General features: G+C 43.7%; 1 protein-coding gene and 1 long non-coding RNA gene across 2 annotated transcripts; both read left to right on the top strand.

Moving 5' to 3' along the window:
- Nucleotides 1–65,471: 65,471 nt before the first annotated feature.
- Nucleotides 65,472–109,821, top strand: LOC115099307. Its single transcript, XR_003858739.1, has 3 exons — nt 65,472–65,622; nt 87,021–87,119; nt 109,741–109,821. It is a non-coding gene; the product is annotated as an uncharacterized LOC115099307 (long non-coding RNA).
- Nucleotides 109,822–133,585: 23,764 nt separating this feature from the next.
- LOC115099306 (potassium voltage-gated channel subfamily D member 2-like) lies at nt 133,586–137,759 on the top strand. Its single transcript, XM_029616874.1, has 2 exons — nt 133,586–133,893; nt 134,839–137,759. The coding sequence occupies exons 1-2, from the start codon at nt 133,670–133,672 to the stop codon at nt 135,014–135,016; spliced, it is 402 nt and encodes a 133-aa protein (XP_029472734.1). The 5' UTR covers nt 133,586–133,669; the 3' UTR covers nt 135,017–137,759.
- The last annotated feature ends 6,420 nt before the right edge of the window (nt 137,760–144,179 follow it).

Below are 144,179 nucleotides of genomic sequence, written 5' to 3'. Positions count from 1 at the left end.
TAAAAGTCGGGTGCGTACCAAAATCGTGAGATGGGCACACATGTAGTACATGTAGCTGGCCACATGCGTGTGCATGTCCCCGATGTGCAAATATCTCGCATTGGAGAAAAAAGGGACAGAATGTGGGCATGGTGGGTGTTCTGGGATGTGGGGCCAAGAGATATGCACGCAAGTACCTATGTGCCTGGGCACACACCCAAGTATATTTGTGCGTAGTTATTTCTGCTATGGAGGAGGTGTAAGGCTCAATAAAAAAATTTCCAGGCATTAATGAAGTGTTTGAGGGGTCTGCGATAAAACTGGGGGGAGTGCCGGCTAAAGAACCAGGGGGTTTGGAGGACCTAGCTATAGACTGGGCAAACTGGTGGACGAACTGGTGAAAGTGGGCATGGCGTGAATGTGCAAAGCCTACATTCTGTGGCTGTGCGCGCACACTTGTAAAATTAGGAGCAAACATACACGTACCAGGGCTATTTAATAATATGCATGTATGTGCATGCTGGATATAAAATTGCCACGTATCTGGCCGCATACCCATTTACACATGTATATGTGCACCCGCATGTCCGTTTGAAAGCTACTGTCCCAAAACTGGGTTTTACATATGTAAATGCACTTTACACTTGTAAATGGGCTTTTGAAAATTGCTATGATAGTATATTACATTTACATGATTAACTCCTTTGAAAATTACCTTCTATCAAATGAATTTTCAAAGGAGTAATGCATGTAAATGTAACATACTATCTAAGCAATTTTCAAAAGCTATTTACCCGGGTTAGCTGCACCTAATGTGGGTAAAACCTACTGACAATTCAATGGCATATATTCTAGCAATTTTCAAAAGCCCACTTACACAGGTAATGGGCAAAACCCAGTTTTAATTGTATAAATGCTTTTGAAAATTAGGCCTAAAGTGTTGTAAACATGATGGTCTTATCTGAGCAATATAAATTTTATATTTTTTTCTGTTTATTTTCATTTAAACAGAAAATGATGCTGTATTTTAGCTGAGATTATTTTAGATGCATTTGAGCAAGCAAAGTTGCTATCCTATAACACATGTTCTCTGTAGACAGCAGGACAAATCAGCCACACAAGTAAGATGACACAATCCGACAGCGCTGGCATGGACATGCCCTCTCAGAGCTCAGAAAGAAAAAGTCTTTCTAAGCATATGCAGGAATTCCCATGCACTAGCCCTACACATGAGTCTCTACATTCTCTTGAGGAGGGTGGGACTGGGTGGCTGTCTTGTCCTGCTGTCTGTGGAGAACACCTGTTACGGCTAAAGGTTTGCCTTCTTCACGGTCAAGCAGGATGAATTACATCCACACAAGTGGGACTCCCAAGCTGAGGGTTACATGAAAAATATTTGGTTTTCTTGCAAGTGAATCCTCTAGGCTGAAGTCCTCCTTAGGAGTCCAATGGCACGCAGTAAATTCTGGGGCTCTAGCTACCTTCACCTTCCACACCATTCATTAGCCCCACTCTCCAGGAGTCCCTGCAGGGGATAAGAATATTCTCCTAGACCCTGGGCATTAATCTTGCACAGACTTTATGGTAAATAATAATAATCATGCTGAACTCTGATGATAAGATGCCAACATAACTTTTCTGATCAGTGATTTTAAAGTTGAATATAGTTCTCTTTAGAAGTCCAATTTTCATGCAGTCCATAACAGAAACATTGCTGAAGGTAAATCTGTGACTTTGCTTTTACTCAAAGTACATTTCCAGCCAGATTCCCTTCTAGCTTAGGGCAGTTTTGAAACTTCCTCTTTGGGTTGGCTACTCTAGTGGAGTGATCAATCAAATTTAATTCCTCATTTACAATTCCTCTGATCAGATGTCTGATGCTTCTCTGGATTCTCTCTCAGACCTTGTACCTGTAGAGTACTCATCCAGTCCTTCTTCTGAATATCTAGTCAATATCTGCAGTGAATCTACCCCAGTGAGGTGCCACTCTTCTCCTTTACTCCTTAAGTCTTCTCTTTCTCAGGACTACTGGTTGTGTGTCCTATTGTCCTCCCAAAACCCTGGATGGGTGCACTGACTCTCTCAGATGGAGAGCTCAAAAAAAAAAATGAAAGAAGGAAGGGTGGATAAAACTTCTTCAAAATAAATTTAGACAAAGAAAATAATTTTCCATAACAAAAAGGAAAAAGAACCCTTTCCCTACCCATTCTGAATGCAGACCTTTAGACAAAAGGTCTAAGAGTTCTTCTTTCCTAAAATTAAAGAACAACAGAAAAGAAACAGGAACTAAAACAAAAGCACTCCTGCTTCTTCAAAAGCAAAACTAAAAATACAAATCTAAAAATGATGTGTCTGATTTTTATAGAACCAGGATATTACCAATATAGCAATCCACACAGGGGAGCTGAAAAACAAAGGATATTCCTGACATCTATCTACACTGATGGTATATTTTTCTTAATAAAGACCAAGTAGGGCTCTACACAAGGAATATGCAACCTAAAGAGGAAAGTGAGAAGTTGAAACTTAATGAAAGGCAGTGACTGTTTTTGTTCCAGACAATAATATTTGAGAAAGGTGTGAACAGATGGCAAGGTAGCTACTATATAGATGTTTCCGATAGAAACTGAGTGGAGAAGAGCTACTGAAGATGCTGTTGTTTGAATTTGATAAACTTTAACATTATTGGAAGGTTCATACCTGTATCCTTATAACAGAAGTTAATGCAGTCAGATAGCCGAGATGAAAGTATTTGTTTTCCAACTGGGTAGCCTTATCTGTTTGGATTATGAGAGATGAATAATTGAGAATACTTCCTGTTAGACTTTGTCCTTTCTAAGTAAAAAAAATGCTAGTTCTCTTACAGTCTAAGGCAGGGCATCCCAAAGCTGTCCTGAGGGCCCCACAGCCAGTCGGGGAGATAAAGTTGCATATACTGAGTCTCCATGATATGTCAGTTTATCTCATACATATTCATTGTGAATTTCTTGAAAACCCTACTGGCTGTGGGGTGCCCAGGACAGGTTTGGGAAGCCTTGGTCTAAAGCTGTGGAATGCTTGCTCTGCCTTGCTGGAATGAGGTCTGGGGAAGAAGGATGGATTATAGATTGATTCAAATGGAATTGAGAAAATACATTTGGAAGAAACTTTGGGTGAGACCTGAGAACTACTCTGTTTTTAAATATTTAAATATTCTGGGGTTCACTTACTCAACAAGTCAAAGTAACTGCTATGAGAAAAAAAGACTTTCTAAGTAAAAAATTTAATATGAATATATGCAATAAATACAAAAGGAGGATTCATCAATCTTCACACAACTAGGTTTAGGTCCCATTGAGTTGGAAGATCTTTTAAAGGAGGATGTAGATGGGAGAGTCCTGTAATAAACCTCACTACCTGTTACGGTTCTGGCTGCGACCGCCGCAACCAGACCCTTACCGCCGACTTCCTCGACCTGCTCCCGCTTCTGGTGGCCTAGTTCGCGGCCTGTTTGGTGGCGTCCCCGCGGGGGCTGCGCCACCGGGAAGCCTCCCATGGACGCCCTGCTCCTAGGCGCGCACGCGCACCACTTGGGCGCTTTTCTAGGCCGTTTCCTGCCAGTGGTGACTCCGCCCAATTCCTGACGTCAGACGCTGCGGCCTTGATAAGCCGGCCGCGGACACTCAGTCTTTGCCTTGCAACGGGCTTACCTACCTGATCCCTGTTGCTTCGTGCCGCGGAGTGAGCTGCCTTGGAACTCGCTCCGTTCCTGCTTGTCTGCTACAGTTCCTGGTTCCTGCTTGCCTGCTACAGTACCTGCTTGGTTCCTGCTTGCCTGCCACAGTTCCTGTCTAGTTCCAGTACCTGAGTCTTGCTACAGTTCCTGTCTGGTTCCAGTACCCGAGTCTTGTTACAGTTCCTGTCTACTGTTCTAGTCTGGTTCCAGTACCCGAGTCCTGCTACAGTTCCTGTCTACTGTTCTAGTCTGGTTCCAGTACCCGAGTCCTGCTACAGTTCCTGTCTACTGTTCCAGTCTGGTTCCAGTTCCCAGTCCTGCTCATCAGCCTGCCTACTTCAGTCTCAAGATCATCAACCCGCCTAAGTCCCAGCGGCCGGGCCCCTTCGGGCTCCTCCCGGGGTGAAGCCTCCCCTAAGTCCCAGCGGCTGGGCTCCTCCGGGCTCCTCCCGGGGGAGTACCAGCTTCCAGGGTGAAGACCACCTCTACATCCAGCTGAACATCTGCCTCCCAGTCTGTGGTATACTAGAGACTTTTAAATACCTTTCCCAGTCTCCTGCAGGTCGGCCCAAGGGTCCACTAAACTGAGACTCCATAACACTACCTATTGGAAGGTGGGACATCAGAAGATCTTCAGAAGGTTGGTGATACACTGCGAAAACACTTAGATGAACTCTGATGGAGTTAGATTTAAATTCTGACTTGGAAAGATACTGAAACAATGTAGAGTTTTCATACTGAAAGAGATTTTGGTCTTGACATTTACACCAAATACATAATTTTTTCCATTTGAAATTGTAGGAATGTCTATTTGATGATGCAGTCTTCCTTGCTGCTAGTAATATTTATTTATTTAAGAATTCTTAGATTCCACAACAATCCAACAATATTATTCAGGATGAATTACAATAAATACATTCATAATTAAAACAAGCATTACATAAAATATGAAATTAATATAATAAAATTGAAAACTGAATACATAAAATCTCAATTACATGCCTCACTAAAATATAAAATCTTTAATATGAATAGGACATGACCTGTATGAGTTTATGTTCAATATCCATTCTATCAGCGCTAAAGAGTGAAGGTTAGGGTAAAATAGAGTCCTGTCGTATTGAGTTAGGAGATAAGAAAATATTTTAGGTGAATTGGCTGAGGTATTGTAAATCTTCTAAATTGATTGTTGAATCGATTTGACTTAAGGACTTTCTCTATGATATGAACTAGACTGTAGCTGTTGCTGTTGTGGTTGAGTACTCTGAAACCGGTCTTTGGTATGGCTAAGAGATTCAAAGGACAACTTTAATAAGACCTGTGCATGCGCCCACATATGCGTGTATATAGCTGCGCACAGATCTACCCCAGTATTTTATAACCCATGTGTATCATACACGCATGGGTTATAAAATACACATAAATCTACCCTGCAAAATTCACGGCACATATAAAAGAGATGTATGAATAGTTAGCTGGATAAGTACTGACTTCTCAGGCTAAGTGGCAATTTTGCTGCTATTTAGCTGGATTATCTGGCTAAGTAAAATAGCCAGATAAATCTAAGACTTATCCAGTTATTTTACTTAGATGGATAAGAAGTACTTAAGACTTATCCAGCTAAGTAGCAGCTAAGTGGGCCTGAACTGCTATATATGTGTATTTTTACTTTCAGTTTTAAAAATATACAAATGGAGATTTTACATGCATATTTTAAATAGTAGTTCTGCCCCGTAAGTTGCTTTTTATGTGTGTTTAAGTTCATAAATTTTGTAACATGTGCTCATGAAGAAAATTGGCATTTTTACCAATTAGTCCACCAGTTTGCCCAGTCCATGGTCAGGTCATCGAGACTCTCCTGATTCTTCTGCCTGAACTCCCAGACCCCTCATCCACTCAGTACTACATAATAAAGATATTTAATATTATTTACATCAGATAATGAGTAGATGTAAATATATGTGAGCCAGCTACCATATCTATATGTGTAGGTCTCTAATAAAATTGAAACTTACATGAGTAACTGTGGCCCAGCCCCAGAATGCCCCTAGATCGCCTCTTTGTTACACATGCATATTTTTGCATGAACCCTATTTATGCATGTTTAGTAGAGCTTTATAAAATAGCAAATATGCGGTACATGCTATTTATTTATTTAATTTATTTATTTAAATTCTTTTAATTTACACATGTATATGCTAATATTTCCATGTGCAGCCTTTTCAAGGATAATAGAACTGTTTTACATATGGATGAGGTTGGTATCTTCTTTGAGAGACTGTGTCTAGTAGCCGAGGTTAGTGTTTGCAGTGTCTTACGCTGCTCCTTGATGATATTGACTTTTCTTTTACTTTATCTCCGAATAGATTGTCCCCTGTATAATAAGCCTCAGCTAATTTGGCATGAATGTCCTCCTTTAGGCACAAGGCATTAAGCCAAGCCAATCTTCTGGCAGCTATAGCAACAGCTGAGGTCCTAGACAAAGGGTCAACGTTGTCATAATCTCAATTTTTGGAGCAGATTCCTGGGGAGGCAGTGGCATATCTGTTACATATTTCCTTATAATATGCTACATTTTCTGCACAAAGGCATGGCAATTCTTATCTGGTGGAAAGCTAATGATGAGGTGTCAGACTATGGCACTAATACCGACAGTGAATCCCTCTCGCATTTTTTTGACACCAATGTGCTTGATGTATTGAGTAGCCTGAAGTTGGTGGCACCAATGTCTTCAGTGCCATAGAGGTCTTAGAAGATAGCGTGGATTTTTGTGTCTTCTCAAACTGCGTCAATATTTTTTATGGTGATTTATGATGTTGAGAATTATGAGCTGAAGGAGACCTTTGTTTGCCTTGATGGGAGTGGGAGGAAGAGGAGCCTCTACTCCAACACTTGGGTGACTCTGAGTTCCTATTCTTTTGAGGTTCTGGTCTACTTGGAAGTCTTCTTTTCCCTCAGGGGAAGATACCTCATAAAGGGGTAGATTTTAAAAGACCTACATGTGCCGGGCCTATTTTCAAACCCCTGCATGTAAGTCCAGGGGTTGCTTAACAGGGCAGTCCAGGAGCAGGGAGGTCCGGGGCGGGACTAGAGGCGCCCGGCACAGCGGCCATTTGCTGCTGTGCTGGGGGATCGCATGCTGGCAGGGTGCTGGCGCACGCAACCTGCGCCTGCTTGAAACCGGCGCAGCAGGTAAGATAAGGATTTGGGGGGGGGTTAGGAGAGGGCTAGGGTTGGGAAGGTTAGGGGAAGGGGTAGGAAGGTTAGAGTAGGGAAGTTCCCTCTCAGGCCGCTCCTAAATTGGAGTGGACTGGGGGGGAACTGCGGAAGGCTGCGGGCATAGGTGTGTGCAGGTTGCACAAATGTGCACTCCCTTGTGAGTGCCAACCCCTGATTTTATAACATGCACACACATGTTATAAAATCACGTGTCCATGTGTGCGCGCCGGGTAGCACGCGCACGCAAACTTTTAAAATCTACCCTAAAAAGTTTAAATTGATGATATCAAAGAAGACATCTTTCCTTGGGCCTCACGGTGTCGTCTGAGGCCCTTAAGCATCACACACAGATCTTGGGGTGGTCCACGATATCTATCTTGTGGCTACATTTAATACAGCTTGAATGTTTTTTTGCCTGACTTAACTGACCCTATCTATTCCCTTTTTTCTTTTTTTTTTGAGGAGACCAAAAACAAAAAAGCAAAAGAAACAGAAAAAGTGACTGGAAGATAATAAACAATAAATGATGAAACGGTAAAGAAAGAGCATGGAACATCCTTCCATGTCGGTGAACCTTTTCCTTGAAGAGAACTCAGTAGAACTAGGGGTCACAAAATGAAACTCCAGGGAGGACGACTCAGAACCAATGTCAGTGAATATTTCTTCATGGAGAGGGTGGTGGGATACCTGGAATGCCCTTCTGGAGGAGGTGGTAAAGACAGAAATGGTGAAAGATTTCAAAGGGGCATGGGATAAACACTGTGGATCCCTAAAGGCTAAAGGATGGGAATGAAAAAAAGTGCATGGGGGTAACTTGCTGGTGTGGCAGTTACTACCCTTAACAAATAAGCCACAACTTCATCATTGCTCTCTGCTTCAACGGCAGGGAGAAAGGACGAAAAGGGAATTAAATATAGACAGCAAATAACTAGGACATTGAATTTTGCGGTCTGGGAAAAATAAACATAGGGGTAACTTGCTGATGCGGCTGTTACTTCCCTTAACTAATAAGCCTGAAACTCCTGATGCAACTCCAACATTTCTTTCAACTCCAGCATTACTCTCTGCTTCTATGGTAGAAGGTAACAGGGAATTGGTCTCTAACAGCAAACAACAAGGGCCCTGACTTTGATGGCCTGGGAAACTGATAAGAACGGGGGACTTGTATGGGTCAACAGAAACTACCATAAACTTGCTGGGCAGACTGGATGGACCATTGGGCCTTTTCTGCCGTCATTTCTATGAGACTTATGGGCAGGGCTGGTGCACAGGAATTCCTGTGCATGCTCAGAAAATATTTTCTTTCTAAGCTCTGAGAGAATATGTCCATTCTGGTGCTTTTGGATGATGTCTCCCTACTTGTTAGGGTGACATCAGTTAGTGTAGCTGGGTTCAAAAAAGGTTTGGATAAGTTCTTGGAGAAGAAGTCCATTAACGGCTATTAATCAAGTTTACTTAGGGAATAGCCACTGCTATTAATTGCATCAGTAGCATGGGATCTTCTTGGTGTTTGGGTACTTGCCAGGTTCTTGTGGCCTGGTTTGGGCCTCTGTCGGAAACAGGATGCTGGGCTTGATGGACCCTTGGTCTGACCCAGCATGGCAAGTTCTTATGTTGTGTGGCTGCATTTCATCTTGCCTATCCATGGAGAAAAATATTATTAGAACTGAAATGTTTTCATGTGCTCCGCAGCATATGTATATGGAGAAAAGCCACTGCCCTGTCCTTGCAGATAAATGTATGAATAAAGGGGAAGAGAGAGCATTCAGATGTACCATGTATACTAGGTCTCTTTAATAGCCTTAAAATGTGAAACTAATAAAAATAAAGTTTGAATTTAACTTTACAAACCCAATTTCAAGGGGAATTTCAATTGAGGTGCCCTGCTCCAGAAGGGGCATGCAATCTAAGTGGGTACCTGATGTAACGGAGGGTAAAGTGACTTGCTCAATGTTACAAGCAGCATCAGGGGGAGAAACAAGATTTAAACCTTTGCTCCCGGGCTCTTTTCTCACTGCCCTAACCATTAGGCCACTGCTCCATTCACAGTAACTAAGGATGAGCAACACTGAACTGATTTTTATAGTTATCTAATCAAAGTCCTTTCACAGAGTTTAACAATTTTACCATGACAAATCCAGAATTTTCCCCAAAACATGACTTCCCATAATTTCAGTCCTATGTTTTATACATAAACAAAAAAGGTAAAATACACCAAACGTTGGTGACCTTGCAAAGCAATAATTTCTTCTTTAGTTACCTGCCTGCAAGGTGTCAAATAGAAGCATTATTTGCAATGAAAGTTTCACTCTTCATTGCCTCAGCTACAACTTAGATTGTAAGATCTCTAGGGACAAGGAAATCCCTACCACTACCTGAATGTAATCTGCTTTGAAGTGGGTGACCAATCATAAAAAGCAAAATATAAATTAAAAAAATAGATATCACTGAAAAATGGGATAATCCATAATATATCAGGCTTGGTAGTGTGTCCGTCAGTGCTCACGCATGTTCCCCAGCCCGCCGATAGATGGCGCAGGTGGATCCCTGGCCGCCTTGGAGGCTCAAACAAGCCATACAGAAGCCATATCACAACACCAGCTACAAGAGGTACTCCTGGGGGAATTCAGCGCTACTGCCGAATGCAAAATTTCCACAGAATTCCTCCTTCCCGCAGATTTCCTCCTGCACCTCGCCGATTTCCTCCCTCGCCGGAAGACGATTCAAAACCGGAAGGACAGTGGCCATCGCAGGACAGGCAGAAAATAGCAGAGGAGACCCCGGCATGCCGCGAACGGAGAGCATCCCGCGGCACACGCTCTGTTCGCGGCGAAGATGAAAGCCTGGTGTGCCGTTTCTGGCGAAAAGGGAAGGCCCCCATGTGCCGCGATCGGCGCACCCAGGCCTTCATCTTTGCCGCAAACGGAGCGTGTGCCACGGGACATGCTCTGTTCGTGGCATGCCGGGGTCTCCACTGCTGTTTTCTGCTCAAGGTGAAAATGGAAGGCCCCCGTGTGCCACAAACGGCGCAGGTCCTGCGGCATGCCGGTGAGACTGAATGTTTGTCGGGGAGGGGAGGGTGAGCGAGAGCAGGAGGGTGTGAAAGAGAGCATGGGGGGGGATGCCGGTGAGAGAGAATTTGTGTGTGAGGGGGGTGGGTGACAGTGAGAGAGAGCATGGGCGGTAAGAGAGGGTGGGTAGAGGGATGCTTGAGTGTGGGTTTCAGAGAGAGGGAGCCTGTATGAGGGGAGGGGGATGCTGCTGAGAGAGAATGTGTGAGGGGGGGGAGTGCGAGAGACAGCTTGGTAAATAAACTTTGCCAGCCCTGGCTTTAGCAAATGTGCCTCCACGTCCCTTGCTCTGGGTGAAAATAATTTCGTTTTTGCTTTTCAGCTAACGCTGAACAGGTACAGTTGCTAGTTTAGTATAAAGGGCATAATCTTCCCATGTACTTTGCAATCATAATTCCACCTGCACAAAAAAGCGAGTGCAAGCGATACTGCATGCTTTGTACCCATGGCAATTTTCAAGGTGACAGTAAGCACGTACTTTCACTTTGAAAACTGGTACAAAGTCTGCGGGCAAAAGTACCGGCGTGGAGTTTGTCCCCAGACAGTTTGTAAATTAAGGGTAGATTTTAAAACGTGCGCAGGTGAGTCTATGTGCCCTTGCTACCCGGCGCGCGCACATGGACGCACCAGTTTTATAACATGCATGCACCGGCGCACGCATGTTATAAAATACGTGGGCCGTACGCACATATGCGACGGATTTTATAATTGCGCACATATGTATGGGCGGCACGCACAAGGAGAGGTAAACATATGCAAATTCACGCAGCGACTAGATCGGGCTCCCCCAGTTCCCTCCCATTCCCCTCCAATTTAGGAGCGGAATGGGAGGGAGCTTTCCTACCCCACCCTATCCTCCCTTCTCCTTCCCCTCTCCTCCCTACCCTCTAAATCCCTATTTTTTTTTTTTGTTTACCTGTTTTCCGTTGAATTACTTCAGGGCCCGACCTGAAGTTACTTGCGCATGCTGGCAGCCTGCCGGCGCGTGATCCCCCAGCACGGCGGCAAATGGCTGCTGTACCGGTGGCCTCCCGCCCTGCCCCACCTCCGGGACCAATCCCCCCCTCGCCCCCAGGAACGCCCCTTGATAGAGGCCTGGCTCTTGTGCGCATAACAGGGGTTATGCGCACGGACGGGCCTCTTCCAAAATGCGCACGCATAACCTCCGTCTTTTATTCACGAGGGGGTCTAAAAAGTAGGCCATAAATGTTCAACCGCTGGCAAATTTGTTCATTTAACTTCTACAGAATCTAGTATGCTTTATGGGTAACTTCTCTGTAGAATATAGTGCAAAATTTTAGGGTTTTTCTCTACACAGAGACAATCCAGTCTGGTTTTGTGCTCTGGATAACTGTGTACATTAGCACCACTAGCATTTATAGTATGTTTTAAATGTATAAATAGCTTTCCAAAACTATTATTTTCCTGTGATTTAGTCATAGGCTCATTATGTTCTAGCAAACCCATTATTTTGCAAAAAGAACTACTCTTCTAAGGAAGGGATTCTGATGAATAAGATCAGGAAGCTTTCATTGTTTACCATGCAGAGATGCAGAAACTCATGTTGAATATAAAATTTTGGTTTCTAGCACTGATCTACAGTAACTAAGGCTGCTGAGAACAAAGCTCAGAAAAACAGGCAAGGTAGTTAATATTTGTTGCATTGAGGGAAGAACGTCTCCAGACAGACAATTTTATCACAATCAGAGCTGACAGCAGAGAGCAGGTTCCAATCCCGTGCATTCTCTCTAAAGAAACAAGGTGAGAACAGGAGACAGTACTTATTAATGATATCAAGATAGCTATAAAAAATCACTGTAAACTACTTTGGGAAACTTCTAGGCTCTGGCCTTCATCCACAGTTCCCAAACAAGCATCATAGACTGCTCCAGACAGAACGGAGTAATAGCCTAGTTTTTCTAGGGTCAGAATGCAAGCCTGCGGAAAGGGGGGCAAGATGGCTGACGCATAAGCCCACGCAACTCCTCAGCTCCACGAAAAATTGGCCTGAGCTTTCCTCAGATTTCTAATTTCCTGGAAATTAACCTCAAATAAATAATGCCTCATACTAAAAGAAAAGCTCGGGTCCGTGAAACATTTACCTCAATGCCGATTTTACAAGCAAGGCCAACGCTGATCGAGGAAGCTTTGGCGAGACCCGCTGTTCTGAGACCGGAGGGAGGGGCCGCTGGCAGAATCGACGAGAGGCAGACGCCAAGTGCCCTGGCCGAGGAGACATCCCTCAGCCCCGGAGCGCCTAGAACTCCAAGCCCGCCGTCTGGACCTTCAATGTCACCGGAGGATTTTCGGGAAAGACCAGCTGTCCCAGTTACCCCACTGACCATGGCCGCCCAGAGAATTAACAGCAGTATGCTGGGTGATTCGGAGAGCCCAACACAGGGCTCCATGGGACGAACAGCTGAGGAACAGAGGAGGCTGCAACCAGATGTGGCAAAGAGAGAACCCCTGGAGGTAGGAGTTACAGTTTTGGATACCAGTGAGATTTGTTTGACAACTGTACCAGAGAAAATAACGTTGCAAGAGATTTGGAAGTTGCTGTTAAATATAGATAAGTCTATTAACTCTCTAACGGTGCTATTAAAGGTAAACATCAATAAAACTCAAATCCTGGAGAATAAAATAACAACAGTGGAAATTTCTATGAAAGAGTTTGAGAGGAAATGGTGGTAGTAAAAGAAGTTCAGGCTAAGTTAATTAAATCTGAGTCCATATCTACAAATAAAATGGAAATATTGGAAAATGCGATGTGGAGACCAAACTTAAGATTTTTGAACTTTCCTAAATCACGACTGTTGCCACCTAAAGAATTGTTCAAAAGCTATCTGATAAATGTTCTGAAATTTCCAGAATCTGCTATTCCAGCAATATCTAAGATTTATTACTTACCATCTGCAAGAGATTTCAAGGAAAAAGGGGCACAAGGAAATGAAGAAGATCAATCTTTACCCCTAAATTTATCAGAGATTCTGGAAAAGTCGTTGGAGATGTCAATTGAGTCAAGGGCAACTCTTCTCGTAACTTTCACTTTTATATCAGAAAGAGACTCTGTGCTAAGTTTACTTCAGAAATCTATCTCAGCAATTCTATGGTCAGGTAGTGAAGGTCTTTCCTGACATAGGGCCTTATTTTCCAAGGCTAGCTCAGGCTTGCGCTAACAGCGCAAGCCTGAGCTACCTAAATCGGGGCGGAGTCAGCCCCGGAAGAAGAGGAGTTGGGGCATCACCGGGGCCAACTCCACGAAGTCGCCACAGATGGTGAAAAGGTAAGGGCCTTTTCGCGTCCTACTTCGCGCCCAATAACTACACCTTCTATGGTGGCGCTATTGGGTGCGAAACCGGCAGCGCAGAACCGCCCCCCGCTTCGACCTCCCGCCCCCCATTAGCGCAATTTTCTAAAGTATCACAGGCCTGCGATACTTTAGAAAAGGAGGCCCATAGTAAACTCAACCCAGGAGAGAAGAAAAAAGTTCTTGAGTATGAGAAGTGAGGTGGTAACAAGGGATGCAAAATTCAATCTGCGTTACCCCTGTAAATGTATTGTTGTTTATCAGAATTCTAAATATATTTTTGTGGAGCCAACTTATCTCCGAGAGTATCTAAATTCACACTCCTAATTGTGCCCCAGGGGGGATAGGCTAATTTAGAAATAACAGCGGGATTATGCATATTCTTAAGTATTTTCCTTAAATCTGCCTCGTTAAAATGTTGCCCCCTTTCACCCATCTTATGATATTCAGAGATGTATTTTTCTTTTCAAGTGAACAAGATATGTTGTTATTTAGTTTTAGTTTGTTATGATCTCAGAGAAATATTTTCTTTCTTGTGAACAAGATATAATGCTATTAGTCAGTATTTGACTTTGTTTTCTCTGTATTTTTCTGAACATTGTTTACGATGTTAATAATTATTGAAAATTCAATAAAAAAAATTAAAAAAAAAAAAAAAAGAATGCAAGCCTGCATGCTAAGTACTATGATAAAGGAGTCAAAACAAAATAAAATCGAGCAGAGCTAATGATATAACAATTTGTGTGCACGTTCATATCTGAAATCAACAGCACTATTTTTTTTTTTGAGGACCCAGCAGTTTCTTCATGCTCCCTTGGATTTCCAGCATAATTGAAGCCAGGGTTGGGATCGGGTACCATGAACCTTCATTCACAACTACCCAGAGATGTTTTTGCTCTGGTTTTTATCTTCTGCCAAGTCACTACAGTGAGTCCTCAGCCAGGGCCATGCACTAGATTAAGGGTGGCCAGTTTCGGTCCAAGAGCCACAAATAAGCCAGATTTTCAGGATATCCACAATGAATATGCAAGAGAGATTTTCATGCACTGCCTCCGCTATATGCAACTCTATCTTATGCATATCTGTTGCGGATAGCCTGAAAATCTGGCCTGTTTTTGGCTCTCGAGGACCAGAGTTCACTACCCCGCACTAGAGCTCCTTCATAAATCCAGCAATCATGGGCCTTAAATCCTAGGCGCTAGATGTTGCGCAATAACTAGGTCTTTGCCCTCCCCTACCCACACGCACACTCACACTCGCCCAGAGCAATTAACCGCACTTTAGTAATTTCCTTTTTTTTGCTATAGTAGGTGTTCTGAGGTACTATTCGATTTGAATTGATGTCGCTATAAATGCATTCTTGCCTAACTGATGGGCCGATACAGTAAAGTCTGTACCACTCTGCACCACTCGCCGGTGCGTGCGATTCAGTATTTAAATTAGGTCCGGCGGTAGATCCGGGTAAAAGGAGGCGCTAGGGACACTAGCGCATCCCTAGCGCCTCCTTTTTGACAGGAGCGGCGGCTGTCAGCGGGTTTGACAGCCGATGCTCAATTTTGCCGGCATCGGTTCTCGAGCCCGCTGACAGCCACGGGCTCGGAAACCGGACGCCGGCAAAATTGAGCGTACGGTTTTCGGCCCGACAGCCGCAGGCCGAATTCAAATTTTTTTATTTTATTTTTTTTCCTTTTTTTTAATCTTCGGGACCTCCGACTTAATATCGCTATGATATTAAGTCGGAGGGTGCACAGAAAAGCAGTTTTTACTGCTTTTCTGTGCACTTTCCCAGTGCCGGAAGAAATTAGCGCCGACCTTTGGGTCGGCGCTAATTTCTGAAAGTAAAATGTGCGGCTTGGCTGCACATTTTACTTTCTGTATCCCGCGCGCATACCTAATAGGGCCATCAACATGCATTTGCATGTTGAAGGCGCTATTAGGTGCCGCGGGTTAGACGCGTATTTTCCTCCCCTTACTGAATAAGGGGTAAGGGAAAACGCGCGTCCAATAGCAGGCTAACAGTGCGCTCCGACGGAGCACACTGTACTGTATCGGCCTGTATGATAGAAGCTTGTTTTTCTCAGCTGGGGTCTTTCTAAAATCTTTTTTAAACAGTGTGGTGGTAAAAGATCTTTTTCTTTGAAAAGAATCGCTGCTTTTATAGATTGTTTTACATGGGGACCTAGGATAGAACTAAATATATTATTAAAGCTAATATTTAAAAAATGTAAAAAATGTATCTGGATAACTTTAACCCTGCTCTTGGTCACGTTCAGAATTAGCTGAATAACTTATTCGGCTAACTATGCATATGTTATCCGAATAAGTTATTTGGCTGCACAAACTCCATCCTGGAACACCTCCTATGTATCCAGATACATTTTATTCAGTTAATGGCTTAGCCAAATGGCCAAGATATTCAAAACTTGGGGTGTGTATATATGGCTAACTCAAAAGTTATCCAGATAAACCCATTTGAATATCGACCTGTATATGTGTGGGAGTTGTATTGTTTGTTGTTGTTAGGTTCCATGCTTTGGGGTCTATGCAGTGAAACTCATACTAAAATAGTTTTATTGTGCAACACAGCAAAGGTTTTACATACATATTTATTTTTTTTATTTCTCTCTCCCATTTATAAGGGCACCTATCCAGCTCGGCAAGCTACAGAATATACAACATATAGTATCTTGAATACATTGTAAGCTCTAAGGAGCAAGGAATATCTCTTATGTGACTGAATATGTCTAGTAATGCTATAAAAATAAGTAGTGCTAGCATAACTATCAACAATAAAAACACCAACCAATAATAAATGGCACAAAGGACCAAATAACAGATGCAATCAAAAACAGAATAATTGAAAATTATAAAAAGAGAAGCCTTTAATTAAAAATCAGCTATAAAAGGAGAAGCTTTAATGTGCTAAGCAATCAATTTTACCAAAGGCACACAAAAGCTTTCCCTTGGTACTAATATGGACATTAGCGCATAAAAATGTAACATTCGTGCTAACTGCTGGAAACTGGCCTGAAATGAAAGAGCCACCTAGCAGAGGAGATTTTCTCACTCCAAAACCCCATAAAAAAATATACTAACTCCCCCTGGGTATACACCGCCCCTAACCCCCCCCCCCCTCGAGCATAACACAGCCCCCTCTTGGGCATCCCCCTCCCAATTCTCCAGCTGCAATGACAGTCCTCCTTTCTATTCCCCCTTGATAGCAACAGTCCCTCTGAGGTTCTCCTTCCCTATATCACCCCTGGAAGCAATGATCACCCCTAGGGAGCTTCCTTCCCCCCAGCAACAATGACCTGGCTCCCTCCAGAGGCTACCCAAGATTCACCCCATTCCAAAGGTTTTCCTTGCCTCACCATCCAGAGGGACTACAGACCCCTCCTGCTGGTATGGTCACAAAATCCAAATGGTGCCTAACAAATCTGCTTCATTTTTTTTGAAGGGGTTAATAAACATGTGGATAAAGGTGAACAGTAGATGTAGTGTATTTGGATTTTCAGAAGGCGTTTGACAAAGTCCCTCAGGAGAAGCTTCTAGAAATCTAAAAAGTCACAGGATTGGAGGTGATGTCCTTTCGTGGATTACAAACTGGTTAAAAGACAGGAAACAGAGAGTAGGATTAAATGGTCAATTTTCTCAGTGGAAAAGGGTAAACAGTGGAGTGCCTCAGGGATCTGTACTTGGACCGGCGCTTTTCAATATACATATATATATATATATATATATATATAAATGATCTGGAAAGGAATGCAAGTGAGGTTATGAAATTTGCGGACAATACAAATTATTCAGAGTAGTTAAATCACAAGCGGATTGTGATACATTACAGGAGGACCTTGCAAGCCTGGAAGATTGGGCATCCAAATGGCAGATGAAATTTAATGTGGACAAGTGCAAGGTGTTGCACATAGGGAAAAATAACCCTTGCTGTAGTTACACGATGTTAGGTTCCATATTAGGAGCTACCACCCAGGAAAAAGATCTAGACATCATAGTAGATAATACTTTAAAATTGTCGGCTCAGTGTGCTGCAGCAGTCAAAAAAGCAAACAGAATGTTAGGAATTATTAGGAAGGGAATGGTTAATAAAACGTAAAATGTCATAATGCCTCTGTATCGCTCCATGGTGAGACCGCATCTTGAATACTGTGTACAATTCTGGTCGCCGCATCTCAAAAAAGATATACCGGTAGTTGAGATGGAGAAGGTACAGAGAAGGGCAACCAAAATGATAAAGGGGATGGAACAGCTCCCCTCTGAGGAAAGGCTGAAGAGGTTAGGACTGTTCAGCTTGGAGAAGAAACAGCTGAGGGGGGATTTGATAGAGGTCTTTAAGATCATGAGAGGTCTTGAACGAGTAGATGTAAATCAGTTATTTACACTTTCGAATAATAGAAGGACTAGGGGGCATTCCATGAAGTTAGCAAGTAGCACATTTAAGACTAATCGGAGAAAATTCTTTTTCACTCAACGCACAATAAAGCTCTGGAATTTGTTGCCAGAGGATGTGGTTAGTGCCGTTAGTGTAGCTGGTTTCAAAAAAGGTTTGGATAAGTTCTTTGAGAAGTCCATTAACTGCTATTAATCAAGTTTACTTAGGGAATAGCCACTGCTATTAATTGCATCAGTAGCATGGGATCTTCTTGGTGTTTGGGTACTTGCCAGGTTCTTGTGGCCTGGTTTGGCCTCTGTTGGAAACAGGATGCTGGGCTTGATGGACCTTTGGTCTGACCCAGCATGGCAATTTCTTATGTTCTTATGTGTATATAATTAGAGAAGAGCTGTTAGGAGCTGTGCTGGCAAGAAAACACGGCACGCTCTATGCCAGTGAAGAAAGGGGGCACCTCCAGAATGCTAAGGGTACATTTCGGAGGGGTGGGGGAGAGAGTCTTGCATAGCCCCCAGAGGGGGCTATATCATTGCTGTTTGGAGAGATAGGCCTCAGGGGGGCCTGTATGATGCCAGGAATTGGTCCATTCTTTGAAAGGGCAGTGAATAAAGTAATAATAAGTATTATTGTTAGGTTAGCCTCACTACCAGTAGTGGTAGAAATGCCCCACTAGAGTTGGAAAAAGGTAGGGAAAACATTTCGTCCCTCTAGAGGGTGGTGTTGCAAATGGAGTATGTGGAATTTTATTTATTTATTTTAAAGTTTTTATATACCGCACCATGGGGTAGGAGTCTATCCATCTAGGCGGTTCACAAATAGAACATACACAATATCATAACTTACTTCATTTAAAATACTTTACATTTGCAATAAAATGCTAAATTGTACTAGCAGTATAAAGTTCGGATTAGAAAATTTGTTATTGTAGGTTGGAGGCACGTGTGAAAAGGTAGGTTTTCAGTATTTTTTTCAATTCATTACGATTTGCTGTTAGGCGAATATATTCTGGAAGTGAGTTTCTATAATATTGGACCTGCAACTGAAAAGGCTCGTTTTCTAGTTAGTGTTAAGCCAGCAGATCTTATTGAAGGGATTTCCAGAGTACATTCATCCAAGGAGCGGAGCTGTCTGGTAGGTTTGTATATTCTCAGTAATGAGCATAGCCAGATTGAGTCAGAATTATGTAATAAGTTGTGGATAATGGACAGAATTTTATATGTCGTATGGTACGGTATTGGAAGCCAAGGTAGTTGCTGTAATATAGGTGTAATATGGTCACTGCATGATGCATTGCATAGCATTCGAGCTGTGGCCTTTTGCACAAGTTGTAATGGTTGTATTGTAGAGAGGGGTAGCAGGGAGAGAGAGGTCAGGGTCAAAAGTGATTCTCGGGGGTAAAGGAGTGACTGTGACTCCAGAGACATTTTTTAAACATCAGGACATGAGAGGGAAGGAGGAAGAGTGACTGTGGCAGCGGCATCATTTTTTTTTTTAACATTGACAGTTGAGGGTGAGAGTATTTTTGCAACAATTGGACTTCAGGGGGTGATGGTAGGGAGATTTGGGCTATAAGCAAGGCTTTGGCCTGACAAATTTAACCCTGCAATGGCAGTGCCTGGATTCGGCTGCCAAAGTTAAGTACCTGTCACTGAAAATCAGTACTGACCTCCTAAATTTCACCCCCACTTAAATCCACCCATAATTTGGTTGGCCAAAGTTAGCCACTTAGTGAAACTTAGGTGGTGAAATTTAGCCAGTTAGTCCAGTTCATTTTCAAAGGCTCTAATCTATTTATTTATTTATTTAAAAATGTATATTCCACCTACACAGCCAATGTTATTCTAGACAACAAACAGTTTAAAACAGAGACATCGATCATACGGGCCGCAGACCAAATTATAAAATAGTAAAAATACAAAGTATGAAATAATAAGTAAAAAATAAATAAAAACTTGGTCTTATTTTTTTAATTATTATTTCTTTTTTGCCTTTCAGACATTTAAAAGTGGATTATATTCATGTACTGCAGGTATTCCCTGTCCCCAGAGGACTCACAGTCTTGCCCCTAGATTCATCAAAATGCTATAATATCGCATGAATAACACTCGCGGTAAGAGAAAGGGGTGTGGTTAGGGTAATTACTGCACCACACAGTGACATAGTGCTTTGCGTAGGTAGTATCACATGGTACAGTAAACGTTTTGCACCCTGCAGTACTTCCTATTTCACAACTCACGAAGTGGGGGGGGGGGGGGGGGAGAGAGAAAGCACCTATTTATAAAGGCATAATATTCAACTATTTATATGCCTATAGGAGGGCCAGCTAATAGCTCGAGCTGAGGTGTTGTGGTAGTTTAGGGTTTAGGGGTCAGTTTTACATGCAGAGTGAGATGTACGAACTGCACAGTACACCTCGGTGAAGATTTGACGTCATTTGGAGTGAGGAAAGCCTCACTCACAAAGATGAGATTTCCACAATGTTCTCTCACCCTAGCTTGATAGTACCCTGGTATAGAGTCCATCAAGCTAGGGCGAGAGAACTTTGTAGAAATGGTATAGGTAGTGTTGTTGGGAGTGAGGGTGTGAGTGGTGTAGGAGGCAGTGAATGTTAGGTAGGATGTATGGCTGGGGGAGCTCTTTTCACCTCATATCTCCAATTTCTTCCCCACTCTTCACCCCTGTGTGTGTATGAGAGGGCACTGTGTGGGGAAGGTGGTTGCAGAGATAGGGGGTGTAATGTGGGGGGTTAGATGGTAGTGGGGGGTGTGAGGTGTGGATGTGTGTATTCTTTTTACCGGCTCTCTCCCTTTACATTCCTGTTTTCTCACTCTCCTCTCACTCAGCCCTCCTCTCCCTGCATTCCCTTCCCACTGGCATTCCTTATCTGCCTTACCCAACACAACCCTCCCCTCTCATCTCCTCTCCCACTGTATCTCCGCACCTCACCATCTCTTCTAACCCCTCCCCATTCACCTCCTCTTCCAGCTCTGAAGGCTTTGGTGGGGTCTAGGAAACCCCCATCAGCCTTTCTGATGCTGGCCTCACTGCTGATCCCGCCTCTACTTTCCTCGTCTTGCACTTTGGGCTGATTCCTGCTGCTGGTGGGGCCTGGGAAAACCCCACCAGCCTTTCTGCTGCTGAAGTCCACGACAGTGGTCCCCCCAGCTCCGGCTGAACATTGCTATGCTTGCACATACGCAGACGCACCGCGATGCTCACCTAAAGTCCCGAACAATTTTATAATATATATATATAGTGAGATAAAATAATTTTTAACTGAATCTAATTTCGCTCATCGGTGCTACAATTTGTCCTCTTACAATATTCAAAAACAGTAACAATATCACGAAGAATTAATAGATACGTTCTGTTATTGATGGCAAACACGGCGCTTGCTTTTTAAAGTAATAAAACATGCAAGCATATTGTATAGCCTGGGAGCCTTCAGTGCTATAGGGAGATTATGTTATTATGCATCTGAAAATATTAGCGTGTCCACAAAACTAATTTGCTTATTCCACTCTTTGTTGTAGAATCAAATGTGATACACAAAGCTAGTATATAGGATATTCTGGAGTCTCAAAAATGTCATCTAAAAATATGTATTCTACAAAGTAACTTTCTACGACCACCGAACTTAATCAGAACTTCATAACTGCTTTGGTTTATTTTTTAAATGTTTAGGACAGATTAAACAACATCTTATATAGAAACATAGAAATGGCGGCAGAAGAAGACCAAATGGTCCATCCAGTCTGCCCAGCAAGCTTTCACACTTTTTTTTTCATACTTTTCTGTTACTTTTGTCCCTTTAAATAACTTTTTTTTATTCTATTTCCCTTCCACCCCCACCATCGTAGATAGCAGTGCTGGAGCTGCATCTGAGTGAAGTATCCAGCTAATTGGTTTGGGGTAGTAACCGCTGTAATAAGCCAGCTTCTCCCACGCTTGTTTATCCAGCCTGTGAATTCAGTCTTTGTTGGTTGTTTGAATATAAATCCTCCTTTCATTCCCCCTGCCATTGAAGCAGTGGGTTGCGCTGGATATGTATTCTAAGTGAAGTATCAGGCTTGATTTGGGGTAGTAACCGCTGGAACAAGCAAGCTACACCCATGCTTATTTGTTTTACCCAGACTATGTAATTCAGTCCTTGTTGGTATATGTCTGAATACAAAACATCTTTTCCTCATTCCCCCTATCACAGAAGCAGAGAGCTATGCTGGATATGCATTGAAAGTGAAGTATCAGGCATTTTTGGTTTGGGGTAGTAACCGCCGTAACAAGCAAGCTACTCCCCTGCTTTTATGTGGATGCAAATCCTTTTTTCCATGTTTCCTCTTGCCGTTGAATCATAGAGCAATGTTGGAGTGGCATTAACCGTGTGTATGTTTATTGAATAAGGATATTCATCTCCAGGTAGTAGCCGTCATTCCCGCAAGCCACCCCCATGCCTCTTCTCTTCATTCACATCCTCCAGACTTTATTGATCCACAGTATTTATCCCACGCCCCTTTGAAATCCTTCACAGTTTTGGTCTTCACCACTTCCTCCGGAAGGGCGTTCCAGGCATCCACCACCCTCTCCATGAAAAAATAATTCCTGACATTGGTTCTGAGTCTTCCTCCCTGGAGTTTTAAATCGTGACCCCTAGTTCTGCTGATTTTTTTGCAACGGAAAAGGTTTGTCGTTGTCTTTGGATCATTAAAACCTTTCAAGTATCTGAAAGTCTGCATCATATCACCCCTGCTCCTCCTTTCCTCCAGGGTGTACATATTTAGATATGTCCAATCAACTAAAAAGAACTTAACTGCAGTAACTGTCAGGTTTTGTAGTGTACCTCATATAGGAAGTTGTACAAATTGCAACCATTAACAATAAAAAGTTTCACCCGGAATTTAAAAAGCCTACTTTCCAGCAAAAAAAAAAAAAAAATCATCATTTTGTTATAGATTCCTCTAGTAATTTCAGAATTCATTGATGTTTTAGTTGACAAAAAAATCAATTTTAAAGAGCAATGAGGTTGGTCATATCTGTTTCCAAAAGAATCTAACTCCCATGATACACTGTATATGATACTGTCACTATGAATGCAGCTGGGGGAGATATATTTGAGTGAACTATAAGAAGAGAGAGAAATGTAGAAAATCCAATTGTTTTGAAGCATTGCTTGAAACAGAAAAGGTTGAAATTGTGAAAATGGATGACCAATTGCCTGCTGAGAGAAGAAATAGTCTGCAAAGCTGAGAAATACTTTATGCTACTGGGATGATGGGAATGGTCATTTTTGCTTCCTTAAAACTATGGATTTCCTTTGTTTTTCCATGCACATTGACCTCATTCAATTCAGTGAATTTGCCAATAATTAGAGAATAATAGGAGCTCTACCTGAAATGGAGACAATTATTATTTAGGAGATAAACAAGAGTTCCATAGAACTGCAAAATGGGAGAAAGGTCAAGATACACAGAAGTCCATTTAACAGCATTCTATGCTCATCTCCACAGACGTCAGCAGAGATGTGCATTTGTTTTAAAACAGATGGCATTTTAGAATGAAAATGTCTGTTTGGTTCATTCTGAATGGAAAGAACCAAAAATAAACTTACATGAAAATATGCAAAAGTTGTCATACATTTTGGGGTCATTCTGGGAAAAATAAATACATAAAAGGGACCTCCCAGAGGGCCTTCTCCCCTGCTGCTGCCTCAGGCCCCAGGATTTCCCTTTATGGGACCCCCTACCCATCTCCTCCTAATAAACCAGGTCTGGGCCCAGCTGGAATTTTTCCAGGCTCCTCCAAACCCTTACCTACCTGCACATAAGATGGGACTGGAGACCTGCCTAGCCCCCCACTTACCGCTTTCATGGGGGTCTGCAACAAAGAAAGGGACAGGAATGATCCCCAGTTGCTTTTGTCCTGCCAGGTTCCCTTTAAAAATGGTCGATGTAAGCACCATTTTGTTTGTGTCAAATATTGGCGCTGGTCTTAGCATCGGCTGGCACAATTTTTCAAGGGAACCTGACAGGGTAGGAGTAACTTGGAATTATTTCCTCCCCTTTCTTCTGGTGCAGACCGCATAAAAGGGGTAGGTGGGGGCTGGGGAGATTCTTGGTCCTGGCATATTCAGCGGGTGGGAGGGGTCAGATCTCTGGAGGCTAGAGTGGCAGACCTGAAGGAGCTGAGGCAGAGACAGAGGTATATGGATGAGACCTTCAGGGACATAGTAGCTAAGTCCCAACTTCAGACTGGCAGCCCTTGTACTGCCTTGGAGGAAGAAGGTCTCATGATCAGAGATCATCAACCTGGTGCAGCAAGAAAGGATCCTGTAGCAAGGAGCTGCTCTCCAGGTGGTGCATTGTCCTTTTGCACCAAGGATGTGTATCCAAGGGCTACTGCCCAGGAAGGAAGGGTTAGGTCAACCATCATAGTTGGCGATTCGATTATTAGGAATATAAACAGCCGGGTGGCTGGAGGGCGGGAGGATCGCCTGGTAACATGCCTACCTGGTGCGAAGGTGGCGGACCTCATGTATCACCTAGACAGGATTTTAGACAGTGCTGGGGAGGATCCGGCTGTCGTGGTATATGTGGGCACCAATGACATAGGAAAATGTGGGAGGGAGGTTCTGGAAGCCAAATTTAGGCTCTTAGGTTGAAAGCTTAAATCCAGAACCTCCAGGGTAGCATTCTCTGAAATGCTCCCTGTTCCACGCGCAGGTCACCAAGGCAGGTAGAGCTCCGGAGTCTCAATGCGTTGATGAGACAATGGTGCAAGGAAGAGTGATTCAGTTTTGTTAGGAAAAGGGGAACCTTTTGGGGAAGGGGGAGTCTCTTCCAAAGGGATGGGCTCCACCTTAACCAGGGTGGAACCAGACTGCTGGCGCTAACCTTTAAAAAGGAGATAGAGCAGCTTTTAAACTAGAACAAAGGGGAAAGCCAACAGTCGCTCAGCAGCGCATGGTTCGGAGGGAGGTATCTTCAAAGGATACTAATGATGCATTAGAATTAGGGCATCCCAACAGTGAGGTTCCAATAATAAGAAAAATAGTCCAAGTTCATGTAAATAAAAACTCACCTGAGCTAAGAAATTCTAATTTATCCCTATCAATTAAAAAGCAGAATGAAAATACAAACCAAAAACACACTTTGAAATCTTTGTATGTTAATGCCAGAAGTCTAAGAACTAAGATGGGAGAATTAGAATGTATAGCAGTGAATGATGACATAGACTTAATTGGCATCTCAGAGACATGGTGGAAGGAGGATAACCAATGAGACAGTGCTACACCGGGGTACAAATTATATTGCGATGACAGAGAGGTGCATCCGGGATGGCATAGAGTCCAACAGGATAATCATCCTGCATGAGACTAAATGCACAATCAAATCTTTATGGGTAGAAATCCCTTGTTGGGGAAGAGTATAGTGATAGGAGTATACTACTGTCCACCTGGCCAAGATGGTGAGACACACAGTGAAATGCTAAGAGAAATTAGGGAAGCTAACCAAATTGGTAGTGCAGTAATAATGGGAGATTTCAATTACCCCAATATTGACTGGGTAAATGTATCATCGGGTCACGCTAGAGAGATAAAGTTCCTGGATGGAATAAATTATAGTTTTATGGAGCAATTGGTTCAAGAACCGATGAGAGAGGGAGCAATTTTAGATCTAATTCTCAGTGGAGCACAGGATTTGGTGAGAGAGGTAACGGTGGTGGGGCCGCTTGGCATTAGTGATCATAGTATGATCAAATTTGATTTAATGACTGGAAGGGGGACAGTAAGCAAATCCAAGGCTCTCATGCTAAACTTTCAAAAGGGAAACTTTGATGAAATGAGAAAAATTGTTAGAAAAAAACTGAAAGGAGCAGCTACAAAGGTAAAAGGTGGGCAAGAGCATGGACATTGTTAATAAATACCATCCTAGAAACACAGTGCAGATGTATTCCACACATTACGAAAGGTGGAAGGAAGGCAAAACAATTACCGGCATGGTTAAAAGAGGAGGTGAAAGAAGCTATTTTTGCCACAAGATCTTAATTCAGAAATTGGAAGAAGCTTCCTACAGAAGAAAATAGGCTAAAGCATAAGCGTTGGCAAGTTAAATGTAAGACATTGATAAGACAGGCTAAGAAAGAATTTGAAATGGCAGTAGAGGCAAAAACTCACAGTAAAAACTTTTTAAAATATATCCGAAGCAGAAAACCTTCAAGGGAGTCAGTTGAACCGTTAGATGATCAAGGGGTAAAAGGGGCACTTAGAGAAGATAAAGCCATTGTGGAAAGATTAAACAATTTCTTTGCTTAGATGTTTACTGAAGAGGATATTGGGAGATACCTGTTCCGGATAAGGTTTTCATGGATAATGATTCAAATGGACTGAATCAAATCACGGTGAACCTAGAAGATGTGGTAGAACTGATTGACAAATTGAAGAGTAGTAAATCACTTGGACAGGATGGTACACATCCCAGGGTAATGAAGGAACTCAAAAATGAAATTTCAAATCTATTAGTAAAAATTTGTAACCTAACATTAAAATCATCCATTGTACCTGAAGACTGGAGGATAGCTAATGTAACCCCAATATTTAAAAAGGGCTCCGGTGGCGATCCAGGCAACTACAGACCAATTAGCCTGACTTCAGTGCCAGGAAAAATAGTGGAAAGTGTTCTAAACATCAAAATCACAGAACATATAGAAAGACATGGTTTAATGGAACAAAGTCAGCATGGCTTTACCCAAGGCAAGTCTTTCCTCACAAATCTGCTTCACTTTTTTGAAGGAGTTAATAAACATGTAGATAAAGGTGAACCGATAGATGTAGTGTATTTGGATTTTCAGAAGGCATTTGACAAAGTTCCTCATGAGAGACTTCTAGGAAAAGTAAAAAGTCATGGGATAGGTGGCTATGTCCTTTCGTGGATTACAAACTGGCTAAAAGACAGGAAGCAGAGAGTAGGATTAAATGGACAATTTTTTCAGTGGAGGGGAGTGGGCAGTAGAGTGCCTCAGGAATCTGTACTGGGACCCGTGTTTTTCAATATATTTATAAATGATCTGGAAAGGAACATGATGAGTGAGGTAATCAAATTTGCAGATGATACAAAATTATTCAGAGTAGTTAAATCACAAGCGGATTGTGATAAATTGCAGGAAGACCTTGTGAGGCTGGAAAATTGGGCATCCAAATGGCAGATGAAATTTATTGTGGATAAGTGCAAGGTGATACATATAGGGAAAATAACCCATGCTATAGTTACATAATGTTAGGTTCCTATATTAGGAGCTATAACCCAAGAAAGAGATCTAGGTGTCATAGTGGATAACACACTGAAATCATCGGTTCAGTGTGCCGTGGCAGTCAAAAAAGCAAACAGAATGTTAGGAATTATTAGAAAGGGAATGGTGAATAAAATGGAAAATGTCATAATGCCTCTGTATTGCTCCATGGTGAGACCGCACCTTGAATACTGTGTACAATTCTGGTCGCCGCATCTCAAAAAAGATATAGTTGTGATGGAGAAGGTACAGAGAAGGGCGACCAAAATGATAAAGGGGATGTAACAGCTCCCTTATGAGGAAAGACTAAAGAGGTTAGGACTTTTCAGCTTGGAGAAGAGATGGCTGAGAGGGGATATGATAGAGGTGTTTAAAATCAGAGAGGTCTGGAATGGGTAAATGTGAATCAGTTATTTATTCTTTCGGATAATAGAAGGACTAGGGGGCACTCCTTGAAGTTAGCATGTGGCACATTTAAAACTAATTGGAGAAAGTTCTTTTTCACTCAACGCACAATTAAACTCTGGAATATGTTGCTAGGGGATGTGGTTAGTGCAGGCATAACGCCCTTCATCCAGCAAAGTCTTTTATTTCTCAGCACTCCCATTCAAGAGTAGTAAAACATCGATCCCAGTTCGGGGAAAAAAAATCGAACACCAAATCAGCAATCATCAATAAAAAGAGCTCAAAACCTGAACGCTTACTTAACAGCGGGCATAATTCCCATTCTCTGGCACAGTACTCTGTTTCTCAACGCTCTAATGCTCTCAGGGACCCTTCCATGTCAGGTCTTTGGTCTCCAGAATCTGCTCAGCAGCTGTCGCCGTTTCAAATTTCTTTTGTTGACCTTCCCATTGGAAGCATAAAACAGTGGGAAATGAGAGCATAAATTTTATTTTCCTCTTGGCTAAGTGGGAGAAAAGGGTGCCATATCCCAGCATTTAGCTGCCACCTTTGCAGAGTAATCATTGAACAGCAACACTTTTGCACTCTCATAACATAACTCCATCATAGCTCTATAGGATTTCAAAATGCAAATTTTGTCAGTAAAATCCAGCAATCGCATTATAATGGGCCAGATGAAACAAAAGGGCCAAAAGGTGAATGATGGCGGCGGGCAGTGATGGAATGCGGGTACCGAGGCACTGCTATCACGGGGGGAATCAACTGTGAAAAAACACTTACTGAAACGCCGAAAACCCTGACTGGGGACAGTACAGGAGGGCACCGAGAAGGACCCGTTGACAGAACAAAGAGAAAAAAATTGTGAAAAAACACAAACAAAAGTTTTCCACAAGGTAAAAAGCCAAGTTAAGAGCTCAAACTGTGAGGCTTACAGCTCCGCGGAAAAAAAATAGACTGAAGAGGGACCCCACATGGACAAATGGTATAGAGCATGCTGGGCATGCTCAGGGTGCCTAGTCAAAGTTCTAGAAACTTTAGAAACTTTGACATGTTTTCCGTATCAGGCTACATCTGATGATGTTACCCATGTGTGTGGACTACCATCCAGCTTGTCCTCAGAGAATTCCAAAGTTATCCGTCTAAATGTCAATTGTGGCTTATTCCACCACTTATCCGTCTAAATTATAGCCTCCTACCGTGATCCGGGCCCGATGCGTCTATCATAGGTAAGCAGTTATGCTTCCAGTTTAACTACGCCAAAAAGGGAATTATAAGGGTGTGAGGGTTAGGGTTGAAGTGGGGGGAAAGGAAATGTACTTCTGAATATGGATCCTACAATGTATTAACCATTTGCACCACTAGAAGCCAATAAGTTCTTCAGCTCTGGTTCTGGCTGTCCTCTTCTTACACTGTCAAGGTTGGGAGATTCTCTCTTTTTAGTTTAAATAATTTAACTGCAGAGCTAGTTGCATATTTTATTATGGCTCTGAAATCTATTGGCAGATGTCTGCTTTCACTGTATTCGTATTTATATATATATATATATATATATATATATATATATCAGAGAGAGAGAGATAAATATAAATATATATATATATATATATATATATATATATATATGTTCTAATTTATCCCTTGACTTTCCGATGTATACTCAAGGTAAGATACAACAAAAAAGATAAGATACAACAAAAAAGAAATACCATAAAATATAATAAAACATGTGAATAACCTAAAACCATAAAAGTAACTAATAAAGCAAAATAATGTTATAAATAATGATAAAATCAATAAATTAACAACATCAAACTACACCGTGTATTTAATAGGATCTAATCTGATCTATTAGAATATAAGTACATGTTTTCCCCTTCTTTTGTATTTTACATGCTTTTGCATTTTTATGTTACAACTCTAGAGGATTAGCTGCAAATCAGACCCAGTTTATTTAGGATAATATAGCTCAAATTTATACTCATTGAATCTTTACATTTATGAACCCTACTTTAATACATTTTGATTTGTATGTTTTTGACAGCAGAATTTGAAAACTGTACACAGACGTGATGACGTTAGCAAGGCCTCCATGCATCTGCTTTCACACATAAACTGAGGATTATTATGCGCACATATTACAATTATTTATGAAATTATATTTTATTGATGAAGAATAATACAAACAAGCACCCAGCATGCATTGGTTTCTGATGCATCGTGTCAACTGCAGAAATACATTTTGTAAACTTTTCATAATTTCCACTGCCCCCGCTGAGAAAAACCCATCCCAAGAACATGGAGAAAGAGGACCAATACAAACCACAAAACCCCCACAATACCCCCTAGGTTATAAGTCTTGAATTCATAAAATATATGTACATACGTTTATTAAATGGGTGTATAAACTATGCCGGTCTCTTCATTAAAAACAAATATGTGTGTACTGAAACATACGCATGTCATTTTGGGGTGTTTATATGTAGTCATTTTTATACTGTGTGGCTTCTGCCCTCTTACTCTCTTGTTGTTCTATGCTATGATGATTCCAGATCAAAGTAAAATATTGTTTTCAATGTAAAGTGTTTGTAAAACACATTTAAAATTATAATGATGCCCACTTATTTCAGTGTAGACTGATTCCTCACTTCAATAAGAAATACTTCCCAAGGGATAAGCAGTGAATCTTTCTGCTTTAACATTTCAACGCTTCCATAAATGTCCTACAAATGCTTCCACATCTGAGCTTCCAGTCCTGCCAGAACTACTACAGCCTCGCTTACTGATGAGTTAATGATGGGTTGGAGGAGAGGATAACCTGGCTGAAGGGGAAGCTTTTCAAAGTTGAGACACACTGAGGCTTTATAGTAGCTGCCAGGGTTTTTCTTACTCCTCCTTCTCCTCCCTCTGTGACTCAGTCATCACTGCAAACAGTCATCAGTAGAGCAGAACTCTCTTTAGATCAAGCACACCTTGATTTACATGCATAGGAGTCATTGTTAAGCAATGATAATGATCCACACAGAAGCTGGGGATAGGGGAGTGGGACTGTTTCTGCACTTCTGCAGCATCTCCCGCCCATGCTGACCTGTTGAGCAGGAAAGGGATCCAGGAATCAAGTCTAGATCTCCCAAATAGCATTGCAGTGCTGCCATTGGGCCAATCCTTTGACAGTTTCATGAGTACCATAATATTATCTGATTTTTGTGAATAAATTCCTCACCTGTATTACAACCTGAAATGTTCTACTGACAAATACAAAGCAACTACCTGTTGAATGCTTTCTAAAGTAACTGCCTGTGTTACTTGCTAACAGACTAAGGACAATACATTTCATATTCTTATTACCTCCTCTACCTCTGCCACCATCATAATGCAGTAGTGTCTAATATTAAGGTATGATGGTACTGTCACATCATTAAATCTAGCCAGCCAACTCCTAATTAGAAAGAACAGTTCTCTATAAAAAGCTCAAGGTCTCACTCAGTCCCTCTTGTTTGAAATGATGCTGATGAGTGTTCCCTGAGCTACTCGGTGTAGAACTGTGGGATGATCACATGAGTGACACATAAATAGAACAAGATCATAATGCTATGAATCCACCTAAAAATCTCTTATATAATGTATTTTTATAATAAGGGCTATTGTAACCAGGGTTTAATAATAAAGAGGGAAAATTTCCAAAGTATCTGAACTGATGCAAAGTCTGTGGGTACTTTTCCCAGCAGGCTTTGCACCAGTTTTCAAAGAGGAAGTACAGATATAGTTTCCCTTTGAAAACTGCCTAGGGAAAAAAGGACCAGCAGCAATTTGCTCCTGCTTTTTTGCAGGTACTTTTTCTGTCTAAAAATGTAATCTATGCATACTATTTATCTCCCCCCAACCTAAACATACCCCTGGCTCAATACCTTTTACCCTATAAGTATGTGCCTTGTTGATCCCCACACATATGTTTAGCTGGGCAATTTTCTGACAGTCAATTTACCCTGATAAATGGCTTCTGAAAATTTCTCTCTGAGGCAATCATTTATCAAAATGCTATATGGTGTGATGCAAATTAGGAAAAGGGGAGGAGTTTGGGATGGGATGTCTGGCCAAGTGGACTGGCTTTGCAAATCCATACTGTTGTAAACTGTGAGGTTTGGATGGACCCTTGGACACTGTGGCAGCTGACCATGCCCAAGGGGGGAAGTCCCATGAGGGGCCACAGGTCAGGCTTAGCTCAGGACACACAAACACAGAGTTTGATCTTTTATTAGACTGTGTAAGGAAGCCACCAGAGGTGGCAGTAGTGAGCAGCTGGAATAGCCTGGCAGGGCTGGTATCCCTCAGGCCCTGGAACAGCGACTCCTCCGGGAGCAGTGCTGTAGTGGAAAGAACTGAGAGAATGAGTACAGTGGAGAATATACACGACCCCAGTATGGAGATCCCCAGGGTAGGGAGAGCAGACCCTCGAGGAGCGAGTATCTGAACCCTGAGAGCTGGGAAGCTTGGAGATGATGTACTCATGCAGCGGTTCCACGGAGATGGCACTGGAGCTGGAACAGAGGCAGGCCCTCGAGGAGCAAGTGCCTGGTTCCAGGGAACAGCTCTGAGGTGAAGATGGTAGTACTCACTGATGTTGAAGATTAGCGAATCCTTCCAGGCAGAAGAGAAGGTAGGAGTAGGCAATGAGTCAGGGAACATGGGCCCTCGAGGAGCGAGTACCGGTTTCCTGATAGCGACCTGGAAAGCAAGTGAGGCCCCCGAGGATCGGGTACCCCGTTAGCGTTAGAGAGTCCAATAGAGATTGGAGAGGCAGAGTAGCTGGGTACGGAGAGCGAATCCCATCCATAGGATTCCCGTAGAATTACCCTTGCTAACTCAAAGGCTAGCAAACATTGTAGGCTTTAAATATCCGGGCAGTATGATGTCATCACGGGGGGACGTCCCGGAGATTCGCATCAAGTAGGCAATAAGAAGAAGGGCTGCACGGCGCACGCGCTCTATGGTACAAGCGGAGCATGGCGGGAGGCAGCGCCCAAGCCGGTCCGGGGACGCCAGAGAGGACGGCAAGCAGACGCCGCGGTAGCCAGGCGTCCATCCGCAGCATGAGGAGGAGCAAACAAAGAGAGGTAGACGGAGTGAAGCCATCAGAAAGGGACGGTTGCAACACATATTGCACAGCTTTAATGTGGATTTTAACTACACCTTTTTCATTTGCGTTAAGCCGTGTGATATGGCTTTATTGCACTTTGTGATGTTTTCGCAAATAGTGTTTTCAGTAGTTTAAGCTGCTAGGGGAGAGAGAACCTAGCCTAGCACCAGGGGAGGGGAGAGAAAGAGAGAAAGAGACTAGCTATAAGGCCCTCATACTGGGTAGGTATTTATACCTCTATGTGAGGCCCACCTAGCTACTCGAGGTGAGGTTTAGGTATTAGTGTAGGGGTTAGGGGCCACTTTGACATTCAGAGTGTGATGTATGAACAGAACAGTGCACTCGTGTAAAGATTTGATGACCTTCGGAGTGAGGAAACTCACCCAAAAATGAAATTTGTGCAATGTTCTCTCTCTCTCTCTCCCCCCCCCCCCCCGCCCGTGGTTGTAGGTCAGAAATACAATTCTGGCACTTATCACGAAAAAGTTATCACAGTTTGCGCTAATACCTATGCGAAGCGCTAAGATAGTGCACTTTGCGATAAACAGCCTATTACCATAAAACATGCCCCTTTTCCTATCGTATACAATATTTAGTGCATTTTGATAAATCGAGGCCTGAGAGAGCAATTTTCAAATCTGCAAAGTCCTTGGGCATTTTTTCCCCACAGGCTTTGATCCAGTTCTTAAAGTGCGAGCATACTTTTGCTTTGAAAATAGTCCCAGGAAAAACAATCTGCAGAGATTGGTGCCTCCTCTTTCTGCAAATACTTTTTCCACACAATATTGCATTTTCAGATCTATGTGTTATACATGTACATTAGTTCTCTCCCTTCATCTAAACATGCCCCTGGCCCCGATTACTTTTATCTAACCAAAAGTATGCACAGTACTTTTAACCGGGCAAGGGCTAGGCAGAAGCTAATTTTCTAATTTTCCTGAGCAAATCACTATTTATCCAGGTAAATTATTTCTGAAAATTATCCTCAAAGAGTCTAATTGGGTTTGTAATTGTAGAAGTGGACTTAGGTGCTTTCCTCCTACCTCTCTGTCAATGAATTAGTGTTGTGTGATGTAATTCAATAACCAGAAATGACACTCTTAATAAGGTCCAAATTATCTGGCTCTATTTTACAAAGTTGCCACACAACACCTCAGGGAAGATAATCACTGATAACACGTTAGAACACTGGTAGATCACAGCTTAAAACTGGTGCATAGCTTCCAGCAAAACTCCCTTCAGCTGCTTTCCCTGATAAATTCCTCACCTCCCTCTGGTGCAATCTAAAATCCCACAGCACTCACTTTTAAGATATTGCAGTTAAATCTCCAAGCCAGGAGGATCGACTAATGTTATAACCTTCCCTGGAGTTTAAATTTCCTTTTTTGTCATCATTGGACAAAAGCTGCTACCACAGATCCATCTCTGTTAACTTTCAACTGATCACTGTTTTATACAAAACAAAACCCACACAGACAGGAAAAAGACTTCCATATCCCCAGAACATACCTGGCTATGTCTTTATTGCCATCTGCATAAGGGGGTTAGGAACATACCAGTTTGACTAGTAAAACTAGTAACAGGTGTTACAATACCATAAAATTATTGGCATCATTGATAAGACAATGTGTTTAATCATGGGCCCAAAAAACAAAAACGGAAAATGAAGAAAGAAAAAACATGAAATCAAATAATGAATGTGCATGCTAATAGCATAGCACACAGAAGGTGCATTTCCATGCTTTCTGCTCCTTTTCGCTTCAGTATACCTGCTTGTCAATATCACCACCGGCCCCATTCTCTAGACACGCATAGATCATTCCACTTGACTAATCTCTTTGAAATTTGGCATCAGTACTGACATGTCAGCAAAACACAAAGGGCCCTATATTCAGCGGTATCCGGCTATGTAAGTTGGCCAGATAAGACTTATCCAGCTAATGTATATGGGATATTTGCTGCTGAATATCCCCGTAGTTACTACCCTTAACTGAAACATAGGGATAACCTGCATGGAGCAGCAATTACTACTCTAACAGAAACATTGGGGTAACCTCATGGAGCGGCATGCCATAAGAAACTTGTTGGGCAGACTGCATTGTATAAATCAAGTCCTCTTGTTGTACCTTTCATCGATTCAAATGATAGAAATTCTTCAGTGATTTCAAATTTGCAGTTAATTCCTCTGACTGCGTATGTAACACCCCCAACCCCACCTTCAGTTGAATGTGCCCATCTACAATGCTAGATATATAGAGAGACCTATTCTCCCTATTATAGTGTTTTCTTTCTCTCTCTCTCTCTCTCTCTCTCTCTCTCTGTGTCACGGCTATGGTTGCAAAATATGTTTTCTCCTCTACTGCAAATTTAAAAACAAAAGGTATAGTTATTTCTGATGTTAAATCATGCATTAATCTACTGCAATCTGCAGTAGACCACAATTTATATTAACTCCTCCCACTTGCATAACCCTACATATCTCCTCCACATACACTCCCTCACATACCCTCCTCCCCATAATCCACCAACACATACTAACAGAAACACGCACACAGAGACACACATACATGAATGCATGAACAATCTTAAATAAATGTTTTGTTTTGAAACTCCCCATCTCCTTTTCTGCAGATTTTTCTGTAACTAGTGGAAAACATACATACCAAATGTGGTATAGTAAATTTGGCTAGAATAGAATCAACAGTCAATCTATTACACAAAAAAAGGGTGAGTGTAAATCAAAAACAAGTATGGATATAATATCTCATAATATACTATCTTTTTGCAATCAAATCTCTAACATAATAATACATCTTATACAGTTTATTAAACCAAATAAACATGTAGCCCTACAAAAGGCTACTACATTTTTCACTAGGTTCTAAAGCTTTCTAGATGGTTCCTGCTGTCCAGAGTTCACCCAAAATTCCAAGAGTTCTGTGTAAAATGCAGAACTCTTGCCCTCTACAAGCCTCCACTGAAAGGAGAGATATTAAGGTGGATGAGGTAATGTTTGTTCTCTGAGTAAGAGATGCATGGAAAAGATTAGGATATGTCAAGGGGAGGTGCATTTCCTCCATGGGGTATGGGTGGAGTGAGTGAGATTCTATGTGGTGGTGGATGCCTGGAATGCCCTTCCAGAGGAAGTGGTGAAGACTAAAACTGTGAAGGATTTCAAAGGGGTGTGGGATAAACACTGTGGATCCATAAAGTCTCGAGGATGTGAATGAAGAGAAGAGGCATGGGGGTGGCTTGCGGGAATGACGGCTACTTCCTGGTGATTAATACCCTTATTCAATAAAAATACACACGGTTAATGCGACTCCAACATTGCTCTATGCTTCAACGGCAAGAGAAAATGTGGAACAAAGGATTTGCATTCACAAATAAGCATGGGAGTAACTTGCTTGTTGCAGTGGTTACTACCCCGAACCAATTAAGCCTGATACTTCACTTTAAATACATATACAGCGTAGCTCACTGCTTCAATGGCAGGGGGAATGAAGATAAGAGGATTTACATTCAGAAAACTACCAACTAGGATTGAATTGCATAGTCTGGGAAAACAAATAAGCGTGGGAGTAGATTGCTTGTTGCGGCGGTTACTACCCCGAACCAATACTTCACTTTGAATACATATAGGGGCGGATTTTAAGAGCCCTGCTCGCCGGTAAGCCTATTTTACATAGGCCTACCAGCGCGCGCAGAGCCCCGGGACTCGCGTAAGTCCCGGGGTTTTCGGAGGGGGCGTGTCGGGGGCGGGCCCGAATCGCGCGGCGTTTTCGGGGCGTGTCGGGAGCGTTCCGGGGGCAGGCCCGGGGGCGTGGCCGCGCCCTCCGGACCCGCCCCCAGATCGCGTCCCGGCGCGCTAGCGGCCCGCTGGCGTGCAGGGATTTACGTCTCCCTCCGGGAGGCGTAAATCCCCCAACAAAGGTAAGGGGGGGGTTTAGACAGGGCCGGGCGGGTGGGTTAGGTAGGGGAAGGGAGGGGAAGGTGAGGGGAGGGCAAAAGAAAGTTCCCTCTGAGGCCGCTCCGATTTTGGAGCGGCCTCGGAGGGAACGGGGGTAGGCTGCGCAGCTCGGCGCGCGCCGGCTATACGAAATCGATAGCCTTGCGCGCACCGATCCCGGATTTCAGCGGATACGCGCGGCTACGCGCGTATCTACTGAAATCCAGCATACTTTTGTTTGCGCCTGGAGCGCCAACAAAAGTACGCCTATTCGTGGTATTTGAAAATCTACCCCATACAGCGCAGCTCACTGCTTCAACTGCAGGGGGGATGAAGAAAAGATGATTTATATTGAGACAACCAACAAGGACTAAATTGCACAGGCTGGGTAAACAAATAAGCATGGGAGTAGCTTGCTTATTGCAGTGGTTACTACCCCTAACCAATTAGGCTTGATACTTCACTTTTATGCAGCTCCAGCACTGCTCTCTACATCAATGGCAGGGGTGGAAGGAAAATTAAAACCAAAAAGTTACCAATAAGGGCCCTGACCTCAGCAGTCAGAGTAATAGATAAGTATGAGAAAAATAACTGTGAAAGCTTGCTGGGCAGACTGGATGGGCTGTATGGTCTTCTTCTGCCATCACTTCTATGTTTCTATGTGGGATGCCCCAAGCATCTGTTTTTGTTGTCTCTAGAGTCCTGAGGATAGAGAGGGATTGTGAGGCATCCAAAGATTTCTTGAGCAAGGAAAATTCCAAGTTGGAGAACATAAGAAATGCCATCCAAGTCACAAGTACCTGGCAAGCACCCAAACATTAGATAGATCACAAGCTACTATTACTTATTAATTACTGTAATAGCAGTTTATGGAGAAAAGTGCAAAGACTTACTAATGGCCTAACAGAGGACAGATACCCTATTAAGAGAAGGGGTAAAATCCTTGTCTGGAAAACCTCTAGTAAAAGAACTTTCTAATTAGGAGGCTGCCCTGAAAGTCTTGGGACTCAAGTGGAGTGTACGTAGGATTCCTCCTGCTCAGAGAAGAGTGAGAGTTTATTGAATTTGTTTCATTTCTGTGGGACTGTATCCAGCTATTCCATTGTTACGAGTTCAGACCATACACATTGGTATCCTGCCCAGGGGTTCTCACTGGGGGGAGGACTAATCTCACTGAGGTTTACACTGGGGATACCTGAGGGGCTTTTCCCATATAAACACACGCAATTACTGGGATTATACCTGGGGACTTGAAACCGGGAGCTAATTCCCAACACAAAGAGACACACACAAACTTTGATTCAATACATTACTGTTCTAGGTAAGAAAGTAAGTTTATTTGAGCAATTGGAGAATAGAATAAATAAAATCAGATTGTACAGAAGAAATAATAGTAGATAATAATAATTGCTACATATAGAAAGCTTACATTTTTCCAGTCTGTGCTCTCACATCCAACACTCTTCCCCCTCTCTCTCTGTCTCTCCTTATACACTACAAATGCTTGTGGAAAAAGCGATGTACCCTCCCTCTGAGTTCTTATCAAATTTCAGACACAGCTGTGTGGTCTTCACTCTCTCTCTCAGGCTTTAGTATAAGTTAATTACTAGCTTTCTCATCATAGATTTAGTGGAATAAATAAATAAACAGATTATTGCCTGTTTGTAAACATTTCACAGTGCAAGACAGTAAACAGGAGTTCACTCAGAGGTTGGTCTGTGGCCTTCAAACTAGTCTGTGTCTGGGTGAAAACTCTGAATCCATACAGCCTACCCTCTATATACATCCTCAGCAAAAGTAACAAAAAATGACTCCAACATCCATTCAGAATTCTGCTAATGTTTCCTGCTGTCTTGCCATTTGGATTTACAAATAAAATTCATCTTTTTTTGGAACAAACTAACATTTTGGATATTGGACTTTGTTGCATGTTAAGTCTTCCCTTTGGTCTCCCAGAGACTGTCTGGTCCCCAATTGGTGATCCCTGGTAGACTTTACTGGTTCCCAGGGCTGCAGCAGTGGCACTCAGATCCCTCTGCAGTCCCTGAAGGCGATTCCAAGGAAAATGGGGTTACAAACATTTATAATGCATATTTTACAATAAATTGTATCATAATATCAATATAACAAACTCTTAATACAAAGAAAATCACATACAGAAACAAAGTTACATACAAACACACATATATATATATCAATATATCAACTCACTCCTCATATCTCATAAAAATCACTAAAACATAGATAATCCACATCACATCTACATAAACCTTGCACCCAACAAAACAAATATTGTACATTCACTCTAAGGAACAAAAAAAAAAAACCCATTCACTTTACTCACAAACCTCAATGCATTCAAAAAAACCACCACACCCTGCCTTATTTAGTCCATAAAAAGCAAACACGCTACACCAGTGATGATTGCAGAGGAAAAACTTGACCTCTGTTTTCTTCAAAAAAGCATCCAATGCTAATTTTGCTGCTGGAAATTCAAAACTACTGTCTCCAATAAACAACAAACCTATAAAACATCCACCAAGGTAGCTTCACATCAACCCAATGTAACTTCAAGCCTTATTCTGCTTCAAATCTTGTCCTATCACAGTCCAATGTTTCACTTCAGCATTGAGGCAGATTCAGAGGAACTAAAGAAAGAACATAATATAACAAAAATAAAAAACAGCAAATAATTAAACACTACCATCTCCCTATTACAAACATGTACCCACTATTTACTGTTGCGTCCGTCGGTCTCAGACGGCTTCGATCTCTGTGCCTCACCTTTCTTCCTTTTCTCTCCTCAAGCCTTGGGAAGATGGCTGCTGCCGCGTCTTCATGCCGCTCTCTCCGGCGTCCCCAGAACAGCAACGGCGACAGTGTTTGCCATGATTTTCCTGAGGGCCTCCTAGGGTGCGCGCGTGCGCGCACGCCACCCATGTCTTTATCCACGTCATGACGGGAACCTCGGGGGCGTCCCCTCCGAGTGACGTCATCACATCCTGGTATTTAGCCTGCCCTTCGTTTGCTAACAAACCGAGTTAGCAAGGATTGGATTGCCTCCGGTCTAAACTGCTCTGCCGCTTCCCAGCTGCCGCAAGAAGCTCTCTCTGCCCTTCAGGGTATTCTTCACTAACCTGGGTACCCGCTCCTCGGGGGCCCTTCTACTCTATATCAGGTACCTATCTTGGGATACCAGGTACTCACTCCTCGAGAGCCTGCTCTCCCTAATCTGGTGCTTGCTACTGAACAACTTCTGCCTGCCAGGACCTTCAACAATACAGCTTCTACTTCAGTGAGTACTAACCATTTCAGTCTGTCTCATCTCCAGCTTCAGCGCTGTGTCTACATCCAGGACCTGACCCTGCCTTGCTCGCTGCCTATCAAGTGTGAGACTGGTCTCCTCTGCTGAGGACCCCTGGACTACTTCTATTGGGTTACCTCATTGCTGTCCGCTTCCCAGGCAGTACCATCAAGCTGTACAATAAATACAACTTCTCTGTGTCTGCTTGTATAGAGTCTAGCATAGTATTGCGGTTCCTCACGGGGCTCCTCCCCATGGGAGTGGCCATCACTGCAGTACCCAAGAATCCACTCCAATACCTCAAAACATAACACTTACCATCCAAATCAATAAAGAGAACAACGTATCACAAGGCACAAACAAACCAACATTAAAATATAGAAAGACAAAAAAAGGAAAGAAAAATCAGCAAAAGTAAAATATAAAGAAAAAAATTATTAGAAAAATTATACAACACAACTGAACCTACCCCAATAAATCATCTCGGAGATCACGTGAGCAAGTGGAGACAGCGGATGTGGAACCCTTAGCTCCGGGTCCCGTCTCCCTATCTGGGTCCATCCCCAGCCTAAAATAGCTTGGCACCCTTTCATTTCTCTCCCTACCTCTTAAAAATCTTGTCAGCGTCTCTCGGAGGGAAGAAGTATGGCAACACGGACCATCCGCAAGGACAAGGACAGAGAGAGGCCTAGAGGAGCGGATCCGCCAGCTTCGCCAGACCGTCCGCCGCCAGGCCAGCCGGCGCAAGGTATTGAGCTAGAGCACATAAAGACGGCGGTAGCGGCGGCGATTGGCCCCGATCTCAAAGCGATTGCGGAACAGATCGCCGAATTAAAGCAATCCCTGCAGGGGTTTGAACCCCGTATTGTAGAATTGGAATCGAGGATGTCGGAGGCGCACGACGACCTCGTGACGGCGCGGTCTGATATTGCTGCCCTTAAGGCCTCGGTCTCACAACAGGCCGCAAAACTCGAAGATCTTGAAAATCGTTCGCGCCGTTCCAATCTCAGACTGATCGGGATACCGGAGTCGCTGAAGGACTCCGACTTACCTGCTTATTTGGAAAAGTGGCTGGCGGAGCAACTGTCTCTCCCTCAGACGAACGGTCCGTTGCGCGTGGAGCGTGCCCACAGGTTGGGCCTGCGGCAGAGGGAAGCCATGCGGCCGCGGCCTGTCATCGTCAAACTGTTGAACTACGCTCACAAAATCGATATTCTCCGGGCGCTGCGGGGCGGGCGAAGCCTTCAGCTGGAGGGGCAGAGGATTTTGCTCTTCCAGGATTTCTCAGCGGGCGTATCTCAGCAACGACGTGCCATGGCCCCGCACTGCTCACATCTGATTAACTTAGGCCTCCGAGCGACCCTTGTTTATCCAGCGCGTTTGCGGGTGGTGACTGATGGCGGCCCCCGTTGGTTTGAGACACCGGATCAAGCTAAGGTCTTCGTGGAGGGATGCATGGCGAGAAATGCGGCGAAATCATGAGCCCACGGCGCGGAACTGTGCTTGAAGGGAGACGCTATGCGGAGTCCAGCTGCTAGGTCTTGCGTTGTATATTGACTTTTAGTCCTGATTTTTTTTTCTTTTTTTTTTCTCTTTTTCTTCTTTTTGCAGTTTCTATTTTTTTTTTCCTTTTCATCTTGGAGACCTGGGTTTGACTTTGGCAGGCAAGGCGCCACTGAGTAGTTTGTTTTTTTTTAAGGCTAACGCTTGCTCCTGTACCTGGTTTCTGGACTGGCACGTTTGGCCTGCCCAGTTCCCTGGCCCTGCCGGAATGCCTGGCTCTCGGACATATGTTTTGAGCCTTTGAATTTTTTTTTATTTTTTTTCCTCCCTTTTTCCCTTTTTTTTTTTTTCTTTTTTTTTTTTTTTTTCTTTCTTTTTCTTTCTCTTTTTCTTCTTTTTCTCCTTCTCGTTTGAGTTTTACTTTCTTTATTTCAGACTGCTGCCCACAAAGGGGTTTTTTATGTATTTTTATTCTTTGGTCGATGCATCGTGTGAAATGCCACTGACACGAGTAGTGCTCCACAGACTGAGGGCGAAGTTGTTTAACCGCCAGCACTGCATATAGTGGTTTTTTTTTATTTCTCCTCTCTCTTTTCTTTCTCTCTCTCCCCCTGTGCAGTTTATAACAGGGAGGAGGTGATCCAGTGTTTTTTTTTTATTTATATCTATATTTCTATATTTAGGTTTTTATTTTTTTCTTATTCCCTTTTCTGGTTTCTTTCCTCTTTTTTTATTATCATTTTAATTTTCTCTATTATTTTTTTATCCACTTTTGTCTACCGAGATACTTGTACGGGCTGATATTGTTGGGTTGTTGGGTTGCCAATGTGCGTTGTATTGTTATTTCTGGTTGGGTGGTAAGGGAGTTGGGCATGATAATATATAAGTTTGAGGGATGCCTAAGTCTAGTTTCGTGGAGTTGTTGGCTGCTGGGGGTGGGGGTGGATGGGGGGCGGGGGGGGGGTGAGGGGTATTCACCCGCTGGTGGGGAGGGGCTCCGTGATCTTCCTTGGCATAGCTCACGGGAGGATTCCCCTGATGGGTGCCATGCTATCAGTGGGGAAGGAACGAGGGGGTGGTGCGGAAGGGGCGGGGTTGCTAGGGGGGGATGGGGGGGGGAGCTTCTCTGTTAGGTCTCGAATTTGGTCCAGTTCGGCCGCAATGCCTGTTTACTTGGGTACCGGATTTTGTGGATGGCAGGCTCAAGTCTGGACTCCGGCTGGGAGAGTTCGGATTTGTTTGAAAGTATTACCTCTGCAATGTATGTATGATCTCAATGTCTATCTCTAGTAACCTTACGCGTTTAATATCCTGGAATGTCGGCGGAATACACTCCCCCATAAAGCGTACTAAGATCTTGACTCATTTGAGGCGGAAGGAAGCGATGGTGGGTTTTCTCCAGGAAACCCACCTCACTGATGCTGAGCATCTTAAGCTTTGCCGTTTTTGGGTGGGGCAGGTGGCCTCTGCGTCGGCGACTTCCAGGTCTGCTGGGGTGGCGATTTTGTTTCATAAGAATCTGCCGCTTCAGATTCGTCGGGAAATTAAGGACCCGGAGGGCCGCTTTATCATTGTGGTAGCTGACCTATTTCATCGGCCGATCGTGTTTTGTAATCTTTATGCCCCCAATACGTATAATGCCCAATTTTTTCAAACGATATACGAGCACTTGCTGCCTTATTTGGCAGATATTATTATTGTGGGTGGCGACTTTAACACCATTCGGGACCCTAAGGTGGATACGTCTCAACCGGGCCGTAGGGAACATGGTATGGGGAAGGGTCCGGGGATGCTAGCCTCCACGCTGCATTTGGTAGATGTTTGGCGAATGCTTAATCCGGAGGTCCGGGAATTTACCCATTTGTCTAGAGCACATGCTACCCATGCCCGCATAGATTACATTATGCTTAGTGGAAGTGCCTTTCCTCTGGTGGCTGAGGCGGGAATTGAAACTGTTCTTATCTCTGATCACGCTCCGGTATGGGTGGACCTACAGCTTACGTCTCCCAGTGCTGGCACTCGGTCCTGGCGTTTTCCGTATTACTTGGCGGAGGATCAAGCCTTTCAGAAATATCTGTTGGAGCGGTGGTCGGATTATGCAGCACTTAATGCGGCGCATATAAATAATCCATCTTTATTTTGGTATACAGCTAAAGCGGTGATAAGGGGGGACATCATCTCTTATGTGGCTCATCGCAGGAAGTCTATCAATGCTCAAATTATACTACTTAATGATCAGCTGCGACGGGTAAAACGCCAGCTGGTGAGGAGCAATACGGCTCAGGTTCGGGAACAATATCATTCTATACAGTGTACTCTGAATACAGTTCTCCACTCTCGTGCAAAAAAAAGTATACTGTATTACCAATATCAATTATACCGATATGGTAATAAAGCCGGGAGAATGATGTCCCACTTGATCCGCTCAGCCAGAGGAACTCGACACGTGGCGGGTTTAAAGAATGAATCTGGCCAGATTGAAACTTGTAACTCCACTATTTTGCGTCTTTTTCGGACGTACTATGAAAAATTATATAGTGCAGGGGAATGGTCAGAGGAGAAATGTAGCCATTTTTGTGACTCTTTGCCTATTCCAGTCCTTACCTTGGACCAGAGGCAAATGCTAAATGCTCCGATAACAGAACTTGAAATCAAGGGGGGAATTTTACAGTCCAAAAAGTTAAAGGCTCCCGGTCCTGATGGATACACGGGTGAGTTTTATAGGTGTGTGGTAGATAAGATCTGTGGCCCGCTGAGGGAGTTTTTTTTAGATTTGATTGCTAAGGGAAGGTACCCACCCCAAATGAATACTGCGCATATTACCCTAATTGCTAAGCCAGGGAAAGATCCTCAACGGGTGGACTCGTATCGCCCTATTTCTTTGATAAATTACGACCAGAAGCTACTGGCAAAAATTTTAGCTGATAGGCTAGCGCGGGTACTCCCCACATTGATAGGAGACCACCAGGTGGGTTTTGTGAGGAGACGATACGGGTTGACCAACGTTCGAAAGATTCTTACCGCTCTAGATTTATGTCATTATACGCAGACTCCTTCCCTTACGATTAGTTTTGATGCGGAAAAGGCATTTGATCGGGTGGAGTGGCCTTATCTTTTTTCTATATTACGGCGCATGGGGCTTGACGGTTTATTCTTACAGACCATACAGCTGCTGTATGCAGACCCGCAGGCGTCCTTATTGGTTAATGGTGACCATTCAGCCCCGTTCGATATTAAGAGAGGCACTCGTCAGGGTTGTCCCCTCTCTCCCTTATTATTTGTTTTACAATTGGAACCTCTTCTACTAACGATACGACGAACCCCTGGTATTCGGGGGATACGTTTAAATGATATGATTTTTAAAAGCGTAGCGTTTGCGGACGATCTTCTCGTTTTTCTAACCCGCCCGCGGACATCCCTTCCGATTTTGTTGGATCGCATGGGAGCTTTTGGGGACTTCTCAGGATTTAAACTGAATCGGGGTAAATCCATGGCGTTAGCTTACCCTGCTACGCTCCGGGAGGGTTGGCCGGGGGATTTCCCCTTACAATGGGCTGCGCAGGCCATTCGATATTTGGGAATAAATATTACGTTGCACCCGGATCAGGTGTATGCGGCAAATATACCTTCGCTTCTTCAGCAGACACAGGAACTGTTACGCCGATGGGCCCCCCTTCCTCTATCTCTCAGTGGTCGGGTGCATCTTTATAAAATGGTGGTGCTACCTAAGTGGCTGTACCTTCTGCAGAATTTGCCCCTTCATCTTAAACGTTCCGATAGGATTTCTTTAGACCGCACCCTTGGTACTTTTCTTTGGAGAGGACGGAGGGCACGCCTGCCCTTGGCATGGTTGCAACGGCGGTGGGGGGACGGGGGCCTGGGGGTACCCAATTTATATCTGTATAACTTAGCGTGTAATATGCGCATTATTAGGGACTGGATATTAGACGAGGCTACCTTTACTGCTCTTGAAGCGGACAAGGCGTTGATCGCCTCGGTTGCTCTTACATATGCAATGCAGGCGGAACACACAAGTTTACCTTATATATTTGCTCACTCAGTAAATTTGTGTCCGATTAGAAATGCTTGGGTGGCGCTCACTAAGTGGTTGCATATGCCACGAATCTGCGCCTATCTTCTGCCGGTGGGGGGGAACCCAGATTTTACCCCGGGCACACAATCCCGGGTCTTTCAGGGGTGGAAAACCAAGGGCCTCCTCTATTTAGGTCATTTTTTCCATCCGGAGGGGCGTAGGCTTACTTGGCCTGAGCTACGGGAATGTTATGTTGTGGGAGGTAAAGATGTGTTCTCGTTCTTGCAAATTGACCATTATTTGAAATCGTTGCCTCCGGCCTTTCTGCAGCATGATATGTTTCAGAAACTTGAGGAGGTACTGCAATTGTCTGGTGCTCGGGCACCCTCCATCTCCTATTATTATCGATTCTTAATTAAAGACAGTAGCAGGGAGATCTTTGAGCAATTGACTGCTCGTTGGAATGTCGATGGGGAGATTCATGTGACCGTTTCTCTGCTACGTATTTGTTTCAGGGGGGTGTCCAAGATCTCGAGTAGTAGCGTTTACCGAGAAATGCAGTATAAGTTCTTGGGACGGGCATATATTTCCCCTCAAAGGGCATTTCAGCAGCGACTAGTGCGGTCGGACTGCTGTCTTCGATGCCCGGGGTGCGTTGGCACTTTGACCCATGCTTTTTGGTCCTGTCCGGGGGTTTTGCAGTTTTGGACTCTTATTGCTAAGTTTTTGGCGAAGCTTTTGGGGGTTTCTATTCCAATTGCACCCACTTGGTTGCTTTTTGGTTATATTCCAGCGTTGCGGATTCGAGATCTGGGCACTCGTCTTTTTATTCAAAAGGCTGGGGTAGTGGGGAAAAGAGTTATCTTATTGCAATGGAGAGAGGTGGATCCACCCTCCTTTTGGGTGTGGCGAAACCTCTTATATACTATGATGCACATGGAATCCATGTCTTCGCGTGGGACGCCTCAGCTGTGGACCCGGTTCTTGGATGTCTGGGAACCCTACCTGCAGGCGCTTCCTCACAGAGCCCGGAGTAGAATCGTAACTGCATGAAGTCGGGGTGACATACCTGCGGGATCTCTTCAGACTTTGCATACCGGAGGTGCGGTGGACGATTGACTTCTTGGCCGAACTGGTCGATTTGATTGCGAGATCTGTTGGGGACTGGACAGAGGAGAAGATGGGAGGCTGGGGTGTGGGAGGGAGAGGGGGGGAGGGTTCTGTTTATCTTGTTCATGCGATGTTGTTTTCAGTATTGCTGGGAGCGGGAACAGAATCCACCCGCACCCAGACGTTGGTTTCTGTGTAGTTTGTGAAACTTTAATAAAAACGTTTTGACATAAATCATCTCATAGAAATTGCTGAGCAAAGTGTCCTCACCACTTCTTCGAATGTTCTGACATAACATCAGGTTACATAAACTCCTGTTCCTTCATATCTATTTAAACCTTACCACAATGTTTAAAGCAATCAATCAAAACACTTCAAACTCACCAAATACCGCCAATCAAAGTTAATCCTCCACATTCTGAGAGAAGAACACCAAACATCAACCCTGATCAAGAGATAAGAATATAAAAAGTTGCCATGCTGGGTCAGACCAAGGGTCCATCAAGCCCAGCATCCCGCCTCCAACTGTGGTCAATGCAGGCCACAAGTACCTGGCAGGATCCCAAACAGTAAATAGATCTGAAGCTACTATTTTTATTGATTAATAGCAGTTTATGGATTTTTCCCTCAAGGAAATTATCCAAACCTTCCAGTCTTCAGGTACAATGGATGATTTTAATGATAGGTTACAAATTAATTGTAATAGGTCTAAAATTTCATTTTTTAGTTCTTTCAGATCAAACAAAGGAGAAAATCTCCACCCTCAAAACATCACAAAAAACTCCCACAGCCTTCAAATTCAAACCCTTAGGAACCAGAGTCTAAATGATAAATCCACTTCTGCTCAACCCTCAACAACTATGCAGTTAGATTGCCCCTGCGAGGGTGCAAATTCAAATGTTGCAAGGCAAAAAATTGCAAATCCTGTGAAGAATATTCGAATGCAAGCAATGCTGGACAAGAGGTGCCTCGGTATGAAAATTATTTAATCATTTTTTTCTTTACATTTTGATGTTGCTGATTTTTCTTTTTTCCTTTTTTGTTGTTTTTTTCATCTTTGTCTTTTGTCTCTGCAATCGCTGCTGGTGTAGTGTGTTTGCTTTTTATGGATTAAATAAGGCAGGGTTTGGTGGGTTCTTTGTTTGAGTGCATTGAGGTTTGTGAGTAAAGTGAATGGATTGTTTTTGTTCTTTTGAGTAGTTAAAAGATAGTCCATTATGTGATATTATAACCGTACTTGTTTTTATTTTTGATTTCCAGTTACCCCTTTTTTCTGCAATAGAATTGAAACCAGTGGAAAACCCATACTGAGGTATGGAATGTAAGAACCCTACCACTTCCTTCTGTGAATCTATCTTGGACAGCGTTTCCTAAGCCCTACTCGTTTTACAGATCACAGCTCATCTCCACTTAGGTGGTTTCAAATCTGGGAACACAAATCAGTTCTCCGCTATAGATTTTCTTCATAGTTTGTTTTCGTTTTTTTATGAAAGCTGCCACTATAGTAAAAGGAGCTTTCAAATACACATGAAGCAGCATGTGTTCCACTTTTATATACTTGAAAAAAGTAGTGTGGGTATTGTGTTAATGCACTTAGATCCATAGGGGTAAAAAAGTCAACAGATCATTTGTAGGTAATACCTTCCAACTTTGGAGGACAATTTTCAAAGCCATTTGTGCAGGTAGTGATCAGCTGTCTGAAAATTGCACTCCTTTAATATAGCAAAAAACGCATGCATTGTTTCAAAACAACCATATGAAGGCATTCCTGGGGGCATGTTTTGGACAGTATCAGAAAATGAAGCAGATTGCATTTACAAGTCTATGTGCATTATTTTATGTACTAAATCTATGCACACAGAAACCAGGTGCAAATATCCATGGGTACTTTGTACCTGTGGCAAATTTCAAAATGAAATTACACCTGCACTTTCTCCTCCCTGGGCAAAAAGTACCCAAAGTGGACTGTCTGAAAATTGCTCCCTTAATTCATCTGTGCTGAGCTTCAGAAAGTTACATTCCCTCTGTCAGGTTAATGCAAAATGACAAGATCCTTATTGTTGTCAGAACAGATTTGTAGATGTTGTGATAAGGACACTCTTGGCTCATTTTGCACTGATCGGTTGAAGTATAGTTCTCTAAAGCTAGTAATATATGTATTAAAGTAGTCCACTAAAAAGATATCGGCTATGATTGGTTTCTTTATTATTTGTTGATTCCAATTTAGCATATTCCAAACTATCAGGAGACAGTCTTGGTGAATTACAAAATAAAAACAAAATAGGAGCAGCACATAGTGATTATAACAAGTAAAATAAAATCATAAATAATGGAAAACAGTTAAACGCAAGGGTGAAATCAAGAAAAAGCCTGGGACAAAAAAAAGTTTTAACGAACTTTGGCAATACCAGGTACTTTGTGGCTAATTGGGCATCTACAGAGACAGGGCACCGTGCATTGAAATGCGCATTCTCTGGTGCAGGATACACTCTCTGGGAGGAACATAATAGATGTTCTAGCTTATAAGAAGTCAAGAGACTAGTTAAAAAAGAAGTAGTGAGACCATGCAAGGACTTAACGGCTAAACAATCTTGATCTATGTAATGAAACTGGCTGCTAGGTGGCCTCCCTGTCATCAGGGACCCTCATTGGACAACACTCAGACCTGCTCTAGCCTCCACCTTGTAGACTGCATAATGCAGCAAGGCCAGCCCTATAAAACCCTCCCTCACTCTCAGCCCAGGGCCTCATCATCAAGTTGCCCTGGCTCCTTGCTTTGGCCCACCTTGTGATTACCTTGCCTTGCCTATGGTTCCTGTTTGCCTTGCTTATGTGTATACCTTGCGTTCTTTGCCTTGTCCTTGTCCTATCTATGGCTCCCGATGGCCTAGCATGCCTATGTATTCCTTGCCTTACCCTTGTCCTGTCTAGGTCTCCCAGTGGCCTAGCTTGCCTGTGATTTGCCGGTCTCGCCATTGACCTGTTTTGACCTTCCAGTGGCCTATCCTGTCAGCATATTCCCTTCCTTGCCCTTGTTCTGTCTAAGTCTTCCTGTGGCTTAGCTTGTCTGTTTTGTCTTTATTGGTATGGTCCCTGATTTGCCCTGCAGTCTGGTTTTGGTTTGCCCTGCCGTTGTTTGGCCTTGTTCCTGCCTGTGTGTTCCAACCTTGTTACTTGCTTTAGCTAGGCCCCCCAAAGACATATCTGTCATTGGGTCCTAGCCTTATTGTTTGCTCTGGTTAGGCCTTCCAGTGACCTTTCTTTTGTGGGTGTGCTGTCCCTTATGTTTCACCTTGTTCCTGCCTTACCCTGCCTTGTGCTGTGTTTAGCTCCCTAGTTCCTGGATTCTTGCATGCCCTGTCTCCTTCCTGCCCAGATTTAGACTGCCTTGTTCCTGCCTCAGTCCCTGCTCCAAGTGCCCAGCCAGCGAAGTCCTGCCAGTCATCAGAACCTGCAGGCTCAATCTAAAGGTAAGGAGGCCGGCCAGGCAGAAGAATCTGCATTGCTCTACCCTCAAGTCCCTGCTGGGGGAATTCCTTCAGCTGGCCTGTCCAGCTCTGACAAACCGAAGATGGTACTGCATGGGAAACTGATGTAATTCAGCAAGAGCAGGGTTCATAGAATCCTAAGGGTAATCTGAGCAGCTGCATTCTGGATTAAGTGGGGTTTTTAATCTTTATTTCTACTATTATATAGTGAATTGGTTTAGCTGGCAAACAACCAGTGAATCAGACAATACAAACTGACTCGAATAAAGTTATATCCATATATATAGTAGAGCAGTGAATAAAAGACACTTAAAGAGAAGTGAGAGGAACAGGAGTGAGTGCTTGAAGCCCATCCAGAAAACATAAAAATGGTTTCCAAGTCAACAATTGTTCCTATCAAACTAAAATATGTCAAATTTCATTGACTGAAATACTTTTTCTGTTCACATCTTTAATATCCTGTCTATATATTTTTTTCAATTATAGTGCCAGGGGAAAAAATACTTTTGAATGTTCATGTAAGAAGTTTTGTTCTGGAATACATTTTCAGACTTATTTTCCTTCAGCTGAAAAACATAGTTCTGGCCCTGGTGATTTAAAAAACAAATATTTTCTTACAGTTTAAACTAGAACAAGGGGGAAAGCCGACAGTCACTCAGCAGTGCATGCTTCGGAGGAATTTATCTTTGAAGGATACTAACGAAACAGGAGAGTTAGGGCATCCCAACAGAGAGGTTCCAATAAAAGCAAAAGTAGTCCATGTATCTACAAGTAAAGAATCACCTGAGCTAAAGGATTCCAAATTATCCCTATCAACTCAAAAGCACATTGTTAAAACAAACCAAAAACACACTTTGAAATGTCTGTATGCTAATGCCAGAAGTCTAAGAAGTAAGATGGGAGAGTTAAGATGTATAGCAGTGAATGATGAGATAAACATAATTGGCTTCTCAGAGACCTGGTGGAAGGAGGATAAACAACGGGCCAGTGCTATATCAGGGTACAAATTATATCACGATGATAAGGAGGATCAACTTGGTGGGGGGGGTGTCACTTTATGTTAGGGAGGATATAGACTCCAACAGGATAAAGATCATACAAGAGACTAAATGCTAAGTAGAATCTATATGGATAGAAATTCTATGTGTGTTGGGTAAGAGTATAATGATAGGAGTATGCTACCATCCACCTGGCCAAAATGATCAGACATATAATGAAATGCTAAGAGAAATCAGGGAAGCTAACATGGAATAATGTTACGACTGTCACTGCCTGACGTTTCCACTCCGCCCTCCTTACCTCTCTGGCGACTCCTCCTGTGGTTGACAGACGTTTGGCTGCCTCGGCGTCTGCCTGCCGTCCTCACCGGCGTCTCCGGACCGGCTTGGGCGCTGCCTCCCGCCATGCTGTTCAGCTGCCTTAGGGTGCGCGCACTGCGCAGCCCTGCTTCAAGTACCTTCAGTGACGCGAACCTCAGGGGCGTCCCCCTGTGATGACGTCATGCATCCAGGATACAAAAGGCCTACGCGATTGCTAGCTAATCGAGTTAGCAAAGGTTTCCGAACGGATGGGATTCTCTCTCCGTACCTTGCAACTCTGCCTCCTTTGGACCTACTCTATTTGGAGTACCTGCTCCTCGGGGGCCTCTCTCTCTTTCTTATCTTCCAGCTCACTGTCTGGAACCGGTACTCACTCCTCAAGGGCCCATGTTCCTGGACTCGCTACTTGGACTCCACTTCTGCCAGGAAGACACTGCTGCCTATAACATCTGTGAGTTACCATCTCTATCTCTCAGAGCTATTCCCTGGAAAGAGGTACTCGCTCCTCGAGGGCCTGCCTTTACTCCAGCTCCTGTGCTCCTCACTGAGAGACCGCTGCGTGAGTACATTTCAACGAGGTTCTATTCCTGAACTCTGCATATCCTGCTACTCCTCACAATATCAGTTCTCTCTATTACAGCACAGCCATTGTGGGACTACAAGCCCAACAGGGCTACTTTCCAGCTCACTACTGCCACCTCTGGTGGTTCACCAACCCTATATAATAAAAGAACTAGTGTGTGTGTGTGTCTCCTACACTGAGCCTGACCTGTGGCCCCTCACAGGACTTCCCCCCGTGGCTGTGGTCATCTGGCACAGGTCCAGGGATCCACCCAAAACCCTTACAAATAATAACAGATTGCTAACTCCATGGATCCGGCACAGCTCAATGCCCTGCAGGCCATACCGAGCCTGGCCTTGCGCATTTCGGAGCAGCAAGACGCTTTGGAGAAACTCACTTCAGCGTTTCATCAGCTGCACACACAGAAGACCCAAGGCACTGCTTCTAGCAATGAAGGTCAGTTACAGGAGGTAACTTTAAAGACTGCTGTACCACTGGTGGCTCCAGTTTGTTTCTTGGGAGAGATTCAGAAGACCAGGGGCTTTTTAAACCAGTGCTGCATGCATTTTTTTCTACAGCCTTCTCAGTTCCCTACAGCTTTTTCCAAGACTACTTACATCCTTTCTTATCTGGATGGAAGGGCCTTGTCTTGGGCGTCTACACTGTGGGAACGTAAGGATCCTATATTGCAGGACATAGACATCATGAGAGGTCTAGAATGGGTAAATGTGATTTGGTTATTTACTCTTTCGGATAATAGAAGGACTAGAGAGCCCTCCATGAAGTTAGCAAGTTGCACATTTAAAACTAATTGGAGAAAATTATTTTTCACTCAATTCACAATTAAGCTCTGGAATTTGTTGCTTGAGGATGTGGTTAGTGCAGTTAGTGTAGCTAAGGTTTGTGTAAATAAGGTTTGGATAAGTTCTTGGAGGAGAAGTCCTTTAACGGCTATTAATCAAGATGACTTAGGGAATAACCACTGGTATTACTGGCATCAAAAGCATGGGATCTACTTAGTGGTTGGGTACTTGCCAGGTACTTGTAGCCTGGATTAGCTGTTAGGGATGTGAATCTGTTTTTGACGATTTAAAATATCGTCCGATATTTTTTAAATCATCATTAATCATTAAAGAGTGCGATACAATAGAAATTCCACCGATTTATCGTGAAAAATCGTTAATCGGGTTAGTGCACACTAACGGGAGTTAGGACACAACCTAAAAACCCACCCTGACCCTTTAAAACTGCTCCCTTAGCCTCCACCACCCTCCCGACCCCCCAAAAAATTTTTTTTTAATTACCTGGTGGTCCAGTAGGGGTCCCGGGAGCGTTCTCTCACGCTCGGGCTGTCGGCCAATAAATAAAAAACCCACTCCGACCCTTTAAAACCGCTCCCTTAGCATCCACCACCCTCCCGACCCCCCGTCCACTGGATGGCCTGGTCCATTTTTAAAGATGGCGCTGGCCGTCCAGTGCTCCTACCATGTGACAGGGGCCGGCCAATGGCACGGTTACACTGTCACATGGTAAGGGCAAAGGGCCATCGGCGCCATTTTTATTAGTGGCAGCCAACGGCCCGAGAGCGGGAGATCGCTCCCGGGGCCCACTTGACCACCAGGTAATTTTAAAACTTTTTTGGGGGGGTTGGGAGGGTGGTGGAGGCTAAGGGAGCGGTTTTAAAGGGTTGGGGTGGGTTTTTTGTTTATCAGATCGGGCGCAGCCGATAAAAAAAAAAAACGATCGGGCCGGATGAAAAAAAATGTATGATTTGAATCGGAACCGGAACTGAACCGGTTCCGATTCACATCTCTATTAGCTATTGTTGAAAACAGGTTACTGGTCTTGATGGACCCTTGATCTGACCCAATTTGGCAATTTCTTATGTTCTTATGTTCTAATGCTTAGAGTAAAATTTTCAAAAAATAAGCAACACAAGTGTTTGAGTAATTGGCTGAACTTTGTATTTATCTCATCCATTTCAACACATTTACTGTAAGTATACAGTCAAATTCAGTCAAACTTTGTTTCTTCCAAGTGTCCAGGAAGTAATCTACCAGAATTCTAAACATTATCACAGCTGGAACACAGAGGTGTGATGTGGCCAATGTGATGCTGGTAATGGACGTGGTGCATAGGTTTTCTTGGTCTTTCCATGTCATGCTGTCCATAAATTAAGACAGTGCCTACTTGAATGAGTACATGTGTGATTGTTATCTTCGGCACAAAGATCTGCTGGCAATGTACAGGAGCAAATGGGATCTTTTGTGCAGTGCTGTGCTAGAAGTATGAATTGAGTATTGTAATTGCTATTGTGCTCTCCCAGCCTGTCCTGGCAGTGAGCTCCATGTTTTCACTAAGCTAGTATCTCTGAAGAACACTGCAAATGTGCCAAATTGGGAAAATGATGTAAGGCCTGATTTTCAAAGTCAATTGTGAGCATAAAACATGGTTTTATGCACGTAAATGGCTGTTATAAAATATGACAGGTCCCAGTGCGTATAAAAGTATGCATATAACCCAGTTTTATGTGTACTTTTAAATGAACTGGGGAGAGGTGTTCTGGAGCAGAACTGGAACTTACACGGCTGATGGGGGATATGCTAGAGGTCTACAAAATCATGAAAGGACTTGAACTGGTAAATGTAAATTGGTTATTTACTCTTTCGGATAATACAAGGACTAGGGGGCATCCATGAAGTTAGAAAATAGCACATTTAAAACAAATTGGAGAAAATTCTTTTTCATTCAATGCATAATGAAGAGTTGGAATTCATTACCAGAGGATTGGTTAAGGCAGTTAGTATAGCTGGGTTTAAAAAAAGTTTGGATAAGTTCTTGGCGAACTCCATAAACTGCTGTTAATTAATAGAGAATAGCCAATGCTTATTGCCGGCATTAGTAATATGTGATCTGTTTAATGTTTGGGTACTTGCCAGGTACTTGTGACTACGATTGGCCATTATTGGAGACAGGATACTGGACTTGATGGACCCTAGGTCTGATCCATAGCTTATTTTATTATATTCTTGTGTTCAGTGAAGTCAGGAAAGGCTTCCATAGATAAGGCTTATGTTGTGGGTATGGACCCTTGGACAAAGGTAGAGTTGGAACAATCTGCAGGGTGGAGCTCTGAAGATCCCCACCTTCAGCTAGCGGAGTCAGGAGAGGCAGAGATCCAACTGGAACTTTGCCTATACTAGCCCACGTTTCTCCTCAGATTGAGCCTTTGGATGCCAGGGCCAGCAGATCTTAGGCGGGGGCCTCTGCTGATGATCTGAAGATCTGTAGCTGAAGCAGGGGCATGCAGGCAAAGTGTAAGGCAAGCTTGGGTAAGGGCTGGTGGCATTCAGGTAAAATCTATTAATCAGCAGTGATCAGTGGCAGGTGACGTTCAAAGGAGGTCCAGTAGCCAGGCAGTGGTCAGTGGCAGGTGGCAATGAAGGGAAGTCCAGGAAGCAAGCCGAGATCAACACCGGTTATCTGTCCAAGGGAAGGTGAGATTGATAGACAGGGCAGGGAGACAAAGAGCAACACAGGAGGCAAGGCACACAAAAGAACTGAAAATCTGAAGACTGATCACAGGAATGGACGAAGGCCAAAAAAACCAAGGAACAGTACACTGGAGCTGAAGACAGGGATGAAAACCAGGATCTGAAGACAGGAACGAAGACCAGGAATGCAGGCAGGGAATGCTGAGGTAACTCACTCTACAAGACTATAGGGGGACATGTTGCCGAGGCACTGGAGGAGTGTCTGAAGAGGCCTTTTATAGGCCTGAAGAGTGATGGCATCAAAGAATGCCTGCAGGCTTTTCCCACAGCTGGCCCTTTAAAGCTGAAGAGGTTAGGCATGCTCACACCCTAGGAGGAGTGGGGCCAAGCAGTGTCGGCAGCATCCTGCTGCAGGAGTTGGCATCCTGCTACATCACAGCATGTCATTTTGCCGCATTGGAGAGAATGGCAGCCCAGCAGCATTGGGGGACAACAACCGAGGCCTGACCTGAGAGGTAAGTATGGCGGTTCACGTATTCCCCCTCCCCCCCCCCATAGACTGCCAAATGCAATAGTTTATTGAGGACAATTTTCAAAGTGGTCTAGCTGACTTGCTATGTTAGTCAGCTAGATCCACTGGAGATGAAAATTGCGCTGTACAGCATGGCTAAATAGAACCACCTAGTTTTAAAGGCAGCTCTATTTAACTACGGGAAAAATGGGCATTACAGGAAATGTGAGCAAATCGAGGGAGGGAAAATCAACATGTATATTTAATTTTAAGATATGCACATATATTTGTCAGTGATTAGCCCACCCACAGGTGCAAAGTACATGGAGGAGTCAAGAGGTCACCACATCTTCCCTTTCCCACAAAGAAAAATATTTGAGAATGGGGCACATGTTCAGATTTTTTCAGAGACAAATACATTTTTTCACCAGGTAATTTCTCTTTGAAAATTAGCTGTAGGTTATACAAATACGAAAATACCTAAGTAGCTTGGTGAACATTACCCCGTTACATGGGTAATTTTGTTACTCTGTGTGTTCAGGTAAAGTCTGTGCATATCTTTTATGCATTCAATAGCACCATTGGAAGAAGATTCTATTATATTAGGTTTGCCCACATGGGATAGTGCTAAACCCCAGTAGAGCCTGTGACCTGCATAGACTTTAGACTGAGTATTTCCGCATTACATATTACATGACATTCAAGACAATTCCCTACATGAACAAATTAACCTTTGAATGTATTCAATATTTGGAGTGGAGGAGTAGCCTAGTGTTTAGAGCAGCAGGTGGGAAACCAAGTTTCAAATCCCACTGCTGCTCCTTGTGACCTTGGGCAAGTCACTTCACCCTCCATTGCTACAAAGAGATTGTGAACCCTTTGGGGACAGGAAAATGCCTACAGTACCTGAATGTAATCCAATTTGAAGTGACTGAAAGGTGAAATATAAATCAAATCAATAACATTTCCAGTAGATAGATTCTATTGCTCTCCTGGGTGGGGAACACTCCTTAGTTGGTTGTCACCAACACAAATTTCTTACCATTGGTTTCTTTCTGGAAGTTAAAGGTGCCAGTAATCACATGCAGGATGTATGGGTTTGGGTTTTTTTGGGGGGCCCCCAGAAAAAAAAAGCCCTGTTTCTTATGAAGACTTACTCACAGGGAACTTGTGTGTGTTCCTACCAGGCAGTGGGCAAAACTCAAATGAACCCATACACTAAACCGGAGATGGCGAACTCCAGACCTTGAGTGCCACAAATAGGCCAGGTTTTCAGGATATCCCCAAATGAATATGCATGAGATAGATTTGTATACAATGGAAGCAGTACATGCAGCTCTTGCTCATGCATATTCATTGTAGATATCCTGAAAACCTGGCACTCGAGGATTGGAGTTTGCCATCCCTGCCCTAAACCAAGTAACCAGCACATGGGAATAATATAACCAAGGGAGGCAAATGGCTCCCAATTGATATGCACTTCCATATCCTGCTTACAATACATACCCACCAAAAATATGCACCACAGTTTTTTCTATCTGCTGAAAAACACTGTGTAGCACATTTCACACACTGAGTATGTCCTTAGTTCCTTGGAGGAGGGAAAAGAGAGGAGGTCCAGAGTAAGTGTTGGAGAGAAGGGGGGAGGGGAAGAAGTGGGAGAATCTGGGAGCTGGAGTAGGGGATCAGTGGGAGCATCAAGGGGGGAGGGGCTGGGGAACAGAAAAGTTAGGGGGAGAGTGATGGGGGTAGATCAGGGGGAAAGGGAAGACAAGAAGAGGGGAGGGGAGGGGAAAGGGCTGAAAGGGCAGAGAGAGGCGAGAAGGGACTGAAGGGGGAAAGCTGTGGGGGCAGAAGGGAAAGAGTGTAAAGAATTTCCCTTGACTTTCCCTTGACACACACTCACACACACACACACACCTTCTCCCTCTGTACACACATCCCCTATTCCCCTTCTCCCACATGAACACACAACCCCTACATACCTACGTCCTCCCACCACCTACCCTCTACTGTCAGCCCTCCAACTCTATCACACATATACCACAATGTGGGGGGAAGGGGAGGGGCATGTTCTTCCCCAACCAACTCATCTCACACTGCCTACTCCCTCCCCAACATATACCACCCACCCAAAGCCCTGCCTCCACACTAAGAAGAACATAGAGAGTGCAAAGGAGAAATATACATCCCCACCCCACATATATACCCCCTGTCACCACTCCACCCCACAAGTCACTCTCCTACAATCCACTTCCACCCACTTTATGTCTCTCCCAGTCAATCCCTGACAACACCCATCCCCTACATATATCCCTCCATTCCAGTCACTCGCCAACACTCCCGCCATCAAACCCCCAGCTACTCCCCCAAGCCATACCCCCAGCCACATCCCTTTCCCCATCACCCACATGTATACACAACCCACTCCAGTCATGCCCTGACATCACACATACAGTTTCTCCCCAACACTCCTGACAACCCCCCCTCCCCACATACACACCCCACCCCGTCACTCCACAACACACACATATCTATTCCAGATCACTCACATCAATCCCTTAACACATACACAGAACCCTTCTCCTCCTCCCCCCCGCCCCAATACATGGGGGAGAAGAGGGGTAGAAGGAGAGTAGGATAAGGGCAAAGTGGAGAGTGCGCACGCACGCACACACACACACCCCCAACCCACTCACCCTCAATATGCACTCAAAACAGGAGTGGTGATGTGTATGGGGTATCTGGGAGTGACTGGGGGTGGGGGGGGGGGGGTTGTCAGGAGTGTGTTGTGTGTTGTTGGGGCCTTTTGTTGTGTGTTGTTGCCTGTTGTTGTGTGTTGTGTTGTTGGGGCCTGTTGTTGTGTGTTGTGTGTTGTTGGGGCCTGACTGGAGTGGGTTGTATGTGCATGTGGGTGATGGGGAAAGGGATGTGTCTGGGGGTATGGTATGGAGGAGTAGCTGGGGGTTTGATGGTGGGAGTGTTGGCGAGTGACTGGAATGGAGGGATATATGTAGGAGACAGGTATTGTCAGGACTTGGGGAATAGCCACTTCCAATTCTGGCATCAGTAGCATAGGATCTACTTAGTGTTTGGGCACTTGCCAGGTACTTGGAGCCTGGTTTGGCCACTGTTGGAAACAGGATGCTGGGCTTGATGGATCCTTGGTCTGACCCAGTATAGCATATCTTATGTTCTTATGCACACCCTCCCTCCTCTCTGCTGTACACACATGGTGGTGGGGGGGGGAGGAAGGAGGGAATGGGAAAAGTGGAGAGGGCAGTGTTGGAAAGAGAGAAAGGGTATACACTCACACCCCCATACTTGCATAGAAGAGGAGGAGAGGGTTCCCCTCAGCCCACATACACACTCTCACTTTCTCTCCACTCACCTACTCAACCCAATTACACATTCCCCATTCACATCCACAACATATCCACTCCATCCCCACCTGTATGTGAATGATGTGTGTGGGTTGTGGGGATGGAGTGGATGTGTTATGGATGTGAGTGGAGAATGTGTAAGAGGTTTTGGGAGGTGAGTGCAAGGAGGAAAATGTACACATACACACACACACTGACCCAGTTAATACTTACAATCTCCATCACCACATACATACACCCACCCTCCTCCTTCGCTTTCCCACACCTGTAGGCCATCTAACCCTCACCCATACCCACACATCCCCCACTGAATGCCCCACCACAGACTGGCACCTTCCCCCACTCTTCCACCCGCAACAGAGCAAGTACAAAACACCGATAATGCAAATGCAATCATGGAGTCATAAAACACCCTTTCTGATGCAGTTATCTCCTTCTCCTTTTTGGGGTACCTTTAATATCCACACTCAGTCAAAAGGGGGAAAACTGAGAATTCTCTAGCTCTCTTCCCACCCTTCCTTTCATTGGTCACTTGCTCCCAGCAAGTGACCAATGAAAGGAAGCCATTTCCCACCTAGGTATGAGCATGGAGTCTAGAGTGGAGCGCCCCCGGGCAGGACTGGCGAGTGAAGCAAGCAGGGCGCAGCCCCTAGTATTATAAAAGAATACTATTGGGCTCACTTTTAGTTGATAAACCAACTCTTCTTGTGGCCTTCATGCCAGATTTAGCAAACATTTGCTCCATTGCAAAAATTGCTTCAGATTTAGCAATGAAAATCTCCCAGTATTTTCAGTGGAAAACAGCAAGATAAAACTAGAACCATCTTTGATAAAGCTTCCCCTTAGAGTAGAAAAGCTGAAAAGGAAAGCACACCCTGCAAGCGTGATAGGAAATATTCTGGTAAAAAAAAAGAAAAGAAAGCATGCTTTATTTTACTGTTTTTAAATATAGCCCAAATCACCCATCTCCGTTTGAATGGTCTGACAGTGCATGTGACTATGATTTAGAAGAATCTGGGACATGTTCAGTGCTTCTTTCTGCTGCTGACTTTCTGTATGACATTGGGAAAGTCACTTTATCCCTCCCCCTGCCACCCCCTATGCTGTGCATCCCACTTGTAAATAAGATGTTTGTCTTCTTCTAGCTTTCAGTTAAGACAAAGACATCAAAAGGAATGGTTTTAGAATACATCTGAGCCACTTCTCTCAGACTGAAAGTATTTGAACATTCTGTCAGCAGAGAAGGGGGCTAAGGATTTATCAGTTGAAAACAAGAGGTAATCTATATACCAGTAAGGAAAGAATTATGGTTTAAAACTTGGGACTGGCAGTCAAGTTCTTCTCTTAGTGCTTCCACTGAACAGTTTTTTTTGTGTGACGTTAATCCTTTTTCTGTACTTCAGTGTCCCCATATAGCAGAATTAAGTAGTATTTCCAAGACTGGAAATGTGCATTCCATAAAGTATACAACATTCCCAAAGGGCTTCTTTACCTTCGGCAGGTATTTATGAGGGCTGAACTGCACTTGCTATGTACCATCCCCCAAATACATTTCAGTGTGGTATACTGGGGGATGTGTGTGGGGGAGAGGAGTATTTATATGAGAGTTTAAAAAAAAAATAGGGAGAAGGAGTGAGGGGTTGGTTGTGTTTGTGTGTGTGTGTGTGTGTGTGTGTGTGTGGTGGTAGATTGCTTTTTGGAGGAATTGTGTCAGGGGAATGTTTGTGTGAATGTGGATGTTTGTAGGGTCTGTGTGAGTAAGGTCCATGAGTGAGTAGGGGGAATGTGAGGTGATGTAAATGTGTAATATGTGTGGATGTGTGTGTGTGTGTCATGGATTTGATGGGGGGAGTGTGCGTATGTGTATGTATTTTGGAGGTAGTCTCTGGGGGAGATGTGTGGAGGGGATGCGGTGAGGTGAGGTGCAGGAGCGAATTTGCCAATAGACAGAATAAGCAAGACTCTATGGGCAGCTGATGCAGTGTGGAACTAAACTCCGCTGGCTGCTCCTGCACGGCTGCATCGTGGCAGGCGAGTCAATGCTTCATCAGTAGGGGATGGGGGGAGAGCAGCCAGCAGTCTACAGGCCTAAGGGCAACCGGGATCATAAATCCACAATTTTGAAGGGAGACTTGGGGGTAGGACTAACACGCGAGTCGGGGGTTGGATGGTGTGTAGAGAAGTGGGTACACATGGGGGTAGTGCTTGGGGGAACTTTGAGGGTTGTGGGGATGGTGGGGGTGTTTGGGAGAGGGACTCTGGGTGTGGTGAGAGGGTTGTTTTTCGGAGGAATGGTATGTGTGGGGATTGCGTGCGAGGAGGGGATTGTTTGTTGCGGGGTAATGTGTGTTTTTCCTGGGATGTGGGTATGTGTTCTTGCTGCTGGCTCCTCTTGCTGTTCTCTTGTGTTGGTTTTCATCTCCCTTTCTGAAAACAACTTCCAGGCGGAATTTTCTGCAGCCAGGAAATGTTTGCACATAAATGTCTGTGCATGTGCAAATGAAAAATTACACAGAATAATGAGCTGTCAGGGGCGCAAAGCATCGCTACAATACAAACTGTAAAGGATACCTAAAAAGGGAAATGTGCGTTTATTAATGCGACAGTGGGGGGGGGGGGCAGTGGTCACTTAGTAAATGTATATGCACTGAATATTGATCAGGGTCACTTTTTTGATAGGCTTATGGAGCAATTAGTTCTTTTTACTAAGAATCCCTTACTTATAGGTGGGGATTTAAATTTGACCTTAAAACAGAAACAGAAAATGACCCAAGCACAGCCACTGCACTACTCAGGTACCATTTCCATAAGGAACGCTAAACTGGAGGGCGCATCCGTTGTACCGCATCCTGATAAATTCCAGTTGGAATAGCCAGCGGAGGCCATACATTTAAAAAAGGAATAAAAGGGACCCCTGCAACAGAAAGAAGGGGCCACAGTGTTGCTGGTTCAAGTATTTCCTTCTGAGCTGTGGATTTATCAGCGGAAAAGTGTATTCTGTGTCAGATTCCAGTCCTTCAGTAATGACTTTATGCTGTAACCCCAATTAAGGGTCCCTCTGCTTCTTCAGACATTTAGTGCCTTGGGCCTCACAGAAGGGGCCCCTGGCCCCAAAAGCTTTTTTGGCAGACGGGAAGGGGTCGGAGGGATCCAGGGAGGCCTCATTTTATTTCGTTTTTTTTTTTTTTGCAGAGGGGGTGATGTTTATTTTGGTTTGGCAAACAAATTGTACCAAATTAAGCATTAAACAAAACAAAAATCAGAAAAAGAAACCCAAAAACAACAAAAAAAAAAAGAACCAAAAACAGAATTTGGGGGGCTGCTCACCCCAATATAAACACAGAAAATAACCATTGCAGCAGCCTGATGTGGAGGCATTGTGGCAGAGATGGCTTCTCCTTCTCCACATGCATAGTCTTTTTCTCAAGGCCACACCTTCGTAGGGATGCCAGTAGAGCCCTACATAATTTCTTTTAAAGTGCCCTGGCATGGCGCACTATATAAATGCCAAAATAAATAATATTAATGAATATGATTGCACAGAGCTTCTAGTTATTCATGCTCCTGACCTTTTAAAGGAGGCGTTCGAACAAGGCTGGCCTAGTAAACCATACTGCACAATCCCTTAATCTTGACATGAAATATAATCCCCTGAATCTGCAAGGACGTACACTTGATGAAAGTAAATGTACTGACCGCACAGTGTCTGTTTTTGTGTCTCGACAGTCAGAACTGGCTCTTTGAAGTCTCCTGTGTTTTCTAATGGTGTCTCATGCCCTCTGCTGAGCAGGCTGCAGGCTGCAGCTGTATATATTATGAAAATGTATCAGCGACAATCCTCTGATTGCTTCCTCTGAAAACATTTTAGATGCATACGTTTAGCACATGAGATAAGTCTGTGATCCTATAAAAGCTTTGAAGAATACCTAAAACTCCACTTTGGAAATGATTCTGGTGTTCTTTTCAGTTCCATATGTTCTGTAACTTTTACGCTATACAGAAATAAGCTATTAGACTATATCAATAAGAATGCACCTTGTACAATTCACAGAGCCGGTAATTTGTATGTTATAGCTCATGAAGTAGATGCTTTCCGTTATAAAGCAGGCTGTAATTCATCCAGCATCTGCATTTCAGTCCCAAAATGGATTGAGTAGTTTTAATAAATGTACATGCTTACATTATTGAGTTCTCAAGCAATATTATTCATTAACCAAAGCCACTATGCAGCAAAATCTCTCAGTCATGCAATTGGACAGATTTCTGAGAATTCTTTGCAAGCTGCGTTTTTCTTATGCTGCAAAATAGATATTTGACCGGGCTGTGTACCATGGAAATTCACTTCTGTGCAGAATTAATAAATGCTAAGGAACAACTACCAATGAGGAGGGTTGTTTCCTGTTATTTAATGATTAATCAGCATTTAAAACCTAGGGTTCAAAGGGAAGAAGATCATTTACCAAGTCATTAACTATCAGGAAATACCCAATTGCAAGAGGTTTTTTATTCACAAGATCAAATAATAATCCCTAACAACCTGCATTTCCTTGTAAACAAAGACACTTTGTAATACCATAATTTGTGGAGCTGATGATTTTTTCTTTGTGACAACCAATAAAAACCTTCATTTTCCCAATGGCAAAAAAGGAGAGAAAACCTTTATTACACAGGCCCCTTAGTGCTTTATAAGACCTAAAATTAATTATGTAATGCCCTAGAAAGTTACCTACTGAGTGTTTTGGGAAGACGTATTTGATGGAGTGGTGCCTTATAAGTTATGATACCTATTATGTTCTCATTGCACATTTCCTGTGTGCAATTATACAGATAGCGTAACTCAGCCTTTACAGACAGAGGCCACTTCTTCTATGCCAAACTTTATTAAAAGTTAAAAAAATATAAATAATCTTACTGTGAATAGAGTAACAGAAGTAATGTGGATCCCAGAAAATATTAAGAGATAAAAAAGATTCTTCTGCAGGGCAGGTTGGTTAGGCTGGCTGCTGAAGCACATAGACCAAGCAAAGTGACTGGACAAAAGGAAGTCCTCCCAGGTTTCCCTGCTTTCAGATCAGAGATTAACCCTTCAAAGCCAGCCACACTAAATATAGCAGAAGCACTGAACATGCAGGCCAATCGCCAGTTGGCAGTATAGCAGAAAACAAAGAACTGTATGCAGAGTGAAAGCCTGAATAATAGCATTAGCAAACAGAAACAGACAGGGCTGCTGTGGAATCAGGATACCGTAAAAGCAAGATAACAATAAAGAAACAGAGAAGCACCTGTGGAGCTAGGACAATGCCTTTTATTGGCCAGCATAAGAATTATCCAAAGATGTTATGCACGAGCTGGCAGGACCACATAGCCCTCCGCAATGGATGCAACCGATGTCGTAAAAACTCATGGTGTCTGAAAAGCTAATTTACATCATTGGATAATCCTTTCATTGGGGCAATAAAAGATACTGCAGCCTGCAAATAATCCAGTTTCCCTCATGGCTACCAGAACTTAGCACTTTTAATGTGTGTATGTGGCAAAACTACATAAAAAAAAAAATGTAAGCCTCTGACCTCAAGCTTTAAGTTCAGCCATCGCATTTTGTTTTGGTTTACTGTGACAGTTTGAGAGCAGCACAGATTAGTGATGTTATCATAGTTATGAAAGCTGCTCTGCTACTGATTTGACAATTACCAGATGAGCCAAAGTCATTGCATTCAATTATTAAAGCCCTTGTGACCTCCAGGGCTAAGAAATGTAAAACCATATGTTCAGTTCATTTGGCAAGTGCTGTATCAAGCAATCTATACAGTGGGGTTTCATTGTCATTATTCACTTGAGGCTGAAATGTTATCATTCACTTGCACCAGGTAAAACCTCAGGCTACTTTGGAACCCTCTGCCCTCACAAGTAACTAAGCAGTAAGACTAATCCTTGTATTTAACAGAGAACTATCGTGTTTACTGTTCATTCCATCCACAGATATCTTGCACCACAGCACTGAAAATAAAGGGCCAGTTCTAAAACAGATTTAAGAATTGTTCAGCTAAGAGGTTTTATAGGCTATGTAATTGTATAAATATAGAAGTGTACATAAACATATGGGGGAGATATTCATCTAGATTATTTAAAATTGTATTACAATTTGATAACTTGTCATTCATTTCAAATAGAAACATCAAAGCTGAGTACAATTAAAAAAAATTAAAGTTTAATGACATATTGATGTGCACATTATTGAGGAAAATTGAACATATATTTATGTCATCTTTTTTTTTTTTTAACTTAGGTATGGTGATATGGTGCCAAAGACAATAGCTGGGAAGATATTTGGTTCAATCTGTTCCCTGAGTGGTGTTTTAGTGATCGCCCTGCCAGTCCCTGTAATTGTCTCCAACTTCAGTCGCATCTACCACCAGAATCAACGAGCTGACAAGCGCAGGGCACAGAAGGTGAGCGTTAACTTTCTTTAGACTGCTGGGACAGGTTTAGCAGAGACTAAAAGAAAGGCTGCAGTTGGGGAGGGGCGCTTGTATGTCATTAGAAACCTTCATCTAATGTGCATTTATTAATTAGAGGGACTGTGCATAACTGCTGAAAGAATAATTCAAATTTACCAGTGCTTCTTACTGCTCTTCCAGCTTTCTAGTATTTGCATTAAAAGCATCAGTTGGCTTTTGCGTTAAGGTGACTGCGACAGTTCCTTGCCGTGGTACAAGAAATTTTAGAAAATAAAACGAAAATCGATCCCAGTGCTCTTAGAAGTTTAAACATGCGCATTGGGATAGATAGTTTTTTTTGTTTTGGATTATTTTTTGTGTCCTATTTTTTAGATATTTCCTTTGTTTATTTTTTTTATTTATATTCCACTTTTCAGCACTTCAAAGCAGATTACATTCAAATACTGTGGGTATTTCCATGTCCCCAGAGGGCTTAAAATCTAACCCCTAGATGCACTAAGCCGGTCCCTGTGACATAGTGAGGGCAAAGGTGATCGGCGCCATTTTGAGTACTGGCATCCGATGGCTGGAGTGCAGGAGGTCGCTCCTGGACCCCTGCTGGACTTTTGGCAAATCTTGTGGGGGTCAGGAGGCCCCCCCAAGCTGGCCAAAAGTCCCTGGGGGTCCAACGGGGGTCCTGGAGCGATCTCCTGCCCTCGGGCCATCGGCTGCCAGTAATCAAAATGGCGCCGATAGCCTTTGCCCATACTATGTCACAGGGGCTACCGGTGCCATTGGTCAGCCCCTGTCACATGGTAGGAGCACAAGATGGCACCGATGGCCATGTGACAGGGGCTGACCAATGGCACCGGTAGCCCCTGTGACATAGTAGGTCAAGGGCTATAGGCGCCATGATGAAACCGGCACTGAGGTTGTGAGAGTGCAGGGGATGGCTCCTGGACCCCCCGCTGGACCACCAGGGAGTTTTGGTAAGTCTTGGAGGGGGTCAGAAGGGTAGGGGGTTTGTTTAAATTGATTTATTTAGGCAGCCAATTTGTGTACTCGTGGGGAATCGCAAAAAGTTTCGCTTCCCCACGAATACAACGAATATGGCAACATCCGTTGCGGATTGCCAATACGTAGGGACCGAATGCACACCCCTACCAGAAACCCCTCCCCCACCCCTTCTAGTGACACCAAAGATCCCCCTGAGTCCAGACTCACTCTCCATCCCCCTAGTGACACTGAAGACCCACCCCTATGTCCTGACCTCTCCCCCACCTCCTACTGACACCAAAGACCCCCCATGTCCAGACTTTCTCTCCCCAGTGACACCAGATCCCCCCCAATGACCAGACCCTCCTCTGCCCTAGTAACACCAAAGTCCCCCCATTAAAAAAAACATTGGTCGCAGACCCAGACCCCCACTGAAAGGAAAAAATAAAAAAGTGTTGAGTCCCGGCCCCCACCCACGATATAACTCATTTTAGAGCCCTAACAAGGCTTGATGAATCACCCAGTAAGTTTGTACTTGAGGGTAAAGTCACTTGCCTAAAGTCACAAGGAGCAGCACTGGTATTGTTACAAGAAGTTTTACATCAAGGGCTTCAATCACCCAAATTAAGAAAATTAGAAACATTTTCCAGCAGACAATTTTGTCTATTACTGCAAATAAAAATAATCACATTTAACTGGAAGTGCCTGAAAAACATATAACACATTCTACTGATAACTGATTTATCAGAATTTGGAAAATATCGGTGATAGAAAAATGGTCTCAGTGTGTTATTCGTGATTTGGGGATAACTATTATTTAGGAAGTCCTCCCGTCCAAACTCTCAAAGCCACTTAGACGGGAGGACTTCCTAAATAATAGTTATCCCCAAATCATGAATAACACACCAAGTCTTATTATCATGTCTTTGCAACTGTACAACTATCTCTGAATCCAAAAGTTCACCGCAATTTTATTGTATTGCTATTGTAGCCTTAATATGTCATTTTTTCTACGTTAAATAGTTTAACTGTATATACAATATTTATTTATTACTATGTTAAATTGTCATTGGTTATATTGTTCCAACTGTTCTATGGTTCCATGTAAAGCCCCTTTCTCTTTTGGGCAGTTCATCGTTTTATGTAAACCGGAGTGATTTGTAGTTCCTACAGGAACTTCGGTCTATAAAAATTAAAAATAAATAAATAAAATAAAATAAATAACAGAAAAGGATATGAAATATTTTTTTTATATTCTGCTTTTTGCACATTTTTTTTAAGCACTTCAAAGCAGATTACATTCAAGTACTGTAGATATTTCCCTATCCCCACAGGACTTACAATCTAAGGGGCGGATTTTAAGAGCCCTGCTCGCCTAAATCCGCCCAAATCCGGGTGGATTTAGGCGAGCAGGGCCCTGCGCGCTGGTGAGCCTATTTTACATAGGCCTACCGGCGCGCGCAGAGCCCCGGGACTCGCGTAAGTCCCGGGGTTTTCGGAGGGGGCGTGTCGGGGCGTGTCAGGGGCGGGACCGAGCGCAGCGCCGTTTTGGGGGCGTGTCGGGAGCGTTTCGGGGGCGGGTCCGGGGCATGGTTACGGCCCGGGGCGTGGCCACGCCCTCCAGACCCGCCCCCAGGTTGCGTCCCGGTGCGCTAGCGGCCCGCTGGCGCGCGGGGATTTACGCCTCCCAGAGGGAGGCGTAAATCCCCCAACAAAGGTAAGGATGGGGTTTAGATAGGGCTGGGTGGGTGGGTTAGGTAGGGGAAGGGAGGGGAAGGTGAAAGAAAGTTCCCTCCGAGGCCGCTCCGATTTCGCGCGGTCTGAAAATCTACCCCTAAGTTTGTACCTGAGGAAATGAAGGGTAAAGTGACTTGCCCAAGGTCACAAGGAGTGACAGTGGGATTTGAACCCTGGTCTCCTGGTTCATAGCCCACTGCTCTACCTTCTGTGTAAATCAGCTTGTTTTTAAATCTTAAACACCTTATGGTACCAAACTGTTTGATTTTAAAGCCCCTACGCGCGCCACAGCCGGGAGATACGTGCATGACTCGGCCCAGCATGTTACACGCGTTTCTCCCGCTACACGAACAAATCACAAATATCCAAAAAGGAGCGTGGTCAGGGCGGGTCATGAGTGGGCTGAGTCTGTAAAATGAAGTCAGCATGTAAGAATGTATGCATATAAGTGTGCGCCGTGGTCCTCTACCACGTAACTTTACTTCTGATATGGACAGCGTGTAAGTCATGTAACAAAAACAATGAGCTAGTCAATGAGGTTGTAAGGGTCGGGGCTAATAGGGTAAAAGGGAAGCGAGTTAGCTAGGAGGTTTAGAAGGTCATCTCCTTTACTGGGGCAAACTGGGAATGAAATGGAGAAACAGGTAATTGCATCGGCAAGCGTATCTACTAAAATCCCCCCACTTATGCGCTCGAGTCTCCATTTTCACACAGATGTGCACGTCAGTATAAAATCGTGCACACATGTATGCGCATACAGACGATTTTATAACTCACACACGTATAGGCACATATGTTATAAAATCGCCATGTCCATGTGCGCGAGATGGCAAACGCATGCACCTGTGTGCCCATTCACGGGTCTTAAGATTCACCTCAGAGGTTGCACTGTTTTGGTAATATTGTAACTTATTATAGTCACTGAGCTCTCTGGTAGAGTAGAACTTGGTGTTGATTTATGTTACGTTTTCTCATTATGATTACCACAGAGGAATCATCTTGTGATCCATCAGTCCAGTGATTTCTTATTTTCATTTTCCTCTCTATAATTATTTTTATTAATATCTTTTTTTTATTGGTACTCATGTTGGTTTAGCATATAACATTTTGTATATTTTCTGAGCCCAGGCTCGTCAATTGGGATCTCTTCATTAACCCCCAGATTTCATTGAAGCTATGTACTTGTCAGTGGTTGGTTGGTTTACAAACTATTAAATATTTCAGAAAAATCAATGAAAAAGTAATATAAATGTCACATTCTATTTAAAAATATGCATCTCAGAATCCCTTCATGTTTCAGGTAAACTGAATAAATCCCCTTTATGTGGGTTCTTAGGCCTGTCTCTCCTTGGAATAGTGCAATACATTATCAGCTTCATTACAATATACATGATCCTCATTTTCACTTTGCCAATATTTAGTCACTCTCATGATGGCATCAAATCTGGAACTAGGTGAAGGATGTAGTCTGAACATGTTCCAACAATGATGTCTACTCAAACGTAGGTCAACAGGTTAAAAATATATCCCCTTTAGTCATTACTTGACTTTATTTAAATATGCTGAAAAACAATTATGCAGCATTACTCCAAAAGAAGAAGAGTATAGCATTCTCAAACTACTACTGTAAAATATCATCAGAACCACAGTGAAGGTTTTATACCTGCAGATATGAAGAGAAAAAGAAAAGTAATTAGAGAAAAACAAAAACAATTGTGAGGCACCTTATACTATGCTATTTTACCTTCAAGCAAAGCTGGCACCATTTTTGGGCACACACTAAACCCCTCCCCCACCCTCTGATTCTCTGCTATCATGGAGGCTTCCCATTTCTTGATAACTCCCATAAAAGGCATTGCAAGGGCTAAGGATAGGCCTGGGTCCAACACTACAGGGTACTTCTAGAGAAAGAATAGTCAGATTGATGATGTTCTTCTGAGTCAGGTTGGGCAAATTCCTTCCTGGCTCACCCCCTTCCATGCTGCATTCTCGCCCCAGCCATGTCTTCCCACTCTGCTTTTTCAGTAAATAAAGGTTAAAAAGTAAAAAAAAAAAAATATATATATATATATATATATAGATGGTGATACCTTTTTATTGGACTAACTTGATACATTTCGTGACTAGCTTTCTAGAACTAAAACTCTCCTCTTCACAGAATTCGAATGAACAAAAGATGTCATGTGCATGTCTCTCTAGTAGGCAGTTCTTGGAGTTAGCCATCAACCTAGGTTTTCACATGCTTGTTTGCACTCTCTGTAGCTGGTTTAAATTAATTCTCCACTCTAGATTACAGTGTTGTCCCGGTACATGTCATTGAGAGGGTGCAGGAGTCAATTGACCAAGCTTTGGAATGTGGAAGGTACTCCTTGCAATTCAAATGGGAGGACAGTGAAGTGTAACAGTAGAGAAGGCTGTCTTCTCCTTTGCTGCAAGAGTGAGAGATACTTGCCAGTATCTTTTGTCAAGTGAAGCATGGATATAAACTAGGTGGCCTAAGTCTTTCGATAAGCTCACCCCCCTTGAGACTTTCTGGAAGTCAATACAGAAACAAATGTTGCTATTGGATTTAGAAACTAGCACAATATGGAGGACCAGTCACTGCTGGATTCTTAAGTCATGCTGAGCTGGAGCATCTCCTTCACCTAGATCTCCATAGTGTGATACTTGGCTTCAGGGATCCGGTATGGCTGCTGTTAGACAACCACCCTTGGGAATGTAATAATGTCATGGCAAGCTAGGTGTGGGTCCTTCTCTGCATATAGGAAAAGGCATCTTTATTTTGGCTCTCTATTTGGTCCAAATTCGTCATCTGTGATGGGGAAAGCTGGTTGCCAAAAGGGCCATCATAATTTCTAGGCCAAAGTCTTCTCCATGAACAAGACTTCATGTTGATGCAGTCCACTTATTTAGAAGGTTTATATGAAAGATCTGAGCCTTCTTCCATTTGTCTGGTTTGGCTACCTTGCAGTCTACTGAACCAACCTTCTCTCTGACCTCATAAGCTAGCAGGCTAGCAATTTACTCTTAGAAGATGGTAGCAACACTAAGATGCGATCTTCTGGCTGGAAGACCCGCTGGACAGTAGACCAATTATACTCCTGAGCTTGGGTAGCTTGAGTCTTCTCTAAACATTATTGGGCGGCTTCTCCGCCTTCTTCAGTCTCTCCTGCATCTGGATCACATACCTGACCAGGATCTTTCCTGTGCTCAGTTCCTCTTCCCAGGTTTCCTGGGCCATATCTAGGTTTTCTTGAGGTCTTCTTCCATTCAGTTGTTCAAATGGGGAAAAGCTGGTTGAGCTAGGGCATTTCTCAATATGTAGGACAGCAACGAGTCCCAGTGTTTGCCATGTTCTGCAACAAACATCTTCAGCATCTGTTTGAAGTTTTTGTTAAAGCATTCCATGAGCCTGGTTTGCAGGTGGTAGAATGAGATCTGGAAGATTTTCACTCCCACTAAAGTGTAAACTTACTGAATTGCTCTGGATACGAACACGGTCCCTTTGTTCTGTCAACACCTCCATGGGCAATCCAGCCTGTCAAAAGACCTCCATCAAGACTGTTGCTACTATCTGGGTCTTCATGTTTCATAGGGTTACAGCCTCTAGATACTGGGTGGCATAGTCTAGGATGACTAAAATATATTTATTTATAAGAGATGAACCTCTCCATAGGGCCCCACCAGGTCCATGGCAATTCTCTCAAAGGGGGTTTCTATGACGGACATTGGAACCAGGGGAGCAGTTCGAACCCCAGTGGGTTTGATTAGCTGGCATGTATTTATTTTAGTGTCCCAGGGTGTTTCAAGAACAGGACCAAGGCCCCAGATTGAATGAAAAACACATATTAACAAATGGATTTTACAAACCATCTAGTTGTACTTCTGCTTCTTTAGTTTGCATGGGTGTGGGTGGAACCTGAACTTCTGACCCCAATAGCTTGGTAGTACTAACCCCAAAACCTAGGCTAAAACAGAACTGAACTAGCAAGAAGCACAAACAAATCCTGGGTCAAGATTGCTGTGACATCACACATACTTAGTCAATTTTACTTGTGTTCCTTACTTTCTTATATGGTTCTGGTAACTTTTTAAAATTCAAATCTGTTTATTGAAGTTTCCAAACATCATACAACAATTTACCAAACAACAAATCTCATAAATATGCATTATATACACCAAGTTAAACCAACTCTACCCCCATTCCCAACCCTTCCTCCTCTGTACCTCCCCACCCACCCACCGTCCCTGTCAGGAGGTAGCAGCTGAAATTCCATAATATCAAGTTCCAGCTGATACCTTTTTTATATATAATCATCTAAACTTTCTCAGTTTTTCATCACGACAAAATCATGTAGTTAGTATCCGTGTCCACAGTGGGTCACATTATCGCACATAGCACTGAGTGAAATAAAATTCTAGAACTTTCTGTAAAAGACTTAGAAATCTTTTCTCTGTATGTACAGGACTTCTCATGCAGTGATAATTCCATAGCTGCTCTCTGTTTCCTTTTTTCCTCCAGCCAAGTTGGATGTATTCCAGCAGACTGCACAATTTTCTCTCTGACTTTCGCACTTTTCCTCCTGGCCTATATCAATAGAAAATTGTATTATTTTATTATTTTCTGCAGGAAACAGGGCATCAGGCAGATCTCCGATCAGTTTCTCTCTTGCAGGCATCTTTTCTCTGAAAAAAATATTCTCATCTTTTGATTTCCAGTTGATTTTTTCACCATGTTGGAGAAGCAGGCCAGTGGCTTCAAATTTTGTCCCAAGTACACATGGAAAATGTCCAGCACTAAGCATCACAACTGTGCTGCATTTGTCTTGGGAAGGGCCATGACCCTGTTAGCTAGGGATGTGCTACTGTTCTCTTATTTCATTTAATATATTCATTTTTTTAGCACACATTAAACATTTTAGTGCATGTTAAAACGTTGCAATGCTCACTAAACAGTTTTAACATGTCCTAAAACCATTTGAGTATTTTAACAAGTTTTAACATGCACTGAAAGGGTTTTAGTGTTCATTAAGAAATAGCATGCACTAAAATGAAAACATAAAATGGAATTTAAAAAAACAAACAAAAGAAACAAAAATGGTTTTAGCTGCTCACCCCTACTGTTGGCTGGGAAATCTACTCCAGAATGTCACCTAGAGTATTTCAGACCCAGAAGGACAGACTGGAGAGCTTAAGTTGAACTTCCTTGCTGGTGAATTTAAGTTCATCTCCAAGAAGTTGACCTTGAAGGTTCGCTGTGAGCATTGGCCCATGAGAAGCCAAGTCTTGATTGCCATGCCCAAGCCTGGACAACGGTTCCAAAGACTTGCACTTAAAAGCCAAAGGCAGCAAGTGTCAAGTCTCAAGTGGAGACCCTGTTGCGTCAGCGCAGCCTTTTGCTGCATGGCTCCAGGAGCTCATGTATGCGGAGGTCCCACGTGTTCTAACCTGGGCACACGTTGTTGTGGTCTCGGGCCGTGCCCCGGTCCCTACACCTACCTCGGGGACGGTCCGAGCCGATGCAGCCACCTTGCGGCCTGTACAGGCCTCCCTGGCTTCTGCCGGTGGTGCTCCCTCCTCGAAGGAGACACCGACGATGCTCCGTGGCTGGCCCTGCCCCCTAGACGCGCACGCACGCAGGGGCTCCACATTTAAAAGGGCCAGCGTGGGAAGGAACAGCACAACCTGGGGAGACGACAGACGCTCTCAGGATATTTAAACCCTGCATCTAGGTCTACTCCTTGCCTTGCAACAAGGTTTTCTCTGTTCCAGATTTCCAAGAATGGGATCCTTGCGTTCCCATAATAGGGAGGCCCAGGCCAGGCGTTTCCCATCTAGCAAGGACACGATATAGCTGGTCTTTACTACGTCAGTCGGAAACTGAGCAGGCAGCAGGGTAAAACGTGTGTAGCACTGGTTGAGGAATCCGCAACACTGCTTCGCTTCCCCAGAGAATCTGGGCGGCACTGGCAGTTGGGTAGAGGTCGTAGGAGCAGGGCTGGGCATAGAGGCCAGTGCTGGAGGTGTTGCCGAAGACATGGCGTCCAAACGGTTAGCCAGCCTCTCTACAGTCGCCATCAGAACATCTAGGCAGTGTTGGTGCTGCTGCAGTCGTTGGGCAATTCCGGGGATGGCCTGAAGGTCGGCCAGGTCTGCCGGGTCCATGGCCTTGCAAACTGTTCTGGAACAGAGAAAACCTCATTGCAAGGCAAGGAGTAGACCTAGATGCAGGGTTTAAATACCCTGAGAGCGTCTCACGTCACCCCAGGCTGTGCTGTTCCTTCCCGCGCTGGTCCCTTTAAATGTGGAGCCCCTGCGCGTGCACGTCTAGGGGGCAGGGCCAGCCACGGAGCACAAGTGGCGTCTCCCTCGAGGAGGGAGCGCTGCTGGGAGAAGCCAGGGAGGCCTGTACAGGCTGCAAGGACGCCGCAGCAGCCCAGACTGTCCCCGAGGTAGGTGGAGGGACCGGGGCACACCCGGGACCACAACACACGTGTACATTAGCTTGGCCTCCCATGTTGAAGTCTCCCCAGGGTTAACTCAATTTATCCTTTGAAAGATTCAGTGTGCTGCAGCAGTCAAAAAAACAAACAGAATGTTGGGAATTATTAGAAAGGGAATGGTGAATAAAATAGAAAATGTCATAATGCCTCTGTATCGCTCCATGGTGAGACCACACCTTGAATACTGTGTACAATTCTGGTCGCTGCATCTCAAAAAAGATATAATTGCGATGGAGAAGGTCCAGAGAAAGGCGACCAAAATGATAAAGGGGATGGAACAGCTCCCCTATGAGGAAAGACTAAAGAGGTTAGGACTGTACAGCTTGGAGAAGAGATGGCTGAGGGGGGATATGATAGAGGTATTTAAAATCATGAGAGGTCTAGAACGGGTAAATGTGAATCAGTTATTTACTCTTTCGGATAATAGAAGGATTAAGGGACACTCCTTGAAGTTAGCACGTGCCACATTTAAAACTAATTGGAGAAAGTTCTTTTTCATTCAATGTACAATTAAACTCTGGAATTTGTTGCCAGGGGATGTGGTTAGTGCAGTTTAAAAAAGGATTGGATAAGTTCTTGGAGGAGAAGTCCATTATCTGCTATTAATTAAGTTGACTTAGAAAATAGCCACTGCTATTACTAGACTTGGATTCTTGCCAGGTTCTTATGGCCTGGATTGGCCACTGTTGGAAACAGGATGCTGGGCTTGATGGACCCTTGGTCTGACCCAGTATGGCATGTTCTTATGTTCACAGTTTGCATTGGCTTCCGGTTGCAGCATGTATTAAATCTAAAACAGCTGTACTAATCCACAAGTTAATGGAGCATAATGAGTCTCTATGGATTAGTGCTTTGCTTAAAATTTACAACCCGTCAAGCTTACTTTGCTCATCCCAGTCCTAGTTATTAACAGTGCTTTCTTTGAAATCTGGACAAAACCCGAACAAGCCTTTTCATTAGCTGATCCAATTTATTTGAATAGCTTGCATAATAGCCTGAGGTTAATAATGTGAACAAAAACTTTTTAAAATTTTGAAGACATATTTGTTTCAACAGGCTTTTGGTTTAGATGAAGTTTAACCTTTGGTAAACATTGCTCTTTAGTGAATTTTTTTTTTTTAATTAGTCTTAATAGTTTTGTTTTTATTCTGGTATGTGTTATGTTTTATGCTTGTGTAACCCTTTTTCAGGGAATATATCTAATACCAAAAGGTCCGTAAAAGAATTTCTTAGACTGAGCTAGCTCCCCTGCCCTTTCCACGACTCTTCTGTCTCCTTTTCTGTGGGGGGAAGCTAACCTTCTAGGCCCAGACACTGGAAAACGTCTGTGTGTGTGTTACCATAGCTCTTTGGGGAAGGTACCTTGACAAAACAGACAGGACTCGCTGTATGGGTGTTCAAATTAAAGTTTACTGTGATTGATTTTAAAAGAATCAATAGGCAGTGGCGTACTAAGGGAAGGGCAATGGGGAAGTCTGTCCCGGGTGACAGCTATGAAGAGGGTTTCATTTGGAGGTCCCCACCCCACCCACACTGACAGAACTCAATATGCCAGCGGCCAAAAAGCAAAGAACTCCCAGGGCCATAAAGAAGAAACTGACTGCTGGCGGAGATCAGCATCATCCTTGGGGGGGGGGGGGGGGGGATGTGGAGCACTGATCCCTCTAAGCTGCACGTATGTGCAGCCGCGCACAGCTTTTATCTACCCCCCCCCCCCCCCCCCCCCGTGCAGGAAGAATGGTGGTAGAGCTCATCCCATCACGGCCCGAAGAAAACAAGAGATTCCCAAACCTCCAGGTGCACCTTCTCTTTCGTGACAGGGCCGCTGCGGATCACATCTCACGGCGGCTTGAAAAGAGGACACCCTGTAAAGGGGCTGCAGATGCCATCTTGCAGCGACCCAAGAAGATTGCGGCCCCTGCAGAACCCATCCCGTGGCAACCCGCAAAGAGGAGGCCCAGAGGCTGAGGCCCTGTAGAGAGTGTGTGACTGTGTGTGTGTGTGTGTGTGTGTGTGTGAGAGAGAGAGAGTGAGTTGAGAGATTGTGTGTCGGAGTGAGAGACTGTATGTTGTGAGAGACAGAGAGATAGCATGTGAGAGCTTCTGTATGTATGTGAGAGACAGCATGTGTGTGAGCATGTGTTTGTGTTAGAGCATGTGAGAGTGAGAGCCTGTGAGTGTGTGAGAGACAGTATATGAGAATTAGAGCCTGTGTGTGTGAGAGAGAGACAGTATGTGAGAATGAGAGCCTGAGTGTGTGTGTGTGTGTGAGAGAGAGAGAAAGAGACAGTATGTGAGAATGAGAGCCTGAGTGTGTGTGTGTGAGAGAGAGACAGTATGTTAGAGTGGGAGTCTGTGTATGAGAGTGCATGTGAGAGTGAGAGCGTGTGTGTGTGAAAGAGAAAGACAATGTGTGAAAATAAGAGCCTGAGTGTGTTTTTGAGGGAGGAAGGGAAGAAGACAGGTGGAGAGTGAAGAAACAGAAAAAAAAGAGACCCTGTAAAAGGAATTGGAAAAAGACCAAGAAAGGGAACGTGGAAAAAAAAGCCTAGGACCAACCGATTAGAAAAATAAGATCAGAGAGCAAAGGTAAAAATACATTTTTTGAATTTTTAGTGATTGGAATATGTTATCTTAGGGAATGTACATTACACATTTGTATTTTGCTCTTTTATTTTTGTCTGTATGCTTCTGTTTGTAATTTGTAGTCTCTTCTGTATTAGGTAATGGTCTGTCTGTGTTCTGCTTGTGTAACTAAGGTGCAGTATTTCTGCTAGCATATAGTTTTTCTGAAGGGCTTTTTTCTGTTAACCCCAGTAGGTGGTGTATTAGTGTTCTAGGGCATGGTATAATATTTGCATTGCTGCCATGTCATAGATAAGGCTGCTGATGTTTGAGTCCTGAGATTAGTGCTGGTATGGTATGGTATGGCAAGTGTAACCCCACCCCAGTGTGCCTCTCCTGCATGGGTGGGTACACAGACTTATTTGTTACTTTTTGGAGCTGGAATCTCTCCCTAGCTAGCTGTTCTGTCCCCCTCACATCCCCAAGTGTGGATCCGTTGGGCTAGGGGAAGAAAGGAGACCTTTTAGGACCCGATGTGACAGGGGTGGTTTCTTTACACATTCCTGTATGCTTCTCCTGTGGGTGCAGAGAGTGCAAAATAAGTACTCTGGAGTCACTTTGGTGGTATCCAAAATAAAAGTCTTTACTGATGATGAAATGGCACAAAACTCAAACTGCAGCACCCCAGAATTATCTTCTCAATTTCTTTACAGTCTCTCTCCTCTATCTGTGCAGGACTCACTTGTTTCGGGAACCAGGGAAAACTCTCACTCTCTTGGACTAATTAAGTGGAGCTCCCAGATGGGCAGAGTCTTTTAAGCTGGGCAAAGCCCCTTCCAAAACCGATAACTTGCCAAAACAGTCTCTTTCTCTCCCCGGGGTGGGAAACCGTGGATGGATGTTTCCACTTGCTGAAATGTTCTTTCACTCGCGGTTAGGAGATCTTCTTGAATTTTACACTGTCTCTTTAGTTCTCTCTGCAGGATCCTTGATGATGAGGATCCTCTTGGAAACACAATGTTCTCTTGCTTCAAACAGGAAGGAAGGGGCAGCCAAACTTCCTCCTGCATCTTCTAACAAAAAGTGTTCTTTCCCCCAAAAGGAACAGAATCAAAATAGCAGAGTCCCCTCCTCACAGCAGGTCACCACCACTTCAGGGGTGTAGCTTCCCTATCCCTGGGTTCCCCAATCCCTGTGTGCAAGACAGGCCCAGGTGTCCAGTGAGGCTCCTAATAAAAATCTCAAAAATCCCTTAAAAAGGGCCCAGAGGGAATCTTAGCCAGCCAGATGTGGGTGGGAGAAGAAACCACTCCCTTCCCTGTACAGGACCAGGGGCGGATTGTGGGAAAATAGTGGCCCGGGGGATTTTTCTCCATACTGGCCCATGGGTACCCAATTACACATACAATTTGGTGAGTCACCAAATACAGAATAAAGGTACCATAAAATATACACAGAAATGCACAGACAAACTAAACTGGAAATCACAACAAGTTAGACTGTATGTAATGCAGCAATGGAAAAACAGAAAATACCATCATTCCTCATAAAACATCAAACAATACAATCAAGAACTATAACACACCAATCACAATAGGAAAATCATACTAAAAATATATATTTCAAAACTGCTGATGAATAGAACCTCCAGTAATTTAACTCATAAACAAATTTTTGAAAATTTCCCTAACACCAATAAAATATTTCAAAAACAGCAGACATCAAATAATAATCAATAATTAAAACTAATAAGGATAGAAAAAAATCCCCGGTTCTCCATACCTGGGAACTTTTGATTCCAGTCACCTTGAGATGGTCATGAATTAGTTGTTCACTAGCACAGTGGTTTTCAACCTTTTTTCTGTCGGGACACACCTGACTGATGGCTCTTACATGCGTGATACACTGAACACATGACCATCTTAGGGCTAAATGTAAAAGTACAGTTTCCATCCACAGGAACCCCCCTGACCCACAATTATGGATGTAAAGCAGAATTATGACATTCCCCGTACAACTCACCTTACAAAAAATATATTCTGGTTCTAGTGTCATCTCAGTAATAGCAACACAAACTCCAACTACCAGGCTCAATAGCCCTACTTATGAAAAGACAGCAGTTTATCACTATTGTATGTCCTCTTGAGAAAATACAACAAATAAGACTGATACAGTAAAATACCTCACCTCGGTCACATACACAGAACCGACCTAACATACTACCAGGATCTGCAGTAATGCACATAAACTAATCCACACACAGTTACACTTGTATTATGGCATGCACTCAAACAGTAACAACCCTACCTGTGAAAAGGCAACACTACAAATATTAAATCAGGCCCTAAACACCAATACACCTCCTATTAGGAAAACAGAGCTAGCCAAGCAGCTATAGACCCCAACACAGAAATAATTGTATAACTATACTAATAAGCAGAATAAATGTTTCACAACAACTATGAACAGAATAATATCCAACAATTAAAAACTCATAAAATGTATTTAAAATTCTCCAAACACCAATAAAATATTTCAAACAGCAGACACATCACATACTACCCAATAATTAAAATGGTAGTCAATCAAGAAAAATGAACTTAAAAAGCCACCTTTACTTACCCTCTCCAGCAGTTCTCCTACTCCTTTCCCTTGCAGGCCACACCAGAAGCAGCAGTAGCTGCTAAAGTTGTCCTCAGAGTCCTCTTCCTTAGGGACCACAACCAGTCTCTTCTCTCTCTCTCTCACACACACACATCAGTCACACCCTCAGGACCAATTTCTGTCTCTCACACACCAATCATCTCCCCAACCAGACTCTTTCTCTCACACACACACACAGGCACATACATACCAATCATCGCCCTGATCAGTCTTTCTCCCACATACACACGTCACCTCTCTGGCCAGTCTCTCTCAATCACATAATGCTTTCGCTCTCTCTTACTTACACACAGGCTTTCAATCACACACATGGTCTATCTCACTTACAAACAGGCTCAATCGCACCCATGCCCTCTCTCACAGCCACAAGCCAGCCAAAAACATGCTCCATTTCTCTCGCACACACACATTGTCACACACAAGCACCCTCCCTGACTCACATATACACCACACACATACAGAAGCACACTCCGTCTCACATATACACCACACACATACAGAAGCACCCTCCCTGTCTCACATATACATTACACTCTCACAGAAGCATCTTGCTTTCAGACTTGCAGCATTTTTCACTTTTATTAAAAGTGAAAGTGATGCTCCCAACCGTTAAATAAGAAAACCAAATTCCTATTAGAAGGCGAAATGACACCCTTCCTTCAGGTTCTGTCCTCCCAAGGGATAGCCACCCACACCGTACAGCTTCTCTTGTTTTACACTTTCAGGCAATAAAGCAAGTGTCTTTCTTCAAACTATCAGTCGTATGATTATTCATGTGGGAGATATGGAACAGAAAGACATCCTTAGTCAGCTTCCCTTTTAAATGGGAAGATTCCAGTCTTAGTCATTTAAAAATATACATTTTCTAAAGGCTTAAAAAAAAAAAAAAGCAAAACCGTTTCAGATTGGAACTATTCAAGTTTTCATGCTTAAATTATGCTTAAAAAAACAAACAAACAAACCCCACTTGGCTTCAGTATCTTAAATTTGTGATTTTGCTGAGATGAACATTTTAAATACTTTAATTTTATTTTTTTTGCTTTAGTATTTGTCTCTACCCACTTTATTAAATTTTATTTTCCAGAAGAGGGATGCTTAAAATTCGGTAATTTCATCTTTCATCCAACTTTTCAAAAGTTGCGCTACTAGTACAAAAGTTGAGGTATATGTAGAATCACATTTCATTTTTTTTAAACTGGCAGATTCCTTTCTCACATACATATCACATACACACACACAGAAGCACCATTCCTTTCTCACATACTCACCACATACACACCACATCTCATATACACACAGAAAGAAGATCGGCACAGGTGGTCTAGCTGATCACGTGGCTGAAGAAAGAAAGATCGGCGCAGCCGGAGACCAGGCACTGAGACTTAGAGGGCGCCACGGCAGGCAGCAGCCCTCGACTCGCCATGCCTTTCCCCCCCAGTGCCACCCTCCCAACGCCCCCCTGGTGGTCCAGCGGAGGGCCCAGGAGCAATCTGCCGCTCCCGGGGCCTCGGCTGCCACTAAGCAAAATGGCACCGGTGACCTTTAGCCCCACCATGTGACAGGGGCCAACCAATGGCACATGGTTGGCCCCTGTCACATGGTAGGGGCTGAAGGCCACTGGCGCCATTTTGGTTAGTGGCAGCCGAGGCCCCGGGAGCGGCAGATCGCTCCCGAGCCCTCTGCTGGATCAACAGGGGGGGGCGTCGGGAGGGTGGCACTGGGGGGGAGGCAGGGCGAGTCAGGGGCTGGCAGAATTTTGAAAGGGCACTTTTTGCCCTTTCAAAATTCTGCCGCCTGCCCCGGCGCCCCCTAAGTCTCGGCGCCCTAGGAACAGGTCACCCCAACAGCTATCATGTGATTGGGGTGACCGGCCCACCGGGCATGCCCGAAGCCCCGATAGGTCAATCCGCCCCTGGATAGGACCCACAGACTGGGCTAACCTGCTTTTTCTGACTGGGTCTGTAGAAACAAGGAAAGTTAAACTTCTCTGCACTCTCTAAAAACCTAAAGGGCCTGCCTCCCGAGCTCAGTTTGGAGAACTCCTAAATAGACTCTCAGGGGGACGGCCATGCCAGACTCCACACCACAAGGAGGGGCTGCATTTGAATGGTACCTCCCACTACTCTAACCCATTCTCCTAATCTCCAGAACAAGGGCTTACCCTGGACTTATTCGTGGCGGGACTGGTAACCCCATCACACAAGGTTCTAGGTGTCTTTTTTTTTGTTTGTTTTGCAAAGGTTTGTGTTCTCAAAGTGTTTGTCAGTGAAGGGTTTGCAGTTACTGAGATGAGTGTGTATGTGGAAGAGGAGAACTGAGTGTTCATGTGCATGAGTGTCTGGGGAGTGAATGATAGGCATGAGAGTGTGTTGGGGTATGTGTGTTTCTGAGAATGAGCGTGTATGCATGAGACAGAGTATGAGAGTGGATATGCAAGTGTGTTGATGTGTATGTGTGTTTGTGAGAGAGTTTGTGTACATGCTGCTACCAATGTTTCCTCTAAGGATAGAGGTGCTGTGAGCAAAAAACTGATAGGCTTTTTGCATCAAAAAAAGTAGTGCTTACAGGGTAATGAAATCAAATATTTTTGCTCACAAGCAAAAGATTTTGCACACAGCAACCTAATCCTTAGAGGGAACATTGCGGAGGAGTGGTAAACTAGGGCGATTGCGCCAGAATTCACACTTTAGCAGTCCTCCAGCAGACACCTCCTTGCGCTGCAGGAAGGACTCCAGTAGCCCCAAGCAGTGTCTGCTGCACGTCATCGGGAAGCATCATCAGCGTGCGTCTGCTGGCACAGAGGAAGGGGCGGTGCCGTTTATTTGGATCTTTCCGCACAGTGCAGAGGAATCAACAGGAAACAGAAAGAGATGACTGTCACCATCAACAAGGTGCCTGGGAAGGTTAGGGAGAGAGGAGGAAATGTTTCCTGGGGTCTTGGTGCCTGGGAGGAAGGGAGAGTGCTTGTTGATAGAATCTTGGTTTGAAGGGAAAGGACTTCATGGGGTATTTTGGGGGGCATAGACTGTAGAGAGATTACTTGAGGGGGGTCGGGGTGGAGGCTGCATGAGATGTCTTGGGAGAACGGGAAAAGGTATCATGGAGTCTTTTGGGGGAGTGCAGAGTAGAATCTCAGTCTTGAAGAAGGGAACCCCTCTTGACCTTCAGTCATAGGTAGGGGTCCCCCTTTTGGCTGATTCACCCTGGGCCCCGCACCCATCTAAGGTCATCCCTGGGATAGCATATTCCACTAACAGCTGAAGAATGGAACATGCCTTCAGGGATTCTGTCAACAGTCAAAAGAGAGACGGAGAGTCAGAGAGTGTGTGTGTGTGTGTGAGTAATAGATCATGTAAGAGAGATGACATGTGAAAGAAAGTGAGTGTAGGTGGTATGAGACAATGAGACCATGTTTTCAATAGAGCATATGAGTTGTGTGTGAGAGAGTATGTGTAAAAGAGCAAGAGTGTATATGTATGAGAAAACGAGAGCATATATGAGAGAGCGTGCATGTGTGTGTGTGTGTGAGAGAGACAGCATATATGATTGAGTGTGTGTGTGTGTGTGTGTGTGTGTGAGAGAGAGAGAGAGAAAGAGAGCATGAATGAGAATGATTTTGTTTGTTTTATGAAGAATGGTGATATTTCTGTTTTTCCATTATTACACTGCATACAGAGTCTGGCTTGTAATGGTTTCCAGTTGTTTTTGTCTGCATATTTTTATTTATACTTTGTGGTCTCTTTATTGTGTATCTGGTGAGGGTCTGGGTGTATTCTGCATGTGTGACAGAGGTGAGGTATTCTGCTAGCATGTAGTTTCTGTGTAGGGATCTATAGCAGCCTGGCTTGTTCTGATTTCCTAATAGGAGGTGCATAGGTGTTTTAGGGCCTGGTGTAATATTTGCAGTGTTGCCTTTTCAATAGTAGGATTCAATGCTGGCGGTTGGTGCTGTTTTGGTGTGGGAGGTTTTCTATATATAGGGCTTCTCTACTCCCCCCCACAAGCATCCCACCTCTCTCCCCCTGGGTTGTGTGTGTGTGTGTGTGTGTGTGTATGTGAATGGGAGCCTGCCTGGGTTGTTTGTGTGTGTGTGTCAATGGGATTTTGCCTGCATTGTGTGTGTGAAGTCATTTTGTGCTGCCCCACTAATCCAAGACAAGCTCAAGGTGATTGGAAATCAAAAGATTTCAGGTATGGAGAGTGGGGAATTTTTTCTTCCTTATTAGTTTTAATTATTGGGTGCCTGATGTGTCTGCCATTTTGGAATATTTTATTGCTATTTAGAAAAATTTTTAAAAATGTTTATGAGCTCTTAATTATTGGATGTTATTCTATTCATCAGTCATTGGAAATATTCTTATTAGTATGGTTTACTAGTTTCCAGTAAGGGGATCCAGAGAGGACAGAGAGGGAGTGAACCAGGGGTTGTTGTGGAGGGGAGGGGGTGCCAAAGATAGTATCCATCCCAGGTGCTACTGTCAACAGGAGCAAATAATAAGGTGTCCAGTTACATCCAGATTCATTTGCCATTCGGGAGTACTGGTTTAATAGGTATTTCCCTCTATGGAATTGTCCCTTGCTACTGGAGCTTGAGTATCCTTCATGGGGTGGAGTGAATATGTGTCCCAAGGTAGCTGGGGTTACCTAACCAGAACAGATATTTCCTTCCCCACAGTACCTGATGTCCAGAGGGCACTCCCAAACTTTAACCTGCCTGTGTCCTACCGTACGTCCCAAGGTGGAAACTCCAATTGGGGATCTCCCAATGCTTTTCTCTTTTAGTATGCTCTTCAAAAGATAAACTTTGGATACTTTTGGAAGAAAGGCCTATACAGGAATAGTTCTTACAGTCCAGCTCTGGGTAAGAAAGAGGGCAGAAAAATACTTCCTTCCCAATCAGATGGAAAAAAATATCTGTGCTACACCGACACGCTAAAAATGTGGGTCCAAACTGGACACACCTTTTTTTAATGCACGCACAATCATCTCTCCTGGGTGCTCGATGCAATAGGAGAATGAAAAGGATGGGCTAGGGATAAATTGTGCATCCCTAGCGCATCCATGGCATCGAGTGCCCAGGAGAAGTGGCTGTGCACGAGTTAGTAAAACAGACGCTCAATTTTATGAGAATCAATTTTCCTAACCCGAGCAAAGCCACAGGTTAGGAAAACGGATGCTCGTAAATTGAGCATGCGTTTTCTGAACCTGACCGCCGGCAATACATTTTTTTTTTTTACGTTGCTGCTGTCTGTGCTTCCTCCGACTTCATATCACCACAATTTTAAATCGGTGGAACCATAGAAAAGCAGTATTTTCTGCTTTTCTGTAAACTTTTGGGGCTCCTCAAGACTTAACACCAGCTCTGGGACTCGCGTTAATTTTTGAGGGTTAAAATGTGCGTGTTGGGCGCACATTTATTTTTTACATTAGGGGGTACTAGCTAATAGCTTCATCAACATGGCATTTATATGTGATGAGTGCTATTAGCTACGCGCTGGTTTGGACACGCGTTTTGGACATGGTAATCTCCTTATTGCATAAGAGATTATGGACATGCAGCTAAAACACGCAGCCAACCACGGGTTAACCTCTGTGCTAGCCGGAGCACATCGGCCTATAGATCGTCTAAGGCTGGTCTCTGCAATCTCCTCTTGCAGGGGCGAAGTGGTATGCAGACCCCTCGTGCCCTTCCGGAGAAAGAATATCTGCCTCCCAGAAGGCACAGGTTGAAAATAGCAAAATCCTTATTAAGTTGAGAAAAATGGCAACAACAACTCTTTCATCCTCTCTTCCCTCCAATCTAACACCAAGACCTGGCAGGGTAGTGTCCCTCCTTTCCTTATCTAGGCTGGGGGCCTAAATTTGGAGTACACACTGAAAACACCTCTGTCTCCTTCCAAATCAAATCTACATTGCCTCATTCCTCTCATTCCTATGCTCCCCTCATGGACTAAAGGCTACACATTCTAGCAAGCCTCTGGGGGAGGTGCTACTAGGAATGGGCTGGGAGCTAGGGCCATCTAGTGGAGACCGTATAGTCTCTACACTTGTTAATTCTGTAAACTGTGTTGAAACATGCTAAGCAGTCTATACATTTTTTAAAATAAGTATGCAATTTCCTAAGAGTCGTACCCTATCATTGTCATGTGAACTGTTTGATGCACAGTTGAAAAGGAGAATTTCACACATTATTGGTGCCAAAGTTCAAGATTCAATTCCTTTGACCCAAATCTAACAACCCACCAGCTGATGTGTCTCCTTTGTTGCCAGGTGTTCCAGCACCAGCCATGACTTGGCTTCCTGAGTTTGCCTAGGTTTGAAGCAGTGTTGCAAGCCCAACCATCTAAGCCAGTTTCTCCCCCAGCCTCAGTCTTTGGAAAAAGAAATCCAAGAACAGGTCCATCCGCACCATTGGCTTTCAGGATGGCTGTGTCAGTTTGAACATAGCTTAACATATAGACCCCCTTGGTTTGTCATACCTGCATCTCGCCATGCCGCAGACTAAAATTGCAAGATGAATACCATAGTTAACAAAGAAATAGGGATGGTAAAAATGAATCATCTAATGCACTGAACCTTGTCACAGAAAATGGATCTATTAAAGGCATAGATCAAATGGAAGACTATATGATACAGGAGAAAAATCTTTTGTTTTCTTCTTTCTGGTTTTGTAGCAATTTCCTTTATTCAAGTATTTTGTGCTTCATAAAAAGGCAGTTAGCGGTGCTTCCAGTGATGCTGATTTTAAATTTGTTTAGAGTTTGTTCATGCGTACTCTTTTCCTGTTCATTGTGGGTGTTTTACTTGAGTGCATTGATGAGTACAAATATTTTGGATTTCTTCCAATGATTGCTAAATTTACATTCACCTAATATGATCTCTGTTAAAAGGATACGGGTGCATAGAAGCATAAATGATGCAATATATCTTTTTTTTACCCTACAGAAAGCCAGACTAGCTAGAATTCGTGTGGCAAAGAGTGGGAGTGCTAATGCTTTTCTCCAAAGCAAACGGAATGGATTGCTGACTGAATCCCTGCAGCAGGTAATGCACATTATTGGAGTTATTAAAGAGAACAAATAATTCGGCAGATACTATTTAATCTGTTGTGGAGACACAGTTAACCCACATTCTGGGAGCAGTTTTCAAAACCTTGCAAGTAGTTCCAAAGTCCACAGGTATTTTTTACCTATGGATGTTGCATTAGTTGCCTAAGGAAAAAGTATCCTCCAAGCTTAGCATCTGCTTTTCTACAGATACTTTTTGCCTGCAAAGCTCTGTGTTTTTGCCTCCCCCTGACCTAACCCCACCTCTAGGTTTGCCTACTTTTCCTTCAGGAGAAAGTGCTCATTTTTTTTCAGATAGCCTATTTGCCTGGGTATATGGTTCTTGAAAACTGCCCTCCCCATGCCTTTGTGTCTCCACAAAATACCCGGATTTAAATCAGTAGTTCAATATAGCTAAATAACTAGCCGAATCAGTGCAGAAGAAAAATAATTTACAAATATAAAGTGTGTGTACCGTATCTGTGTACACATTACATAATGGTTAGCTATTAGAGAATAGTTCTTGCCTCACTGATAATGCATGAGAAATGGATTTCTACAACACACAAATGAGTGCAGGCAAGAATATCTGCTAAAGATGAAAGAAGCTTGGATCATAGGATGGCAAAAGCGTGAGTGGAAAAAAAGATAGTTTTCAAGTAAAGCAAGATGACAAGGCTTTTTTCAGGTATATGGCCAGAGATGGTATTATAAGATTAAGAGTAGATAAGGAGAAATGTGTGTGCATTGGGGTGAGGGGTGACAAAGCAGAAATGCTAAAGAAATACTTGTTCGATATTCACTGAAAAAAGGATAAGATCAGGATTATTGGCAAAGATATGTCTGGGAATGGGGTAGATGTCTCACCATTCCTGTTTCTGTGGAACTATAAGAACTGAAAGTAGACAACGTCCTGGGGCCAAATGTAAAAATACATCCTGATATTAAGCGAGGTTAGAGAGATTCTGGCGGGTCTGCTAAAGGACCTCTTCAATAGATCCTTCAAGATGGGAGTTGGGTCTGTGGAACTGGAAAAGGATGGATGTTGTCCCTCTTTATAAAAAGTGGCAATGAGACCAGAAATTTAATGGAGAATCTTCTGAAGGAAAAAACAGGGAAGCATCTTGAATCCAGCAAGTTGTTAGATCTGCGGCAGCATGATTTTAGTAGAGGGAGATCAAGTCAGACAAATCTGTTTGATTTCTTCCATTAGATGACCAGAGAATTAGATCAAGGGTGGGCACTTGTGGTATACATGGATTTCAGCAAACCTTTTGATATTGTCCCGCACAGGAGCAGTCTAGGGCTGGTCCCTAAGATGGTAGACCGGATTAGAAACTTGTTGATGGATAGACCACAGAAAGTGATGGTAAATGGAGTTCACAGTGAAGAAAGAAAGAGGGTGCCTCAGGGCTGGTTCTGTTAAATATCTTTATGAGCGATGCTGCAGAGGTGTTAGAAGGGGAAGTTCGTCTTTTGTCAATGACACTAAGTTCTGCAACAACATGCTTGAGGGAATAGATGATATGAGAAGAGATCTAAGAAAATTTGAGGATTGGTCATCTGCGTGGCAGCTGGTTTTGAATATTAAGAAATGCAGTGCTATGCATTTAAGGTGCAGAATAACGAGGAAGCATATTTGGGGGGGGGCATGTGTGAAATATACTGAAGTTCACAATGCAATGTTTAACCTTTGCTTTTATGCCAAGGCTGATCCCTGTCCACTATAGTGCAGATCTCACTCTCTTTCTCTCTGCTTTTAATAATGTCCTTCATGAATGCGACAGATGTTTTCCCTTATAGAATGGTGAATAATAATGTGTTGGCCATATGTCAGTAGGCCAATACATTCTGACAACTGGCCCTGTACTATGTAAAAGTCTGTAGTTTTGTTGTAGACGTCACATTTGTATCTGGGCCAACTGTCCCTTTTATGAGCTAGGACTGCTGGCATCACAGTGTTTTTCTCTTGATTTCCTGTAGCTGGTCCATTTTGCTTCTTGACAGCCTTTATGTATGCTTACACATCATCTTCAGCGTCTGCAGCAATTCTTTTTGACAGTGGGTTTCTGGATAAGGTATCCGTAACAATAAGGAATTTCCCTGCCATTGACCTTAACAAGAGTCTCTGGCACCTTGAAGGAACATCATCTAGATTCTTACTGTGAATCAAAGAAACTAAGGAATTAAAAGTACTCAGACAGTAGAGGTAACAATAGAATTGCTTACATGCCCTAACCCTTGCAAGCCATTCCTTTTCTTTCTAGAAATAGTTTTCTCCCAGGAGAAGCAGGATGGTAGACCTCACATATGGGTGACATCATCAGATGGAGCCCTGTCACAGAACACTTTTGTCAAATTTTCTAGAACTTTGACTGGCACACTTATGCCCAGCATGCCACTAACCCTGCAGCCAGCAGGGGTCCTCCTTCAGTCTCTTTTTTTTCCACGCAGCAGTTGCCTCGCGGTTTAGGAGCTCTGTGAGAAATTTCTCACAACTTTCCTCATGGAACTATTTGAAGTTTATCTTCGCAAAAAATCCCTCAGCATATTTCCCCATTGTGCTCTGTTCCCTCCCACGCTCGGTAAGTGTTTTTTCCGGTACTTGCGGTTGGTTCCCGGCGGCTTACCACTTCGGTGCCCGATGGTCACCGGCCACGCACCCGCCAAATTTTAACATGGCGACCGGGTTTAGAAAATGTTCCGAGTGTCCAAGGACCATGTCCATAACGGACCCGCATGAAGTATGTGTTTTGTGCTTAGGCCCCTCGCACGACGTTCGTCGATGCCCTAGTTTTGCACAAACAACCCCCAAAGGCCGTCACGCTTGCCTGGACAAAATGGAGCAGTTGTTTGCTTCAAAACAGACTGCTCCATCGATGCCAGTTCAAGTGCCACCAACCGTGGAGGGTCCATCGACCTCGGAGACAATTCGCCAGGAGCACCGTCCATCACAGACTCCATTGAGGACATCGGTGTCATCGTCCTCGGTGCCGGGGAAAGACTGGACTGAGCACCGATGGAAACTTTGATAATCAAATTTGCAGATGACACAAAATTGTTCAGAGTAGTTAAAGCACAAGCAGATTGTGATAAATTGCAGGAAGACCTTGTGAGGCTGGAAAATTGGGCATCCAAATGGCAGATGAAATTTAATGTGGATAAGTGCAAGGTAATGCATATAGGGAAAAATAACCCATGCTATAATTACACAATGTTAGGTTCCATATTAGGTGCTACAACCCAAGAAAGAGATCTAGGTGTCATAGTGGATAACACATTGAAATCGTCAGTTCAGTGTGCTGCGGCAGTCAAAAAAGCAAACAGAATGTTGGGAATTATTAGAAAGGGAATGGTGAATAAAACGGAAAATGTAATAATGCCTCTGTATCGCTCCATGGTGAGACCGCACCTTGAATACTGTGTACAGTTCTGGTCGCCGCATCTCAAAAAAGATATAATTGCGATGGAGAAGGTACAGAGAAGGGCTACCAAAATGATAAGGGGAATGGAACAGCTTCCCTACGAGGAAAGACTAAAGAGGTTAGGACTTTTCAGCTTGGAGAAGAGACGACTGAGGGGGGATATGATAGAGGTGTTTAAAATCATGAGAGGTCTAGAACGGGTAGATGTGAATCGGTTATTTACTCTTTCGGATAGTAGAAAGACTAGGGGGCACTCCATGAAGTTAGCATGGGGCACATTTAAAACTAATCGGAGAAAGTTCTTTTTTACTCAACGCACAATTAAACTCTGGAATTTGTTACCAGGGGATGGGGTCAGTGCAGTTAGTATAGCTGTGTTTTAAAAAGGATTGGATAAGTTCTTGGAGGAGAAGTCCATTACCTGCTATTAAGTTCACTTAGGGGTAGATTTTCAGACAAGCGCGAATAGCCTACTTTTGTTTGCGCTCCAGGCGCAAACAACAGTACGCTGGATTTTAGTAGATACGCGCGTAGTCGCGCGTATCGGCTAAAATCCTGGATCGGCGCGCGCAAGGCTATCGATTTCGTATAGCCTGCGCGCGCCGAGCCGCGCAGCCTACCCCCGTTCCCTCCTAGGCCACTCCGAAATCGGAGCGGCCTCGGAGGGAACTTTCCTTTGCCCTCCCCTCACCTTCCCCTCCCTTCCCCTACCTAACCCACCCGCCCGGCCCTGTCTAAACCCCCCCCTTACCTTTGTCGGGGGATTTACGCCTCCCGGAGGGAGGCGTAAATCCCCGCGCGCCAGCGGGCCTCCTGCGCGCCGGGCCGCGACCTGGGGGCGGGTATGGAGGGCGCGGCCACGCCCCCGGGCCGTAGCCACGCCCCCGTACCCGCCCCCAAAACGCTGCCGACACGCCCCCGAAACGCCGCGACGACCGGGCCCGCCCCCGACACGCCCCCCTCGGAGAACCCCGGGACTTACGCGAGTCCCGGGGCTCTGCGCGCGCCGGGAGGCCTATGTAAAATAGGCTTCCTGGCGCGCAGGGCCCTGCTCGCGTAAATCCGCCCGGTTTTGGGCGGATTTACGCGAGCAGGGCTCTGAAAATCCGCCCCTTAGAGAATAGCCACTGCCATTAGCAATGGTTACATGGAATAGACTTAGTTTTTGGGTACTTGCCAGGTTCCTATGACCTGGATTGGCCACTGCTGGAAACAGGATGCTGGGCTTGATGGACCCTTGGTCTGACCCAGTATGGCATTTTCTTATGTTCTTATGTTCTTACCAGCACAGATGGGCGTCCCTGACCGGTGTCGGCGCAGCAGCATCGACTTCCATCGAGCCACCTGTGAAGAGGGCCCAGGGAGAGGAGCCCCCATACTCCTCTGGACCTGGGACCCCTAGGTATTCCCCACTGATACCAGTGCCAGGCACCGAGCCTCCTCGGGCCCCCGTGGAGGCTCCAGTGATGCCTAGCCTGCCTCCTACCCCAATCGCTGTGCCACCCATGCCAGCTTCCCGGGAGGAATTGGACTGCATGGTCCAAGAGGCAGTGTTTAAAGCCTTACAAGGCTTCCAATCGCTGCCGGCGTCAACCCTCATTCTGGCCCTGGAACCGGCTCCCTCAATAGTGGCACCACTCCTCGAGCACCTCAATATGCTCATCGGTGCCTTATCAACTCCGCTGCCACCGGACACGCTGGCATCAAGTCATCCATCGAGGCCTCCACAGGTCCCGATTCCAGTACCGGATTCCTCGGAGGAGGAAGGATAGATTCCCGGCCACATCCCTCCACGGGAGCCATCAATGCCGGAGCCCATGCCAGGGCCATCGGGACTACTGGTACCCAAACGCACCTCATCTGCCCCGATGCCTTCGATGCCGATTCCATCGATACCAGCGGCAATTTCATCGATGTCTTTCCGCCTTCTCGGTTTTGGCATGCTTCCTCCATTGGGAGCTCCACAGGGAGAAGGCGAAAGTCCCTATAATCCATGGGGTGATGCATTCTCAGATGATTCATCACGGACATCCGAGGACCTAATCTCAGAGCCTTCACTGCTGGAGGAAAGGCAACAATCTCCTCCAGAAGACCTCTCCTTTGCCAGTTTTGTCAAAGAGATTTCTGAGACTATACCTTTTACACTGGTCACAGAGGAAGATGCTCGCCATAAAATGTTGGAGGTCTTACAATTTATAGCTGCTCCAAAAAAATAATGGCCATACCGGTACATGAAGTTCTTTTGGACCTCATGCACCGCCTGTGGGAACATCCAGGTATGGTACCCCCAGTCAATAAAAAGACAGATGCTACCTACCTGGTTTAACAAGCCCCAGGTTTTCAAAAGAGTCAGCTGCCCCACCACTCTGTAGTTGTGGAATCAGCTCAGAAAAAGGCTAAATCATCGCGTCCACATTCTTCTGCCCCTCCTGGTAAGGTACAGAAAGCATTGGATGCGTTGGGACGAAGGATTTTCCAAGGGTCCATGTTGATATCGCGAATTGCAGCATATCAACTATACATGACCCAATATAATAGAAATCTCTGGAAACAAGTCCAAGAGATTGCGGAGACACTACCACAGCAACAACAAGAAGCCTTGTCCTCCATCCTACAAAAAGGAATGGAAGTAGGTAAACATGAAGTCAGAGCTGTCTATGATTCTTTTGAAACAGCATCCAGAGTCTCGGCAGCGGGCATCAGTGCTAGATACTGGGCCTGGCTTAAGGCCTCAGACCTATGACCGGAAGTGCAGGACAAACTGGCAGATCTACCCTGTACCGGAGACAAACTGTTCGGGGATAAGATCCAGGACACAGTGGCCCAGTTAAAGGACCATCATGAGACCCTGCGTCAGTTGTCAACTGTCTCCCCAGATGTTCCCTCTGTAGCCCACAGGGCCACGGGTAGAGAACCCAAGACCGGGTTCCCGGACGCCAATTGATCTAACACCTCCACGACACCCCTAACCTCCACCTATACCACGGTTAACCATATCTTCTATCGTTTACTTGTGTGAATTAATAACCTGTCCTTTCTCTTCCTTCTCCGCCAAGTTCTTATCACCCTGTTATATGTAACTGCCTTTTCCGCACCATTGTTATAGTTTATGTTTACTATGCACCCCTGTTTTATGTGAACCAGCATGATGTGACTGCTGTCTCGAATGCCGGTATATAAAAATCTGAAATAAATAAATAAATAAAAATAAAAGAAACAATTCTACAGGCCACGCAGATATTACCCTCATGCATCCCGTGCATGACCGGCTCGGGCACCTCAGAGGGGACATGCGTGCCAAAATAGAACATCTAGACCACACCCAGCTCCACAAGCTGGCCCCGCGTCTTGATTTTGACTCTTTCCCAGAGACCAGCAGCCATATTCCAGTGGGGGGCCGCCTGTGCCACTTTGCAACAAATTGGCATCCAATCACCATGGACCAGTGGGTACTGTCCATAGTAATCCATGGTTACCATCTAAATTTTTCAAAAATACCCCTGGACTTCCCACCCAATCCATCCTGGAGTTGGGACGACCACACAGGAAAACTCAAGTTAGAGCTCTAAACCTTTCTGTTGGTCAGAGCCGTGGAACCAGTTCTACCAAATCAGCAGGGAAAAGGGTTCTACTCCAGATATTTCCTTATTTCAAAAAAGACCGGCAGCCTCCGGCCTATTCTGGACCTCCGTGCCTTGAATATATTTCTTCGCAAGGAACAGTTCAGGATGGTATCCCTGAGCACCATTTAGATTTAGATTTAGATTTATTAGGTTTTATATACTGTCTACTAAGGACCCATCGTAACGGTTCACAACAGAAATAAAACATACAGCTAAAATACATCGTTCAACATTAATAAACCTAAAATACAATTAAAATACATTATTAAACATAAAATAGATCATAATTAACCTAAAATACATCTTAAATAATCCTAAAAGTATTTCATAATATAGTAACTAAAATCCAATATAATTAGTCTAAAAGCAATTAGTTAAAATCAAATCTAAAAACTAAATTATAAATTCAGGCATTATATTTATGCCTATCTTCTTTATATTATTGTATTATCTAATTTATTCAGTTATGCTTTCCTATATCTCCGGCTAACCTAGCCCTCCAAGTTTAAACCTCCTTGTTATATGTAACTTTCGCCTCTTGTTAAATGGTTGATTAAGTTATACCCCTTGTTACATGTAAACCGATCTGATATGAATTTTTTTCATGAAGGGCGGTATATAAAAATAATTAATAAATAAATAAATAAATAAATAAATAAATGATCTTAAAACTATTGATGACTACTCGGTAAAAGAAAAGGTTAATACTAGCTAAAACAGTTAACAGATTCATCACTTTACTCTCCTAACAGGGGTGCTGTCGTCAGACTGCTAGGGGCTGCAGGGAAAACACTGATCACTTTAAGATTGGCTTGAGTAAGCCTCACTAAAAAGCCAAGTTTTAAGGTCTCTCTTAAATTGCTTATAGTTAGACTCTAGCCTAATTGCTGTCGATAACTGATTCCAAATTTTGGGCCCAGCCAGAGACAGAGCTCTATCTCTAACCTGATTCAAGTGGGCTGATTGCACTGATGGTAGGGTCAGTAAGCCTTTATTAGCGGAGCACAGATTTCTTTGAGGCACAGGTAATTTAATAGCAGCGTTCAACCAAGCAACCTGTTCACTATAGATCAACTTATGCAAAATACAGATTGATTTAAATTTGACTCGATATTCAATTGGTAGCCAGTGTAAGTTGATTAAAGTAGGGGTAATATGTTCGCTTTTCTTTACACCAGTTAAAATTCTTGCAGCCACATTCTGCAAAACTTGGAGTGGCCGAGTGGTGGAAGCAGGTAAACCTAATAGGAGTCGAAAAAGAGCTTCAGCTGGCCAGCTACTCAAGTTGCTCGGCCACATGGCATCAATTGTCCATGTCACCCCTATGGCACGCCTTGCCATGAGAGTGACCCAATGGACTCTGAAATCCCAGTGGCGACAAGCTACTCAGCCGCTGTCAACCACTGTACACATAACCAGCCAGCTTCGTCTGTTCCTTGCCTGGTGGACACACAAAGCCAACTTACAAGTGGGTCTTCCTTTCCAACATCTGGCTCCTCAGGTGACTTTAACTACGGACGCCTCCAGCCTAGGTTGGGGAGCCCACGTCCAAGGCCTTCAAACTCAAGGGACTTGGACAAAAGCTGAAGCAACACATCAAATCAACTTTCTGGAACTTTGAGCGATGCGGGACGCCCTTTATGCATTTCAGGATTACCTCTCCAACAAAGTTGTCCTGATTCAAACAGACAACCAAGTTGCAATGTGGTACCTGAACAAACAGGGGGGCACAAGCTCTTATTTGCTTTGCCAGGAGGTGGCACAGATTTGGGCCTGGGCCCTGTCGCATTCCATCCTTCTGCGAGCCACTTATCTAGCAGGCACAGAATTCACTGGCGGACCACCTCAGCCGACGTTTCCAGCCCCATGAATGGTCTCTAGATCCCTCGGTTGCGAGCAGAATCTTCCACCAGTGGGGTCATCTGACCATCGACCTCTTTGCATCCAGTCAGAACCATAAAGTGGAAAGCTTCTGCTCCCTGCACAGGGACCAGCATGCACCAGCCAGGGATGCCTTCGCCTGTCCCTGGAAAAAAGGCCTGCTTTATGCATATCCTCCGATTCCGCCGTCATACCCATGCACCCTAATTCTCAATCTTTCTTTACTCCTGCCCTACCCCCTCAGTTTTCCCCGTCAATTTAAGTTATTTTATCTCCTTTAAGCTCTGCCCTAAGTTATTCCTCGTTAATATATTAAGTTGTTTTTTAATAGCTATACCTTGTTTCTATTAAGTATATAAATTATTCACTGTTACTGCTTCAGCTGTTTTATGTATTGATTTTCAATTGTTACCATACTGTTTTATGTATAACGCTATTGCGTATGCTGTTTCGTTCTCTGATGATCGGCAGTATATAAAAACTAACAAATAAATAAATAAATAAACAATAAGCAAGACTCTCCTGAATCTACAACAGGACCATGGCTTAATGATTCTCATAGCCCCTTACTGGCCGCGCCAAATTTGGTTTCCCATACTTTGCGACCTTTCTGTCCAGGACCCCATTCATCTGGGAACGTCGCTTGAAACAGAATCACAGCAAATTTCGCCACCCAAACCTCCAGGCCCTCTCTCTGACAAGCTGGATATTGAAAGGCTGATACACTCAACCTTTCAAGTGACGTATCTCAAGTCCTAGTAGCTTCACGGAAGCCTTCCACGCGGAAATCCTACCACTCTAAATGGAAGAGATTTACCTTGTGGTGCACACAGAAGGGCTTGGATCCCTTTTCTTGCCCCACATCGCGTCTGTTAGATTATCTCTGGCACCTCTCAGAATCTGGTCTCCAGACATCATCTATCCGAGTGCACCTTAGTGCCATCTCTGCTTACCATCAAGGAATGGGGGATGCCCTGATAACGGCTCAACCCTTGGTGAGCCGCTTCATGAGAGGCTTAGTACAGCTTAAGCCTCCTCTACGGCCACCGGTCGTGGCATGGGACCTCAATGTGGTACTTGCACGGCTCATGCACACTCCTTTTGAGCCCTTGCACTCCTGCGAACTTAGAATACCTTACATGGAAAGTTTTTTCCCTAGTAACCATCACATCTGCTCGCAGAGTGAGTGAGTTACAGGCCCTTGTGACCTACTCACCCTTCACAAGGTTCCTCCATGACCGGGTGGTTCTCCGCACTCACCCTAAATTCCTTCCTAAGGTGGTAACTGGTTTCCATTTAATTCAGTCCATAGTCTTGCCCACTTTCTTTCCAAGATCTCACGCTCACCCAGGTGAGCGAGCTCTCCACACCTTGGACTGTAAGCGTGCTCTTCCGTTTTACTTAGACCGCACTACAGCCCACAGGAAGTCCACCCAACTCTTTGTCTCTTTTGATAAGAACAAACTTGGGAATGCGGTGGGCAAGCAAACACTGTCAAACTGGTTGGCAGACTGCATCCCATTCTGTTACCAGCAAGCAGGCCTTCCACTACATGGCCGAATGAAGGCCCACTCAGTCAGAGCAATGGCAACGTCAGTAGCACACTACCGTTCAGTACTGATTGCTGACATCTGCAAGGCCTAGGATCCTGTTACAACCCCTGCTGGCAAAGCACACATAATGTGAATCCAAAGGACTGCACTGTTCCCTCTGTGATTTAGCTTAAGTTAGAAAAAGGATCAATGGAGCAGATATTCAAGAAAAGCTGAGCACCTAAATTGAGGCCTCTAAATTAGGTCCCTAAGTTGTCAGCTGAAAATTCACATAAATTTAGGTTCCTAAAAATTAGACTCCTGAATGTAGGCTTGCATTTGCCTAGGTTAGGCTGCTAAATTAGGTGCCTGATTCTGAAAATCAGTGCTAAGCTCCTAACTTTGTTTCCTCGCCCTAATTCCACCCCCATCGCTATCCACTTTTTAGGCTTTTAAATTTAAGAGCCTAATGAAACTAGGAGACTTAATTTAGGACGCATCCCTAGTAAATCTTCAAAAGGGCTAATTTAGGGAACTCCAAAAGTTAGGAGCCTAAACTCTTTGAAAATTGTCCCCCTTACAATTAAATAGACAGATAGATAGATCAAATACATAAGAGGCCAATATTCAGTGCTGGCCGGTTAAGTAACTTAGCTGGATATGACTAATCTGGCTAAGTTACAATGTATATTCACCAGCATGGCAAAGCTGTTGAATATATGTGTATATGTGTGCTCTTAGCCAGATAAGTCTACCCGGCTAAGTTTAGAACTGTTCTATGGGGAGTCTAAACTTAGATGTAAACTCATTCAGCTAACTCCGAATATCAGTAGTTAGCCATATAAGTTATACGGCTAACTTGCTTCTCCCCCGATCCACCCAGTACACGCCTACTTTTTCTGCATGTAATTTTTAGCCGTATAAGGGACTTGTATGGCTAAGTGGCAGCTGCTGATTGTAGGCACATATTTAGTCCCGCTTATCTGGCTAAAGAGCACTGATGCACTTTGAATATTGGGCCCAAGTTGTTTTGAGATAATAGTTTTATTCCTGCTGACCATAATTAAGGGAAGTGGCTTCTATAGCAATAAATATCAAAACAGAGTAAAAAAATATTGAGGTCGATATTGAAAGGATTTGTCCAGGTAAATTTTGGATTACCTAGACAAAACCTGATATTTGAGTATTTCTCCCTGCTGTCCGGCTAAATTTTGTGTAGATAACTCATTACCCACACAAAATTTAGTTAGACAAAAAGAGGTGGTGACAGAGGCATGCCAAGGCTGTACATAAATTGTAGACAATAAGCACTGATATTCAATGCTATCCAGCTAAAGTTAGCCCAATAAGTCTGGTTGGAAAAAAAAACCTGTCCTAAAGTTACCTCAAGTACTTTTATCCAGGTAATTTGAACTGGGTATATTCCATGTAACACTTAGAGGTCCGTATTCAAAGGGGTTTGTCTGGACAAATCCCATTATTTTTAAATTTCCACCTGTTCCCTGACAACTTATCCAGATAATTTGGGGGTGGTTCAGGAGTATTCCAGGGTGGAGCAAAGTTAGCCACATGACTTAGCCAGATAACGCCAATATTCAGCGTTTTCAGGTTAAGTTTGGGACTGTCTCAGAGCTGTCCTAAATTTATCCAGATATGTGTACCTGAATAACTTTCACTTTAACCTTAATGTACCCGGATAACCTAACCAATTTTATTCATATATAGCCAGATAGGTTTAAATGTTATCCAGGTAACGTTACCCAAATACTTAAGCTAAGTACATTCAGTGGGAGATTTGCCCTGCTGAATAACTGTGACAAATTATCCAGCTAACCTTAGCCAGATATTGGCTTTCCTTCTACACATAAGTAATATGCTGAGATTGCACACAGATGTACCTTGACTGAAGGGGGGTGCTAAGTCCCAACGATGAGAAGTGGAAGAAATATTGGAGCAGATCTCTTTGATCTCCTTTGCCTACCAAAAGGAAAATCTCTTTCATTTGACACCATACAATTTCCTGATGAAATTAGGATATCATCCATTTCCCTAGACAGTTCAAGGGATGGCACTAGCCTTTGTTCAATAGAAAGAGAACATCATATATTATCGCTGTTTTTTAGATTGTGATACCTCATAATATGTAAGGCTTCTCGGTTTTTTTGAGAGTGCTCTTAAAAAAACATGTCACATTTCCAGCGTTCACCACCAATTGGTTTTACGCTAAAGAGACTTGTTTATCGTTGTAATCATAGGTATCATCAATCATGCTAGCTTTAAGGAAAACTTGAGAGTTTTTTTTTTTTAATTTTTTTTAAACTTTTTTAGTAGAGTTAGATGTGAACAAATTACTTATCATTGTACACTTGGCGTGCTGTGACGACCGCTTTTCTGAAACACCGGTAGGAACCCGACACGTCTGTGTTTCGTGTACTTCTTCAGGGGTTTTAACTTTTGCCACGGTGTATTATTAGAAGCTTGTCCCATCATTTAAACGCCATTTTGCGTGATCACAGCTTGACAAAGCAGGATCTTGGAGAGAGAGAGGAGAGTGCTGGGGTCATTCCTGGAGGGGGGGAAAGATAGAGAGAGAATATGAGGGGTTGATGTTTGCATGCTCTCCCTCAATCCATATCAAATCTCAGGATAACCACAACTCAAAAGTTCCCAGGTCTGGCATTCATAGAGAGATGGGGGAAAGGAGTTGCAGAGAGTTTTTGCTGTTTCAGACTTGATACACACACCAAGGAGTGGAAATATAATTGGGCCTAGCAATGTCCTCTGAAGTGGAGTAAGTGCTGATCCCATTCAGAAAAAGAAAAAAAAAGAGATTAGGTTAGGAAACTAACCAGCTGTGAAGGAGGTGCGTACAGCTGATAAAACAGGTTAGACTTGTGGCAAATGGAGAAATTTAGTGAGAGATGAAGCAATGAAATGTGTTTAGAAAGTGGGTGAATAAGCCAGATAGGTGTGTGGGGAGAGGAGCCTGTTGTGCAAAGGGCTTTAGCTAACAAGAAACAGACCTAACAGGCAGTGTGAGGAGGAGGAATGAAAACTGAGACACTGGTGGCGAGGGAGATGGCGAGACGCCTCTTCTCCTACATCCTCTCTGCCCCTACCGCCTGCCTCCACCCCCAATCTGCCCCTGAATAAAATACAGCAAATAAAACTGGAACGCATCAGAAGATAAAAGAATATGGAAACATTTTTCGTACAATGAGGACAACTTTCAAAGCAGTCTAGCACATTAAAGCAGATTAACATCTCCAGATTGCCCCATCTGAAAATTGTTCTCCCCTGTGTGCGTGTGTGTGTGTGTGTGTGTGTGTGTGTGTACTTTTAGTTGGATTGTGAAGAAGAGGCATTTTGGGGGGAGAGGGGGTCAGGTGTTCAGGTCAAGGGAAGAAAAAGGCATGCGTGCGTTAAATTTTCAAAAGTACAGATGTCATTTTATCTTCCTAGGCTGCCCACATAACATAACAGCTGCAAAGACCGAAGGCACTATTAACGCCTGAGCTTTATACTGATTTTCAAAGGAAACTATTCAGGTAGTTTCTTTGTAAAGATTGTTTAAAATATTCGTGTTAAACATGCCTGCATAATTGGAAACTTACACAGGCTATTTGAAAATCCCCGCCCCCCCTCCCCCTCAGGAGAGCTGTGCAATAAACTTTAGTATGCATGTTAAGGCCCACGTGTGCATGCTAGAAATAGCTATGCAAGAAAGCCTTGCCTTGCATGTTAAAGGGATCCTAAACAATATTAGCATTGATATGCAAATGTTTGTGAGCCAGCACTTGCAAATGAAGGAACATCATCCTCATTCTAAATAGCATGGTGTGCTCACCCTCCACCCCATTTAGTGAGAGCTTGCTAAATGGATGCTATTTAACATCTACTACACCCTAACTAATCAAGCTAGATATTTCACTTGGATGCAGCTCCATCACTGCTCTCTACATTAATGGTGGGGGAGGAAGGGAAATAGAACCAAGAGCTAAAAGAAACAGATAAGTATGAGAGAAAAAATGTGTGAAGCTTGCTGGGCAGACTGGATGGGCCGTTTGGTCTTCTTCTGCCGTCATTTCTATGTTTCTATGTTTCTATATGATGTTAGCATAAGGTAAGCTTGTGGTTTACCAAGGGGAAGTGTAATAGTCTGATCTTGCTAAACTGAGCATGCTCAGTTTTCTTTTTGTCTTGACTTCTCCTGCTGGCTTTCAAGGGGTGTACGAGGAACCCTGGCACATGGGGGATTGCAGAGAGAAGAAGAGAGGGACCTACTGTACTCCGGGAGAAGAGGTCAAAAGAGAGCAGAGAGTTCCTGAAGAGGAAAAACTATACCAGAAAATACACACACTTCAGAGGCCTGCCAAGGAGATAGCAATTGTTGAGGAAGAAAATGTGTAAAATGCATTCTATCAGATAGTCCCAGCTGATAATTTTACTGCGCTCTCTGCATTTTATTTTTTTTTTACTACTAAGGATTCTCTATGCTTCTACCATGGCCTCTTCAACACTTAGAATCCTTAGCTGCAAATAAAATGAAAAGATAGCAGATGAGTTAGCAGCTTTGTCTCTCTCGCAAGCTGCACCTCCCTCTTCTTCCTCTGCAAGAATTTTAATATGTGTCCATGACAACTTTTATTGTGGGAGGCCCAGCCCCATTTCCTGGCTAGTCACAAAAGTAGGGGGCCCCCAAGCAGGGAGGAGTACCTTCCACAGGCCCCCCCCAGGTCTTCCCTATCCCCTTAATCCCATGCCCATGTAATATGAAAAGGTTTTCGCGAGGTATCAGCAAGCCAGGGAAGACATGGAGAAGAGGGGACGAATGATTGAAAGAAGGATGATCTCTTTTAGAGACAGACACCGACCAGCTTGATACCTTAATATTATTATTGCATTCACTTTTTTGTGTCCTATTGCAATACTTTGTGCGTTCAGCTGCTCCCTTTAGTAATGTGTGATTGCTCTGGGTCTGTTTATAGTGCTCTTTTTGGAGATTGAGAGAAGGATGTGACAGACACATGAGAATTTAAAAAATCCATACATTTCTCTTTACATAAGGCAAATGTATTTCTAAGCAATAGGTTGCCAGAGGAAAAAAGATGTTTGCTGTCATTGACATTGTTAATGTAGCCAAAGACCACTGTAGACACTCAAAAGCTTGAGGATGGAAGAGCATGCTGAGTCTCAAAAACATTTTTGAGGAGTCACTTGATGGATGTGCTGCTAGTGGGTGACTGCTTGTGAGGGGAGCTCCTCCGACCTTATTTATATCTCCTGTTAAAACTCACGTTTCTTCCTTGGATAATGGCAGCCCTGGTAAAAGATTCACAAAATAAATCTCTGCCTGCTTCCTGGGCGGTTAAGACTGCTAAACCACCTTGGCAGACACGCTCAGAATCCTCAGAGTACTCGGAGTGGGAGGCGGAAGCCATGTTAGATGATGAAGGCCTGTTCTGGCTACCTCGATGGATAAAATATGTTTCAGAAGTTGTCTACCAAAATCACTTTGGATGTAACTGATAAATCGTCGGTGGTGGTGAATAAGGTGGCTCAATTGGTCACGATAGTGCAGGACAACTCGACTTTTATCACGGAAATGGCCGGCCGTGTGGAAGAGCTGGAAATGCCTGAAAAATGTTTGAGGTACTCAAGTGCAAATTGTACTTTATGAGTGAAAAAAATTAGTGACATAGAAAATCAAAGCCATAAGAGGAATATTTGGATCATCAGAGTACTGAGGGAGTGGAGGGTACTAACCCTGTTGCCTTTTTTGCCATGTGGCTTCTGGAGGTCATGGCCTAGACGTGAAAGATGGCCGACTGAAGGTGGAGCATGCACACCAAGCTCTACCCCACCGCCTGCACCAGGAGGAAAGCTGCGCACCATGTACTTGCAGCTGCACAATTATGTGCATAAAGCAAGAGTGATGGAGAAGGCCCGCACGATGTCTAATATTACTTATAAATAACATTGGGTCTTTTTTTTCATGACTTTTCACAGGCCGTTCAAAAAAATCGGGCCAGTTTTGCAGATGTTAAGAAAAAGCTGTAACAGAGAGGTTTGCCCTATGCTATGCTGTAACCTGTCAGGCTAAAAGTCACCACCCAGAATAAAAGCAATATTTCTGAGTCAGCCATGGTAAAGCATTTTTTGTCAGAACTGCCCAAGGACTCATCTTAAATGGGAAGAAATGAACTGACTAGGTTAGGTCGGAAGAAGCAGAAAGATTGATAAGTCTCTCCCCTGTGTTAGCACAGCGGTGTGGTTTCTGTTTTATTTTCTTGACTTTGTTTCCATAATTATTTTATTTTATTTTTATGCTTGCTTCAAGGGCCCTTTTTTCTGCTTAGCCCTGGTGGTAATGTCACTGAGGTTTTACTTTTCTGGGAATCTTTGTGTCTGTTCATCTTTTTGGTAATTACTGGCTGGAAGATGTTCATGGGACAGTTCAACCTGAAGCTATTCTACCATTCTTTTTTATGGCTGTTTGACATCTTTCTGTTCAAAAATAACACCTGACAGTAGTTTGGTTCTTCCTTTTTTGCCCGTAGAGACACTGCTATGCCCTGAGATTGTTTCTACAACTCGAGTAGTGGATGGGCCTATTGGCACTGCATGTGTGGTTTTTTCTTTTTATTTCCAATTTTTCTTTTAATATCTTTCACCTGTTTATTTTTTTGCGATTCGGGGGATGAGGCTTGTGCACTGAGTATTTTTGACCCTGTCCAGATGAGATTATGCCTCTCCGGGGGCTTGTGTGTGTTTTTTTACATTTGATACAGGTGTAAAAGCATCCATTTTTTGAAATGGGATTGGTTGATTGTGGGGGTTTTGGTTAGGGAAGGGGGGGTGGGCAAGTTGTAGGATTTATATTTGCACTCAACTGCTATTCCTGCTTTTGTATCTGTTTTGCCAGCATTGTTTGCTATGCAGTTTGGAGGGGGATTTACTGATTATTTAGGAGGTCACGTAGAGCAAGTCGGGTTTTTTTTAGTTCTTAAACATAATTTTGAGAGAGAAAGATGCAGATATATTTCTCCTGTGGTCATCGATATTGCTGGACAGCTGTGGACATCCATGTCAGATGGTGCCTCTGGCTGTTAAGACGATTGTATTTCTTTGCAGAGAACTTTGCATATTAATATGTTGGTTGCAAGACCTTATATGCATAATTCTTTCTTTTTTTCTTTTTTTTTGCTTTATGATTTTTTTGTGTATTGCCGACTTACGGACATGTCCTTATTTTGTTTTGTTAGGTTGTGCCCATTGAGCAGGAACTTTAGTCTGGACCTGGCAAGGGCTCTCCCAGGCAATTAGTTCCAGTCTGTTGGGAGGTTGGGGGTGCTGGGCACAGGGGATAATTGGCTTAAGTTTTGTAGAGGGGTCGGGGGGTAGGGGGGAGTAGGATGTGGGTAACATTTGGGACACGGTGGAAGGATAGATGGGGGATGTTAGGGGATAGTGTGGGGTTGTGGGGGGTAGAGTTGTTTTTGATGTTTGGTCTAGACTGGTTGTGGGTTTAAGGGGAAAAAAAGGGGACAAATAAAGCACTTATCTGCTTTAGATGGTACTGGTTGGAACAGTAAAGTCTTAAGATGTTTTACTGTTGTTTCATTCCATACAAAGCCAATGATGTTGAGGTTAGAAAATGTCTGTTAATTTACATGTGGTTTCATTGAATGTAGGGGGTATATTCAATTGAGTGAAGAGAACGAAGGTTTTGCAGTTTTTCAACAAACAGAAAGTGGGAATGGCTTTCTTACAGGAAACTCACATGCCTAAGCCAGAGCATGACAAATTACGTTGAGGTTGGGTGGGCCAACTCTGTGCTGTCTCTTTTAATACTAAGAGTCGAGGGATATGTATCCTCATTGACAGAAATCTTTCTTTTCGGGTACATAGTTCAGCTTGGAGAAGAGACGACTGAGGGGGGGAGAGTAAGCCATCCAGTAAAGACTATACTTATTACTCCCCTAGACATAAATCATACAGTCAAATCAATTATTTTCTGTGTGTTCCCAATTTGATGCAGATAACGTGATTGTGATATTTTATCATCCACATTATCAGATCATCATGCAATTGCTATTACATTTAAGATGACATCTCATATTCATTCTTTTTGACCATGGAGGTTTACTACATCTCTACTGGGGCAGGTGAAGTTTCAAAAGCTGGTGACAAACTTTATTGAGGACTATCAGGAGACCAATCCCATGACAGACTATAGCCCTTCATTGTAGTGAGAGACTTTTAAATGTGTGTTAAGGGGTTGTATTATTTCATATGATAGCCACTTCAAGAGACAGAGGGAGGCCAAAATTTGAGATCTTGAGATGCTTATTTCTACACTGGAATGAAAACATAAGGCAGGGAGTTTATCTCTTGTATATAAGCAGTTAGGCCTCGCTAGGATTGAGCTTAAGACTTTACAAACTTCTAATGTAGAGAGATCATGGATGTTTACAAAGCAGAAGTTTTACAAGCAGGGTAATAAATCTGGTGCCTTTTTAGCTAGAGCTGTGAAAGACAGATTAGATAGTACTCTGGTGTATGGTTTATGTGGTCTGGATAACACTATGAAATACCTACCATCAGAAATTAATAATATTTTTTCTCATCATTTTGAAGACTTATATAGAGCTCAGACAGAACCCATGGAGGAGTAGGTTTCTGCTCTTGTGGATTTACTAGATCTTCCTGTCTTGTCGGTGGAGGATTCGGCAACTTTGTTTCTCCCTATTACATCTGAAGAAGTGTCTTGGGCTATTAAGAAATTGGCCTTTGGGAAAAGTCCTGGTCTGGATGGGCTTCCTATTGGGTTTTATAAGTTCTTTGTGGAGGCCTTAGTGCCAGGCCTTAGTCAATTATTTAATTATCTACAACCCCCTGGAGTTCGGATGGGTAGACTTAATGAGAGGTTGTTGATGTTAATATATATAAAAAAAATCTAAGGACCCCCTAGAGTGGGTATCCTACCAGTCAATCTTATTGATTAATATGGGTGTAAAAATCTTGGCAAAAATTTTACAATAATGAATCCAGGATGTCATACCAGAATTAATTAATAAGTATCAGACTGGGTTTATAAAAGAAAGGCTGTCAGTTAACAATACATGAAGACTGTTCAATCTTTTACACTTGGTCTCAGCTCGCAAGCAGTCCAAAGTTATTATTCCCTTAGATGCAGATAAGGCTTGATCATATCTCCTGGTGGTACCTTTTTTTGATGCTTCATAAATAGGGTTTTCCGGAGGAGTATGTAACTTGGTTGAGGGCATTGTATTCTTCTCCAATGGCAAGTGTGGTCTCTAATGGCATATTGTCAGCCCCCTTCCCCATTAGCAGGGGTATCTGTCAGGGCTGCCCTTTGTCTCCCATTTTATTTGATTTGGCAATCGAGCCTTTGGCTCAGGCCATTCAGCAGTCTCCCCTTATTTCAGGATTTACTTTTTTTATTTGACTCTCAAAGTATTCTTATAGCAGACGACATGCTCTTATGCTTTACCTGGTTGCATGAATCTCTCCCTGTGTTTATGGTGGTGTTATGGCAATATAGTGCTCTCTTGGGCTATAAAATTAATTATTCTAAATCGGAGGCGCTGTTGGTCAGGCCTTTGACTCCTCTACCGCCAGAGTTGAATAGGTTCCATCAAGCAGAGGAGGGATTTAAGTATTTGAGAATATGGGTTCCAAAAGATTTATCTCGGTTGTTTACTACTAATTATATCCCTATTATAAGTAACATAAAAAAGTGATTTGGCAAAGTGGATTTCTCGCATTATCTCCTGGTTGGGGAGGGTAAATATGGTTAATATGGCTATTCTCCCACAGTTACTCTACTCCTTCATGCATGTTCCATGCTATATCAATAATTCTATTTTTTCTGTGTTGAAAGGACAAATTCCCAGTTTTTTGTGACAAGGGACACCTGCCAGGATTAGGTACACAGACTTTATTAAATCTCAAAGGGTGGTGGGGGTGATTTTTCCAGATCTGCAGCTATATTATTGGACTTCTCGGCTTGTTTGCCTTAGAAACCGGTTGGATATAGAGGAGATGCAGCATTGGCTTTCTGTCGAGCAGGGTTGTGTGGACGGCTTTGCTTTGGCGACACTTGTACATTTGCTGCCTACTTCAATAGCTTATGGGTCTGTGAGTAGAATCAGTCCACTTGTGGCTCATACTCTTACAATTTTTCATATTGTCACTAACAGCCTTGGGATCTCTAATGTGGACCCATCTTACATGTTTTCTCTCATGAAAAACCCCAGGCTTTCACAGGCAACTTTCTCGGTAGATATGGCAGATTGGGAAGAAAAGGGCTTATATTTTTTGGGCCAACTTCTGACTGATGGCCAGGTTAAGCATTTTTCTGAGTTGGTGTCTGAATTATTTTTTTCCCAACATTGTCACTATCTGTATCTTCAATTAAGATGAGATATTTGTTTTATGCAGGGAGTGAATGAGGATACCAAAGAGAGCGATGGTTGGAGGGGCTCCTTTGTTGTAAAAAAGGGGGGGGGGGTAAACATCTGATAAAAAAAATGTTATTTACGTATTGGTAATGAGGCAAGAGCAGAGACAACATCTCAATATTTAATTACTTCGTGGAATAGAGATTTGCAGGTCGAGTTGGATTTAAAAGACTGGAAACAGATATGGTGGGCGGCTACTTACATTTCTGTTTATACTATAACAGGGCACCCAGAAATTAAAGAAAAAACTCAAAACCTGGTTCTTCAAACAAGCTTACCCTTAACCTTTCTCACCTATTTTACAATTCATTGTTTTATGCCCACTTCATTAATTTTGCTCAATCTACTGTTTATGCCTGATCCCTCTATTTGTAACATCGCAGTTGGTTTCATTATTCTCATTGTTCTCATTTTGTTACCTTATAACTTTTACCCTTTCTCCTTAAATTCCTGAAACTTCCCAACTCTTTTTGTTACCATTGCTAGTTCCATGTATCTCTTTTTCCTGTTAATGCTGTTCTATGTAAACCGGCATGATGTACCTATGCATGTCGGTAGATAAAAACCATAAATAAATAAAATAAATAAATAAGTCGTTACATCAAACCTATCGTACACCAATATTTTTTGCTAAATTCAGTTCTTGTAGCCCTGATTGCTGGTGTGGGTGTGGGGAGGTGGTCAGTGGGTCATTATTTTCACATGTGATGGGCATGCCTTTATGTGCGAATGTTTTGGGAACAAGTTTTGCAATGCATCCTGCAGATCTGTGGGAGATCCCCTCCTACAGACCCTTGTATCTGTCTATTATTTATTTTATTTTAAACCCACAGTCATGTCTGATCTGTAAATCTTAACTCTCCACTCTCCTTTGACCTCCTCACCTGAACTGTACTAACTCTCCCATTTCTTCCTTCTGCACTGACAAACAACCCCATGAATTAGGCTTAGTTGTATATCCCTTGTAAGCCAGCAGGAAGAGTCATGGGAAAAAAAACTAAACATGCTGTTTTACGGGCGGATTTTAAAAGCCCTGCTCACGTAAATCCGCCCGGATTTACGCGAGCAGGGCCTTGCGCGCCAGTGCGCCTATTTTGCATAGGCCGCCGGCGCGCGCAGAGCCCCAGGACGCGCGTAGATCCCGGGGTTTTTGGAAGGGGGCGTGTCGGGGGCGGGACCGGATGAGGACTGGAGTTTGCCATCACTGCCCTAGAGGAAAGGTGAGATAGGGGAGATATGATAGAGACATTCAAATATCCAAAAGGTTTCCATGCACAGGAGATGAGCCTTTTTAAATGGAAAGGAGGCTTTAGAATGAGGAGTCATGAAAAGAGGTTGGAAAGGAGTAGACTCAGGAGAAATCTTAGGAAATATTTCTTTACAGAGAGGGTGGTGGTTGTGTGGAACAGAGCCTCCCAGTGAAAGTGGTGGAGACAAAAACAGTATCTGAATTCAAGAAAGCATGGGATAAATACAGAGGATTTCCAAGGAAGTGATGGGAATTATAATGCTAAATTAATTGGACGGATGGACAGACAGGATGGGCCATATAGACCTTTGCTGCCATCATGTTTCTATGATAGTATATTGCAGTGTATAATGCAGATCTGTCATAGCTGAAAGACATCTGGTTTACAAGTGAGAATAATGCTGAATTGTATCTGTTCACAGCCCAATGAAGAAGAACAGGCTCTTGTTAGAAAATCTGGCTCTTCCTTTGCAATACAGCACCACCACCTGCTGCACTGTCTGGAAAAAACCACGGTAAGAAAATGGAATCAGTCTCTTTCCGGGAGCCATGACAAATGTAATTTTGTTGCTGAGCTTATTATTCCTCATTAATGATTATTTACATTACTGTAATTAACTTTGATCATCAAGCAACATGTTACAGCTTTGGAATATTTCAAACGTTTTGCTTAATTTATATGTAGATGTCCTTTCATGCATCATTTTTTCCTGGTACTCTGCAATCTTATACTTTTCTGCAGCAAAGCTTTTGCTTCAAGCTATGTTAATTTATTTTCAATAACATGCAGCCCTTTTCGGCATTACCTTATAAAACAAGACAAGAAGTGAAACAATGTAGCCCCAGAGCAATGGTGTTCTTCTGTGTTTCTTGGGGACTACCATTTTGCTGCTGTCCTACATCTGTTTAAATCCTCATACAAAACATGACCAGCAGCCTCATGGTTTTTGTATTTATAGCAATAAGAGGCTAAAATTGAATACTACTAGCAGCTCAGAATGAATTCCAAATCTTTATTGTATGAATGTTTCCATTTGTTGACTTCAAGATATATTTACATTAAGAAACCTAGTGTGATAGGGTGGCGTAATAAGGGGACAATAGCAGCGGTGAGCATGGTATTATCACACATACGGTGGTAAGAACGAGATTCCAAACAGAACCCTGAACAGAGGGTCAGAAGGGAATTATTTGGAAAGGCTATTTCCTTCTTGAACAGGAGGGTATGTGCTGGGGTGGATATGAGTAACTGAGCTGAAGTAGATAGGGGTCTCCTATTAGCACTGCTAAGGAAACTGTTCCTTTAGTGCAGCAGTAGAGTCCCAGAGAGTTGCTGTCCGAAATCCTGAGAGATTCCCAGTTGAAAACATAGACTGTGGCGTGCCCAGCAAGTGTGGTGCTTTCACATATGGTGGAAGCACCTATCTACTTCAGCCACGTTACTCATACCTATCCCTTTATTACTGCACTGTGTTCACCCCTGCTACCATAAGTGAAGGATGGCGATTTTTCCAGCTGGGGACGTTAGGATATGAGCATGTAACTTTCTGACTCCCAAACAGAAACCCTACTGTTCAGCTATAGTCTTAGATGTGCTATAAAGAGAAACCTTTCTACTTCAGACAAGTCGTTGGTATCCATCCCCTTATTACTCTACCTTGACAACCTAGGTATATTGTATTTGCAATTAAACTTACCAAAATGAATTTATACATTCCAGGGTAATGATCTAAATGACCTAAAAAATCCCAACTAAATTAACGCAGTACTACAGTGTTCCACTTTCCCACTGTGTCAGGTTAATTGCATTCAAACTGAAAAAGATAGCTGGAGATATTTTGTTGAGATATTTTGTTGGCCTGTTAAAAACATTTTTCTAATCTTTAATCTCACTTTACACCTCCAGACTCATTTTCCTTTAAGTACTTATGTGTGTTTCCCTGACTGCAGAAAACTTTTTTTCACATCTTATTAATTAGCCAGTGAATAAGCCATATCTCATTTTCCACCAATCAGAACATTCCATTATCCAACATACCAACTGCTTTAATATTAATAAAACAGGTCATAGGCAAAAAGAACTGACATGTCAGAGTATTGAAGTTACTAAAAATTGAAAAGATTGATCCGTAATCTGTTCATCCATGTGCTTAGAGGGACTCTTGGGGTTCTTGCTGTTTTCTTTTACACATTCCTGAGGTGCCAGATCTGCTCAGGATCATTTTGTACCGCCATCATGCTCAAATTGTTTAAAGAAAACATTTAATCCCAAACTGTGACAAGTACACTAAATACAAAACCTGCTTTGGTTCAAAAAGGGTGCCATGATTTAGAAAATCAATTCAGTGTATATTTTGAATTGTTTAGAGCCTTCTTAATCGTATGGAAGTCAGAAAAATATCAATTCAATATATATGGTAGTCCTCATATGGTTCTGGCTAGTATTCAGAGTAATGCATTTAGAGGTTGATTATATCGTGCCCGATAATGCAGCAAACAAAATCTTCCACTGGATGATTGATGTATTAGCTAAATTCTTCAATATTATTTCTCATACAGACAGAGGCTATAGAGAGTTATTGTCATCAGTCGAATTCTTTTCAATCTAGCAATGATTTCAAACTGGAATTGAAAAAAAATAATCTCCATTTGTCCTTGTGTTTTCTTTCCTGTTACCATGTTACCATGTAGGGGTTATCTCATGTTGTGGATGATCCCATCTTATCAATAAGCAGTTCACCATCCATTAAGGTACCATTTAAAACTTTGCATCTGATTTCGGAAGATATAATTGCACCATTCTGATTGCTGGTAATGGTGGTGGTCATCTGTGTGCACTTTGTCAGTTCCTGCTGTACGATGTGCTAACTTGTCACTGTACATGTGTGAGGTGCACTACATCAGAAGAAATCAGAGATTGTGTGTGCTTGTGTGCTGTATTTTATCTTCATTCCAGTTGAAGGAATTGATAAATATCTTTCAACACAGCAATAAAATGGTAAAACAAATATTTCTTCTAAAACAAACAAAAAACAAAAACTACTGAGTTTCCATTAAGGATAGAGTGCTTATTTTTTGAAAATAATTAGTTGAACAGCGTGTCCTTGTTTTATGGGAGGTAAAGAATGGTGAATTTCACACATGCTATGCTTACACACACTGAGGTTGATATTCAAACACTACTTAGCCAGATAAGTAGCTGATTATCCGGCTACGTTTAGCAGGCTTCAAATAGCTGGATAAGTCACTTATTCAGCTAAGTAGTTAGCCGGATAGTCAATGGGAGGACAGTATGCATAACTGGGCAGTGCTACTTACCGTATTTGGTTAACTTAGACGGATAAGTAGTGATATTCAGATTTATCTGGTTAAGTTAACCAGATAAGTTAGACCTGCTCCATAGCTGGAAAAAACGTATCTGGCTAGGTAGCAGCAAATATGGGATATTTAGCAGCATAGCCGTGCTGTTGAATATCCCATGTAAGTTAGCTGGATAAGTCTTATCCAGATAACTTATTTACCTGATTATGCCTGAATATTGACCTCATTGACGTCAATATTCACATTACTTAGCTGGATAAGTTCGGACTTATCTGGCTAAGTGGTGATGTTTGAATATTTGGCCACATAACTATTTTTCTGGCTAAATAGTTATCCAGCTAAGTGGTGGGCAGGATGGGAAGGGCATTCCGGGGCATGGCTTCTTATCTGGCTAACTTTGATAAGTGCCAATATTCAGCCTTATCCAGCTAAGTTAGCCAGATATATTAGACCTGCTCTTGAGCAGGTCTAAAGTTAGCCTGATAAACTTATCCAGCTAACATTTCGATAGCCAGGTATATTCATCAGCGCAGCCGTGCCACTGACTATCCCAGCTAAGTTAGCAGGATATGTTTATCCAGCTAATTACGTCAGCCGGATAGTGGCTGAATATCTACCTCACTGACTGTATGCTTTTGGCACATTGCAGAGGGTTTAAATCTGGAGTGTGGATAATATTGCACTGCATTAGGGTACAGGTATTTCTAGAAAGAATAGCTGCACAAAACGGCGCCCTGGGCAAAGATTGCTTTTGGCGTCCCCCTTCCTTTTCGTGCTCACGTTCTCATAGACTGACTTAAAAGGGTGGCAAGGTGCCTCTCTCCTGTCTGGAACCCAGGGAGGTCACCTTTCTTGCCCACTGCTTGTGACAGCCCTGAATGGTGTTATAACCCGGTCTTCTTAAAACAGAAAGTGCATGAAAAAATGTTTGCTTTTACTTTCCCTGGTCAAGGAAGTAAATAGCAGTAATTTACTTATTATTTTCCATAGAAAAAGAAATTCAAGGACAAAGGGTCATGATCTGAAGTTGCAGGGAGGAAGCTTCAGAGGAAACATGAGAAAATACTTCTTTGCTGACAGGGTGATAGACCCCTTGCATAGCCTACTGGCAGAGGTAGCGACAACCAAAATCATGATTTAATTTAAACATGCTTGAGACAGACACAGATGTGGGAGGTATTAGGTAAAAGAAAGGAAGACTTGAATCTTTGCTGTGTCACATGAAACTTTAAAGGGCCATAGAGGGAAGGCTACAAACCAATGGGCCGGGCAGAGAATGATAATATGGCTGCATCAGACTTCCAAAAGGCTGAAGTTATGGGGTAGATTTTCAAATAGCGCGATTTGGCGTACGTTTGTTGGCGCACCAGGCGCAAACAAAAGTACACTGGATTTTAGTAGATACGCACGTAGCCGCGCGTATCCGCTAAAATCCGGGATCGGCGCACGCAAGGCTATCGATTCCGGCGCGCGCCAAGCCGCGCAGCCTGCCTCGGAGGGAACTTTCTTTTGCCCTCCCCTCACCTTCCCCTCCCTTCCCCTACCTAACCCACCCGCCCGGCCCTGTCTAAACCCCCCCTTACCTTTGTCGGGGGATTTACACCTCCCAGAGGGAGACGTAAATCCCCGCGCGCCAGCGGGCCGCTAGCGCGCCGGGACGCGACCTGGGGGCGGGTCCGGAGGGCGCGGCCACGCCCCCGGACCGCCCCGGGCCGTAACCACGCCCCCGGGCCCGCCCCCGAAACGCTACGGCCCGCCCCGAAAATGCCACGCGGATCGGGCCCGCCCCCTCGACACGCCCCCGACACGCCCCCGACACGCCCCCCTCGGAAAACCCCGGGACTTACGCGAGTCCCAGGGTCTGCGCGCGCCGGTAGGCCTATTGAACATAGGCGCACCGGCGTGCAGGGCCCTGCTCGCCTAAATCCGCCCGGATTTAGGTGGATTTAGGCGAGCAGGGCTCTGAAAATCCGCCCCAATCTGCGTAGACTAGACGGCCAGATGTTTCAGACAGCAGCCTCACTAGTTGTAGTGATTATGTGTATTATTACAAAACTTGGTAGTAAGACATGGGACGGAATCTGGATGTTGGATTAAGTATGGATCTTGTAAGAACCAAAGAAGATGAGAACAAGGCCTGGTATGCCACTATTACTGTACAGATGGTGAAGGCCAGCACTGTAATTGAATTTAAAAATTATTGGACAGGGCAGTGGCAGGAACATGGTTGAAAAGTGGATAAAAGTCATGTGAGAGCTGATGTTGGTTTATGTAATGGGAACTGATATGCTCATCTGCTCAAAGGGGTAGGGAGCAAGAAAGGAAGACGACTGGCAGACTGGGTGGGCAGCTGGTCTTTAATTGGCATCATTTACTGTGTTGCTATGAGGCTTATAGTCAGCCAGCCGTGTGCAGATAAAAAGTTGTTTGGTTAACTCTAGATCTCCGATTTGGCCAACCAGAGTTAGCAGGGTGACTCTGGCCAGCTAGCACTGAATGTCAGCACTGATGGACCAACATTTAACCATGCCCTGGGAAAAGCCTCTTTTTGTTAGGATAAATTTTGTACAGACTACAGTTTGCCCAAACAAAATTTAGATGGTCAGCGGGAGAGGGGAGGAGATTTCAAACTGCAAGGTTTGTCTGACTAATTCTGCAAGTTAGCGGTGCAAATCCTTTGAATATCAACCGCTATGTAATAATGTCTACAGTCCTATTATACTGGGTGCTCCTTTGTGAGCAATTGGGAGGACTGGGGTATTAAATTATGGGAGAGTTATTAGGGTAGATGGTAGATGCTGATAATGATTAGCTGAACTCTGACCCTTTTCCTCCTAGTGAGAACAGGGTAGGTTATTGATGTATTCCTTATGTATTTTTATGCTGTATTGTATTCTTATGTTCTTATGTTCTTATGCTGTATTATTTATCTAATGTATTTTCGTTGTTGTATTTGCTTGATGTGAACCAACTTGAGTTGAACTTGTTTCAAGAAAGGTGGCCTAAAAGTAAAACATAACATAAACTATATACCTCACAAGTACTTGAATTAGAGACCTCCAAGGAACTTGGGGTCCTACAGAAAGTAGTGATGATAAGTGAAATTCTTCTCTCTGACAGGTCTATCCAGTAAAGTGCGGCCGCGTTTACCCCGCTCCTAACCCGCATTCTACTCACTTTCCGGCCGCGTTAGCCCTTCCTGCGATCCCAAATCCCCTTTAACCTACTCCTACCGCGTCCTAAAATCCCCGGGCAACCCCTTCCGCACGCGGTATGTATATTGCATGCAAACGAGCGAATTAGCTATTCCCTAGCATCCCGTAACCCGCGCCCCGACTATCGCTATCTTTCCCTGCCGTTTTGTTGCGCGTTTAACCTGCTAACTTACCGCCTACCCTTACCCCTGCGGTAGAGGCAGGGGTAAGGGTAGGCGGCAAGCTTTCCCCCAGCCCCCGCTCACCTGCCCCGGCCGCGATCACGGGTGCCGGTCTCCGGGGCAGCCCCAGTCCTCTCCCCTCCTCCCGAAGCAAAAAAAAAAAAAGCAAAAAAAACGTTGCAGCCCCCTCCGATGTCTGGAGGGGGCTGCAAAAAGTAAGTCGCTTCGCCGCTTCGTACTGCCAGCCCCTTCTTCCCTCCTCCCGGAGCAAGGCTGCTTTTCGCGCCCTGCTTCGGGAGGAGGGAAGAAGAGACACTGACAGTGTGAAGCGGCGAAGCAACTTACTTTTTGCAGCCCCCATCGGACCTCTCCTGCCTCCCGCTGCGCGACTTACTTTTTTTGCAGCCCTCCGGCCATCAGCAGGAACAGATCGTGGCTCCCCTGCCTCCCTGTGAAGATGGATGCCTGCACGGGGGAAAGCGGCCCCTGTGCGTGCAATTGGCCGCTCAAGACGTGATGTCACATGCCGACGTCACGTCTTGAGCGGCCAATTGCACGCACAGGGGCCGCTTTCCCCCGTGCAGGCATCCATCTTCACAGGGAGGCAGGGGAGCCACGATCTGTTCCTGCTGATGGCCGGAGGGCTGCAAAAAAAAGCAAGTCGCGCAGCGGGAGGCAGGAGAGGTCCGATGGGGGCTGCAAAAAGTAAGTTGCTTCGCCGCTTCACACTGTCAGTGTCTCTTCTTCCCTCCTCCCAAAGCAGGGCGCGAAAAGCAGCCTTGCTCCGGGAGGAGGGAAGAAGAGACACTGACAGTGTGAAGCGGCGAAGCAACTTACTTTTTGCAGGCGTCCATCTTCGCGAGCAACTGGAGGCAGGAGAGGTCGTCCGATGTCCGGAGGGGGGTGCAAAAAGTAAGTCACTTCGTACTGTCAGTCCCTTCTCCCCTCCTCCCGGAGCAAGGCTGCTTTTCGCACCCTGCTTTGGGAGGAGGGGAGGGGGGACTGGCAGTCCCGACTTCCTGGCGTGGCGTGAAGCGTTAGACCCGCGCACCCAGGATACTGTATAGGCGCTCTATCCAGTAACATGGGTTGCGCGGGCCTAACGCTTCACGGACCCTTCTTAGACGCGGTTTACATTTGCATGAAATTATAGTTCAGGATCGAGCGGTAGGTGAGCTGCACTGTGCGTGCGGCAACCGCGGGTGCGCCGGGCACTAACGCAGCTCTTCCTACCGCTCGGTACTGGATAGACCTGTGAGTGAGTACAAAACCAGTACTGCAGCATGGTGTAAGCTGCATTATGAGGACAATTTTCAAAGCCATTTACCCAGGCATGGCTAAAAATTGCCCTCCTCTACCTGGCTAAAAGTATGCATGAGGTTCCATAGCATATGTAGTATTAGCCAGGTTAAAAAAAAAAAAGAGGAATTTTTTTATACAAGTCTTTGAGCAATTGCTTAGTATGATTTCAGCTGTCTATATTTTTGCATTTATTGTTTTATTGATTATGATGCATTATATTTTAAAGTTGTTATTGTAAACTGGTTTGCTAACATGTTGAAAATCAGTTTAGCAAAAATAAGTTACCATTAACATTATGTATTTAGGTCCGCAAAGAAAAGCAGCATGCATACATTTCATTTCAAATGTACACACGCTGTTTTGCACCTCTTATCTCCTATCCCTCAGCTGGCCACTCAAATAGCAAGTGCAAAGTACGTGACCAGTTTTAACATATATACTTTGCTAGTTTGCCTGCTAATTTTCAAAAGGAAATACACCTGAATACTTCTCCCAGCTGCTTCAGTGATCAACTCTAGAAGTCACCACAGCCCAGCTTGGGCCTAAGCTGCTCTCACCCTATGCTCCTTGAGCAGCCAGCCATGGGGAGATTTCAGCCTATCTGCTTACTTCTCCCAGCTGCCTTGGTGGCTGACTCCAGAAGTGACCACAACCCACCACAGGCCTGAACTGCTCCAATCTCTAGTAGCCAGCCGGAAACTGAGGAGGTTGCAGCCCATCCACATGCTTCTCCCAGCCATCTTAGAGGACATTCCAACCTCCTTGGGCTTCCTTCATCTGGTTAGAAGGTGTATGCCAAAGCATTATCTCAAGTCAGTACATTTTTTCCTCTGTTTCCTATGATTTCACTACATCTAATCTTCCTGATGCTAATCCACCCCAATCTTATTGCCTGCTGCAAACCACTACTAACATCAAGTCTACTATCCCCATTCTCTACATTCTTTATCTCATCTGCCATTTGGTTTTCTGCCCCATCCAGTGTTCTTGAGCTTCAAAGTTCTCTTCCTCTCATCCAGCACTCTTCACTCCCCTGACAGCATCTCATCCTCATTGCTCTTGTCACACCTCCACCTCTCAGTATTCTCCTGCTCCTCCTCTGCTCTCAGCTGGGAATATAAATCCCAATCCTGGCTCTCCCAGGCACTTTCACCCAATCTGTGTATATCAAACCATTACCCCTCCAATTTTATCCCTATTACCCCTTCCCTCTTCTATTCCTTTTTCATGCTCCCTGTGGAATGCCTGCTCTATTTCCAACAAGCTTTCCTACATTCATGACCTCTTTCTCTATCATACTCTTCATCTTCTTGCCTTGGCTTTCTCCTGAGAACTCTTCTTCAGTTGCTGCTTTTTGTCATGGAAGTTATCTTTTCTCCCATACACCTCACACAGTGGTAGTGATGATGGACTAATGTTCTCCCCCTCCTGTAGATTTCAACCCCTTCTTCTACCTCATTTCCACTCTTTTTTTATCCTTTGAGGCCCACTCCATCTGCCTGTTCTCCCCACTACCCTTCCAGGCAGCTGTTATCTATCAACCCCCTGATAAATCCCCCACTTCCCTTCTCACCAACTTTGATTCCTGGCTTTCCTTTTTCCTTGAACCATCTTCCCCTTCCATTATTCTTGAAGACATTAATTTCCATGCTGATGATACCTCTGACGCTTAAGCCTCAAAACTCCTTGCCTTTTCAATTGATCTCCAATTCTGCTGTACCACCTCTACTCATAAGTATGGCCATTGCCTTGTTCTAGTTCTTTCTTCCAAATGCTGTGTCTCAGACTTCGCCACCTCAGTTCTTCCCTTCTCAGATCATCATCTGATAATTTCACACTAAACCACACTATCCCACAGTCTCATCCAGTCACCAGCAACACCTTCAGGAATCTTCAGGTTCTCAGCTCTTGTTTCATCTCCACTGACTCATTTTGCCTCTCCAACACTACATTTTCTAAGTCAATTGTCGAGGCAGCTTCTTCCTACAACACTTCCTCCTACATCCCTCTGCTTAGTAGGGATGTGCATGAAAAAAATTTTGATTTTATTATTTGATTTGTTTTTGGGAGATTTTTTTCCCATGAATATTGGTTCTTGGATTGCTTGATTCATTTCATTTCTGTGAAAAAATCAAATAAAGCAATTAAAAAAAAATGAAAACAAATCCTTCCTTCCACCCTCCTGGAAAAATGCCAGGGCCAGGATCTCCCTGGCCTCCACTTACCCTGTTTGGTGGGGGATCCGCAGGTAAGGACTAGGCCAAAACCTTGGGCTTCTGTAGGCCGAGGACACAGTAAGTCGCCATAGCCTTGTCCTTCTCAAGGCCGATGCTGTGGAGCCCGCACCCAGGCCCAATGCCACAATCTGACCCAGGGACAAGGTCCCTATGCCAGAACCTTAGCCCGAGTCCAGGCCTGAAGCTGTAACCCAACCTGGAGACCAGGTACCGACGCTGGAGCCTTGGCCCAGACCCAGGCTCGATGCCATGACCCAATCCAGAGGATGGTTCCCAATACCTCGGCCTAGGCCAGAGCCCGAGCCCAGGCCTAGGCCTGATGCCACAACCCAACCCAGAAGATGGGTCTCGATGCTGGTTCCTTGGCCCAGACCCAGGTCCGACGCTGCAACCTGACCCAGAGGCCCTGGCATCAGGACCCAGCCTTCGGATCAGGTCATGGCATCGAGCCTGGGTTCAGGCTCCGACATAGGCCAAGGCCCAAACGTCAGGATCCAGCATCTGAGTCAGGCCTGGGCTCAGGCTCTGGCCTAGGCCAAGGTCCAAGTGTTGGGACCTGACCTCCAGGTTGGTTTGCAGCATCGGGCCTGAGACCAGGACAAGGCTCCAGCGTTGGGACTCGGCCTTTGGGTCAGGTCACGGCATCAGGCCTGGGTCTGGGCCGTGGCTTAGACCGAGGCCCCAGTATCAGGACCCAGTCTTTGGTCCCCCCCCCCCCCCCCAAGGAAAAAAATGAATTAGCCTTATTTGTCACATTTTTAACTTTTGTTTGAAACGAATACACATGCCTACAGTGCTTAGACACTTCTGTCCCTCCCCTTACCTGTCCTGTAAGGCACACCAAACCCCAGCCTTGGCTCACCTCTAGAATTTGTTTCCTGCTTTTCTCTGCCCACTCTGCTGAACATCTCTGGTTAAAATTTCATGCTCATGCCAACTTCATTCATTTTATATTCATGCTTACCTCCTTCCTGTTTGCTTTTGCACCTGCCAAGCAAGAATACTATATCCATTTAACAAACTGTCTTGCATCCTGCTCTCACTGTCTATTTTGCCACACTCAATACCCTCCTCAAACTTCCTTCTCGTCCTGTCTCCCACGTCACTCTTTGCCCCGATTATGACTGACTACTTCCATGACAACGTTCTCAAAATTAGTATTGAGTTCTCAACCAAGTCACCTTTACCTCCCTCTCCCTCACTTCATTTCTCGACCCTTCCCCTGGAATCTTCCATCCTCTCCTTCTTTTCTGAAATCATAGTATAAGAAACTGCCCATCTTCTCTCCTATAAACTCACTACTTATTCCTCTGACCACATTCCCTCCCAGCTCCTAAACTCTATTTCCCCTGTGGTCATCCCTTTCCTCTGTCAAATCCGCAATTTATCACTTTCCAGTTTCCACTGCTACAGTTCCTGTTATTTTCAAATATTCTGTCTCTGCTCTTCAAAAGCCCTCACTGGATGCTACCTGCCCTGTTAACTATCATCCCATCTCCCTCCTCCCTTTTGCTTCCAAATTACTTGAGGTGCTGTTTGCCTGTGCTGTTTTCATCCTTGATCCACTTCAGTCTGGTTTTTGCTCTCTACATTTCACAGAAATGGCCCTTGTCAAAGTCTCCAATGGCCTGTTTATGGCTAAACCATAGGTCAAGGAGGATGAGAAAAGACCTATCTGCTACATTTGACACGTTGATTGCCTCCTACTCCTTGATAATCTGGCCTCACTTGGATTTCAGGACTTGTCCTGTCTTGGTTCTGTTCTTATCTCTCCCATCGCACTTTTTATGTGTACTCTGATGGATCTTCCTGTACTGGCATCCCACATCAATTGGTGTACCTCAGGGCTCTGTCTAATTCCCATGGTGCTCTGACCTTCTCTCATGGCTTTTAGTACCATCTTTATGCTAACGATTCCCTCTTTATACCAGAAATTTCATCACAAATTCAGTCCCAAATCTCAGCCTGTTTGATTGACATTGCTGCCTGGATGTCCCACCACCACTTTAAACTCAACATGGCCAGGTCAGAACTCTTTATCCCAGCCCAATTCCGCACTTGCCCCTTCCTCTGTTTCTGTGGATAACATTGTAATCTCCCAGTCCCCTTAGCCAACAACCTTGGGGTCATCTATGACTCCTCTCTCGCTTTCTCTACACATATCTAAAACATTGTTAAAATGTGTTGTTTCTTTCTGAATAACATCACCAAAATCTGTCCTTTCCTTTCTGAACATACTACCAGAACCCTTATCAACTCTCTCATTACACTACTGCAGCCTGCTCCTCGCAGGTCTCCCAGTGAATCAGCCGTGTGACATATCTTTCTTCAAAGTCGCTGCTCCCATGTAACCCTTCTCCCTATCCATTGCCACATACTGTTCAAGCTCCTCTTACTCACTTACACAAGCCTTCGCTCTGCAGTTCCTCACTAACTCTCCTCTCTCCCTGATCCCCTCCTTGTGAATTCCACTCATCAAGCCTTATGCCCTGTCTATGCCTCTTCCTCTACCACTAATTTCAACTCCATGCTTTCCAACTGTCTGCATCGCATGCATGAAATAGACTTCTTAATTGGTGCATCATGCTCCCTCTCTTCCCTTATTCCAATTCAGTTTAAAAACCCAATGTTTTTAGACTGCATTTAAATCTTAACCCCTGATTATCCCAATTTCAGCCTTAGAGTTTAACCATTTTCTTAATAAATGAAATTCCCATAGTCTCTTTTGTCCAGTGTGTTTGTATTGCTTAGATTGTAAGCTCTATTGAGCAGGGACGGTCTCTTATATGTTTTTGCACAGCGCTGCATATTTCAAGTAGTGCTATACAAGTGATAAGAGTCGTAGTAGTAATAATAGGAAACAATGCATATGGTTTCCCTTTGAAAACTAGCTACACATGCCCACAGCCATTGCAAACAACTCAGGCTGAGAATTCCATTTGTGACTCAATCATCAAACTGAAATCCTGTCCACTTTGTATAGTAAAGTTCCCATGACACTTCTTGCAAGAAGTGGGATGATTATTTTGGTGTCATAGATAAATTCTAGCACAAGTTGTGCAATCTGAACTGGTGAAATTACCAAACAAAAAGAATCTAACTAGACTTGCAAATCATTGTGTCCTCATTGTTTTATCTATATGTAAGCTTTGAACCTCACTATACAAATACAATAACAATAATAATAGCAATAGTCAAAGAGCCAATTGTAATTGCATAATTTATTATTTTTATTTCCACAGCAGTTCTATTTAATTAAAATGATCAAGTTGTTGTCTGTCAGTTAGATACTGATAAATATCATCTTTCACTGTTGGTAAAATGGTTAATTGGTACTTGTTTTATTTGTGCCCTGAGAGCAACAATAGAAGTTGGAATACAAGCCAGGAATGAGCCACAGACTCTTGAGTCCAAATCGTCTGCGTACGACCACGGGCAAGGCACTTCATGTCCCCGCTGGGCTTTAGGTCACCTAATTGTAACTGGGTAGCAGTAATAGCAATGTTCCTCCACCTCCTCTTTACAAGCTGTTATATGGTTCAGGCAACCTAGTAATCAGCCAGCTTTTCAGATAAATATTATAATTGTAAAGCTGCTTGGGATACTATATGGATGAAAGGTGACTCCATAAGTGCAATTTGCAATTATATAATAACACTTCTAATATGATGTTATCTGCACTCCCTCTGAGAAGGTCTGCTTCATATCTTTGAAAACGTATTTAAGTATCAGCATGACATGTGTGGGAGACCAGGAAAGCTTAATGTATTCCAAACTGTGATGCCCAACAAACTGCGGTCTGAATTTAGCTGGGAGTGATAATTGAAGCACTTTAATTTCTGAATTAGTTAAATTGTACAGTAAATACTGAAATAAGCATCATCCTTGTACCAGATTGAATCTGGCACATTGCAGTTGTTACTTTCAAAAGTATGTCTACAGATTTATGTATAGTCCTAAGGATTTCAGACAAACATCTACAGGAGCCATTTAAACGTAGCAGGCTAAAATAAAAAGGTTCAAATGAAAAAGGAGAGCATGTTGGGGCTGATGTGTCGAGCTTGCGCACTGCAAAGAAGTGCAATTGCAAATTTGTGCCACTGATCCAAATGTATCAAGCAGCACTAAAATAATGAGCCTCAAGTCAATGCATTGGCATAAATAGTTTATAGCACAAAATGTAGCTGCACCATGGCTGGTTGAGAGAGGATCTGTGCAGTTGAGAGGGGAAGGACAGAGGCTGAGAGTCACTTGTTAGTGCTGTTTGTAAACCTGCAGTCAGAAATATGCCAAAAAAATACGAGATTGGCTCTAACATTTATAAAAGATATACCTCACTGTATATAGTAAGCTGTTGTGATTATAAGAGATCAGGGCACATATTTAATGCGGGCAAAAATATAGCAATGACTCATGAAAAAGCCTCACTCCATAAATCATTGATCTCTTCTCATCGAGTGATTCTGTCTTCTGGGGAACAAAAAACCTAAATGCCAGAAATACAATAGACAGAAATACTACCACTATAGTAAAAAAGCATGCCATGTTTTTAAGGTCGCTGCAGGGCAAAAATGCAGCACATAGACATGGTTCAGCTCATTCAAAGAGCACACCCCATGGTGCTAATATACTCTTCACATCACTGGGGTCACCGATGCTTCCTATCCGTCTTCAGCACTTCTTCAGATGTGCTGGTTTTTAATGGAGTGAAGCTCTTTCTGAATTTATTACCAATTTTTGTGTCCATATGAAGGACAGATTTCACTGAGTTACCCAGGTAAGTAAGCACTTACCCAGATAGATTGCCCTGATTGAAAGTCTCACTGAGTGGCTAAAGGTGCACGTGTTTTCACCTTTTAGCCACTTTCCCATGGGTATGTTTAGGTCAGAAGAATAAATGGTGCACAACCATTGACATTTTCAACTTGTATGATTGCTATTTTCCCCCGGTTGGTTGCCCACAGAAATAGAGGTAGACTTTAAAAGCCTTGCTCTCCCAAAAACAGCCACACATGCGCGTAAGTGGGCCACGAGGGAGCAACGCAAATTTTAAATAGCCGGGAAGGATGCACATACATTCATGTACTCGCCTCCAGAAGAAGTAGGTGGAAAAGGGGCAGGGCATGGGCGTTCCAGAGGCAGCGCCAGCACTGACGCACATAACTCTTTATAGATCTGAACCTGATATTCAATGGATGCACCATTGCAAGGGGGCGCTTTGATTTGGGGGTGAGTTTTCAGGAGGTGGGTTGGGGTTTGGGGGTGGTGTTACAGAAATATTCAAGGGTATTCATTGTAAAATTGACATCATTAAAGAATTTTAGCCCTTAAAAATGCTTAAAATTCTAACAAGAGGAGTTGATTTGTACACTGCAGTTTCTGCTAGCCACATTGTACAAATCAACACCTTTTTATCACTCATAAGGATGGGAGATTGGAAAGATGGAGATTCAAATGTTGGGAGAAAGGAATCTACTACTCTTAGGATGCCTTGCCCATCTGCGCTACCAGTGCAAGCTTGGGGGAGGTAAGACCATATCAGGACCTAGTGCTGAGGAAAACATTCACAGACAGAAAGGAAAAATTCCACGAGGAATGTATGGACATGAAGCATATGGTGCCAAGTGATTAAGCTGAAATGTCTTCAGTAAATGTAAGTTGGAACACCCAGTCCAAGTGTTCTGTCTGGTTTCGTAGCACCTGCACTTATTTGTACTACACCTGTTGAGAGAGAGACACCCCTAGATAAGCTTCACCCCTGCACCTCGGGCCATGGAGATTTGCTTCCCCCACCCCCATTCAGAGAATCTACCCCCCTGGGCTGTAGAGACTGTGGGAAGGTTGGAGGACTTAGTTCCAGGACTGTCACCAGTGCTTCCTGGATATCATAGAAGAAAGTTAGAAAATTTCAGTTTCTTGCCCCAATCACCTAGGCACTCTGGGTGAGATACAAGAAAATCTACAGAATAAAACTTAAACAAACAAATCAAATAAAAGATGCAACATTGAAAAAAGATTTTTTTAAAACAATAACTAATTCAAAACAGCATGAAATTGTGGTGGTGTAATGTACACATACACTTTTGGCCCAGGTACATTGTAGTCAGTTTTCAAAGGCAAGCAACACAGGTTATTCCTCTTTGAAAATTGGAAGCCACAAAATATGCAAGCTAAAACTCCCTGCATACTTTCTATCTGCTATTTGTGCAGGCAGTGGAAGGTAGGTCCCTAAATTGGCCTGGTTGAAAATTAACCTAGGTGTGGCCAGAGCACAGAAAGCATGTTAGGCACTTAGTTCTGAATTTCAGAACTTAGTACCTATCTATGGTGCCCAATTTTAGGTGCAAATATAGCTGGCCTAAATCTAGATGCTCTTCCTTTTCCAAAAGCCACCAATCCCTTCCCACCAATGATCATTGGATCCTATTGTTCAGGCTGTGTGAATGTGGGATTTCTGGCACTGTGCTGAGCTGGTTTACATCATATCTTTCAGAGCGAACCCATAGAGAAACCATTGATTCACATTATTCTCAGTGGTGACCCATTACAACTGGGGTCCCTCAAGGCTCGGCTCTATCTGCTGTGCTCTTTAATATAATAATATTATATATATATATATAATTATTATATTAAAGGCATCTAGGTCAAGTGGTCAAGGGTCAAGGCATCTAGCTATGCTAGATGCCTTGACCCTTGACCACATCCTCAGGCAACAAATTCCATAGCTTAATTGTGCATTTAGTGAAAAAATACTTTCTCCAATTTGTTTCAAATTAGTTTCATGGAGTATCTGCTAGGCCTTGCACTATCTGAAAGAGTAAAATAAACATTGAAAGCCCTTCTTCCCATTAAAAATGAAGTTATTAAACCACAAACAAGCTATCTTTAACTGCAGTGTATTAATTAGCTAAAGAGCAATGTGTAGTAGAGAAAAGTGTGCATGTGTATGGCAGCAGATAATGGACTGGAGGAAGTCAGGTGAAGGAAGAAGAGCACCAAGAAACATGAATGGGTGTACAGTATTTTAAATCCCTGCCCCCTCCATTACCTGGTTTTAATGCATTGGATTGTTGCAGTTAGCAAAGTATGACATTTGTTTGTAGTTTTACCATGGAATCGTTGTAGGTGACGATAGCTTTTATTATATCGAACAAAACAAAGTGGTAGACTACATGAGCTTTTGAGACCACATAGGTCTCTTTTTCAGATGTGCCTACAAGACTGAAAGAAATAGCATTTATATCTAAAGAGGTCAAGATAAAAAAGGGGTTGGGGACAGTGCCAAATGTGTGGTCAAAAAGCCACATGCCATCCCTAGTCTCAAAACCTTATCTACCTGAAATCTCTTTTTTTTTTTTTATTTGTCTAATAAAAGATTTCTCATAGGACAAGCAGGATGGTAGTCCTCACAGATGGGTGACATCACAGGGTAAAGCCCAATCATGGAAAACTTCTGTCAAAGTTTCCAGAACTTTGATTGGCCCCTACTGGGCATGCCCAGCATGGCACTAACCCTGCAGCCAGCAGGGGTCCCCCTTCAGTCTTCTTTTTTCCGCGCAGCAGTAGCCTCGCGGTTAAGGAGCTCTGCAGAGATTCCTGACAGGAATTTTCCTCACGGAATTACTAAAAGTTATTTTGCCCCACAGAGGTCCCTCCTCTAACATTTTCAAGCCGCAGTACGCCGGTAAGTTTTTACTCGTTTTCCGTCGATTATTGTCGAGTTTGGCCCTCGCGGCCTACTGGCCGTCGACCGTACCGCAGCTAAATTGTTTTCCATGGCCATGGCATCGGGGTTCCGTCGGTGCCTGGACTGTAATCACACCATGTCCATCACAGACCCCCATAAAGTCTGTGTAATGTGTCTTGGACGAGAGCACGATGTCTTGACCTGCACCAAATGTGCCCTAATGACACCAAAAGATCGCAAGGCCAGAATGGAGAAGATGGAACTTCTCTTCCGTGCTCAAACCCCGACTCTGTCCATTGCATCGACGTCATCAGAACCGGCACCGTCAACTTTGCGCCAGCATCTTTCATCGGCCGGTGACCGTCCAGCATCGACGACGTCTCGGCCTTCGACACCCTCTAGTCCCCCTCAGGTCTGAGGGGATCATAGAGACAAACATCGCCACCGGCATAGAAAGTCTTGGACCATCGAGGGAGCGAAATCATCAACCTCGCCATCGTCCGAGCTGCCGTCGAAGAAACCCTGTCCAGAAAAGGCACCAACCTTTTAGGCGACCAGGTCACCGAGGCAACCCTCCCCCGATAGGGCATCGGGAGCCGCGACTCCGTCTTTAATGGTGGTCCCTCCAGCTATGCCTCTGCCTCTTTCTTCTGTTCTGGAGCCGGGGCTGCTTGCTCCAAGTCTCTGAAAAGAACTGGACCGGATGGTTCAGGAGGCCATCGACAAGGCGATGCAATGACTCCAGGTTCCTCTGGCACTGACACCAGTACCAACTGCGGAACCGATCACAGACCCGATTGCGGCAGCGTTGGCACCACTGCTCTCCAGGATGGAAGCACTCATAGCCGCTTTTCCACTGATGGACCCTGAGTCACCGATGGCGCTGGTGCCCTCCTCACTCACTCTATCATCGGGAGGAGAAACACTGTTTCGCATCCCTCCTTCGGGAGTTCTGCCTTAGCCATCCATGCCGATACGTCCATCACCACCGATCCAACCATCGGTGCCGATACGTCTGTCGGCGCCACCGAGCCATCCATCGATGCTCTCGATACCTGCGCCGGTGCCTTCGATGCCTTCATTGGTGCCTTCGATTATTCCTTCGATTCCTTCGGAGCCTAGACCAGGACCTTCAGGTATCCCACCATCCTGTCCACCTCTACATCCTAGAGGGGAAGGTGCTGATCCCTATGATACCTGGACTGATGATTCCTCACCAGACACCAATGATTTGCCTTCACCACCTTCACCCACTGAAAGTAGGAAGCGTTCTCCTCCAGAGGACCTTTCCTTTATAAATTTTGTGAAGGAAATGTCTGAATTGGTTCCCTTCCAATTACAGACTGAACAGGATGATAAGCATCAGATGATGGAGTTGCTCCAATTCCTGGATGCTCCCAAGGTAATAACCTCCATCCCTATCCACCAGGTTCTTCTGGATCTCCTGAAGAAGAACTGGGAACATCCTGGCTCCATTGCTCCAGTCCACAGAAAACCTGACACTACCTATTTGGTGCTGTCAGCTCCGGGCTTTCAGAAACCACAACTGGATCACCAATCTGTAGTGGTAGAATCAGCTCAGAAGAGAGCAAAGAGGTCAAAGCCTCATACTTCCTTTCCCCCTGGAAAGGAACAGAAGTTTCTAGATGCCATTGGCCGCCAGGTCTACCAAGGCTCAATGCTCATCTCCCGAATTGCCGCTTATCAACTCTATGACCAATGTAATAGTGTCATTTTCAAGCAGATATAAGACTTGACAGACTCCCTGCCTCAGCAATTTCAAGATCAGTGCCAAACCCTAGTAAACAAGGGTTTTGAGGCAGGCAAGCATGAGATCAGATCATCTTATGATATCTTTGATACTGCTACAAGGGTATCTGCAGCTGCTATTTCGGCGAGGAGGTGGGCCTGGCTTAAGTCTTCTGACCTTCACCCTGAGGTACAAGACAGGTTATCCGACCTGCCCTGTGTAGGAGATAATCTGTTTGGCGAACAGATTCAACGGACGGTGGCGGAACTTAAGGACCATCATGAGACCCTAAGACAGCTCTCTCTGATGCCTTCTGACTATTCTAAACATCCCTTCAGAAAGGACTCTAAAAAGTCATTCTTCCGCCCGAAGAAGTCATACCCACCCCCAACCAGATCCCGTGCCACGAGACCCTTTCAAAAAGCAGAGTCTCGTCAAACACATAAACAAAAACCGCAAGCAGCTCCTCAGCCAGGGCCTGCTTCAGGTTTTTGACTTCCACCTAGAGAGCAGCAGCCAGCTTCCATTGCCTCATATACCAGTGGGGGGTCGATTGTGCCACTTCCACAACATATGGCACTCAATCACCTCAGACCAATGGCTACTAGCGATAATTGCTCAGGGTTACCATCTGAATTTTCTCTCCGTGCCACCGGACTCCCCACCTCTACCGACGTGGAGAACATCCGATCACTCCATCCATCTGGATCAAGAGGTCTCCCTCCTTCTCCAGTCCAAGGCAATAGAACCCGTACCCTACTCTCAGCAAGGCCTAGGATTCTATTCCCGGTACTTTCTAATCCCCAAAAAATCAGGAGGCATTCGTCCTATTCTGGAACTACGGGCCCTCAACAAGTACCTCCAGTGAGAGAAATTCAAAATGGTAACCTTAGGCTCGCTTCTTCCTCTTCTACAAAGAGGAGACTGGCTCTGCTCTCTGGACCTCCAGGACGCATACACTCATATTGCGATAACTCCATCTCATCGCAAATACCTGAGGTTTCTAATTGGCACCCAAGCATTATCAATACTGAGTGCTTCCATTCGGCCTAGCATCTACGCCTTCCTCAGGACCCAAGATGTTCACATCTACCCCTATCTAGACGACTGGTTAATAAGTCTTCCATTCAGCAAGGTGCTCTGTCGTCCCTCAATCTAACTTTACACACTCTAATTTCATTAGATTTCTCGTCAACTACGACAAATCCTACTTAGTCCCATCTCAAACCTTTCATTCATTGGGGCAGACTTGGACACCTTGCAGGCAAAGGCTTTCCTGCCTCGACAGCGAGCCCTCACTCGCTTGTCTCTTGCACACCAGCTGCAGTCTTAGCACTCCACGACTGCACACCACTTTCTCATCCTCCTAGGACACATGGTGTCCTCAGTTCAGGTCACACCAATGACCCGTTTAGCCATGAGAGTCAAGCAGTGGGCTCTACGGTCTCAATGGACTCAAAGCATTCAGCTCTTGTCGACCATTGTCCACGTAACCGACTCACTCCGTCAGTCTCTAGCCTGGTGGAAAAATCAGATCAATCTCCTCTGAGGCTTGCCCTTTCGGGCTCCAGACCCTCAATTAATTCTCACCACCGATGCTTCCAACCTCGGATGGGGAGCCCATGTGGCCAATCTGCAGACACAAGGCTCTTGGTCTCCAGAGGAAGCCAAACACCAAATAAATTTCCTGGAGCTTCGAGCAATCAGATATGCTCTCAGGGCATTTCAGGATCACCTCTCAAATCAAGTTATCCTGATCCAGATGGACAACCAGGTGGCCATGTGGTACATCAACAAACAGGGAGGCACGGGCTCCTTCCTTCTGTGTCAGGAAGCTGCACAGATATGGGCGGAAGCTCTCTCCCATTCGATGTACCTCAGGGCCACCTACTTGCCGGGAGTGGACAATGTGTTGGCAGACAAACTGAGTCGCATCTTTCAACCGCACGAGTGGTCTCTCAACCCCTCATAGCGAACTCCATCTTCCAACAATGGGGATATCCTCAGATAGACCTCTTTGCGTCTCCTCAAAATCGCAAAGTTGAGAACTTCTGCTCTCTCATTCGCAGCAAACACTCTCAGCCCAGAGACGCATTCTCCCTCTCGTGGGCAACCGGTCTACTCTACGCATTCCCTCCACTTCCTCTTCTCTCGAAGACTCTTATGAACTTACATCAGGACAAGGGAACCATGATCCTGATAGCACCTCACTGGCCACGCCAAGTGTGGTTTCCAATACTGCAGGATCTCTCCGTTCGCAGGCACATTCCCTTGGGAAAGGACCCTCTTCTGATCACGCAGAACGACGGGTGCCTACGCCACCCCAATCTTCAAGCTTTGTCCCTGATGGCATGGATGTTGAAAGGTTAATCCTTCAGCCACTTAACCTTTCTGAACCAGTTTCCCGTGTCTTGATTGCTTCACGGAAGCCTTCCACGAGAAAAGCTTATTCTTACAAATGGAACAGGTTCACGTCATGGTGCTCTTCTCAGTCCCTTGACCCCTTTTACCAGTCCAATCACGAAGTTTTTGGACTAACTCTGGCATTTATAAGAGTCAAGTCTAAAAACTTCTTCCATCAGGATGCATGTCAGTGCGGTAGCCGCCTTCCATAAAGGTATCAGGGATGTTCCTATATCAGTACAACCCCTTGTAACACATTTTCTAAAAGGCTTGCTTCATCTCAAGCCTCCACTGCGTCCTCTGGCCCCTTCTTGGGACCTTAACCTGGTTTTGGGTCGCCTCATGAAACCACCATTCGTGCCTCTTCACTCCTGTGAACTTCGCTATCTCACATGGAAAGTAATTTTCCTTTTGGCAATCACTTCAGCTCGCAGAGTTCGTGAATTACAGGCCCTAGTTACCTATCCGCCTTACACTATACTTCTGCAGGACCTGGCAGTACTCCGCACTCACCCTAAATTCTTACCCAAGGTAGTTTCGGATTTTCATCTAAATCAATCCATCATACTACCTACCTTTTTTCCCAGGCCCCATTCCAACCCAGGAGAGCAGACTCTGCATACCCTTGACTGTAAACAGGCTCTAGCATTCTACCTAGACCATACAGCTGCCCACAGGAAAAGTACTCAATTGTTCGTCTCTTTCCATCCTAATAAATTAGGACAACCTGTGGGTAAGCAGACTCTCTCCTCCTGGTTAGCGGACTGCATATCCTTTTGCTATCGGCAAGCGGGCATTCCATTTCAAGACAGTGTTAAGGAACACTCTGTGAGGGCCATGGTGACCTCAGTAGCACACCTACGATCAGTGCCGCTTTCTGACATTTGCAGGGTTGCCACCTGGAATTCTCTCCACACTTTCGCAGCCCACTATTGCTTGGACTAAGCCGGAAGACAAGATTCCATCTTCGGCCAGTCTGTCCTTCATAACCTGTTTACAACGTGACATACCTACACCCTTCCATCTGCCCGTTAGGGTTCAGGATGCCCTTGACCAAATTATATTCTAGTCCTAGTGCCTTGCGCACCTGGATAAGTTTGGTGCATTTCTCGGACATCCTCAGCTCGGTACTCACCCATATGTGAGGACTACCATCCTGCTTGTCCTGTGAGAAAGCAAATGTTGCTTACCTGTAACAGGTGTTCTCACAGACAGCAGGATGTTAGTCCTCACGAAACCCGCCCGCCGCCCCGCAGTATTGGGTTTGTTATGTTTCTTATTTTATTTTTTGGCACTGCCTATAGCTTTTAAACAAGACTGAAGGGAGACCCCTGCTGGCTGCAGGGTTGGTGCCATGCTGGGCATGCTCAGTAGGGGCCAGTCAAAGTTCTGGAAACTGTGAAAGAAGTTTTCCATGATTGGGCTCCATCCTGTGATGTCACCCATATGTGAGGACTAAAATCCTGCTGTCCTGTGAGAACACCTGTTACAGGTAAGCAACATTTACTATCACAAGCTAAAAAGATTGTGTTTTGTTTTGTTTATTTTTTTTCGGGTCACTGGCTATTACAGCTCTGCACTAGTTTTAACATGAATAGCAAATTATATAATAAATATACATCAAAATCTCAGCAAAATTTGTTTGTGCGTCTGGAAGGCATTTGTACTTGCTACAGAAGACCAAAAAAGTGATTTTTTCAAACAAACTAACAATGCTAACTTTTCATGTATACCATATAGACATTCTGTGATGTCTTATTTTCAAATCATTCCTGGTCATTGCTATTTCAAGACAGTGCTTTGCTGATATGTACTAATATTAAAATCATATTCTTATCTAAACCTGGCTAAACCAGTTTCCAGTGGACATTGAAAGAATATGGTCAGCAGAGCCAGATACAACAGGAAGTTGTCATTAGTATCCAGAATAAGAAAAACGATGTTCACAAGAGCATCTATTTAACATTTTGTAAGATTTCTCACATTAAAAATGTTTGCTTTTTATTTTTACTAATGATTTCTACATAGAATGAAAAGTGTTAAGTTTGATTGAGATTTTACACTTTTAAATGTGCTTTCAACCCAGAAAATAGTTAAAAATTTCAAATTTTTCTGTATTATTTTCTTTACAATACATGTCTAAATACACATTTGTACACTACAGGAAGTTCTGGAGGAAAATTTCTATTGTGAAATGGTAAAACCTTTCATGTATTCTGTTTAAAACTTTCCATGTGTTATTCCCATTCAGAATCATGAGTTTGTGGATGAACAAATGTACGAAGAGAGCTGCATGGAGGTGACTACAACAAATCGTCCTTCAAGCCATAGCCCCTCGCTCTCCTCTCAGCAAGGTGTCACCAGTTCTTGCTGCTCACGACGAAACAAAAAGAATTTCCGGATCTCCAATCCCAATGTGACAGGCAGCCATCCAGGAAGTGTTCAGGAACTCAGCACTATCCAGATCCGATGCATGGAAAGAACACCTTTATCCAACAGGTACATGACTGCTAGTGGTAATATCTCTCTGGAAGAACGATTAGTGCAGGGGTGGAAAGTCTTCCCCCGTAGGTCCCTACTGTAATTCACCCCCAACTAAAAGTCACCACTATCTGAGTTAAGGGCTAGCACTCCCAGTTCAGTTCCTAGAGGGTAGATATTAACATCACTAAAAGCTATTTGTTTTACAGTAGAGCTCATCATCTATTCCAAAATTCTTAATTTGATCTATCAGCACTTTCCTGCATGTCGTGAGCTCTCTGGTTTTGATAGATCCCTGTGTTATTCGATTTTCTATTGAGGCGATTAACATCTATACTTCTCTTCCAGTTGTAGGGTATGTTATAAACACCTATAAATCATTCGATCATATGAAAATTGCTGCTGTTTTTTCATTTCTTGCGGGTGGAACTAGTGTAACATACATGCCTGTGTTATACTTTTGCTGTCGTGTATGCTAGTGCCGTGGAATAGATTTGTTGTAACATTTACCAATGTTGGAATATATTACAGCAAGTCATAAGTTGATTTCTACTCAGATTATTTGAAATTCATATAGCAAAAGTGCTAATCATATAAGTTACACCCCAGCAATACTAAACAAATGTATCACAAATACATAAAACAAAATAAAAACTATATAGCTAGTTCAGTGGCGCTGCATTTCAAGCACCCCAACTTCATATCTTTCATCCAACAGGATTGTCAGAATTTGGGCACAGATGGAAGACTGATACATGCATGTAGTTTGGCTAATTTCTACTAATACAAAAGGAGCCCAAAGTGACTCAGATGACACTTCCCTCTCTGTCTTCATTCAGCTGTGGGATATAGATAGCCTGGGACAACTGCCAGGGGAAAGCAGAAGGTAGACAACATGGGGAAGATGCCAGAAAGAGAGTGTTCTAACCACAGGCATTATTCTGTTCACTTATTCTCTTCTAGCCGATCCAGTTTAAATGCCAAAGTGGAAGAGAGCATCAAACTAAACTGTGAGCAGCCTTACGTCACTACAGCAATAATAAGCATACCAACGCCCCCAGTAACAACACCTGAAGAAGATGATAGACCAGATTCTCCGGACTACTCACAAAGAAACATTGTACGAGTGTCTGCTTTATAAAACAGTTAGAACAATGACCACACATATAAGCTGAGACCAAGCGCTATACAGGGTTCTGAAGAGAAGACTACAAGGGAGTAAAGCCCATTACCAGTATCCCTTGAGCAGCAGCATAAAGGGTTCTACAGAAATAGATCTTTTATGATTCAAGGTTTGAACAATGGAAAAGGGACGACCACGTCTAGGAAATGATGGAACCATTACACATGGAAAGCCTCTATAAGCTACTTGACAATACATGAGCACAATGAAATATCTCCCATTGTTGCTTCTTCTACCGTGAGAACTCTTTTTTTTATATAGAACAAAAACTTTATTCCAGTTGAAAATGCAACACATAACTGGAAAAGAAATTTTGATATTTTTTTCCTGTTAATAACCATGAACGTAACAGAGAAAAAACAAGTATATTTAAAAGTGCATATGAAATATATTTATACAGATCTCAAAATAATAAAACCACAGTGCATGCTGACATTCTTTTGAGTGGTGATCAGTCTATTTATGTTTTTAAGTTGAGGCATGGTAAGTTCTTACTGTAGAAAGGGGCCTGTCTGTGCAGTTACAGCAATTGGATTCGTGATGGTCTTCAAGAATTATACAGATAACTTCCTATCTAACAATGCAGCATTTGTTACGGGAAGAATAAGTGGTACCTTTTCTTATGTTCATGTATTTCAGTATTTATTATTTTCAGTGAATGTACCTCCTTGATTCTGTTTCAACTGCAATAATTCATTGTATACTTGTTGCATCAGGAACGAGGATTTTGTTATCTTCAAAGCAGTTTAAAACTTCTCTGTTTCAGAACAGGCAGTATTGCAAATAATCTGTTATGCAAAACACTTCCACAACAGGCTTCCCTTTCAGTGAGCCCTTTTTATCTCTCCATTGGTCTAGCAGTACACATGTTCCTTTCCTGTGTTTGCTTCGGAATCTAAATGGTCCCCCTGACTTAATGTTACTATCTTCTGTGATATATTTCCTATTGTTATATTTTCTCAGACAAATCCGGTGTATGTTCACTCCTGATCTCTCTGTTATGCAATTTTGATTAAAAGGAAGAAGTGTTTGGTTCCCAGTTAGCACTTAATCTGAACTTCCATGGTGATGTGGAATTTCACGGTATTGGATGCAGTCTGACAAAGTAACAGAAGACATTACTGAATTGTTTGCTTCCAGTGATTATTTTTTAACAGCAGTTGCCTGGTGGGCCCTGTAGCTTACAGTATTTCACTCTTTAGGTCTGGTACAATTGTATTTTTTCAGAAAACATTATTGTCCACCATGGAAATTACAACTGTGCTTCATAAACCATAAACTAAACATTTTTATTCTGTTCTCTGTTTCATCTCACTAAGGAATTCTAGCGAAAAAAAGATTTCTGTAAAGTTTTTTTTTTTAATTTTTTAATAAAAGCCAAGAATGTTCTTTGAGGTTTAACCTGCAAACTGGCATTCATGGAAAAGACTCCTGTAAAGTGGCAAGCAGCATGCCTGTCTCTTGCATAGGAATTTAGAGGGGCCTAAAGTGAATTTAAATTAAAGAAAAATCATTTGTGCACCGGTATGAAAAAGAAATGCAGGCTCAGGACGCTCAAAATCTGCATCTGGCACAAAACGAACCAGCGAATTCCCGCTGCTAGCATCCGTTGCGTTGGGAGAGACTATGTCATTCTTTCAGGCTGAATCAGAATGTAAATGTTCTTTGTTTCTGAGAGTGCCAGCTTCACTTGGGGCCTGTTTCTAAAATGACACCCCTGCAGCTTGGTTGCTAACCTTTCAGTTTTACAGGTATAGACTAACAAGATTTTGTTGTTTGTTTTTTTTGTTGCGACAAATGCAGGTTTGAAGGCTGCCCCAGGTTTAACTTTATAGCAAGAGTTACTTCATTATATCACCTGATGCTTTTTAACAAAGTACAATAGGAACTGGATTTCAGATTCCTGAAAATTATGGCTTTTCGCAATGCTTAATTTTCATTCCTAGAGCAAGAAACTCCAATAACACAATACTTGTAGTTAAAGAGCAGCTAATTATAAGATTTGCTTTTCTTAATACAATTTAGGGATAAGATTTTGAAGTACAACAGTCTTGCTCTTCTATTCCAGCATATCATTTGCTCCAATTGCCTAATTTATTCTGAATTAAAATAACTTTTTTTGGTGTTTTAGGTGATTTAAATGCTGTTTTGGTAGTGGATGACTGGTGACGACTGTGCAAAGTGCAACTATACTGTAAATGAAGTGTAATTATTCCTGTGTAGCATAAAAAACAAAGGTTGTTAATTTTTGGCGATTTTGTTGGAAATTCTTGTATCATATTTCAGAGGTCAGCATAGTGTGTGTGCTAGGCTGAACAAATAGACATCCAAGGAATATTTCAGTAAAACATCTGCATGCTTTAATGGAACAACTTGCTTCTACAGTAAGTAAATTGCAGTTCATAGAGCACTGCTTGCTGTCTAATTGCAGGCTGTAATAACTGTGGGTGTTACGAATCTCTACAGCAGATTCCACCAAACGTTCCAATGCAAGGCTACAGCATCTCTGCTGTCAAACATAAAAATGCAGCACATGAATGTTTGGTTGAAATGTTTTCCATTCACATTCAAAAGCTGAAAACTGTGAGCAGTCCCAAAGTAGTTTGCAACTCTTTTGGTTTAAGTAAAATTCCATTTTTTATGAGCATGACTTGGAAATTACTGTATAATTTGACTAAAACTGTCTTTGAACCACATGAAACCCTGCAATCAGTTTTATAAATAAAAATACATCTAGGTGAGACTCAAATGTGTGCTTGAGTGATTATGAATATATGGGTACAACAATGAATTTCAAGGTATTTATGCATCATGAGAAGATGTGAGCTATAAATGCGATTTTTGAGCAGTGTTCACGGCACTATATCATAGGCAGTGCCGGCAGCACTGCCTCTTATATATTGGGGATTGGGGAAAGTGCCACACACTCCCTTTTCCCCACAGCAATAACCAATCAGCTAACGTTAATGTTTCTAGAACTCATATTTCTCTTTCTATATTTTATAATTTGATAATTATTCATTGAGAAAGTTGCCATGAAACCTGTCAACAAGGATTGCTACATGAAGAATGCACTCATGGTAATAAAATGTGAGTGAATATTAGATGGGGGCGATTCTCTAGAGGGGTCTCTGTTTTTGATATGTTGCAATTGATGGCTCTACTGAGGTGTTTTTCATTTTGTGTCAAAAATAATTCTTTAAATAAATCAGCGCCGCCCTGGTCACCTGCCCCAGAAGACTACCATTGTGCCAGGGGCGGTGGGAACTGAATCTGCAGCACGATGTGATTAAGGCCAGGGGATCCTGCAGTGGAGCCACAGGGATTCTGAAGCAGAAAATACTAAGCAAAGACAGGGAGCCCCCACCTCCAGGCTCCCTAATGGAATATTTGGGAGTGGGGTCATTAGCTCCAAAGTACCCCCACCACCAAGCAGTAACCAGGCAATGGAGAAAGATGTGGTTTTCTGTAAACTGCAGTACTAAGACTTGCAATTTGGGGTATTTTTATTTTGCCTCTGTGACTCATATTTCTCTTACTATGTTTCATATTTTGATAATTATTCAGTGAAAAAGTTATTATTAAATCTGTCCAGAAGGATTGCTACATAAAGCATGCACACACAGTGATACAATTTTAGTAAATATTATTAGATGGGCTAGAGCTGTCTTTTTTTCATTTTTTGATATGCTGTGTTTGTGAGTTCTAGGAAGTATTTTTCATTTTGGGTCATGCATGTCTTAAAAATAATCATGGATTTGAAACTTTACAGTCTGGCCAGTAATTTAAGGATTGTCCGGGATTAGCTCTTAAATGAATCCTCCTATGTAAATATCTTAGCAGAAAAGGCATTGGTGGCCCCTTTGGATTTGAGATTCGTGCTGCAGACCACTACGGACAAACTTACCACATCTCCCATCTTAAAGGCTTTGATTTCTCCAATTAGATATGCCTGGACCCACCTTACCAAACTACTGTCGCTACCACACTTATGTGCTTACTTTAGACCTATGGTGGTAATTTGGATTTTACTCCTGGCTCACACATGGCAGGGTTCCGATTGTGGGTTTCTAAAGGTATTACTTACTTAGGGCATGTCCTAGATGAAGCGGGGAAACTTCTTTCGCTTCAATACTTGTCTATACACTATGGTCTACCTGCTTTTCAACAATTTTCATATTTACAACTCCAGCATTATATTAACTCTTTACCTGCCTCATCCAAACAATCAATGGTATTTCACATCCTTGAGGTATTACATTTTTCCCAAAAATAAGCCCTAACCAGAAAATAAGCCCTAGCATGATTTTTGAGGATGCTCAAAATATAAGCCCTACTCCAAAAATAAGCCCTAGTTACAGTTCATAAAAAAGTCAATTTAAATAGTGTCCAGGCAGCTATATATGTAAAAAAGTAAAATCAATTTGCAATAGAATGCAGCAGGACAGATAGATCCTTCCAGAGCCGGTGCAAGGGCAAGGAGTAGCCACATGGTGCCGCAAGCGCCTATCCCGCTCATGGCAAAGAGAAATAGAGACTGTGTGCTTCTCAGGGCGTTGCTCGTGGCCCTGAGAAGCACACAGTCTCTATTTCTCTTTGCCACGAGCAGCGCCCTGAGAAGCACACAGTCTCTATTTCTCTTTGCCATGAGTGGGATAGGCCCCGCTTGCAGCACCATGTGGCTGCTCTTCGGCGCCCCCTGCGGCTCGGCGCCCTGGCATCACTCCACTCCCGAGCCCATTATATTAGAGTGTTGTGACTACTTCCTGTCATCAGGGGGAGCCAACTGCTACACTTGGCTGCAGTGGAACACGGCCTTCAGCGATGTGAACTGTCTCTAAGAAGATCGACACACTTTTAAGCTGGAAGATGCTGAAGTTATTAAACGTGCACTTGCATTCAAGTCCTTTCTTGATGGCATTGACTTTTCTAAATTTCATCTTTCCAACATGATTGCTATGGATGAAATTGCAGTGTTTATGGACCAAGGATCTCAAATGACAATTGATCATCAGGGTGCCTCCTCAATCTACATTCCCTCCACTGGTTATGAAAGTGCACGTGTTACCTGTATTTTGGCAATTCGTCTGGATGGAAATAAAGCCCCACCCCTAATCATTACTAAGGGCAAGAAGGATAAGATTGAACGTGCTTCAGGCATTTATAGTCTTGAAACTGAAAAAGCCTGGTGCACACAAGCAGTTATAAGGAAGTGGCTCGATTTAATGCTTCCGCTTGTTTTGCGAGGCGGGCAAAGAGGTCTGCTAGTCTGGGACTTAGCCAGCACACACCACGCTAAAGACATGAAGCACTTCCTTCAAGAGAGAAAAATAGAGCAAATAATGATTCCCTCAGGAATGACTGCCTATCTCCAGACTCTTGATATTGCAATAAACAAGCCATTCAAGGACTATTTGCGCATGGAAATTAATGACTACATTAAAAATAGAATGGAGAGAAATCAGCATGGAAACTTTGTGAGGCCTAGATTGCAAGAGGTTGTTTTTGGGTGAAGAATTAATGGGATAAAATCACAGACAGTTGCGTTGTCAATGCGCTACAAGGACAAGAGGTGCTCATTTAAGGAAAGCGCTATTGCTAGACATGAGAAATTGGGGCCAATGGTTCTAAAGGAAATAGACTCACAAGAAAATCATGAAAGAATTCAGGATTTGGGGAGTTATGATGATGTTCCAGAATGTGATGACATGACTAAGGGCCTCATTTTCTAAAGTATCGCAGGCCTGCGATACTTTAGAAGATGAGGGGCGGGGGGAGCCGAAACGGGGGGGGGGGGCGGGCCTGCGCTAGCCAGCAGCGATCGCACCGTCGCAGTGCGATCGCTGCCGGTTTCACACCTAATAGCACCACCGCAGGAGGTGTAGCTATTGGGAGCGAAATAGACAGCGAAAAGGCACTTACCTTTTCGCTGTCCGAGGCGGCGGCGCAGAGTCGGCCCCGGTGACGCCCCGACTCCTCCTCTTCAGGGGCCGGCTCTGCCCCGACTCTGCCCCCATCCTGGTATCGCACGCGATAAGGCACCTTTCGCACGCAGCTTGGAAAATGAGGCCCTATATTTGAATAAAGAGAGTGGAGGAGTAGCCTAGTGGTTAGAGCAGTGGACTACAAACAAGGAGACCATGGTTCGTGTCCCACTCTTGCTCCATGTAATCTTGGGAAAATTACTTTACCCTCCATTGCCTCAGGTATAAACTTAGATTATAAGCCCTCTGGGGATAGGGAAATATCTACAGTACCTGAATGTAATCCACTTAAAAGTGCAGAATATAAATTTAAATAAATACATGTTGATTTTTTGTCCAAGAATAAATGTAGATTGTTGTTCATGGAAAAATAAGACATCACCTGAAAATAAGCCCTAATGAATCTTTTAGAGCAAAAATTAGTATAAGACCCTTTCTTATTTTCAGGGAAACAGGGTATTTGCTTTGGATAAAGAGCAATGCCCGTCATTACAGACACTTGTACTTTATTGGAAGGGAGATGAAATAAAGAAAGCCCAAATGTAGTCTCAGTGGCCCTACTCAAGTCCTGCTTTCAGCAGATTTCAGGTGTATCGTCTAACATGTATTACCGAGAAACATAGAAACGACGGCAGAAGAAGACCGAATGGCCCATCCAGTCTGCCCAGCAAGCTTCACACATTTTTTCTCTCATACTTATCTGTTTCTCTTAGCTCTTTGTTCTATTCCCCTTCCACCCCCACCATTAATGTAGAGAGCAGTGATGGAGCTGCATCCAAGTGAAATATCTAGCTTGATTAGTTAGGGGTAGTAGGGGTAGTAACCACCGCAATAAGCAAGCTACACCCATGCTTATTTGTTTTACCTAGACTATGTTGTACAGCCCTTGTTGGTTGTTTTTCCTTCTCCCCTGCCGTTGAAGCAGGGAGCTATGCTGGATATGCGTGAAGTATCAGGTTTTTTTTTCTCCCCTGCCGTTGAAGCAGAGAGCCATGCTGGATATGCATTGAAAGTGAAGTATCAGGCACATTTGGTTTGGGGTAGTAACCGCCGTAACAAGCCAGCTACTCCTCGCTTTGTGATTGTGAATCCTTTTTTTCTTCACCCCTGTCGCTGAAGCTATGCAGGATATGCGTGAAGCATCAGTTTTTTTTGGGGGGGGGGGGTTTCCCCTGCTGTTGAAGCAGAGAGCTATGCTGGAAATGTGTGATGTATCAGTCTTTCTCCCATGCCGTTGAAGCAGAGAGCCATGCTGGATATGCATGGAAAGTGAAGTATCAGGCACATTTGGTTTGGGGTAGTAACCGCCGTAAAAAGCCAGCTACTGCAATATAAACTTCTTTTGTGAGCATATGTTTCTAATACCGTAGCATTTCATGCAAAGATTCTATCATCAGCAACATTTATTTATTTTATTTAACACTTTTCTATACCGACCTTCATGGTAGAGACCATATCAGATCATGATCAGAACATGTGGGAAACGTGGATTGGCAGTAGGTACTCTTTTACATTTATTTTGGGAATGTCCGCCTATTAAACGCTTTTGGGTCCAAATCATCAAATATATAGCAGATGTTTTGGATATCTCTCTCACACCCATGCTTCAATTAATACCTTTTGACTGTATCCTACATCTGTTGGTGAGAGGGAGGAGACCTCGCCTATTTCTTAAAAAAGCGAGTTATGTGGGGGAAAAATTAATCCTTTTGCATTGGCAGGGTTCAGAAGTTCCAACATATTGGGCATGGAGGAACCATTTCCACCGAATGATGTCGATGGACAATATGACTGTCGGTCAATCTTCGCTACTTAGACGGAAGTTTTTACGGATATGGGAGCCGTATATACAAACATTGCCTCACCGATCCAGGAGCTTGATATTAAATAACTGACTTGCTAGAGTAATAATGGGATGTCTAGTCGAACACAGTGTTGTTGGTTTGAGGGTGGTGTTGTCTTTAAAGGGGGCAGGGGGGGGGTAAGGGGAGGGGAGGGATGTAGACAGGAGTTTGCTGCTGGGGGGAAAGTTTGGAAAAGATTATTTGCACAATGTTATTATTTCAAAATTGTTTGATGCAGAAGAGTGCTTGTATCTGCAGTTACCCGTACCTGTTATTTGCGTGCAAATAATAATAAAATTGTTTGACATTAAAAATAAGCATAGGGGTTGGGGTTTCTGGCTAAAAAGTTCCACCACCACTGCCCTCCCCACCCCCCCAGCAATAATCAGGCAACATAGAAAGAACAGGGGGGCTGTAAACTGTAGTACTAAGGGCTTACAATGTGGGGTATTTTGGTTTATGTTGCCATGATTCATTTCTCTTTCTATATTTCATATTTTGATAATTATTCAGTAAGAAAGTTATTAAACCTGTCAACAAGGACTGTTACATGAAGAATGCCCACTCAGTGATAACATTTTGATGAATATTTGATGGGGCAATTCTTTTTTTCCCCATTTTGTTAGGTTGTGTTTGATGGGTTTTATGACACATACACAAATGTACAGACATACCCACTCTCAGGCTCCTCCTATAAAAACAGGCACACCCAGGGCCTCCTCTTCAGTCACCTCCAGACCCCATCTTCATCTGACGTGGGATGGGTGCTGTGGGGGCCCTCTCCTTCTTTGGCCACTGCAGAATGGGCTCCTGTGGGGGGCCCTCTCCCTCTTTGGCTGCCACGGGTTGGGAACCATGCAGGCCATCCTGACTGCCTCTACAGCCACTGTAGGATGGAGCCCTGCAGCGACCAGCAAAGTAAGATGTTTCATATACTGTCAGTGTCATTTATGGAGCGGTTCTGTACGTTTCTAGATGTTTTCTATTAATTTACTTTTGGGCCGATTCAGTTTGCTGCGCTCAGCCGAGCGCACCTTTAGCCCCTGTTTGGCCGCGCGCTTTCCACGCGCTATTTTTACCCCTTTGCCAGGCGATACTTTCTGTATCGTGCGGTAATAACTAATAGGCCCATCAACATGCATTTGCGTGTTGCGGGCGCTATTAGTTTCATGGGGGGGGTTGGCCGCATGTTTTCCACACACTATTTTTACCCCTTAATTTCGGCCGGCACCAGGAAAATGTACAGAAAAGCATTTTTTCTGCTTTTCTGTACACCCTCCAACTTAATATCAT

This window comes from Rhinatrema bivittatum, chromosome 9 (assembly GCF_901001135.1).
Source record: "Rhinatrema bivittatum chromosome 9, aRhiBiv1.1, whole genome shotgun sequence".
Taxonomy (NCBI): Eukaryota; Metazoa; Chordata; class Amphibia; order Gymnophiona; family Rhinatrematidae; genus Rhinatrema; species Rhinatrema bivittatum.
The sequence above is the reverse complement of the archived record's forward strand: the minus strand, read 5'-3'. Positions and strand labels throughout refer to the sequence as shown.

Bases quoted from the DNA above. Each gene is read 5' to 3' on its own strand.
- LOC115099306 (XM_029616874.1), top strand. From the start codon at position 133,670: ATGTACGAAGAGAGCTGCATGGAGGTGACTACAACAAATCGTCCTTCA. The intron at 133,894-134,838 runs GTACATGACTGC...ATTCTCTTCTAG, and splicing joins AGAACACCTTTATCCAACAG to CCGATCCAGTTTAAATGCCA.